The following is a 105,689-nucleotide window of genomic DNA, read 5'->3' as shown; positions in this document are numbered from 1 at the left end:
ATCTGCAAAGCCGGGAGCGGGAGGCACGCTGAGAGCCGGAAGAAAAGGAGATGTAGCATCTCTAAATATACCTCCAGAGAATCAAGAGAGACATTGAAAGATGGGATAGTAAAAGCCACTTGGAAAGAGGGGAGAGGGGGGAAAAAATGGCTAGAGGAGGGCATAAAGGCTGCTGATGGGAATTGGGAGCGGGCATTACCGAGAAGACTTCCTTCTAATTCATCTTCCAAGCTCTGTGCCAAAACAGCATTTGGCATGGTTCACAGGGAGCAATTGTGTGATAATGAACCCTAAGGTGTCCCTTAATTGAAGACTGAGGATTACAGATTGTGCCAATAGTCGTAAATGGCGCAGGATTGTGGGAGGATGCATTTTCTTAAATGTATCTGTAAGTACAGATGAGTGTGTCTCCCCAGTGAAATGCCCGTACTATAAATTATGGAAATATCTCTTTCTGATGCAACCTTTTATTGAGGGGGTGGGGCAGCAGCACAAGAAATAGTTTGCAAGCCTTTGAAATTTGGCCTGTCATTAAGATGGTGCCTGCAAAGCTGGGGTTTCATCAGCAGTCTGGTGTCCTGGAAGGATGAAGTGCTTGAAACGTTCCCAAGTTCACAGATTTGTTTTCCATTATTGCTGCCTGCTCTGGGCAGAGAGGCCGTGGATGTTGAGCTGTTGTGAGTCCATGATGGGCTGGAGAGGGGCAGGGTTTAAGGCAGAGATGCCTCAGCACTTCATGAGGAGCTGGTGGCCTCTGGGCTCCTCCAAGCCCAAGCTCTCCTCCAGCCCTGCTGCTTTCCTGGTCTCTGTCCATCCAGGGCGTTCTGGGACTGGTCTGATGGTCACTCCCAGCCCAGGGCTGGACAGCCCCCTCACCTTCCACTCTGGGGTCTGCAGGCAGCTCCTCATGTCCTGGCTCAGGTGTGTGGTGCAGCCCAGAAGTTGCTGCGGTGCCTTCAAAGCCAAGTTTTGGTGTCCAGGAGAGAAACCAAATCTGCTCAGCTCTGGGCAAATTTAACCCCAGGTAATGTGGATTAAGCCCTGTCTGCGCCGGGTTTTGAGGCAGGGAGGGTTTGTCTGTGCCTTTGGCAGGAACTGGATGCTGCATGGAGCAGGAGCAGTCCCTGAGGGCTGGGCAGGAGCTGGCAAGTGGGACACATTTGGGACTTTGGGGTCCATGAATGGTGATGGGGATGGTGCAGCCTTTTCATCCTCACAGGGAGCCAGAGCCCAGCACGGGGCCATGCCAGGACAGAATCCTCAGGGGCAGTGAGGTGATCCCATGAGAAGACCTTCAGTTTGGGGAAGGTTCAGCCTCCAGAGTGTGGCATTTGGGAAGAGGGGAACTGGAGTCAATGGCCCTGGCAGGAGGTGCCCAGCCCCTGTTCTTTCCTACCTTTGACAAAAATCCTCAATCCCTTTCCAGAGTCCCTGGCTCAGGCACACGATGGCTCTGCTCCCCCCTGAATTAATCCATCCCACTCCTGCCCAGCAGCACAGCTTTGCTGGGTGTGTGTGGGTGTCAGGACCGTGTCCCACAGGACCCCCCAAGCTGGCAGCACCCACCCCACTCTGCAGGCAGAGCCTGAATCCTGAGCAGACATTAACTGTGGTCCTTCTGCAAACCCTTTCTGAGCAGCAGCCCTACAAATCCTGTCACTAAAGCATCTCACTGAGTCCAGGATGACCCTGATGCTCTCCCCTGCTCTGTATTTGGTGAGCCTGAATAGGAACGGCTCTTTTAGGAGTGGGAGACTTTGAGATAGTCTGAAATACTTTCTTTAATTTTGCATGATTTGAGAACAAACTACATTATGGCCATTGTGAATTAGACTGAAATTACTGTTGAAAGATACAAGATGTGGGACCTTTTTTTTCCCCTTCTCCAAGTATTTAATATTTAATTGCATTAAAGGAACGCTGTATTTACAGTAATGGGCAGCGTGTTCAGGGCTCTCGCCCCTGGTGTTTAACGTGGAGCTTTCCAACAGGATGTGGATGTTCACAAGGTGCCACCTGCACTGCTGCTTCTCCCCTAAACCCACCTGGTTCCTCCCACTCTCGGGGGGATTTTCAGGCAGGATTGTGGCACAGGGTGAGGAATTGGAATCTTGCAGTGTCAGTGTATCCTATCACACACCATGTGGGTGTTTATTCCGTGCAGGGAGCAGTTTTTCCTTCATTTGGCTGGTGTGGAGGTTTTTTCACTGGATTTGCTGTGGGTAGCAGCAGTGCAGGGTGCCCATGGCAGGCAGCGTTTCTCTGCTCTCATAAGGCTGGAAAAGACACAAAAGAAACTTTCCAGAATTTTAATGGTGGAAATGAGCAGAAATTGTTGTTATGCGATGTGAAGATGAGTTAAAAGAGCCACAGCTCCTGGGTCTGCTGGCAGGAGGAGACAGTGGCCCCCGGAGCCAAGGGCAGTGGGAGGGCAGCGAGCCCCACCCGTGTCTGGGCGGCTCCGCAGTGGGTGCTGGGGATGGAGGAAGATGGCAGAGGAGAACCAGCCATTCCTGGGATGAAGGATTTGGGACAGTGGGTGCCAGATCTGCCCTGCCACTTCCCTCCAGCTCTGGGGCACCACGTACAAGGCAGGTGACCCAAAAGAGCATCTCTAGGGGTGATGTGGGGGCAGGTACCAACAGCCCCCAGATTATCCTCCTACCCTGCCCCTTATCACTTGAGGAAATCCTATTTCAAGGCCGCTCTAATGAAGCCTCTGATCTTTGCAGAGCCCGGCTTGCTCCCCTTTAATCCCGGCCGGGCCGGGGTGCAGGTGCCGCGGTCCCGGGGATTAGACGCTCCCCGCCCTTTGTGGGAGCCGTCACTCAGCGCGGCCTCCTTGTTCGGACCATTCGCCAGGGAATATTAAACTTTGCTGCCGTGGAGTCGTTACACGGGGAGGCCGGAGCTGCTGCTCTGCTTGTTTTGGGGGAAATAGGGCTGGTGAAGGGCAGGAGCTGCCGGAGGATTCCTCAGCCCCACGCCGGGGTCATCCGTCTGCCGGGCAGCCCCGTCCCCGTCCCCTCGCCTGTGCCAGGGCTCGTCCAGCCCCGCGGCCCCGGCCCTGGGGCGCTGCCCAGCCCTGGAGCAGGGAAGCCGTGGCTGGGTACTGAGATCCCGGTCCTGCCAGCCTCAGCTGCCATCTCCCGCAGCCGGCTCCTGCCATTCCCCTGGTGCAGCCGGCCCGTGGCTGTGGCAGCTGCTGGAGAGGCTCGGCCGGCGTGGTCCTGGCTGTGGGCAGCAGAGCAGGGCAGGGGGAGCAGTGGGGCTCACGCACAGCCCCACACACTGTCCCCTCGGGCACCTCTCCCGGCTGATGTCTCAGCGTAGTGCCCACTCCGGCTCACAGCCCGCAGCTGGATTGGAGCTGATGCTGCAGGAGGGATGGGATGTGGGACAGACGCTGGTGGGATGCGGGAGACACATCGGCGGGGTGTGACTGTCCCATCCTCAGATCACTGCCAGGAGGGAAGAAAACGCGCAGAGATTTTCCTGTCTTTGCGGTCCACATCCCCCCTCTGTCCCTCGGCCACCCCGTGCCACCGGCCCCTGCTGCCGAGCCGCGGTGGTGGCCGAGGAGTCGCCACCGCGATTCGCCACAACCGCGTTCCCTTTCGAGGCCGCTTGAGCTCGGACGCAGCTGGGAAGGTGATTTTCTTCCTCTTGCTCTTGCGTGCCGTGACACCCTCGCCGAAACAATCCTGGAAAAGAAAGGAAGGGGGGGGAAAGAAAGGCAAAGAAGCGAGCGAGAGCGCAGGGGAGAGCACTCAGCATCTCTGCTCGGCTCCGCGGCCTCCCGCAGAGTGAAATGGAGGCAAATAATGCCCTAAAGCTCCTTCCCCGAGCAGCGCAATCAGCCCGCGGCTCCGCGGGGCTGCCGTGCCCTGTGCCGGAGCGTTTGCCGGGAGGGTCGCGGCTTCACCGCACCAAACCCTCCGTGCCCGGAGCCGCTGGGCACTGCTCGGGATCACCCGACCCCTCCCCACTGCTCCCAGCCCCTCGGAGGGCAGCAGGGACAGGTTAGCAGGGCGCGGTTTGGAGGGAAACAAGGGGCCATTCAGCTCCATCCACGGATGTGGTACCTTGGGGATGGTCGCTCTCTTTTTGCCCCTGGGCAGGTGGCAGCGCATCCTCCTCACCGCGCACCTGCATGTGCCCTGTGTTGGCACTGGGATGGGGGATGCCGGGGGCTGCTCTGAAGCAAGGGGCGCACCCATGGGGACCCCTCCTCGGTGTCCCAGCCCAGCCACGGCCCCTCTGGCCCGTGATGATGAAGCTCCCCAAGTGATGGTGCAGGGATGCTGCGTGGGGCGGGTGGAGGCACAGGTGGGAAGTCCCACCCTATAGCGGGAGCATGCGATGGATCCGCCGCCCCCCCTCGGCCCAGGCTCACCCTGGGCATGTCCTTGTCCTCGCCTTGTCCTCCTGCACTCCCTGCTCTCCGGTGGGAGCGTTCCCGGGCGCAGGTAACATTTGGGCACATTCCCATAACCGAGTGTCACCAACTGCTGCGGCGGCAGGGCCGGAGCTCCTCTCCAGTGCTGCTGTTTGCTTTGCAGCCTCCTTAGCCCCCATTGAGGCTTTTCAGCTCCAGCCCCTTCAGGGGGTTTAAGTAGGTAAAACCTGAGGAAGAGGCTATTTTCCTCCCTCCCTTTTGAGCCCTGCCTTGTGCCCAAAAGGCCCCCTTGTTTCACGCGTGCCAGTCACCTGGCTGGGCCCCCAGCCCCTTTCTCTCCCAGCCTCCCTTTTCTTTCTCCTTTCTCTCTTTTGACTTTTCCAGGAGCCCTCGCTCTCCAAACGAGCTTCAGATTGGATCCAGATTGAGGTCCCTTTGTCTTTCAAGGGTTGTACTAAGCTAATTAAATGTGATCCCAACAAATAAACGCAGATCTCCCCATTACATTCAGGCCTGCCTTTCAGGCAGCACCGGGCGGCCCCTCGCCCCCGCCCGCTCCGCGCAGGGTCCCCCTCATTGAGTCCTGGCCATTGAAAGCACTGCCAGGATTTCTTTTGTGCCGGGGGTCTCCGAGCCCTTTTTCCATCAGAAAAGACCCCCAAACAGCAGCTCGGCCTTTGTGAGTTTGCAAGCAAACGCCAAAGAAAAGCCCCCTGAATGCTTTAATAAATGACACATTTAGCAACTTCGGAGGCGCCTGGCTCCTGCGGCAGCCGCAGGGGTGCGATGATCCCTCCTGCCCCGGCTCCCCCGGCTCCCGCAGGGGTGCGATGATCCCTCCTGCCCCCCTTTCCCTCCGGCTCCCGGGGCATTTGCAGCCCGTGGAGGCGCGGAGGTTGCGGCCGGAGCAGCTGACCGCCTCGGCTCCCAGCCCGGCTCGCCGCCGTCGCCCTTTCCCGGCGCTCGGGGGGCGCACGGAGCAGGTGATGGGGTCGGCCGGGCCGCCCTGCGCCGCCACCGGGCACCGGGACGTCGGGCAGCGGGCAGGGCGCGGCGGGGCGGCCGCGGCCAGGGGGCTTTTGAACTCAGACCCCATGGTCCCTTCGCCTCGTATTAGCGCTGGCAAATCCAAAATCGTTTTTAATGACACATACCAGCCCACCCCACCCCGGATCGGGGGCTGCGCTGGACTTTTCTCAGCTCAACTAATATCTTTTTAATGACTTTGGGAGGGGGCAGAGCCCGGCTCTGCCCTAGAGCCTGGATTGCTCCAAACAGATGTTGGGGCAGAGGGAGGGGGATGCTCTTCCCTGCCAGGGACTTTCTTCTAAAGTTCAAACGAGAGGGGAGCTTTCAATCACCGCTAAAAATGTATTTCTCCCCATTGAACAATGGGCTCCTTTCTGCGCCCGAGGGGACTCGGCTGCGATCGCGTTTCTGCTGCCGGAGAGGAGAAACCTCCGGTTTTAGGGCAAGAAAAACTCAGCTTCGTAAAGGGCTCTTCCCTGCGCCGGTTATTTTCGTAGCTCTGCATCCCTCCTCTACGGAAAAAAAAAAAAAAAAAAAAAAGAAAATAATACAAAATTGTACTAAGGAAGCACTAATCCTCCTTCCGCGCTGCAGCCCTTCCCCGCCGCACAGGAGCCGCCGCAGATCTTTGCACTGAAGCCGGGCAGTGAATGCGGGGTTTGAGGAACGGATCGCGGCTGCACCGGCCCGGGGCAGCGGCGGCTCCATCCCCGCATCCCGGCTCCATCGCCAGCGGCCCCACAAGAGTTAAATTTTAAAGCAAATCAAATTCCCATTGGCCACTGTATATTATCTCAGCAGTCTTCATTTGATACCTCTTTAATACAGAAAGGAGCTTTTCAAACCCCTTTTCTCTCTTTTCTCCCCGCCACTCTTTAAGAGCAATAAATGTTCAACTGCAATAACTATAAATCAATCTCCGCTCTGTTCAAATCCTATTCATGCGAAGGGCTGGAAGAGGGGAGAGAGCTCCCCCCTCCCCCCCGCCCCCCAAAAAGCAGCTGCTGGGCTCTAATCTCCTTTCTTGCACTGTCATTCACCCTCATTTTTCCTCCATCACCCCATCCCTGCAATCTTTTCTTGTTTTGCTTTTCTTTTCTCTCTTTGCTGCATTATGATCCCATGTCTCCCCTCATCAGACCCCAACCTTGTCCAGATCCTGACCATCCCCTTGTAGGCTGTGAAAGAAAAGAAGAGTCCATGGATGTCAAATTGGTCTCAAAAAGACCATGAAAGATTGATTTGCTCCACTTTTCTTCTGCCTGACATTATTTCTGAGGGTCCTGAATGGGAAACCAGAAAGTCTGGGACTGGAATAAAGATGTTCTCTCTGTAAGGGGGAGACGGGGGGGAAAAATGCCCATTTACTCCTGGCCCATCAACCCTGCAAAACAGAGCAAAAGAAAAGAGGACTGTGGCTATTCAGAGTCAGACCAATATGTACACCTCCCAACAATATGCCAATATACTGAGGGCTTCTCTATTAACACCCATGAATATTAAAGTGCTCACTAAACGCTCAGAAGGAACTTTGGGAATATACACATGAAAATACAAGCAGCATTGTGCGGGGCTCAGAACAATGGGGCGGCGATAATGGCCCTTCTCTATTAACAGCCATGAATATTAAACTTGTTTCCTCTTAAATGTTAAAAAGGAGGGATAGCTGCGATATTAAAAAAGAGAAATGAGTAGGGGGTGGTGGGGGGGAACACACAGCAAAGCACCTTCCTAGGACCGGGAAGAAGCTTTGGGAAACAGCTGGGGATATTTAAAACCACGCAGAAAATGGAAGAATTTTTTTTTCACCTTTTTCTACCACTACCCCCCCGCACCGCCGAGCCCCCGCAGCCGGGAGCGGGGTTCAGCGCAGTCCGCACCGGAGCCGCAGGGGGTTCAAGAGCATCTATTATTTTTTTTGTCCCGGGATAACTTGAAGGTTGAAGGGTTTTCCTGGGGAAACGGGAAAAAAAAAAAAAAAAAAAAAAGCAATCAATCCGATGACTGGCTTGCCTCGGCGGCTGGAGGGAGCCGGTGTTGGGAACCTTTCCACCTGATGCGTTATGTTTAGCAAGACTGAAATATTCTGACGGCTCCTCTAGCCAAAGCCCAGAAAAACAAAATAAACTTATTTTTTACGCTTATTAAACCCCAAACCAAGCCCTGGCAGGTTGTTAACCTCTCCTTTCCAGGACAGCGCTGCCTCTCGCCGGGCGAAGACCCGAAAGTAAGCGCAGGTTTAGGTGGGTTCTTGACATCTGCGTTGCTTCTTGATTGGATTAATAGAAATAATTGCACATGGGTTGTAGCATCATTTCAACCAGGCCAGAAGACACTCCACGGCTTCACCCTATAAGACACCCACGCCGGGGATGGGCTGGGGGTTTGGGCTGTGCTTGGCTGCTGCTCCGGGCACGGTGAGACCCGGCGGGGCTTGCCGGGACTCCGGGGTGCGGGAACCGGCCTTTGAGCGCCTGAGGACCTTGGGGGCCCAGCCTTCTTCCCGCAGCCCTTTACAGCCCCTCGTCCCCATGAAAATCAAAAGAACAAGGCTAAGGAGAGGGCTCTAAGCTCCGACACAGCAGGACTAGGTTTAAATCCGGGAAAGATTAACCCTTTACTGAGCCGGCAAAGCTCGGGCCCCGATGGGAGCGCTGGGTTTGGGGGCACCGCTCTGATGCCACCTTGCTGGGGAGCAGAGGTGGCTGCGGAGCTCGCCAGGGCTCGGCAGGGCGGGGATGGGCGCCGTGGCTGACCGGGAGATGCCTTCGGGTGCGGGGACAGGGGCGATGCGGCGGCGGAGCCCCGGAGATGCTGCAGCCTCCCCGGGGTGCGGATCCGGCCCTGGGGGGACACGGCAGGGCATGGTTGCTATTGCAGGGAGACGGGGCATCCACGAGCGGTCCCCAATCCACACCTGGGCACAATTCCCGCGGGGATGTGGCGTTGGGCACCGGCCGGGCTGGTGGCGGCAGCCGGGTGAGCGCTGTCTTAGGGTCAAGCGGGGATCGGCCCCGGGAGCGCCGTGGATCCTCCCCGTGCTTGGGGACCCTCTCCCGGCATTTGGGGGAGCAGCGCCGGAGCCTCCCGGTGCTGCCGGTCCCGGCTGGGAAAGCCGGGGATGCGGGGGGCAGGGGGGAGCCGAGCACGGTCGGGACCAACTGCGGGAGCCTCAGCCCGTTCCTCCGGGGCTGCGAGGGCCAAACGCCGCAGAGCACCGGGAGCTGTCGGGCTCGGCGCCGCCGATTTCGTTGTGGTGCTCAATGGCCCCAAAGCGCAGCGTTTCAGTTCCAAAACGAGCGCCGGGGCCAGGTGGGGAGCGGGACCGTGCCCGAGGGTGCGCCCCGTCCGTGGGACACTGGCGGGGACATTTCTGCCCGCTGCTGTTCTGCTGTGCCCGGGGACAGGTGCCCAGGTTTGGGATTGCCCGGGCCGGGAGGTGCGGGGGGCCGAGCCGGTGCGCGTGTGTGTGTATCGGTGTGTGTGTATCCTCTGTGTGTGTTTGTGTGTTTGTGTGTGTGTGTGTGTGTGTGTGTGTGTGCGCTCGCCGTGTCCCTCCCTCCTTCCAGCCACCCCACCCCCGGGAGGGGAGGGAAGGAGGAGATGGGAGGGGGGGGCTCCGACGGCTCGCCTCGCTCCAGCAGCCCCAGTCTCTCCGCCAACGTCAGGGAGGTCATTAATAACCAATTAGGAGGGTCAATGAAGCTCATATATAGCCGGGCGGGAGCCGCCGAGCCGAACGGAGCCCAGCCCGCCGCCCACCGCCCGCCGCGCCCGGCCCCGTCGCGCTCGGCCCCGCCGCCTCGCCCCCATGATGGGCTCGGTGCTGCCCGCCGAGGCCCTGGTCCTCAAGCCTGGGCTGAAGCCGCAGGGGCTCTCGCTGGCCGAGGTGATCACCTCCGACATCCTGCACAGCTTCCTCTACGGCCGCTGGAGAAACGTCCTGGGCGAGCAGCTCTTCGAGGAGAAGAGCAGCCCCAAGACAGCCTTCACGGCCGAAGTCCTGGCTCAGTCCTTCTCCGGAGGTGAGTGACCCCCCCCGGATCCTCCCCGATCCCCTCGGTTTCCCCCATCGGCCCCAGGCCGGCTCCCGGAGTCCGGCGGCGGGATGCGGTCCCGGCGCCCCGCTCTCCCCAGGCGTGGGACTGGGGAAAAAGGGCTTTAAATTCATTTGGTTAACTTGGGCTTGACCTGAGAAAGTTCCCACTTAAACCGCGGGCTGGGGGGGCCGGGGCCGTCCCGCATTCAGCCGCCCGGGACAATATCTTTTCTCTCGCCCCGGCATCGCCGGGGCGTCCCAGCTCCCTTTTCCCCCTCTCGGATTTCTGTTCCTCTCTTAATTTACCATGAAGGCTAATTCCATTTCCATTCACGATATGTCAACCATCTCATCTCCCCATTTTGTAAGAGGAATTCCTGGGCCCTTTTAAACAAGCCCTCGCGCCATTCAGGCACAATGTACCGCTACAGCATTCCTAAAGGACTAATGAATTTAGAATTAGCAATTTCTTTCTAGTTGAGTTTAATGAATGCAGATCACTTTAACAGCATGACAAATTGCTGGATGGGCCGAAATAGACACCATTTAACCTCCTTTCCCAGCCCCGCTCCCTCGCCCAGCCCGGGATGCTTTTCCCAGGTACCTCCTCAATGCCCCGGGGGAACCTTGTACCGCTTTGTGGGAGCCCGGCTGGGCGTTTAAAAAGCTCAGCCCCGGGGTCTGGGCTGGGGCCGGGGTTGGGCGGGGTCCCCGCCGCCCCCGATCTCCCCCCTCTCCCCCACCCTTGTCCCTTTCTGAGCTGGTCTCCCCCCTCGCAGAGGTGCAGAAGCTCTCCAGCCTGGTGCTGCCGTCGGAAGTGATAATCGCCCAGAGCTCCATCCCCGGGGAAGGGCTCGGCATCTTCTCCAAGACTTGGATCAAGGCTGGCACCGAGATGGGGCCGTTCACGGGCAGGGTCATCTCCCCCGAACATGTGGACCTGTGCAAGAACAACAACCTCATGTGGGAGGTAACGAACGCCCTGAACCCCGAGCCCGGACTGCTCTGGGGAGAAGCAGGGACGGGGTGCTGGGGCTCTGTGCCGTGCTTGGGCAGCATCGAGCACCATCCTTGTGCCTCAGTTTCCCATTCATGCAAATATCTGGGCAGGTGGGTTTAGGAACCCCTTGCAGGAGAAGGATGAGGTTTCCTCAGCCCTCGGGGTGCAGCCAGCTCACAGAGGAGCCCCGAAATGCTGTTGCTCGTGTGCCGTGCAGGCAGATCACACCCTGCCCTGCCCTGCCCCTCCTGTCCTGGTGGAACACCCGACTGGTTGCTGCCTGCACTGGCCACAGTGGACAAAACCAGCTCTGCCCTGTCCCTTGCTCCCTGCTTTGCCCCAACCCTGGTGAGGTTAATCCTGAATAAAACTGTGGAGTTTGGGGGGATCTAAGATCCCAGGACATTGTGCACTAATGCACAGCCAATAGGGAGGGTTTTCCTATTTTTTTATTTGTTTGACTCAGACTTGCACTTCTTAACTATTGTTAATTATTATTATAATTTTATGCCTAACAGAAACTTGCCTCATCTTTTCTTGCTAAGCATCTTTCCAGACCTGGCATGCACCTTCCCCCTCCACCCAGGGATTCTCCTGCTCCCACGGCAGCTGCAGGATGCTGAACAGCCCCTTCCTCTAGGGCTGAGCTGCTGGTGGGGCTCTGATGAGAAGGGAGATTGAGGAAGGGAGTTGGGTTATCCAGGGACACAGGGCCTGGCAGGACCAGCCACGCCAGTGAGAGCAGGGCACATTTCTCAGCCCTGCCACACTCCAGCACCACGAGGAAGGGTCCAGCATCTTCTGGCTGCTGTCAGGATCTCAGCCCTGAGGCTGTGCTGGCTTTGAGCTTGTCCCTGTCCAGGGGCTTTATCCCAGAGGCAGGAGGTGGAGGGGCTCAGCCCACTGCGGGCAACATCGCTACCAAGCGCTCTCTGCCCTCGCAGGTGTTCAACGAGGACGGCACAGTGCGGTACTTCATCGACGCCAGCCAGGAGGATCACCGCAGCTGGATGACCTACATCAAATGTGCACGGAACGAGCAGGAGCAGAACCTCGAGGTGGTCCAGATCGGGAACAGCATCTTCTACAAGGCCATTGAGGTAAGTGGGGCTGAAGACTCTCCCTCCCTTGTTCTTTGGGTTGTTGGTGGGGTGTCTGCGGAAGGACACGGCAGCTTTTCCATCCTTGGCACTCAGATCCACCAGCAGAGGTAGAAACCATAGGGAAGGGCCATTGCATGGGCTTTGGGGAGTAGCAAAGGTCCCTTCTCCTTTCTGCCCCCTTTCTGTGGGCTCATGGAGTGATGTGTGTTGAACAGGGCGAGAGTAGATCTTTCTTTGGGGTGCAAAGCATGAAAAGAGCTGCAATTCTGGCCCATATGGGCCTTTGGGCAAGGACAGGGCTTGGATGCTGTATTGAAAAAGTGGGATTTTGTGCAGACCCTGCTCCTTTGTAGCAGGGTAAAGTTTGGGAGGTTCTGTGAAACCCAGGTGCAGAGCACAGGCTGTGCTTGACTCCACACTGCTTTGCCTGGGCATCACTCTGGGTGTGCAGGGAGCCACGGAGAGGACAGGGAGTGGCGCTGGTGCAGCTGTGCCCTGGGCTTTACACTGTGGGGAAGGGGCTCTTCCTGCCCCCTCATCCCTGTGCTCCTGCATGAAGTGCTGGTCTGTGCTGGCGTGGCACAGGAGCAGGGGCAGGGTCCTGGCGTGGCACAGGCTGCTGTGCAGTGGGGTGATGGCTGAAGGGTGCCCACAGCTCCCTACAGGCGACTCTGGGATGGAGGTGGGTGTCTGGCTCCCCGGCATTATTGGTGACATGTGCATCCAAATCACACAGTGCCAGAGCGGGGTGATGGTGGGGACCAGCCCTGCTTACGGGCAGTGTCCCCATAACCCAACGCTATTGCAGGTGGAGAAAGGTGGTGGCTTGGGGAGATGGCCCTGTGCAGCAGCTTTGGCTTAAAGAGTCACAAGAGGGGACACGTCCCAGTCCATCCCAGACCAGCAGTGTGGGATTGTGCCCCTCCAGTATGGGGTTCAGAGTCTCACCTGAGGAGCGTTTGCAGCTGGGAGAGGCTCTCAGCTGGGAATGACCACGAGTGCCTGCTGGCTCTGTGGGCACGGGCAGCTCTCCGGATCTGTCCAGGCTCCTGCACTGGCTCACGGAGGAGCACAAACTCAAATGCTCCATGGCACAGGACCACAGCCCAACCCTGCACTGAGCAAGCAGCAGGGCTGGGTTAGGGATTGCTGCCGTGGGGTGGCAAAGGAGAATAGGTGGGTAGGAAGAGGATCAGATATTCTCTCCTCCTGCTGGAGAGTCCTGTGTGCCCTTTGGGCTCTGCCACCTTTCCCAAGAGCTCCAAGCACTTCCCTGCTGTTCTCATGCTGGACAGCAGGCTTCAGGTGTTTCTAGTTTTAAGACCTGATACTCCTGTAGGCAGCTGTGCCTGTTGTGACAGTATCTTAAATACTTTTTATTACTGTTCTTAAATTATGCAAATAAGTAAAATAATTCCAGGTAGCCGTGGTGTAATTAGGAGCACAGCTGTGGTTTTTACACCTTGTGCAGGCACAGACAAGGGGGTGGGTGAGGGAATATTTGGGTATAGCCATGATCCAGCTGTAGGCTTGCTCCTGGGGCTGAAGCAGTGAGCAGGGGAGCAGGATGAGTTTAATTCCTTTGGCACAAGCAGTGAATTTAAGATGCTGAGAGTGCTGAACCCCAAGTGATGTGTGGGAGGAGGTGGGTGTGAAGGGTCCCTGCTGTCACACTGCTCCTCAAGCTCGGCAGGACACGCACACACCAACCTGAACTTGGGTGCTGCCCTGCTCAGCACCAGAGGTGTCCATGCATAGCCATTGTCACCCTCCATCCCCTACCTGCCCTGGTGGATTCCCAGCCAGGGAACCCATCTCTTTGGATGCATTTCTCACCTACATGCCAAAAAAACAGATTGATTTGGTGCTTTTTTGTCCTATTTACCTTAGATATTTTAATGCATTTTGCCCGTTCCTGCCCTTATTTGCTGATTTGTTTTTCCCATCCTCTTTCTCAGCAATACCAAGTTGCTGCTGCTGGAAGATAAAGCGAAGGCAGGAAGTTTTGGCCTTTGATCTGAAGGCCACAAGATTCCTGGGGGGCAATTTGAATTTGCTTTGGGATGTATGCACATGGGTGCTCACCCGCTGCTGGTGTAGCTGCAGCAGCTTCAGCAGAAAAAAACACACACCCATGTATGCACCCATGTAGATTGTTTTATCCTTTCAGCAATATTTTATTTGCTTGTATTAAAAATGACTAATTTTCTATTAAGAGTAAATAATGCCAAGAAATAGTGTCATCAATTTGGGATGCAAAAGGATATCAGCTTCCTTTGCCTCCCAAATTCCTCCTCTGCAGCCCAGTGAGGTCATTATGCAGATGGACAAAGATATGAAGTCAAATTCCTATTGATTTCAGATGCTTTAAATTCAACATATTTTCAGCGTTGAGGAGATTGAACTTAGCATCTGTGTTTCATGTGGATGATGCTTTACTTGGATCTAACATGCTCAGTGTACAGAAAACGGTCCTCCAAAACACAGGATATTCCTATTTATAAATTAGATACTTAACAGTAGGGACTGCTGTGAAAATATGTATTTTTTTAAAAAATGATGTTATTAGTGTTGTTTGAACTGGTCTGAGAGGATCCATCTTCCCAGCCACGGCTGCTGCACAAGGGGAGCCTTGAGCAGCGTTTCCTGGCCGCTCGCCCCGGCCATGCGGGAACACAACAGGAACAGCAGGGACAGAAGTGCCATCACTGCAGGGAAACGGGAGCGTGGATGATGCAAAATCCCTGCCCTGCTCCTGTAGCTGTCCTTGGGCTGTTGCAGGCACTGCAGATTTGGTGAGGGATATAAGCAGCGTTTCACACCTGAGCCACGGTCTCTGACAGCAGCTCCTCTGCTCCACAGGCTGATGAGCTCTTTGCTGGCAGATCTGCATTTCCACCTTCTAAAATCGGCCCCGGCAGGGGTGGGTGGGAGGTGCTGCCTGTGCCCTGCAGCTGGAGGGTACTGATGGCTCTGTCCAAAGACAAAATGCTCTGCTGGAGTCCTGAGCGGGGGCTCCATGTCCCATATGTTTGTATCCCAGCTTGGGGGAGAGCCTGGAGTGGTTTGTGCTGGTGCTGAGCTGTGCCATCACCTCCAGTGCCACATCCTGGGCTGTTCTGTGCCTGCCTGTGGGTGTTGGGGTCAGCTGGCAGGTCCCAGATGGCATCAGGATCTCACAGAAATGGGGCACAGCCAGGGTAGGTCCGAATGGATCAGCGCAGGGGTGGATGTTCATCGCCCCTCCCAACAACCCTTTCTTTATCTCTCTTTCTAGATGATTCCTCCAGACCAAGAGCTGCTGGTCTGGTATGGGAACTCCCACAACACCTTCCTGGGCATCCCAGGTGTGCCAGGGCTGGAAGAGGAGCAGAAGAAGAACAAACATGGTAGGTAACATCAGAAAGAGCCAAGGGTGCAGCATCCCTGCCTGTTCACCCTGTGCCCCGCTCTGAGGCCGTTGGGTGGGCACAAGGCAGGGACATCCCAGGGGTACGTCAGATATCCCAGTTCTCTGTGACAAGCACAGGGACTATGACATGATTCACACAGCTTGAGCAGATCCTCAGTTATTCAGGGCGATGCCTCCAGGCCAGCTTGCCCACGGCTGTTTCTGGTGGGGTGGTGGCAGTCGCTGCCTGACCCAGCCAGGCAGGGAGGAGCAGTGCAGGGGGTGAGCGTGAGGCAGCTCCAACACTCCGTGAAACACCAAGTGGATGCAGCCTCTACACTCCCACTCTGCATTTAAGGGATCTTAATCACCAACACAGGAGGGCTTTCTCTCCTTGAGCTTCCGCTCTCTGCTTGTCTCAGTGGCTCCCTGAGGTGCTTCTCTGTGGCACAGCAGAGCTCAGGCTGTGTTTAGAGTCACTTCTGCGCTCCCTGACTCTGCTCCCCACTCTGAGAGAGCCATGTCTGAGCCCAGCAGAGCGAGGGGAGAAGCTGGGACTGGGGCAGGGGCTGGACAGTGTGGTTGGGGGTTCCTGAGAGTTCCTGCACCCACCTCCTCCAGCTCTGCTGCAGGAAAAATGGTTTTGTGTCCATTTATAAGGGATTCATTCAGCTCAGCTTGAATGATCCCCTTACCTAAATCTGGCTGAGCCCATTCCCAGCACTGGCTGCATCCCAAAATCCTAAGAGCCAGCCTGAATGCCAGTGTGCCCAGAATAGGTGACCTCAGCAGCAGGGAGCCAGCAAGAAGGCACTGGGGGGCTTTCCAGAGCACCCAGCACCCCAGGGACTTGGGGTGGGGTGAGCTGCTGTGCTGGAGGGCAGCGCCTGACTATCTCCTGTCGTCCCCAGAGGATTTCCACGCGGTGGAGACGGGGGCCAGCACGACGGGGCGCATGCGCTGCGTCATCTGCCACCGCGGCTTCAACTCCCGCAGCAACCTGCGCTCCCACATGCGCATCCACACCCTGGACAAGCCCTTCGTGTGCCGCTTCTGCAACCGCCGCTTCAGCCAGTCCTCCACCCTCCGCAACCACGTCCGCTTGCACACGGGCGAGCGGCCCTACAAGTGCCAGGTTTGCCAAAGTGCCTATTCCCAGCTCGCGGGGCTGCGGGCGCACCAGAAAAGCGCCCGCCACCGGCCCCCCAACGCCTCCCTGCAGGCCCACTCGCCCGCCCTGCCCGTGCCCCACCCTGCCTCCCTGGCCCATCACATCCCCACCATGGTGCTGTGAAGCCCCGGTACGGCAGCAGGATTTGGGACAGCAAAGACTGATGCTGAGACATGCAATGAACTGGGGGGGTGACCCTTGGCTGAGCTGCTTTGTGTCTCGGAGGAGTGTTGGGTTGTTTTTGGGCATTGCTGACTGCAGGGGGTCGGCAGGAGGGGAATCCCCAGCTCTGCAGCTGAGTTGTGGGGGAGATCCCCAGGGTGATGTGGCTGGTGGTCCCTGGGGTTGGCAGGGGAGAAGGGATGCAGTGGGATGTCCTGTGTGGGTTTGCCGGCGCACTGGGGGAGGACTGGGAGAGCCGAAAAGCTGGGCCTGGAGGAGTCATGGAGGATTTTACAGATAATTTGGTAGAAAGAAAAATTCGTCTAATCCGTCCTCCTCTGCTCTAGCAGACATGTGCCCGGCTGAAAGGCTGGCACAGCCCTGATGTGGCCACTGCAGTCACACTGTTTGCCCTGGGAGTGGCTTTGGTCCCGGTGGCTCCTTCCAAGGGACACCTTTCCCTCCTTGGGAGCCCTGAACATTCGCATCTTCCTGCACCCGAGCCCCCTGTGCCCGCCCTGCTCCAGCCAGAGCCCTGCACTGGGGTCTGTCACCGCTCCAAGCCGTGCTGTGGGCAGAGGGGACAGGCCACGTCCCGCAGGGACACCGTGCCAGCTGGGAATGCCCATCCACAGGCAGGTTTTGTGGGGACCCTGAGCTCTGCCGGGCTGTGCCTGTTCCTGCACTGGCAGGAGCTCTTCTCCCCATCCCTTTCCCAGCTGTGAGGGAACATTTTGGTTGGAATTGCTACTGCCCTCTGGGGACAGAGAAAAGCTGTCCCCGGGCCAGCTCTGTCCCCAAGGACAACTCTAAGCGCCCTCTGGAGTCCCCACACTACGGAGGAGGGCTGTGTATCATAAATCTTAAAAGAAGGTATTCTAATATTAATTATAAGTCTAAGATGTATAAAGTTCTCACAAACCGTGTTTCACTTCCAGAAGAAAATAAACAAAAACAAACGAAAAAAAAACCCCAAACAACTGTCACTTTAACTTTGTAAATATTTATGTAAACATTATTTACAAGACTTTGATATTATATATTATTTGATTGTATATGTACACAGTGTAAATACATTTGTACCTCTCTTGTATTCTAAATAAAAATTACTTGGAACATTTATCATTTAGAAGAGGGATTGCATGGAGAGCTTTATTTTATGTGCCAGGGGAAGGATGTGGGTATTGGAATGAGTGAAGGTCTTATCAACCACAACAATCTGCGAGTGATGACACGTGGTGTCATCTGTTGGACGAAGAAGTGCATCTGGGAGGGGAAAAAAACCCAGGTTTTGGCTAAAGAAGCCCTTTTTCAGGTCTGGAAGCTGGGGTAAGGGCTGGCTCACTTTGGAGTGGGTGGTATCTACTGATTCCACCCTGCCAGTCCCTATTCTTGTGAACTTGCACAGTCGCTCTTTGAAGCCACAGCTACTTGACATCCTTTGATACATTCCATGACTTAGTGCCCATATTTCGGCTGTGATGGGATACAGGTGCAAGCCCTGCTGGAAGGAAGCGACATTATTTGCTGACGGTCATCGGGGGCTGCTTTTCCCGTGGAATTTCCTCCGCAGCCCTGAGACCCTAACCGGTGCTTGAATAGATTAAACTTTTCCACGGACTTATCAGTTCGTGCTGGCACAGCTCGGCCGAGGGGAAGGGCTCAGTGCCGAGTCCCGCGGGGATGTTTAAGCCAAGCGTGAGCACCGGCCAACCGGGGAGGGCGCCAGAGGATGGCCCTCAGGGGGACACCTCGTGTGAGGGGCGCCCGAACTGGGGGTGCTGCTCCCCGCCTCGACCCGCAGCACTGCAGCCCGGCCCGGGCTGTGGGGCCCGGTGAGCCCCGGGGGAGGCCCGGTGAGCCCCGGGGGAGGCCCGTGGCGTCCCCCCCGTTTGCCAGGCGGATTCTGAGGGAGCGGGTCACTGCCGGGGGGTGCCCGCACTAAAGATGGCCGCGGTCTCCCTTGGGCTCCACCGGAACGAAGCCCGAGAGGCCCCTCGCTGCCAGGAACAAACATGGCTGCCCAGTCACCGCCCCTGCTGCCCTCACTCAAGATGGCGGCGCCCGCGCCCTCAGGCGCGCTTTCGCCAGCAGCCAACATGGCGGGCGGAAGGCGCGTGCGGCGGGGCCAAGATGGCGGCGGTGACCATGAGGCTGCCGGCCGCCCGCGCGCCCCTGGATTCCAGCGCGCCCCGGGGCGGCGAGAAGCACCTGGTGGCACCGGGGGACACGATCACCACGGACACGGGATACATGAGGTGCGGGCAGCGGCGGAGGGGAGGCGGCGGCGGCGGGGTGGCGCGGCTTCGGGCTCTCCTTAGGTAGTCGCTGTCTCTCCGCAGGGGCCACGGTACTTATGTGGAGGACGAGAAGCTGATCGCCTCGGTGGCCGGCGTGGTGGAGAGGGTGAACAAGCTGGTGTGTGTCAGGGCGCTGAAGGCCAGGTGAGCGCGGCCGTGGCGGGCGCGGGCCGGCGGCGGGGCCTGGCTCGGCACGGTGAGGTGTGTGACCGCCGCTCTCTGGCCCAGGTACAACGGCGAGATCGGCGACATCGTGGTCGGCAGGATTACGGAGGTAAAGCCCCGTGTTTGTCGCGGTGCCGTGGAGGAGGAGGGTGGTCGTGGCTCAGTCCGACTCTAAGCGCTTCCCGGGATCCTAAAACACTGACACACATCATTGTCCCTGCGCAGGGTACCGGGAGCGTGTGGATTTTAACCGGGATGAGGCTGGAAGAAGCCAGCAGAGCTGTCCCCTCCTGCAGCTCGGTGAGCTGCAGCTCCCATTCAGTTTTTGAGTGTGTACCCATAAGTTTGGGTGGGTTTTTTCCCCCTTAGGTTCAGCAGAAGCGATGGAAAGTGGAAACAAATTCCAGGCTGGATTCAGTCCTGTTGCTGTCGTCTATAAATTTACCTGGTGGGGAGCTGGTGAGTGTAGCTGGTTGTGTTTTGCATGGCATCTTAAGGTCCCCCACAATGAGCTACTGATGGATGTTTTCTCGTTCTGAGCTACATGTAACTTTTCTTGTGATGTTTCAGAGAAGGAAATCAGCAGAAGATGAGCTTGCAATGAGGGACTACCTGCAGGAAGGGGATCTCATCAGTGTATCCTTCTGCTGCTCCCATTGACAGAAGAGCCAAGGGCATGGGAAGAACAGGGAGAGCTTGGCTGGCCTGGCTGGGGGTGAGAGCTATGCTGGGGTGGCACTGGGCAGCCTGAGGGACCCTGTTTCCTTAAGTGGCACCGACAGGCAGAGGTCCAGTCTATATTTTCTGATGGGGCTGTATCGCTGCACACCCGGAGCCTGAAGTATGGGAAGGTGAGCTTTTCCAAAGCCCTTGATCCTGGGATAATTTTGCACTGGCTGACTTGTACAAGGCTTTTTGGAGGCTTTTTTTAAGAAAAAAAGCTCCAAAGTAGAGCAGGATGTTGTTATAACTCATTCCTGCAGGACAGGAAGACTCTCAGCTCTTCCATGGGACCACCAAGCAGAGTTTCCCCGAAGCAAAGGTGGTGTCCTTGAGTTGCCCTTTGATCCACTGCTCTCCCTGTCCACAGTTTCAGCCTGCTAGTTCTGTTTCCCCCACTAGCCACTTGGGAATTAAATCCTGGGGAGAGATCTCCTCACTCCTCTTCTGCTGGCTGTTGCCCCTGTGACTTGTTCCTCTCCCCAGGGCTCTATTTTAGGCTTTACACAGTTGGCATTTATCTCTGGTTTTGTGCATTGAAATAAGCCAAGAGGCCGTTGGAGCATAGGCTGCAGTTTGGGATTACCAGACCAAGGGTATTAGCACTTAAAAGATGAAAGGGAAGTGTGCTTATTGCACAAAGGGTGAAGGACAGTGATTGGATTACCAGAGAAAGTGTTCTGCTAAATTGGGCCTCTGACTCCTCATTTTTCTGCAGGGATGGTTGATGTGTAGTTACAATCAAGATATTATTAACATTTGTGCTAAGCACTTAGAGTATTCTTCATCTTCAAAGGGCTGCACAGGCATTAGCTAATCCTCCCAGAGCTCCCAGAGGCAGGCAGGTTTTACATTCACTGTTTCACAGGAAAAGGTGTTAAAACAGAGTTGTTCCTAGGCCAGGAGTGGAGTGAGTGTGTATCAGTGACTTGGTGTTATTTGTGGTGGCTCATGATGTCTCTCACACTGAGCCTCGTGGTCTGCTCTCCAGCTTGGCCAGGGTGTGCTGGTTCAGGTCTCTCCCTCCCTTGTGAAACGCCAGAAGACTCATTTCCATGACCTGCCCTGTGGTGCATCCGTGATCCTCGGCAACAACGGCTTCATCTGGATCTACCCAACTCCGGAGCAGAAGGATGACAAGGCCGGAGGCTACACGGCCAACTTGGAGGTGAGAGTCCAGGGAACATCAGCCTTCTTCTGCCAGTGATGGTTTTTAGTCTGACATAGTCTGAGGCCCATGAGTAACCTGAGACTTTGGGGATCTTGTGTTAGGTTCACAGCCAGGCTTTTTTACTTGCATTATTTCCCTGTGCATTCATCCCTTTTCCTCTGTCCTTCCTCAGCCAGTTCCCTTGTCTGACCGGGAGGTGATCTCACGGCTCCGAAACTGCATCATGGCTCTGGTTACTCACAAGATTATGCTCTTTGACACCAGCATCCTGTATTGCTATGAAGCATCCCTTCCTCATAAGGTACAGGAACCAGTGGTGTTTATTCCACACTGAGGGGAGGGAACAGAAAGGCTGCATCAGTTACTGCTGAAGTCAGAGTTTCCTTTCATCTTACCAAAGCATCCTGTAGTAAGTGACAGTATGAACTTTTCTCTTCTGCACAACATAAGTTTGCACAATTTCAAGGAATAGTTTGAAAGGTTCTGCCTCTGGCAAAGTCTAACTATTCCTAAAGAGAGATCAGTCCTTTTTTTGATAGATGTTGTGTATCCCTTGCTGGGATTATGGACCCTTTAATTCCTGTGAAAACAGTGTTAAATTTGGCATTGTATGAGGGTACAGTGCATTTTATGAAGCAATGAAAAAGTAAATGTCATGTATTGTACAAAGAGCAGGCTCATGTCTGTATCCACATCCTGCACTCTGGAAGACTGCCTCCATTTGACCTCTTGCTGTACAGCTTTTCACTGTGATTCCTGCCAGCACAATCACGGGCAATTCTCTTCCCATAAATAAATGAGATCTGAATTCTGCTTTCATTCCCAATGAGATGTTCTTTTGAAGTATAGCTGTGCCCTTCCCAAATACAGTGTGTGTCCCTTAGGGAAGATGAGGAGGGTTAGTAGCCTCTCCTTTGATTTCCTCTGGTCTCTGTAAGAATCCCCAACTGGCAAAGTTAATTATGCCTTGGACCCTCTGCCATAGGTCTTTTTTCACCACAACCCTCTAAACTCCCTTGCTGGTCACTGCCATGTGTCAGGGACCTTTGTCTCCCCACAGAGTGCAGAAGTAGTTGTTGATTCCTGGTGCTCATATTGCTCTTCTTTCCACTGCAGATCAAGGACATTCTCAAACCAGAGGTGACAGAGGAGATCGTTCTGGAAGCTCGACAGAGGCTGCTGGATTCAGAGGGATAGGATAGGGCACGTGGCCAGAAGCAGTCATTTGAAATCCCAGCATGGCAGCTTTGATTCTCAGTATTATATGTTCTTCTTCAGTGTTCTAGTCCCCAACATTCCTTCCACACTTCAGAAACCACCAAAATTCCTCAGTCCTAGGATATCTCCTGTGTCCTTTTAGTACAAAATAGTACTTAAATACAATAGCCTTTTAGTGCAACAGCCTGAAAAATTGATATCTGACCTTTATAAAGATCAGATGCAACTGGGACATTTCTCCTAATACCTGTTGCTGTGTCTGGTGCCCCAGAACCTTGTGCAGAATGACAGAGAGGAAGGGATTTGTTTTGTGATGTTTCTCTCTCCCCAGAAGATGATTTGGATTTTAATTTACTTGTGATACAGATCTGCCAGTCTGTCCCCTGAGAGCCCTTGTTTTTAAGAATGTAAATCCAGGCACATGTGTTTAGAGAACAGGAGTATCCACAGCCTTGCTAACCACAGTTTGGGTCTGGCTGTTCATGACTTGCATGTCTCAGGGGTATGAGATGGGATGTGGCTGTCTCTGTCCATATGGGCCAGGAGCTGTGGATAAGCAGTGTCCTGGTTTGTGTGTATCCCGGTCTTTTTTTTTTTTATGCCTAAGAAGTGAGCTCCTCTTCTGAGGAGGCACCAATATGGTTTTGTATTAAGTATTTTACATTTCAATAAATTTTTTTGAAACAAATCAGTCCTTCAGCAGTGTGTGCATTGGCTTGTTTTTAGCTTAGCTTGAGAGCTGTGGTTGGCTCACGTTTCCTTGTGCTAGGACACTTGGAATGGTTACACTGTCTTATTTCTCTTTTAGTTGTTGCCCTTCATCCCAGCAGGACTTGACCTTCCTCTTCAGCCCTTACAGGGTCCTCTGTAAGGATTGCCTGGTGTTCACAGTGCCTTTCCAAGCATTGCCTCCCTGCAGGATCCCTGGGAGAGGTGAGTCAAGCAGAGGTGACTGGAGGATGACAGGGAGCCCAGTATGGCACTGGTGAAGATCTTCAGGCCGGTGGTTAGAGGTGGACATGCTGAGCCAAGTGTTGGCAGGCAGTCAGTCACATTCTCTGTGAAGAATGTGATGCTTTCCCTGGAGAATCCTCTCAGCTCTGGGTGCTATATTACAGCTTGTTTATTATATATGTATTCTATCTATTTGTGTTGCAAATATATCCTTGCACCACAGCACTGTAATTCTTAAAAAAGATGATAAAACACCTGTCCCAGTTGTCCCTGAATCCAATTGCACGTTGCAAATTCGCACTCTAGAAATTCCCTTCGTTGCTGTCCCTGCAGCTCGGGCTGCTTTCCCTGTGGTCCCGAGCAGGCACTAGATGGCACCTTTGGACCGCGTTTGTGGCACTTCCCTTGGCCAGCAGCTCCGCCTCGCTGCCCTGCCAAACAGCAGGGCCTGGACGGCTGCCACCAGCGCTGCTGCCCAAATCCTAAAGCATAATGGGGCTAAGGACAAGCAAGGACATGGCTAATCCGTTCTGCTGCTGCACAACTGCCCGTGCTGCCTCTGAGAATACTACTGAACTTGTTGGGGGTATCGCTGGAATGCTCCACACAAGACCTGGGAATTGTTATTTTTGAGTTTTAAGAGGATTTCCTAGTAAGTGTTGTAACAATCACATCCTCAACATGACTGGGGAAATTTGAAAACCAAGGCTTGATGGTGACACTTTCAGGTCTCCATGAGGCTGCTGGTAGCCACATAACACACACCTCCATGGACCAGACTGGTTCAAAAAGGCTAAAAAAGCTTTAGCAGTCTGCATCTTTTACTTAGAAAAGTACTTTCCCCTCCACCCCTTACCCAATGCTGTAGTTTAGCAGCTGTTTATCTTATTACCACAGAGGGAGATTCAGGGATTTCTGCTAAAAAACAACTCAAGATCTGGACTGCTTCAGCTCTCAGCTTTCTGATCCCTCCTGCTTGCTGCAGGATTCCTGATATTTTGGCATTAATGATGTGTTAAATGGGGGAGGCATGTGACTTATCCAGTTCCCTTACTCCTGAATACCTGGTACTTTTGTTTTTTAAACCCTAGAAGAACACCAGCTGCTGCGGTTTGGTTGTGGATCTTTCCTGATGGGAGGGATCCAAAGGTCTCAGTATTTTCCCCAGTGACCATGAGGGGTAATTACTGATCTCTCCACATTCAGCCAGTGCTGTGCCAAGACTTAAATTCTGTAACATGGATTCAGCAAGGTCATTGCTGGCAGTTCCCATCCAGCACAGCTCTGCAGCAGCAGGTAACAAGAAGCCAGCAACAGCAGTGTCCCCTTAAATTCTTGAAATAGTCTGTGAGATTTTGCTGGGCAACTTCTAAGCAGGAAGGGTGAAAGGGAAGAAACTATGGCTTCTCTGGTTTAAGGAAAAAAAAAGTAGTTGAAAGCAGGGTGGTAAAAACCTGCTAAGTGTTCATTTTTATATGGGGAACTAAAAGGCCCATGCAGGCATTAAAACAGCTCAGACCAACCTGATTTCTTTGTTCACCAGTGTCTGACACTGTAAAGCAGCTGTAGCACCTCCTGTGCTGCCTCTTCCAGGGTTAATACATGGTGCAGTTGTGCCCAGATATGGAGTTGGTGACTCGTTCCCTTGCTGGTGAATGTTGCCTGTAGGAATGAGAACACAACATCACTCATCTGCAAAAAGAATTTCCTTGTTTCTTGGGGCCAGTGTTCATGTACTAATAGGAAGAATTCCTTTTCTCCTAGGAATAACCACTGAGATTTTAAATTTGTGCTAATGGGTTATTAATCCAATTACTGCTGCTTATTGCATTACTTCTGTACCATCCGTGCAGTTTTGCTGTTCAGCTGAGTGGTACAAATAAAAAGCTTTGCACAGACCTGAGAAGAGACTGAAATCCCACTGAGATTAGAGGCATCTTGAAATGGTTCTCTCAGGTTCCTGAGGACTGTTAATTAACATGCTAAGTTTTATTATTTGGTGAAGAGGTTGAGTTTTAAAGATATTGTTATGGAGAAAATGTCACTGCAGCTGTTGGGTGAGAACTCACACTTAATGGGAGGTAAACAGAAAAAGTACTGAAGTATCTCTTTGCAAAAAATAAATGGTAGGATGTACACAGGTTTGATTGAAAAAAACACTGTAGCTTTTTTTTTTTTTTTTTAACTTATTCTGTATTCACACCACTTTCTTCTCTAACAATTTCTGAATCTACTGGGCAGCTTCCAAGTTTAACATGAGAGTCATGTTCACAAAAACTGGCAGCAGGGTTGGGGCCAGAACATGTAACACCCTTCAGGAAGGGGAAGAAGGCAGGTATCTCCTGCTATGACATTTGGGAGTGACCAGCTGACTCATCTGCCTGTGTATTGTCCCACATTAATTACAGCAGTGCTCTGGGAAACAGGAAATGCTTTTGGAGAAACTGCTGAGTGGAACTGCTGGCAAAGAACCTGCCCCACTTTGCTGCTTATGACTGCACAGATAAACTCACCTGGTCTGTTAAATAAAAAGCAAATGCATTTATCTGCACAGATCTCAGGCAAGCTGGGGAAGAGCGTATTTACAGCCTGTACTGTCCACAGCACAACCCTGGAAGTGTTCAAGGACAGGTTGGATGGGGCTTGGAGCAACCTGGTCTAGTGGAAGATGTCCCTGCCTGTGGCAGGGGGTAGAACACGATGGTCTTTAGGGTCCCTTCCAACCCAAACAGTCCTGTGATTCTATGAGGTCCTGCATATTTGCAATGACTTCTGCTGAATTTGGTGAAGATTTTTCTGATTATTGTGGTTGTCTTTTGGAGTTTACTCTGCTTCAGCCCTGCCATGGTAGGAGAGATTATCCAGGATGCAGAAGAGAGTAACTTTTACAGTGAAGAATGGTTGGTATTGGGTTTTGTAACAAATTTCTCTTGGGCTGCTTGGCCTGTGCTGACAGCTTCATTTCCTCACTTTGCTCCAATCTGTGGGAGCCGAGCAGCAGTTGTATCATCTTGGTGAGAAGCTGATCCCCATTACTGACATAAACCTGGAGAAATTCTGCAGAGTTCAACAGATGTGACCCTGGATTTGTCTCAGCACGAGAATTTCTCTCTCCTGTGTGGGTGTGTGTGCAGCACAACCAGTCTTGGTATCTGCAAACTGAGCGATTGATGGAGAAATCCAATAGAAGTGGTTTGAGCTCAGTCTCCTGACTAAGAATTAGTGATGTAGGAGCAGCCTGGCACAGCAGAGATGGAGGATCCCACAGGGCTGTATGAAGTGCTACATTTTGGATGCTATTGTCAGAAGATGAAAAATACAGGTCTGCCACAGACCTTGAATATAGCATAGACGACATGGAGTGTGTTTGGATTTGTCACAAGGGAAGAGTCAGTATAAACAAGCTGCTCTGTGTCCAGATGGTTGCCCTGAGCAGGAGGCTACAGCACAGGATTGCAATTGTGTGTTTTGTGTGTTCTCCTGTTGTCGAGTGGGAGCAACCACAGACCTTTGACCAAAACACCCTGACCTCAAGCTGCTGCCTTGACCCTCGTATATTCCCAAAGTGAACCGGAGAATGTATGAAAAACTAAGTATCTTCAGCACCATGGTCTGCTCTTTAGCTCAGGGAACTCTCAGTGCCTGCTGAAGAATTTGGGGCTTTTACTCCATCTTTGTACCAAATGGTGCACAAAAATAGGTCAATAAAATATATTTTCAATTGTCACTGGACTTTATGGCTGGTTTTGGTATTGAGTTCTGCGTATGCTGAGAGCATTCATAAGGAAGTGAAGTCCTTTGTGCAAGCAGGGTGACAGATTCCTGGCTGTGCACACAGCTCAGCCAGTAAGGATCTCTTCTTCCCTGTCCATCTCTGCAAGCATCCAGGGTCCAGAGCTGCCCAGAGGCTCTGAGACCCCTGCAGAGTCAGATCTGTGGGAAAACTTGGCTGGCCCTTCTAAAGAGGTAAGGGATTTCACATGAGTTTTTTGGGGCCTTTTCACAGGTTTTTTTTTTCACAGAATCATAGATTAGTTTGGGTCGGAGGGGATCTCTGGAGATCATCCAATCCAACCCCCCTGCCAGGGCAGGGTCACCTGGAGCAGGTGACACAGGAACGTGCCCAGGTGGGTTTGGAATGTCTCTACAATGGGAGACCCCACACCCTTTCTGGGCATCCGTTCCAGAGTTGTGCCATCCTTAACCTAAAGAAGTTCTTCCTCATGTTGGGGGAAACTTCTTGTGTTTTATTTATGGCCATTGCTCCTCATCCTGTCACCGGGCACCACTGAAGAGGGTCTGGCACCATCCTCGGACACGCCAGGGAGATACTGACATGGATTGCAGAGATCCCCTCTCAGCCTTCCCTTCTCCAGACTAACCCGGCCCAGCTCCGCAGTGTCTCCTCATCGGAGAGACGCTCCAGCCGCAAATGCTCTGGCTGCAAATCCTCCGCAGGCCCCTCTCCGGCAGCTCCTTGCCCATCTCGTCCTGAGGTGCCCAGCACTGGGCACAGCACTCCAGATGTGCCTCACCAGGGCAGCGTAAAGGGAGGATCCCCTCCCTCGCCCTGCCGGCCACGCTCCGCAGAGGCTTCTCCCGGGAACTCCCCGCGGCCCTTCGCGGCCCGGCCGGTCCCCGGAGCCGGGAGCGGGGCCGGGCTCGGGCAGCGCCGGGCGGGAGGCGGGGGCGGCGGAGGAGGAGGGGCCGGAAGGGGATGTGACCGCCCGCCCGCCGGCCCGGGGGTTCCGGGATCTCCCTCGCCGCCTCTGCCGCCCCCCGCCAGTCCCGCAGCCCCGGGGTACCCGCGGCCCCTCGCCCCGCTCCGCCCGCCCGGCCCCGCTGCCGCCCCGGGCCCCGCTGCCGCCGCCCGGGGATGCGGCCGGCGCCGTCCCCCCCGCCTGCCCTGGCCCGGCCGCTGGGCAGGAACCGGCCTCCCGGAGCTCCCCGGCCTCGCAGCCCCGCGCCCGGCTCCGCCTGAGGCAGCGGGCACGGGGCGCCGGCCCGGCCGCCCCAGCGCTGCTCGGACGCCGCCATGGCCCCGGCGGGCCCGCCGGCCCCGAGGTAGCGGCGGTGGAAGGAGCCGAAGGCCGGTGACCGAGGAGCCCCCGTCCCATCCCTGCAGCCCAGGGAGCGAGCGGAGCCCACCCGGAGCTGCTGCTGCTGCTTCGCCTGGAGAGCTGACATGGTTCCAGCGCACCTGACCCTGCTGGACTTCAGCGATACTTGAAGCCAAATCCGTGGCTCTTTGGCCTTTGCTAACTCAATGCTATGCAAAAGAAAAGGAGGAAAAAAAAAAGAAACCTTGACACTAGTTGCGGTGGGAATGGCTGTTTCCTGCCCTGGGTGAGCCCATGTGTGGTTTCTTGCTTGTGAGATGAACTAATTAATTCTCCTTTACACGGTGGAAGACACACTACATATGGCAACTTGAAACTTTGGTAATGCTTGGTCAATGCTGAGCAATTGGAACTTTTACTAGGTTTTCTTTTTTTTTTTTTTTTTTTCATAAAGTCACCTAAGGAGCCTTGTTGCTGTCTTCAGGAGCATTGGAGGAATTTGTCTTAATTCTTCACCTCAAGTGACTTTATCCCACTGTGAGTGCAGCCAGTGCACCCACCTAAATACCTTCTCCTTCAAAACTCCTTCCCATCCTGGAAGATCAGGGATCACGGACTTCTTCGAAAACTTCTCGTCCTGGGAAAGGCTGCCCATAGTTACTTTATGGGGCAGCAGCCTGGAAAAGTTCTTGGGGACCAAAGGAGGCCAAGTCTGCCTGCCCTGCACTTCATCAAAGGAGCAGGGAAGAAGGAATCATCGAGGCACGCGGGCCCACACTGCAACGTCTTTGTGGAACATGGTGAGAAGTTTCTCTTGGTATTTGGTTTAATTTTGGTTTGCTGAGCTAGATATAATACGGATTTATTCAAGACCATGGAGCAGATACAGATATGTACTTTATGGAAGTCTTGTTTTCTTTCCCTTGCTGCTTAATGCAAGTCTTCTGTGATTGTTTATTAAGAAAATACATGTGTCAGATTGCTTGAAACCTGGGGAGAGGTTATTGTACAGCTAAAGGTGAAATGCAAGGAAGTAACTTTTCAACATTGTACAAGTTTCTCATTTCTGCCTTGGTTATGTTCTGGTTTGAAGTCTGGGAAAGTGTTTGATCCTTTTTGAGTTGTCAGTGTCATTATACAGACCAGCCTCAGCCAGTGGTGATGCTGTGGTCAGTCAGGTGTTCTTTATTTATCTTTACCGAAGGGACTTTGCTACTTGGAAGGGGAAAAAAACCCCTTATTTTGGAAAGTTTGTGAACTTACTGCTGTTGTGAAAAGAGTTTCTTGTGGTATTTGGAGCACCTTTGCTTAGTGGTTTCTCAGAGCTGGTTAAACCTTCATCCTGTGATGGATTGAAGTGCTAGAGGCCTAAAGTTTGGGGTAGAGCAACCTTGTCACTTGCTGGCCTTCTGCAAAGTATGGGGGGAGTTCAGAATCTCAGGAAAGAAGGCAAATGAAAAACTCAGTAGGACTCAGAAGTCGATTTGGTGACTGCATCAAATTCTTCCTTAAACAACAAATACCAACCAAACAAACAAACCCCATCCTCCCAAAACCAGAGAAACTGTAAACTGAAGGTACCTCTACAAGAAGTGAGGTGCAGAAATGCGTTGTTTTTGCTTAAACTCTGGAGTAATCCTTGCTTTTGCACAACACTTTTAAAATTCTAATGTTCTTTGAGATGACGTGCTGCTGGCTGCTGTCTTTGGCTGGAGAATGTGATTTCGACAAAGCTTCTGCAACAGTTTTGTCCTGTAGAGGAAGTTTATCTGTGAACAAAACAAAACTGCATCTGTAATCTTTATAGAACTAAAAATTGAAATATTTGCTGTCCAAGAACACAATCTAGTTAAAGTTTTGATTTGTTCTTACTTTTCAACGGCCTTGCTTTCTAACTTTTTCTCATTCTATGTTTCTAGAAGGGCCCAAGGAATTCTCTGCAGTGTTCAACAAGCACACAGAGATCCCATGTTTGTACTGCCCTGCTGAAATACTGTTTTGAGTTACTTCAGTGTTTTATTTTCCCATACAATGTTTGTGCACTGAAGAAACTTGAGGTAGTTAAGGGAAGGTTAGAGAATAGCAGGGCTAACTTGGCTCTCTGATGTTAAACCTGCTGCTGGATTTTTCCTTGCTTTCAGTCCTGTGATATACCCACTCCTCCACCCCCAGTTTGGTTCCTGCTTTTACTACTTTGGACAGAGTTTCAAGGTCAGATGAGATACAGCCAGAGCACTTGCTGCAAGCAATACCATGTTCTTAGTCCCTTTGGTGTTTTGCTGTGGCAGAAAAGCCAGAAACGTTCTTTTTTGATCATCTAACAGCAACAGGCAGATGGTAACTTCTTGCCAGTGTGACCTGAGGTCAGCAGATCCCAGCACATTCACGAGTAAAAATGGCATCTCTAATGTCCGTGTGCCATATGTCCACAAGAGACCTTGGTGGCTTGATTTAGGAGAGAATAAACTTGAAAGAGGACATCAGGGCTAGGACATCTGTTGAGAGAACTGCAAAAGACCAGCCTCGCTTATACACATGAGGAAAAGTTTCTTCCTTTGAGTGGATGAAAAGGTTCTTCCAAGTCCTGGCAGTAGAAGGCAGTACCACTGTTGTTTATTCAGCTCTCTTCTGAGTTTGGGCTGCTCCTGTCCTGAAAAATGCCTTGTTAAAAATCTGGGCAAATTAAGAGGGAGCAAAGTATATTTTAGAAAGTTCTTCCTTTTGCTTTCAGTGATTTGCCTTTGAAATACATAGACTGACATACTTTATAATTAATGAACAGATCAGTATTTCATGCCTTCAGTCCTATTCAGTTACTGTGCCATGGGCTGTAGTTCATAAAAATAAGATTGGTGGTTTTTTTCAGGGCTTAAATATTTGTATGTTTCCCTTTCAGTACATCATTACACAGTTTCTTCTAAATACCAAACACTGTATCTGGTTTCTCTGTTGCACTGTGGGAACTGGTTTGCCCCAGGAAAATCGTGTTTCTGGCTTTTCATAACTAAGAAATACTTAAGGAGAAATTCCATGGTGGGCCACTTAAACCCCTAGAGACAGGTGAATTCTTAAATGTCCTTGTCTGAAGTTCCTGTATATTAAAGCCCTTGATAAAACAAACACAAGAAGTGGAACTTTTGGTAGCTGGGCTCTCCTTTTTTATAAAGGCATTCATGGTTCTGTTTTGGTGGGATCATTGCCTGCGAAGTTCTACTGAGGCTCCTTCAGCAGGCACTTAGGGAAGGATCTGGATTGCTTCAGTGGTACCAAATTTTGGCTGAAAGGGTTAGTGAATATTATCAGGTACTAGCAGTGGAAGGCAAAATAACTTTCAGGAAAATAATTCTGTTTTTCAGTCGTCGCACTCTCCGTAGCACCCAAAGCAACACATCGAGAGGCTTCTGAAAAGCCAAGGAGGCAACTGGCCAGAGATCAGCTCTGCTGGTGCTCAAATGTTCTGTGAGAATAATGCAGAAAGGCTCTAAATTTTGTCATGAGCTGACAATTGAGGAGTGCCTTAAGGGGGAAAAAGTAATCTATGGGCAAGTTTTGGGCTTCTCTCTTTGTGCTGTTACTTTCCCCACGGAGGGTGTTTTACAAGCTGGAGTTCATGCTCGTGTCGTTACCCTGGGCAGCAGAGTAGCCCTTGCTGGGATTTTACAAATTTCACCCTGATGCAGATTACTCCAGCTCACAGTTTGCTTGCAAGCTTGAACTTGAAAGGAATTATAAAGGCAAAGTTTGCTTCTTTCTCTCTGCTTTTCGTGGTGAGAATTGAGTCTATAGTGACTGCTTTTTGGGGATATCCAGCTGAGAAAAAAGTGTGGCCAGTAGACAGTTAAGGGGAAAGTCTCTGTCAGTGCACCTTGAAATTTGCATGCTGGTGTATCTTGTGCCTTTCCAGAATGTTAATTTCGGCAAAACTCAAACTTTCTGAGAAGAAAGGTGTGTTCTCAGGGGGCTCAGCTGTGATCCCACAGTTGGCAGGAGCTGACTGGAGCGATTGGCAAACACCACACCTTCTCTGTTTTGTGGAGGTGTTGCTGTGCTGAATGATGAGCAGATCCCCTGAAGCATGTTGGTAGAACTGTATCGCCAAGCAAAAGCAGCACTTGAAGGCTTAAAAAATGAACTCTAATCATTGCATACGTGATGCTGAGATGAGGAAGAGATTGATAAAACACTCAAACAAAAATGGCCTTTTCATAGTCTTTCATAGTGATAAAATCTGCCCTTAGAGTTTCCCTTCCAGCAGGTGAGTGATAGGGAAGCTTAAATGAGCTGTTTACCTCATGGTAAAGAGAGTTAAACTGCAGAACTGGATCCATTTTTCTTAAACATTTAGTGCTGAATATGGCTGAAGTCAGCCAACTACAGTCTCTGTCATATTAGATCTGAATTCTTACAAGGGTGCTGAAAGTTTTACTGCTTTAATTAGGAAGCAATTTTGCAAAATGGATCTATAGCACCAACTTGCCACAGCTGCCAGTTGGAGATGTGCCCTGTACAGTTCACTGTGAGGAAAAATCCCAACAATTAAAAGTACCATTTCCTACATTATCGATTAAAAATAAATTTTAAGGGTCTATATGTTTAATAATCTTTTCTTGTTTTATGCTGTTAAGTTTCATGTTTCAAGTACTTCAATTGTGAAAATGAGTAAATTGCATTATAATCAGTTCTAAGCATATCCTGGGCTCATCCCACAGTGTGAGCAGCAGGGCAAGGGAGGAGATTCTCGCCCCTCTACCCCACTGTGCTGAGACACCACCTGCAGTGCTGTCTCCAGCATGGGAAGGACATGGAGCTGTTGGAAAGAGTCCAGAGAAGGCCATGGAGATGCTCCAAGGGCTGGAGCCCCTGTGCTCTGGAGACAGCTGGGGGTGTTCATCTCAGAGGAGGCTCCAGGGAGAGCTCCGAGCTCCTTCCAGTGCCTAAAGGGGCTCCAGGAGAGCTGGAGAGGGACTTTGGACAAGGGTGACAGGACACAGGGAATGGCTTCAGACTGAGGGTGGATTAGATATACAGAATAAATCCTTCCCTCTGAGGGTGGGCAGGCCTTGGCACAGGTTCCCAAAGAAGCCCCTGGATCCCTGGAAGTGTCCAAGGCCAGGTTGGACAGGGCTTGGAGCAACTTGGGGTGGTGGAAGGTGTCCCTGCTCATGGCAGGGTTTTGGAACAAGATTATCTTCAAGGTCTGATTTTTGTACTCATTATCCTTTATGCTACAGGGGAGCTCAATATGTCTTCCTTATATGCAATATACATTTATTAGATAATCAATTGTCCATACATGGAAATGATTTAAATGAGACTGCTTCCATACTAGAACTGTTTCTTCAAACCCATGTACTTAAAATCCCTGCATTTATCTCTTTCCATTGTACCTCAGGGAATTTTTATACTTTGTCTCTGCTTCACCAACTGCAAAACCTGAGACTTCCAAGAAACTGCTTTACTACTCCTGACTCCACTTTAGACCATTCACCTGAAACTGGATCATTAGCACCAGCCTAATTGGAAGACATTTTTTAGTCTGCCTTCAGTATTTCAGGTTTTCATTCTGAACTGACAAAACTTTCTTTGTTGTTAGGCTGGAGATTTGGCAGCTCCCAAATTTCAATTTCCATCTCTATTAGGAGAGAATTATCTCCAGCTTTTGGGATCATTGCTTATGAATCCAACTTCACTGTGCCTCAGTATTAGCCTGGTTAATGCTGACATCTGCTGCATGCTGAATGCAGATTTGTTTACTGCCTCTGACTGTATCCCTTTTCATCATAAAAATCACTTGCTGAATTTTTTTCTTGCTCCAATTATCAAATACTACTAGGTTATGCTAAGAAGCTCTTCCACAAAACTCGATCTATGGCTGGAATATGTACAAAAAGAGACCTAAGACTTTCTAAACTGCTTTTCCAGAGGCCGAGGTGGATGATGATGGTGGTGGGGAAAGGCTAATCCCTTTCCTGGGCAAAAGCAGCTCTGTTTTGTGCACTGACTAATCTTTGATAACTTGCCATGTTTAAGCAGTTGATCTCCTTCATGACAAATAGGTAGCAGTTGCTCATATGCCAGACTTTCATTAGCAGATTATGCTAGTTCTGCATTCTTATTTACAAATTTTAATAGGAAGGCTGTGATAGGAAATCAGGACAGGGAGGCAAGAGAAGGCTACAGGGTATTAGCATAGAAATCTTCCCTTGTAGGCGATCATCTCTTTCAGCACACTTCAACATTTACCATCAAACTTGCAGTATTTTACATTGGAAAGTTTAAGTCTTAAGCTTGAAAGCGAGGAGTTGACACAGTCCTGTTGTGGAGAATTCTGAGTTTCATCCCTGGTGCACTCAGTGTTAGGCTCTGTGGCAAATCATGAGGGTACAGAAAGGTGAAAATGGCCTTGGAAAGTCTTGTCCTGTTGACTGTCACTTTAGGGTGGTGATGCTGTTGGGTTGTGCCTTGGAAATACAGGTATGTGTTTCCAGCTGTGCTTGTAGGAACTGTGATAAAGCAGACAAGAAATAATTGGGAGAGTGTTTTGATAACCCTGGTGTGGATGGGAGTGTAACCAGAGACTTGGCAGGTGCCAAGTGAGGAATGCTTTTAGCTGACATCAGGCAGTGGGGATGCAGAGCTGCAGGACTTAGTCCAGCTCTTAACACCTGGCTGATACCAGTGCTGTGTTCACTAAAGGTTCAGAGCACCCTGCCGTGAGTTTCAGGCTGATTGGAGTGTTTCAGCATTGCCAGGACATTCCTGCAGCTCCATCAGTGTACTTGATGCACCCTGTAAGGTTTAAAACCTGGATGGCTGTGGTACTGTGAGAGTGGACATTGGGAGTGCTGCAGGTGCAATCTCTTTCAGCTGTATAAAACACTCTGATTTGCATTTACAAAGACTGAAGGAAGTGTTTGAAACACTAGTGACCTTCTGGAGTATTTTTGCAGATGGACTTTGCTTTCCTTATTCTTTGGCAGGGGGAAGGGGCTGCCTTCTCTCCGCAGTGGCTGTTAAGAGCCGTGCGAGCAGCACCAGTGTCTGCACCCAGCAGCGTTCTCTCAGTTCAGCCATGCTGTGCCATTCTTGTGAGAAGGAGTTAGTCTGCTCATAAAAGGTCTGTTGTGAATCCCAGAAGTCCTTTGCTGTAGGAAAATCCAGAGCAGTTCCAGCAGAAGCGAGAGGGTTTCTTGTGTCTTTGCTTCAGTGACTCTCTTATCAGTCAGCTCTTACTCTTATCAGTCAACTCTCTATGTTGACTGAAGATCAATCTGAACACTTTGTAGAGGTTATTAATCTGCTTGCCAGAGTGTCCATTTAATTGGTTTAAGAAGGATTCTTGGGTAAAAAGGTAATGAACATTCAATTTTAGTGAGTAAAGCTGCCTAAGGCAATGTTTTTCCTTAGTTTTTGACTAAATTAGTTCTTAGTTCTTAACTCTGGTCTTTCTTTAAACTTCTGTGTTTAATGCCAGTGTTGCACTTAGATATTAAGCGTAAATTTTTGTGAGATGGCTGGAAGTTTCATCACACTTGTGGCAAAATTTGATACAATTCTGTTAAAATGGTGTGTTGTGCTCTGGGAGATGTCCCTTTCTACACATTTCCTTGTGTGTCCTGAATACCAGCTTGCTTTAGTTTTTGCTTAAGTACTCTCTGAAATTAGTGTTGAAATTAGATTTAGGGTTTTTTTTCATGTGTGTTTTCTTTTTCCCCAGCATTTTTTCCTGGCTGTTACCAGCTGGGTTGTGAAAAGCAGGAGCTTGCTTTTATGCAGAGTGATTGCTGCTAATTTACATGGATGCGAGCAAGCTCATCATTCTTTCATGAGTGAGGAGACTGCCTGATTTATGTTGTGTCATTTCTGAGCACTGTTTTTACCTAATGAATAGAGTTTCACAACAGATTATTAATCATTAAGACTCTGGTTTCATTGTGTGTATTAAAGAATCAATATTGCTACATGTTGCCTGCCTTGAGAAGCTGCTTATCCATTAGTGCTGCTTTTCTAAGGCATTCTGGTGCATTTATCATTTTGGCTGACTTCGGTTCCTACCTTATTACTGCCACGTCTTCCCAGGGCCTGAGCTGTGTCCAGTCTGCCTCCCTGTAGATTCCTCCTTTGAAGTGCTGTCTGAGCAGTAGCAAATGTTATTTGCTCCAGTGTCTCCTTAGAGCTCATGAAATAGTAAAAGGCTGGACCTTCCTCTGCTGTGGTTTGCACTCCACATTTGCATCAAAGAGGGAGTGGTGGCCTCAGAAACTGGGAATAATGTGTGATGAAGACTATATTGAATTACATACTCTGCTGCCTGTTAAATGCCTGGGTTTTGGGTGGCTGGAGGACAGGATTCCCCCGTTGTCTGACCTGCTGTTTGTTCCCTGTCCAATGTCCATCTCTGCTGGAAGTACAGAGTGACCTGGGCTTGTTCCCTGTGCTTCCCGTCACGCTGATGCTGCAGAGGAGGAAATTTCACTTGCTCTGCACATCCAGAATCCAAAACACACTCACATGGGCTCTGTCAGTGAGCTGATCTCCTGCCACTCCACACCTGGGGGAACTGATGGCTATTTCATGGCCTTTTCTTTGTGTGTGTGTTCCCAGAATAAACAAGATTGTTTTTCCAGAATGTGTGAATGGTAGTGGGATAAGGACATGGAAACTTTAAATAGGAAATTCTTTGGGCTTTCAGGAAATGTGTGCTCTGTCATTTGTATTCAAGTTGCCTAAATTCAAAGGCTGCTTGTTAGGTTCAGCCTCATTTAACATACCTGGTGAGGGGCTGTTCCCAAGCACTCAGTTCCTGACCACAGAGGGTTATCACAGGGCTGTTATGCAGTAAACACAACTGTTTTCACTTAGGTTTTTGTGAATGAAATTATTTAATTAATTTAAAGTGTTTAAAATTATTTACTTAATTAAAATTTAAGCTTTATTACAAAGGGGTAAAGCAAATGAAATTGTCATTTGGGGCACTGGCCACCAGATGTCTTCTGTGACTCTTCACTAACTTGCTCTGATTAAAACAATCCCTGCAGTGAGAATCGTCTTGGAAATGAACAAAAGTTTAATGGTGAGAACCAGGGTCAGAAGTGACAACTGTGGATTTCAGAAGTAGTGGCTGTCAGGTCTTTTTAGATTCTACTAGAACCTGTAATCTTTGTGTTGCTGATGAAAAAAAGCTTAGTAGGTGATGTTTGCTTTCACTGTTAATGGGAAAATCTTGCTCCCTCATCTTCTCAAGCTCCATTTCAGCCCGTTCTTTGTTTAAAAAAGAAAAGAAATAGTTTTCAGTTCTGCATTCCTTTTCACTTATTGATGTCTTCTGCAATTGGTTTAATTCCCCTACATCTTTTGTTATGCTGCACTGACTTTTTAAAAATATAAATACTTTCCTAATATTAATATTAAATATTAGATTCCTCACAGTATAGAAATTGATTTAGTAAATCCTCTTGTAGCATTGAGTTCAAAATTTGTGAACACGAGGTTTTTATGGCAAAGATGCTCACGGAATATCTGGAAACAAATTCAGCCTGTGACACTTATTTACACAGTTGGTGTTGTCTGAATGTCAGAATTGCTCTCACAGAGCTAATGGTGGAGTTAAATTGTTATGAAGTCATAACAATGCTTACAAAAGCAAAGCTAGTAATCTAGTAATACTCTATTTTACTCAAATCTCTTTTGGGTGAGAGAATTTTATAATAACAAAGAAGATTTAGTGCATCTAGCAAAATCATTTAAGCTATAAATATGTATGTGTGAATGGGGTTTTATTTTTATTATTTTCATTGGCTCCAAGTTATTTTCATTCCTGATATAAATCTGACAACACATAATGTTCATTTAAAAACTACATCCCATTTTAGCCTGAATAACTGGAACAGCTATTAGAGCTATTGTTGTCTGGCTACACCTCATGTTTGCAAATAACTTAGGAAAGCTCACATGAAAAGTTTTGAATAAATGCCAAGCTGTTGTTTCTTCTTTAATATATTTAGCTGGATGGATAAGAAGCTGCATTTAAAAGTCTCTGCAATCAAACCATTACTTCCTACAAGACTTATTGATGGATTGCACTAAATGTGTTTGCTATATACATTATTTTTTTTTTTTTTTTTCTCAATGTGCAGCTATTTAATAGAAAATAGATGTCCTTTACAGGAAATGAACTGGAGGGAGCACAAAGCTCTTCCCATCATTTGATACTGTTGATGTTCATATAGAAGTTGTAATTTCCCTGGGCTCTGCAGATTGTCTGTTATGTCTAAATAGTGCCTCCCACGCTGAGGGTGGATGTCAAGGTGCTATCATGTTTCAGGTATTAAGTAGTAATTATTGTTATGAGGTGATCACATCAGACAGTGTAAGTATTGCTCAACCTTTCAAATTCCATGTCATTGGGGAAAAAGAAAGTGTTGGGGAAACTTCAGTCTAATTTAGCCCTCACTGTGAGAACTGCTGGTGGTTTTTACCTTGCTCTTGCTGAAAAGTGGGATAAAAAAGGCTTTTCTTGACCACAGGTACACCACCAGATGTGGTGTGGGTTGTTGTGCTTGCAAAATACAACTTGGAGACATAATCTGGGAGTTAATTCTGGACTTGCTGTAGCAGTGAATCTGGAAAGGGCCAAATCCCAAAGGCTGTGGCTGGTTAGCAAAATGTACTGAGCTACCTCGTAAGTAGGTAGTATTTTGAGCCAAGCAAAAAGGAAAAATTAGAATAATAAAGGTTGGATTTTTGGAGGCAAATGCTAGCTTGAAATGCTAATATAATCATCTTGGTGACTGCAGTTTTGCCTCTGCAAAGCAAAGGCAGTGCATGACATTTCATTGAAGACCTGCTGCAGTGTTGATAAGCCGACCTCTCCTGAGAGGAATTGTGAACTTCACTGAGCAACAGCATGGCTTTGTAATTGTGGTTAAAAACGCAGGATTTGAAAAACATTAAATGAAAATAGAACAACCCTGCATTTATTATCAGGTAAAGATTCAAAGAACCGTGAAATGTTAACTTGAAATATTTGCATTCCACTCGTAGGAGGAATAAGTAGCACAAACCCAGTGAGGTGTTTTTGCTCTGATTTGTTAACTTGGGCTACTTTTCTCCAAAAAAGTGAATATTGCATTGTGTTGGCCATGCCCACATCATTTAGTCCTGCCTAACTAGAGAAGCATTAAAAACATTGAGGTGAAAGTCTCAGACACCAGCAGAGCCATTGCTTTGCAGCTCAGACATCTCTGTCATCTGCAGCTTTCCCAAATTAGGAAGTGGTGGGCTTCAGCAGGACAGGGAGTGGGATGATGTGGAGCCCCTGGAATGAGACACATTTCATGGCCATGGACAGCCTTGAATCACCCAGTGCTGAGGGTGCCTCGTCACCCCAGAGCCCTGAGTCACGGCGGCGGTGGCAGAACTTTGTCTGCCCAGAGATAAAGGGTGGATGTTGTGGCTGAAATGGGGAGATCACCACTCAGCCACTTCTGAAATAACTACACCATGTGGTAGCCAAGGTGCTTGCTTGAGCTAAAATGTCTTGGCCGTTCTACCTTTAAATTGCTCCATGGATGTCACAGTTTTTTAAATTCCAGATTTAGAAGCAAGGTGGCTCTTCTGTGGTTATGAGGCTTTCATCTGCTGAAGTCGTGTTTCAGAAAGTTGATGTGCTGCTTGTGAAATGCTCCCCTAAGGCAAACAAGCCCTTCAGGGAGGGGGACTGAGGGCTGGAGTGAATCAAACAGGCATTTTACATTTCAATTATTAATACAGTACTTTTTATGATTCTCAGATTAGAATTGCTAGCAGCCGAATTTTAAAAATGTAGTAACTTCTAAAATTTTTAGGAGTAAAACTAACCCTGTGCAAGTAAAGGTGCTGTCTTCTACTGCAAGACCTCTTTACTACAGTCTTGCACAATCACACTTGGATTCGAGTTCTCTTTATCTTGCTGCAGTGTTCTGTTTGTATCCATGGTCAGCCATGTGGAAGTGTCCATAAGGGATGAGTCCAGGGAGCTCTGCAGAGTAAGGTCTTACCTGAGAGGGCTCACACTCAAAAGGCAATTGCAGAATGCATTCCTGATTTGTAATCAAATGATGATTTATTTAAAATGGATCCAAATAAGCAGTGCTATTAAAAATTATTATCACAAGGATGCCGAATGCAAAGCTGAACAAATGGATTTCTTTTAGACTACAACAAATTGGATTAGAGTATGTTGGATGCTTCCCCTTGTGCCTCTCCCCCCATTAAAAAAGGTATTTAAAAAACCAGTCTGAGTGTAATACTCCAGGCAAAAAAGGGATGGAGGAGGAGGTCTGTGAGAGAGTTTTGCTGAGAAGTTCTGTCAGTGCACCTACACTGTGACTCCATGCTGTGGTGAGGCCGAGCTGTGTGAATGCAGCTCCTGCCCAAACAAAGCCCCACAGGAGCCAGGGATGTTGGAATTCACCTCCTTGTGCCATGCAGCATTTCTGACTCCTCTGGAGTACAAATCATGACTCTTGATTTCAGGGGCTGACATATCAATCTGAGCATCCAAGGTTTGCAGCTGTGGTGAGGGGATTGCTTTTAGCCTGGGATCATACCTGGGACATTTTATGAAGCTTTGGCTTGAGGAGCTGGCCTTGCCAGTGGTTGGCCTGGGGGTGTTTTATGAGATGCACAAGTAAAAGCAGATAGCAGGGATGGGGGAGGAGAGCCATGGAAATGTTCAGGGCTTCTCCGGGGCCCTCGTGCCACCTCCTGCTGCGGGGGTGGCTGCGAGCCAGCCTGGGTGACAGAGCTCCTGTTACTGTGACACCACAGATAAACCACAACTGGGACTTTGGATCCTGCTTTTCCTTGTGCCACCTCCACTCTTCCTCCCACATCTGGCCCTTGTACACAGTAGCGAGGTGCTACCAAAAGCAGACTGAATAATACAGGAAGAAAAGCAGCTTTTTTTCTTTGCATCTGACATCAGTGTTGTGTTGCAAAGAATAATTGAGATTTTTTCCAATCATTTCTCCTCTGTGCTGGGCTTGTCCTTGGATAAGTAAAATGTATATTTTCAGGCTGGGTAATTGAGGTTTGTGCAGGCAGTGATTCCAGGGATGCACAGGTGCTGAGGTAGATGAAGTCCTGAGTTATTCCTTGTAGCAGGGAACAGCATCACAGATAGTTAACAAGTACCTGCTTGGATTGTTCCTAAGTCAAAACCAGATCTTTTATCTTCATGTTCTTTATCATCAAAAAGCTGCAACTTCTTGCTCTATAACCCATATAAATTGGTAATAAGATTTCTTCATAGGAGGGGAAGAGGGTTGAAAGTATAGAAATGCTTGAAGGTCCTCAGAGATGGAATATTTTGTGTTTGCTGGTTTAAATTGGAAGCTCTGCCTTTTGTACAGGTATTGATGCCAACATGGAATGCTGTGCATGTTTATTAGGCTTTGATTTATTCATTGGAGTGGGGGAAGATTAAACTCTTCCTGGATAATGCCTCTAGTAGATGCCTATCCTGTAGCCACCCAAATTTGATCCTTTGAAAATCTGTGTTGTATATCTCTGATACTTCACACTCATCTTACAACTGCTCACCTTTTGTCTTCCAGTGTGCAAAAGCTGTTTATTATTATTTGTTTTGATTATTTTGGGGGTTGGTTGTTGTTGGCTTTCTTTGTCTCTATCAAATTGTTGCTTTTTCTCTTGGAAAAATAACTGTCCATTTTCAAATTGGATGCTCTTGCAGGTTGAGTGATTGCTTTGTATTGTGTAAGACTATGGAAATCCTGCTGTTGAGCTGAAGCAACTGAAATCCTTGTTTAGAAAGGAAGCAATAATTTCTTACTGCCTGCTGGAAAAGCTGTTGGCCTCCTCCTGCAGGTGACCTGCCAAGGATTTAAGAAAGAAAAATTGGGTTTTATCCTCTTTTTTTTCCTGGTTTCAAGATGGTCAAAGCTGGCATGAAAAACAGTGGTTTTCAGAGAGGGGCTTTGTCTGCCCAGAGCAGCAAAAAAAGAGCAAACCTAATCTTGCTTTTCTTCTCAGGTCAGCTTTTAAGTTCTTGGATATATTAGCTTGCTATTGAAAATAGTATTTCTTTCTTTCTGCCCCTTTAAGTACAGGGAGATGGCTGCTTTGCCCACTCAAATTGATATTCTGGCATCTTTCTATACTTGTTCTTTCTTGCTGCATTTTGGAAGATGGTCCTTAGAGGTTGGCAGTGTCCTTTTTGGGACAGCTGGACTTGAAAGGCCGGTGGCATTTGGATAAGGTGACATCCAGACATCCCTGACATCCCTGCTCTCCTCTCCCACCACAGCCTGTGACCCTTGAGCTATTGATCACTGCTTCTGTAATTAAACATGCAGGTTGGTGGAACTCCTGAGCAGCCTGATGCTAGAGAACACTTGCAGTCTCTAGGGTGCAAAATTCCACCTCCAACAGCTCAGTGGAACCAGAAGATCAGGTTTGTTCTTGGGAAACTTGCTTTTTAGCTTTCTTGATGACATGGATCAAAGCTTTTAGCCAAACTCATCTGTATGACTGGTTCACACTGTCTGGATGAAGCCTGAAGGATCATGTGGACAGGAGGCTGTTGTGAGTTATAACAAGAAGTTTGTTTTGAAACCCTGTGTTTTTCTCCTACATTGCAATTACAGGGGATGGGACTCAGATTTCCACTTTGTTCTCACCAGTTGTTGAGGCCTGACCTGGAGCTTGCTGGGAGGTTGGCAGTGTGATTGCAGCACTTTGGAGCAGGACAGACACTTGGGACTTCCAGTTCAGACACTTTTTCTCATCCAGCCTGCAGATTTTTATTTCTTTTAACAAACAGTCACAGAAATTGAAGAAACAATGCACAGGTTCACGTCTCAGCGATTTCTCTTCTTCCATGAACTCTGACCAACACTGCAATGGGAAAGAAAGAACATAATTGTAGCAAAATGTTATGTGTGTCTCCTCCATTCTGCAAAGCCTGTATTTTAGGGAAGATTGTATTGCTGGACTCAATAGTCCAGAAACATTGTCCTTCCATTTCCTCTACATTGTCTCTTTCCTACGGATATTATTTTCATAAGATGCAGTCAGAATTAATGCATTTTTTTTAATATATATCTTTCCTGTGTCATAAAATAACCATTCCAGCTGAGATCGAGTTCATCCTTCAGCATCCATATTCAAAGGAAGTCTTTAGGATTATCAAAAAGCTGAAGCTGGAGGAGGCCATCTTGCCTTCATGATCCTTTGGGCTTTGAGATTTTGGTTCGGAGCATTTGGTATTTTTTTTACCTCATGTCTGGGGACATTTTATCATCCTCCTCTTTCCTGTTCCAAGCAATTACCATTTATTTTATCTTCAAGCAGCAGCCTGTGGCAATAAATTTTAGGAAATTCCTTCCCGCCCTTTATTAAGCCCTACATAATAGCTTCCGCTACTCACTCATACATTCATTAGGAAGAATTAAACGAGTGCTGGCGCCCATTAGCAGAGCGTTTTAATAACCTCTCCAAGGGAAGGTGCAGCAGATTGGAATAAATGAACAGGAGCAAAAACAAATGAAATAACTTCATAGAATATGCTCAACTAATTTGTTCTTAGAAAAACTACTTATTTACATGAACGTAGCACTTCAAAAGTTGTCGGTTTGAAACCCCTGGCAGAAAAGTCCCTGAAGATCTACAGGCAGTGACAGTGAGAGTGTGGTTATGGTGCCTGTGGGAAGGCTTCTGGGCATTTTAGGGAGAGAAAGGGCATTTTAGTGTGTCCTGCCCACTTCCCCAGCTGCTGATGCTGTCAGCAAGGCTGATGGCTGTGCTTATGGACTGCACGGAGGACATCTGTCCTGTAGGAACTGGGCCATAACTAATAGCTCATCTCATCTGGTAGCAGCCTCACCAGAGCCCTTGGATGCCTGTGATGGCTGATCCCTGCCAGGATGGGCTATGGGGCAAACACAGACCTGGTACCAGTAAGGAAATTACCCCTCCTCCATTGGTTCTTAACTATTGTTTTAAAGGAGATTCACGCTCAGCTGGCAGTTGGCATAGGAGAGATCAGAGTCTGAGTACCCCTAAATGGCTTTTCCAGAATAAAGAAAATATTGGAGGCATTGCTGTAGGGAATTTCCTTAGGAAATCTCAACTTGTAAAGCATCGGGACTACAGACAGACCTGGAGTTGCATGTTACAGGAAGAGTTTTGCCACTAGTTCTAATACTTTCCATTATTTGACAGTATTTTAATTTTTATGCGTATGATCTGATCCACGCAGATGAGGGAAAGTTGCTGGGACTCATGTGGATCCAAGTGCTCTTTTGCTGGATATGCATTTCCTCTTGTCTTGGTGGAACACAAGCAGAGCTTTAAGATCTGCTCGTGTGTGTAACTCGTGACAGCTCCGTACCCTGGTGTAAAACAAACACTGTACCCACGGTGGGCTTGCAGTGTCACAGTAAGTCTCTCTCAGCTGTGCTCAGCAGCCTTTCCTCCTCCAGGATCTGATACTGACACGCCATTTTCACACACTTCAAAGCTTCAGACTGATTCTCTTTTGAAAAAAAGTTCTAGTAAATAAAGCAAATCAAAACTCTATATAGCAGTTTTTATGGCTAACACTTCATATTGGCAGTGCTGACAACCTTGTTTTCATTTTGCTGTTACCTGTTTTGGAGACAAAAATGTCTCCAAATTACAAAAATGTAATTCAGGGCTTGTGGATGAGAGGTTTTTTTTGAGATTTTGTGTTGTTGGTTTTTTTTTCTGTAGTCATTTCTGATCTCATTTGAGGAGCTCAGCGAGTTGAGAACAGTGACACAATAATTGCAGTTATTGAACCAGAGATGCAGTCTAAGACTTTTACCTCGATCACTACATTTGATTGATATTTTAATTTGGTTTTCTGGCAGATGAAAGATAATGAGAATCAGTTTGCAGTTAGAAATATTTGCACTGGAGAATTCCTAATTTTTTTTTTAATTATTGCTTTTTCCCTGCTTATAGTACATATACAAGTTTCCTGTTTGAGACCCCTCATTATATTTCAAGCATCAACAGTATCTGAATGGAAAGAATCTGCACAAATCATTTCAATATGCTGCTAATACACACAGAATATCTTTTTCTAGTCTCTGTGCTGGATAATAGCTCGGATAACAGCTTTCAGACACATAAATAACATTGCAGAGCCATGGTGCAGACTCCTTAATGGATAAACGTATTTATGAACCTGGTTATTTGCATTGCTTTTTAAATGGCCTGATGACCACCCTTCATCCGAGGGAAGAAATAACTCGGGTAGATTTTGAGCAGATTGGTTTTGGCTCTGTCTCCTGCTGTGATAGGTGGACAATGAAGTGTTCCTTAGAGCAGGACTGAACCTGCAGGAGAGCAGGGTGAAATGCTGCTGATGAGCTGATTCATTCCTGTGGGGTCACTCCCCTGCTAGGAAATAGCAGCGTTGGTAATTCTTGCTATTTTCTTGCAAGTTTCCTAGGTATTTCAACTTCCTAGTTGAAATACTGCTGGATAGAGGCAGTAAAAGCATGGATCACATCCCTCCAGCAGTGCTCCCTCCACCTCCAGCTTTTCCTTCTCCCCCACTGCTTTCCTTGTGGTGCCAGTTGCTGCTGGAGGAGATCTCTTTCCATTTTAATTACTCTGGAAGCTTTTGTCCCGGATTTGAGAGACTTGCTTAAAGGCACAACGTAGACTGCAAATGGTTGCCCCTCATATATAAGCTAATCATTGTAATATAAGCTAAAAATTGTAATAATATCTTTATCGCCTTGGAACAATTCCCTGCTCCTTATGTCCTCTGGAGCAACAGAAGCCATTCAGCGCTGTGACATTTGATCGGGAGTTCAGGCGGAGCCGCAGCTTGCTAATGGATTTCTGATTGTTCTCCTGGCCCGTTCTCCTGATGAATGGTGCAGTCTGGGGAGCCGATGGAAAGGCTCTGCCATGCTGTCATTACCTTTCTCTGGGAGGACAAGAGCAGGCTTCCTCTCCTGTCCCGGTGGCTGCTCTCCTGCTCAGTTGGAGAGAGAGAGAGAAGCGCCGGCTCTCTGTTTGAAGCTGAAATTAGTTTTACAGTTTATATTTTTCCTGGGTGTCTGGTGGAATCCCTCTTTGCTCTGGGGAGGCTTGAGCAGGCTTTCCTGTGGCTGTTTCACTCTGTGAATGCCTTAAAGCACTGCTGGTGCAGAGCTGGCTGATGTAGGGCTGTTTGTGGGAGGTGTGTTTTTGGGGGGGGGGTTTTCTCTGCCTCCTGGACAAAACACCTTTTTATGCCAGACCTCTCCATTTCAGGCCAGGGAAGCCACATCTGCCTGGGGTCAACATGCAGGGTCCCCCTGCAGAACTGCCTTCAGTAGGGCTTTTATGTAAGGAACTCTTAAATGTGCTGTGACTGTTGGTTTAATAACTCAGTTGTATGGTTTGGAATATCTACTTGAGGGCTTGTGGGTGCTAGTGGGAAAATTCAGGGTGATCTCTTTATTTCAGTTGTTACAGGACAGCAAACATCTTTAAAATAAAACAATACTGTAGAAAGAAAAAATTATTCTTAGGAATGATTAATTAAAATGTTTTTATCGACTTAAAATCAGCATTTGTGGCCCCTTTACCATGTCTAAAAACTTGACCCAGCTCATTCCTTTCTCTTGAAGGATTGATTGCCTTCCAACAACTCCCAGAGAACCACAAAAGTGAATTTTGGGCTTTGTAATTAAGATATCTTGAGTTATTTCTGATTTGTCAACATGACTGATGAAAGGGGTTGCATGCATTTCTCTTCCTTTCACTGATATACTCCTGCATGTGGAGGCATTCTGAGAGCTTTGTGGGTGTCAATCTGCAGAGTGCCAGCCTGCAGACTTCACTGCTGGAGCAGTGGCACAGCTCTGCCTGGGGAGATCCCCTTCAGGCTGTGCCACCCTCATGTTTTGTTTTTTGGAAAACTCCAGGCTAATTCAGCCTGGGGTGTCGAGCCTGTTGGAAGATAGCAAGTGATAAACGATGTTGTACCAACCTACATAATAAACATTAATAATACCTTGCAGGAGATTTTATTCCCATGCATCTGAGAAATACCTAGCTCTCATTTCACTAGATATTTATCCCCACCTCCCCACCACCAGTTTAAAAAAAAAGTAACTAATGAATTGTTGGCTTAGCTCAGGTTTATGACTTAGAAGTTCAGGCTGTGCATTTCTTTCCGTCACAATCTCATTATATCCAACAGCTGCCTCTGGCCTGGTTCAGATAAACAGTATTAACTTGTATTTGACCCCAAACCCTGTGTGCATAGTCTGTGCTGCCTTTCCCTTGCACAGGTGATTTGTACCAAGGTAAATCCTTTCCCTGCAGGCAGCTGTCCCTAGGGAGAGCTGATGGGCAGTCCAGGAGTGCCCCTTGATCCCTGCCTGGGTTTTCAGGAGCAATTTTGATTGGACTCATCTCCTTGTGAGGAGAACATCATTTTCCCAGGACATGCTGTCTTTTGGTAGGATTTTGAAATGGTGCTCCCATAGTTCTAAGAAGATTTTCCCCAAGATCTTCCTACTTGTCTAGGAAGAAGGCCAGTTTATCCTCCTCTCTTTCTATTACTCACTTGTTTTGACTGGTATTATTGCTCTTCCTGATTTTTTTTCCTGTTTCCATGATCTTTCTGCCTCTTTGATTTCTTGTAAACCTAGTAGAGCTTATGGATCAGTTTCAAAGCCATCAAGTGCAGACCTCCTGGGCTCCTCACAGGGCCACCGTGCCTGATGGTGTCACATTGCCCAGTCCCGTCCTTGCTGAGATGTGCAGCTGGAGCTCCCCTCTCTGCCCTTTTGTTTGACTCCTCCATAAAAGCAACTTGATTATTTCAACTTGTAATAGTTATACCTGTGTCCCGTGGACAGGCTAATACCAGGTGTCTGTACAGGCTTCCATTTTCTCTTCATTCATAGTGCAGAAGATGTGAAGAAATGTGTAGGGCTTTTTTCTTGTCAGTCTGTAGTGGTTTGGTTTAGTAACTGCTTTGGGGCCTTGTTTGCTGTTTGAACTACTCCATTTGGGTTTTTAGTGTTTTTTGAAAGTATGCCGTCAGAACAGTGTAGTCAAGTGTTTCCAAACTTCCCAATTATATAGAGAATAATCACTGTGCCAGAACCACCAGGAATCTTTCTTATCATACATGCTTCTTTTTCCTTTGATTACAGTCTTGCTGAAAGACAGTGTTTAGGCAAACATTCCTCTTTGTGTTCCCTGGGATGGGCTGTCAGTTTGTTAGGCTTCCAGCAGTCCTGTTTATTCACGTGTGCCTTTGGAAGAGTTGCGACGCAGCAGGCCCATTTTGCCTTTGTTCACTGCTAAACAATTAGAAAATAATTTATGGCTTTGCTTTTGCTTTTGAATCTCCTAAGAAAATGATGGCATATTCTTACCCCAAGAGCTACAGCGCTGAGCCCTTTGCATCAGAGAGAAGCTGTTCCTCATCTGTGTTGGCACAGCATTGGGGCACTCTGCTGATGATTGGGCCATTTGGCTGTTACTTAGAATTAAATGAATAATGAATTTTCCCATTCATCCAGAACGGCTAAGTGTTAAAAGTGATGTATGTGTTAGGTCCCTGCCTGGGAGCAGCAGCAGTGTGACTGAAGAACTGAATGCAGTTCAGGCAGGCTGGAGTATCCATGAGTGTGTGGGGTCATTGGTACTTAGGGTCCCTCTGCCCCCCACTACCAAGCAGTTGCTGGGTCTAACAAGCAACTGAGGTTTTATCCTAACCCAGGAAAACGTTTGTGTTGTGTGTATGGAATTAGCACCTAGGTTTATTGATTATCTAATAGCGTTGTCTTAGGCTGTTTAACCTGTTGAAGGTTAATTAAAAAAAGAAATGGCCAGCATAGGGACCTGATTGTTAATCTGAGTGTGACTGCACAGAAGTGAGTTCTTTTATGCACTGAAATTGGTTTATAAGCCTTTCCTAGATTGCTTTCCCTCCACCTCCTGCTCTGTGCCTGGCATTTTTTTCCCAGCTTGACATAAATATTTGGCTAAGGCTAAAGAGATGCACAGAATTACGTACTATCAGCAGAATTAGAGGGGCAAAAAAGGTTATTCTGCCAATCACATCATGCGCTGGGTAAAGCAAAGACTTGCCTTAATGCATCTTATTGTATTTGGCATATGCTAAGCAGGATGAGGATCCAGTGGGTGCAGGTCATCGCCCACTGCCAGTTTCCCAGGCTTTGGGAGAGCCCTCCATCCAGGAGTTCCAGCGAGCTGCGGGCTGGAACGAGGGCATGTGTCGGTACCCGCTCTGCAATGTGACCTCTGCTGCATTCCCCGGGCTCATTCCTGGCATAACTTGGCTTCTCCGTCCCCACCCCCTGTCCTGGCTGGTTCGTGGTCAGGCTGGAGAACCGTGGTAACCCCAGAGCCAGACTTGAGTCCTGCTTAACCGTGTGCCTGGAGCCTAGAGACCAGCTCAGGGTCTGAGCCCACCACGGCACAGCAGGAATGCTGGGACAGGAGGGGATGGCACCTAGAAAAGTCATCCTGTGACTAAACCAGCCAGGCAGCACTGCTGTCCCAGCAGCACAGCTTGCCCAACTTTAGACATGTGCAGTCTTCACCATGCAAAGATACTTAACCTTGTTAAGGGTAGGGTAACCTCTTCCAAAGTAATTTGAGCAGGAAAAGAAATCTGTAATGCTGGGGTGAGTGTAAATTACTGGGTTATGTGTCTGTACGTGTGACCTTTGGATTACAGCAAAGTGTCTAACAGGCAAGACCTTTTGCCTTGGGTTTTCTTCTAGAGCGTGCTCATCAGCCTGAGAGCAGCTGCTGGTATGAGATATAATTAAGGTTTAATTGGAGATGTCCATTAGGAGAATCATTGGGAGAAAATAAAGAGAATAGACTGTGAAGGTTGAAAAGAAGAAGAAAGTTTAAAGAATACTAAACTGAGAAATGGGAGCTGATGCAATATTGGTGCACTGGAGGAGAAAAAGAAAGGGCTGAGGATCCACGCTGGAGCCAGAGGGCATTAGAACAGCTGAGCTGGCAGAGCAGATCTCAGAAGTACAGTTGCTTGAATTATTCTGGGATGGAAGAGAAGAGGAGCTGAGGAACATCAGGGCATGAATTTGAAGAGCTTAGAAGTGGAAATAAGTGGGTTTTAGATGGCAGAAGTATAAATGTTGAAGGGGGGAGGCCTATTGGGGTGAAACAATGAAGTGGAAGGTCTTTTGCTGGAGGGCCCTGCAGTTCTTGGAGAATGGATTGTAATGGTTCTGCCCCAATGGATGGGAGTGGGTGTTGAATTGCTAGCAAAATGCCTTTTCTTCAAAATATCATTGTTAATCTCTCTTAGTGTCAGTGCTGTGTCCAAATAGGAGTTTACAGTCCTTGCTTTTGTCTTGTCAGTGTTTCAGAGGGGGTTGTTTATGTCAAGCACATTGGCAGTGGCACAAGAGAGGTGGATTGCTCTTCCAGTGGTTGGTATCTCTGGTGCTGCTCTGGGACAACACCACCAAACATCACAAATCAAAAGCTCTGCAGCCAATCCAATGCTCTAGAGCCCTGCTTAGCAGAGCAGCTTATCCTGGTGGAATTGCAGGGGTGAGAAAACCTCAGGGTGTACTCCCTACCTTCCCTGTGGCTCTGCAGGATCAGAGGCATCAGGGAATGCATTGGATTGTCCTTGGCTGTGCCAGAAGTCCAGAATGAATGAATTGAAGGGTGATGGCCATTATGGATTGCTTGGGATGTTTCACCCTATAAATTCTAGCCAAAATGAAAATAGTTCCTTTAAACAAAATATTTAGGCAGGCTCTATTTAAACATCCCCTTTAGTTTCCTTTCTTCTATATTGCTTGCCTAAGTAAGTTTGAAATTCTGCTGTTGAAAATGGAAAACTCTACAGTGGCAGTTTCCAGTGAATTTTCTAATTGTGAGCATGTGCACTCAGTGCCTTCAGATTTTCATCATGCCCTTTAGCAGGGTTGCTTCAAACTCTTTATGGAGGGAAGTGCCTTTTCCTAAGAACCGGGGAATGTTTGAAATGTTGAGAACAGATTTAGTATCTTTTGATGAGAAGGTTAGCCTGGTGCTTAGAGCAAAGTCCTGGGAGCTGTAAAAGTGCAGGGCTATTACGCCAGCGGAGCCAACTGACTTTCCTCTCTGTGTGACCTCCAGCAAGTCCTCAGACCTCTTTGCATATCATTCAACCCAGCTGGAAAACCTAAGTAAACAGCAGGAACCTTGCTTCAAGCCAGAAGCCTCAACTGACTGAGTTATTCTGGGGAAATGGAATAAGTAGTGAATTAGAATCAGGTAAACAACATGTAGATTGGATTGCTTTAAAGAGAAAATAATTTTGTAAATGTCCAAAACCACTTTTATTTGGCTTAGTTTGAACGGGTGGGGTGATTGCTTTGTCCTACTTTACAGTAAAGAGGAAAAAAATCTACTTGCAGTTTCTGTTTTCATCAGAGTGTTTACAGAGTCTAGAAATCGAGTTAATCAATATTTCTATTAGACACATCTTTGGGCCCTACGCCACATGCACACATTTTTAAACCCTTCAATCTTGTATCATTTATGGAGATGGTATTGTCAGAAATACCACTATAAATAATTTATTCTGCTGCCAGTGCTTTTCTAAAGGTCTCTAGGCATGAGGCAAGATTTCCTCCAGGAGCTGTAAAGCCTCCAGATCAGTTTGCTGTGGCAGAAGGATTTATTTTTTTGAGAGAGATAGGAAGGATGGTGGAAATGATAGGTTATTTCAGGGAGTGGCTGGCAGCTGTTTATTTTGCATCATTTTTGAGATCTAGAGTAGAGCAATTAGTAAAGTGGAATCATTGTTTCGTGGGTTCTGTGGGATGAGTTGTGCTCCCAACCTCCCGAATCTGCAGATGTCCCTGCCTGTGTTCAGTGCCTGGAGTGTGGGTCTGATGGGTTCCCCGTGGCCCTGCCAGCCAACTCCAGTTGGAAGCACCCAGGGGCAGCTAAATCGACCTGTGTTCAGCCCTGGCATGGAGGTGTGTTGTGCTGTGAGAATACCAGGCTGCAGACTGTGCTTTTCACTGCATTGTGCAGCTACAGCAGAAGCACAGAGACTCCAGTTTGCAGATTTGATGTTTTCCTCTCTCAGGTGATGCTGTTTTTAACTACACTGTCAGTTGCAGAGGAAATGTGGCACCGTCTTCTCTTTGTACTGTTGAGAGCAATTCCTTTGTGGGTGGCTGGTGAATCCAGGCCCATTGCAGCTGGACATGCCAGCCTGAAACAGAAGATGGAAATCTGTCAAACTTCTGTAAGTTCTGAGAGACTGGAAACTTTGTTAATTGAAGAGAAAACCCTATAGCAGGCCTAAGTAAACATCAGCTGTGTGTTGGGAGGCTTGCAAGAAAGTCACTACCTCCAATTTACTCTTGACAATCTTCCCATGCCTTTAACACTGTTTTGAATTTCTGGGTAATGAGTAAAGAGTGCAAAGAAAATTCCATGTAAACTCACTTGGTTTACTCCCCAGATAAACTAGAACTAACAAGTTTCTAACAGGAAAGCAGGCACAGGTAGCCTAAATTATCTCTAAGCTTCAGTGCTTGATGACCCTTATGGGTCGGTTCCAATCCAGAATATTCTGTGATTTGCTGCAGGTTTAGACCCAGAGAGCTGATGTGGCTTTAATGATGGTGCATCAAAGCTATTTCTAAAGCACTGACAGCAGTTGTCAAGAGACTGCTTGGGTATCACGTGCTCCATCATTGTGCTCTGATGGTCTCTGCTCTCTGGATATAGTCTGTATATCAGCAGTAACCCACAAAGATTGGTTGTTGTTGTTGATGTAAATCTTGGTGGCTCCTGCCAAAGCCCTCTTCCCTGTCTTCACTCACCTTCAGTTACATGTAGAGAAATCAACATCTTCAAATGAATTAAGATTAACAGCAATTTAAAAGTGAAACTCTGGCGTTTTGCTTGGAGGAGTAACAAAAAACACAGCCTGGTTACTGTTGTAGTGCAGATGGCTACTTACAGGTTTGGGATGAAACAAATCGATCCTGTACTTCCTATATGGATCACAATGTGCCTGGTGCAGCTGAGGAGTCTCCCATCCCTGTGGGTGCAATGGTAATGCAGCTTGCTAACAGCTCCACCAGCCAGGCTCCAGCTTGATTAATAGATGAATCCTCAAATGCCTGCTTTGCGTAGATGTATGTACTCTTAAAAATTGCCTTTTTGTAGTGCTTTGGGAAAACACTAAGTATAATAGTTAAAAATAACTTGTATTACTTCATGTCAGGTATAAAACATTGCATTTTGACTCAAACTGCAGATTAAAGTGGGAGGCTGTGTCTTTCCTTCTTTTTGTTTTACAGCCCCCAAGGTGGGTGTTTCACATGAAACAGTGTCATCAGGCTTTGTTGTCAGTGATTTTTGTGCTTCAAAGGAAAGAATCAAAAACTGAATCTACCAGTTTTTATACTGACAGAACAAACCTCACAGTATTTGAAGTTTCCTTCCAAGATAATTTTTTTCCCCCATGGCTTATTTTGATTTAGTTGCACGATCTAGCCTGACATTCCCCTCAGTGTGCTGAGATGTCTCGGGACAGTGGATTTTTGGTTGTTTTGCTCCAGCTGATGGTGTGTTTGCAGCTCTGCTGACCCTGTGCAGCCATTCGGATCTCTGCCACTTGGTGACAGTCTTTTAAAATAAAATCATCACCACTAAAGGGGAGGCTTGAGCTCAGCTGACCAGTGTGTGTGTTTCTCCACAGCAAATCTCAGAGTAAAGAAGGCTGGGCTACAGGGATTTATTTGCATGTGAAGTAAAGTGCAGGGATTCAGCTCCTCAATGCCAGTTTGCTCTAAATACCAGGTTATCACTTCTCATTAAATCACTCCCTGGAATATCACGTGCTGGAAGGACTTTTTTGTGGAGCAGTAAATGGCAAATCTCCATCACTGCACTGTGTCTCAGGTTGTCACCAGGGGTGACACATATCCATACATTCACACCTTGTGAGCAGCCTCTTAAAGGCTGTTCAGACCATGCTGCTCATCTTTCCATGGAAAGGCACAATCCTGGTGCTGGTGAGGTTTTTGCTAATTTATTCTAGACAGTGAATCTGTTAGCTGGACTTTTTTCAAGTGAAGAAACTATGTTTCAGGCAGGTTTCCTGCATAGTGTCTGCATGGTAGCTGGTCCATACCTAATAACTTGCAGCCAAATTTAATCCAGGAATAGAGGGAGGGAAAGCAGGGGAAGCAGGGAAAGCTCATCTGTCAATCTTCCTGCACAGCAGAAGCTGGTGAGATGAGCATTTATGTTGTACTGGACTAACCACAGAATATCTTCATTGAATCATTCCACTTTATCTTCTCTTTCCATTCAAATCTGGCAAAGTTCTCCCAGAAAGTCAGAGCAGTAGAATAAAATAAAAAATTAAGTTTGCTCTTTTTGTGCTGCTCTATGGCAACACTTTGCCTGTTGAAACATTCATGAACCCATCTAGTATTAAGCTATTTCAGTGGATTTCATGGCTGCTGGTGCCAGGAGAACCTTTCTAGTAGCTATAGTCCTGAAGCAAATCAGTAATCTCAAGAATTTGGGATCAATTTTCTTAGGTTCTGAAATCTGGTGTGCTGCAAAGTGAGATAATTTGTGCTGTGCTCAGTTCAGTGCAGAATTGTGGAAGTACCCAGTAAAGTCAAAGCACTAGTGCTTTTCACAGAATTATGGAATTGTTGAGGTTGGAAAAGCCCTCCAAGATCAAGTGCAACCGTTAACCCTGTGCTGCCAAGGCCACAACTAAACCATGTCCCTTTTAGTGGTTCTTTTATTAATTTGCAGCTATGTCCCAGGATTATAAAACAGAAAGAAAACCTGGTAAAGGCCAATTTCCTTTAGAATAAACCCAGTTAATGGAGTTGCTGAAGGCAAGAGAGAGATTTTGACATTGGGCCTGCTCCTCACTTAATGCAAACTTCGATTAAAACATTACAGTGTTTCGATTAAACATTACAGTGGAAGTTTCCTTGCTACATTTTGCTTGTTTCTTAAATTCCCAGGGTGGGAACATCGATGTTACAGAAAATGATTTTCCATTTTCAGCACCATGATACCTCAGAGCTGTTTCTGAGCTGTGTGACTACAGGTACTTGCACAGCACTGGCTGGACGAGCAAGATTTCCCTTAGCTGAGGGCAGGTGAGCAGGAGAAATCAGGCTTCTGGAACCACGACAGCAATCCCCTTATGTTTCCATCGTGCTCAGTTCCAGACAAAAAGTCATTCCCAAGACAAACTGTGAGGGATACTTGTTTTTGTGCAACCTGAGCTGCAGCAGCCTGTCCCGGTGGTGTGGGTGTCTGCTGTCTGTGTCTGACACAGGAGGACAGCAGTCTCCCTAAGCCGTCTTTCTGTCTCCAGCAGCAGTAGATCCTCTGTCTGGGCAGAGGATCCTGTCTGCAGTGCTGCCTCAGCTGCTGCTTTCAGACATGCTCAGCTCTCGCCTTCTGATTCTTAATGGTCTGGAGAGGATGCAAGTGGGAGGCGGGGGCAGAAATCTTCTGTATTCACAATTTTGACATGGCAGCAGTGGTAGAGCTTGGTTTTTATGCTCTGTGTTTAAGGCAGGGCATGGTTCCCTTCTGATCTCTGATGCAAAGAGAAACACTCAGAAAATAACATCTTTCTTGCTGCAGGTGTAGGATGCTTTAGGGTTACCCTGCTAAGCTCCAAGTTTCCAACACAATACAGTGTATTTCTGAGAGCTGTGGATCAGCAGCACCAAGTGTCTGATCCTCTGTTCGTAGTCTGGTACCTGCTTTTGGATTGTGTAAGTCATTAGTTTGGGACACATGGCACAGGACCATAGCCAGAGGACAATATACTGAATTATTTAGATAGCTTGATGTGCCAGGGAGATGAATTTTGACTCCATTCCTTTCAACCTCACTCATACACTGGAGGAGCAGGGGAGCAGCTTCAGCAGCTCAAAGCTGGCCTGCTCCAGCGGCCCCAGAAGAGCTCTTGGTTGTGTCAACACTGGAGACTCAACTCTCTTGGAACCCAGGTCATGAAGGATAGCATGAGGCCGTTTTTTCTGAGTTCTTTCCCTTTTCTGCAATTCCTGAAATATTAATCAGCCTTTTTGAAATAACTGCCATCGTTTTCCAACCAGGGGTGGCTGTGAAGCAGTGCTCCATCGCTGGCCACGAAGACACTGCTTGGCACGAGCGGCTGCCAGGTGAGTGAAAGTTGATCTGGAGCTGTGGAGAGAGTGGAAATAATGTGGCCTGGGACATGTGTATGCAATTTGTGCAGATGATTCAAGTGAGAGCCATGGCAACTGAGATAAACAGAGGGAAAGATACTGGAAAACCAGCAGTGGCTTCATTTTAATAGCACAGCCTTGATTCCAGACAGCTCACATGTTTACTAGAAGAGCTTCATCTTCCTACATCTCTTCCTCCCCACCTCCCCACCACCCCCATTGCTCTGCATGCACTTAGTCATGAGATCAGATGGCTGCTTGGATGAAGCACTGCAGGCCAAATGCCACTGTTTCTACTTGAGCAAAAAAAGCCATCGCCTATCTTCAAATATGGGCTGCAGAATTTCTCTCCCTGTTTGCACACCCGTGATTCAAAGCACCCTCATAAAAATGCATCTTAGAGCTTCCCATGGAACAAAATGAACTTCCTGAAAGTGTTATGGATTATTTGGCCTAGTGCTGAGCTTGGGATGTGTTTTTTGCTAGAGATAAAAGTATTGGGAAGCTCACAGCCTGTGCTGTCTGAAGGTAAAGCCTAGAATGGAAAGAGAGGAGCGGAGCACACCGGGATTAAAGCACACCACTGCTGCTCTTCCCGTGTGAAGTCAGAGTGAAGCTGGCTGATCTGTGGCTGTTGAATAACAAACAGCTCTTGAGAAGATCAAGTCCAACTTCCATGCCAGGGCTCTGTGGCGTGCTTGGCAGCGGGGCCGTGCTGGTGTGTGGGCTTTGGGCAGGAGAAACCTCAGGCTGCAAGTGGAAACAGCCCAGCGAGAGCAGCAGGCGCCGTGTGCTGTTCCGCCGGGAGAGGATTGGGAATGAGGACCTGAGTTCTGTCTCCAAGTAAACGATCCTGTGCTTGCTGCCCGGGGTTGTGTAATCTGGCATAGGGCTGCAGTTTGGGTATGCTTATCCCAAATTCACCCCCCAGGGGAGCTGCTGGTGATTCACCTCTCTGAATCATAATTCCTGACGCTTTTCTAATCGCTGTCCTTAGCGTGTCCTTGGTTCATGGGCTGCCAGTCGAGTCTGATTGGAAGAAAGGAGCTTTCAAGCAGTTTAGAAGTTTGCCAGTTTCCTACACCAATGCATTAATCCCACGTCAAGACTCTGGCTCATTTCTTTTCCTCTGTTGCTTTAAGAGTGAACCAGAAGACACAAAAAAATTAGAGAAAGAAATTTAGCTAGCTGTAGAAACGTGATAAATGACCAGTAATTTGATTGTGAGCAAAAGCATTCCTTGTATGCAGTTTTCAGGTCACAGTTTGTAAAACAGAGTGTGTTAGCCTCTTTAGAAAATCTGCTCTTTTTGTGAAGAACTGGCAGGATTCTCAATCCTCTTTCCAAGACGGTGCAAATACTAATTAAAAAATCTATATCTAAATAAAGTTGTTTGCACACTAGATATCTTTTTCACATATGGTTCAACATAAAACTCCCAATTCTGCACAGAGAATGTGAAGCTTCGTATGCCTTTTTATGAATGACTGACAATAAGGACTAAAGCAAGTTTTGCAGGTACCCTCCAAGTCCTTGTTTTGGAGTAGGAATGGAGCCAGGGCACTGATTTCTGAACTCTTGGCTCATGTGAAGCCATCCTGTACTTCTCAGCACCTACATGCTCCAGTCCTGCTGCCTGCTCTTCTCCTGGTGGCTCCAAGCTCCTCATGTGCTCCATATTCTTGGGCTTCAGATATTGCAGTGTTTGTGATAACACATGTTACTCTGCCACGTGAGGAAATGAATGTTAGGTGCTCCCTGTGAGGCAGGAATCAGGAACCCTCTGCTAGCAAAAGGCTTTTGCCTTTCTGCTCTAGAGAGTGAAGTGTGAACAGTTGTGTCTTGGACATTTATCTTCCTTAACTTGGCTTGAATGGAACGAGCAGGCTCTCCAGCATGGAGGCCTTTTCCCGAAGACGTGTATTACCAACGTTAGTGGAGATGATAAAACAACACACTCATCTTTCTCTCTGAATTTGTTCTCCACTTCGTTATTTAGTTTTACATTTTAATGTCATTTTCAGTTCTCTTATCGTGGTGAAATCTTTCAGAGAGGATAAAAGCTGAAGGCTACAAGCAGAAACCAGAATTTTTCAGCTGCCTTTGCTATCAAGCTGCAAACATCAGTCAGAATCCCAGTGTTTATTTTGCTTTTGTTACCATTCCTGTATGAAAAAAAAAAAAGTACATAAAAGGGCTGTTTGCTGACTTGCAGTAATTGGGCGAACATAAAGAGCTGAGTGAAGGGATTCAGAAGGAAGAGAAACAGAGTTCAGTTTTGAGTCATGGAAAATGCTTTTCCCAGTCCAGTGTTTTTTGCATGCATGTCTCCCCATGGAGGTTTCAGGTCGCTTAACCTGTTGGAATGTTCCCTAAACGTTCCCTCCTAGAACAGATTTTCTCTTCTTTTACCTGCCTGCCCTTGCTGGGAAGATAAAACTGAGAAACTGGGAATCAGCTTGGAAAATTTAGTGTGATTTTGAATTTTGAGGGTGCTTTAAATAGGGTGCAGCTTGAGAGCAGAGGTTTGCACTCAATAATATAGCTGGAAGTACAATCCCATGGGAATAGGGGCAGAGCTGGATGGGTCACAGGAAGTGGTGGACCAGTGCTCATAGGTGTTCTGTTGGGACCAAAATATTTTCTACAGGATTCAGAGTGGAAACTTAAGCTTTCCTAGAAGTATTCCTGGGAAGAAGTGCCAGTGATGAATCTGTTTGCAATAAGGATAGGAACTGAAGTTTGCCCCCTGCTTCATGGGGTGATGCCTGCTCAGTAAGAACACCTAATTTCCACGGTTCTTTGGTGGCCACTTTCTGCCTGGAAATGTTTGGAGCCTGTTTTGAAGCTGTGCAGAAGAGCATGCTTGCGTCATCCAGAAAATGCAGTGAGTCAGTGGAGTCCTGAGGGAGCTGTAACGGCTCAAACAGAAACTTGGAAAATGAAATGGGGATGGATTTAAAGATACAGCATTTGTGGCTGCTGCTCTGTTTAGAGATGGTCTGCACTCATCAGAGGCATTGGTGAGGAAGGGGTTCAGGAAGGACTTTGCTGCTGTAAAATACAAGGGGAGCTTTATGAGTGATCCACCCGGGACAGGGTGTGGAACTGGAAGAGGGTGTTAAGCAAGTTCTCCTTGTCATTATGCTCAATAATTTGGTATTCAGAGAATCTCCATGAATTCTTTATTGATATGTGTATTTTGGTATGTTAATGAATAACTTATGGGGATGGACAGGAAGGAAGGTGGGGGCAGCCTCTTGGTTTGGCCCCTACTCCTCCTTTTCCTTGACATTTTCAACCGCCTTCAGATTTGGGATGATTTCCACAGCATTACGAGCTGTGTGTTGCTGCAGTGCAGCTGTGTGGGGATTGCTCTTGGCCCAGCTTGTCTGGCCCAGGAGATGCCCCAGGTCCTGTCACAGAACCCAGTGTGGCTTGTAAGGACGTGCCCAGGTCGATGTCACCACCATGGGGAGGTTTGCTGTCAGTGCATGCTGCTCTTCCTCTTTGTGTCCACCCACAGCTAAGACAGAGTGGATATGGGATCCCTCCTTCCTCCAAACCCAGCAGTGATCCAGAGCAGGACATTTCAGAGATTAGGAACCTTAAAATGCCTTTGGTTCCTGTCGTAGATGAAATAGCCAAGGTCTGTCATGGTACTGTTGGTGTGTTGGTTGTTTCATTTGAAAGCTTTCAGGGCTGTGAACCACTCAAACCCGCAGATGAATTTATCTTCATGGTCTGTTTCTGGAAGGAAAAAAGTACAAAGAAAAGAGGGAAAGTGGCCTAGCAGTGAAGTCAAGGACAGTGTTTTGTGCTTCTGTATTTCCTGTTGGTTCTGCTTCAGAACTGACAGCCCCTTTTCCTCATTTACCAGACCAGCAAAACGAGGCTGTTCCTCCCAGCAGAGGTAGTAGAGCACAGCAAAAAATCCTGAAAAATCTCCCCTCCAGGCAGGATCTTTCCCTGCTGGGACCAAGTAACTTGAGGTGCTGAACTTTGTTGGTTTATCTGAGCAGGGCAGGGTAAGAGGCATCAAAGCAAGCTGGCCCTTTACAGGTAAGATGAACCTCCAGAGTGACTTTTCTGTAAATAAAAAAAAGGGTTTCTGGAGAGCCAAGAATGAAGAAAAATGAGAAAACATGGCTTTTCCCATTCATTTGGCTTTTTTGAGCAGGGGCAGCTCAGTCCCTGGGCTTCCTCAGAGCTATTCTGACACTTTATTATCAAGAACATAAAAGCATTTTTGTGACTGTGATGTGTATGCACCTCAGCACTTCAGTTTAGCTGTTTTATTCAGACCAGGAAAGCTTCATTAGTTCGTGCTGATTGAAGAGTGATATGGTCCCCAGCCATCCTAATGCAAATTGATGACTCATTTATATCTTTAAAGTTGAATTTAAATTTCTAAAAAATTTTAGACTTAGGCAAGTAATTGCATTACAGTTTTGTGGCTTCTGTGAAAAATCTATTTTTTTTTTTACACCTAAAGCCATATTTCAAACCTGTCACCTCCTTCCCATAAAGCAAAACTATTTCATTACATCATAGCTGTGCAATTTGCCTTCTGATAACTGGCATATACATTTATGTTGGATCCATTAAATACTTGTCCACTTAAAGAGCTGGCAGGCATGAACATGCTCACATGTAAATATTAATTTTAAAAAATTAGAAATTGGTATTCTTTTGGCCTTCTTGCTGGCAGTTTTGTTGAAAACAAATGAATTGTAGTTTTCCCTTCCATCATCATCCTTCTTGGCTTCCAGAAAAAATGATTAATGAGCTTTAGCCTTTGCAGCTGCAACATTTGATTGCAGTCTGACTTCACTAGTGATGAATACGGAAATATTTCTGCACTTAATTGGATGTTATCAAATCCACAGCAGGTGACTAAGACCATACTCAGATGTAGTTGTTGCAATGAGCAGGATCTTTGAGGGCAGGTTTCCCTCCGTGGCACTTTACCCCTTTGTATAGTGATACCAGTTCACACTTTATATTAAATAAATACTTGAGGAGCTTAGTGTCCAAGATTTGCTCCATTCCCTTTGCTTTGGGGGAGCTTAGTGCCCAAGATCTGCTCTGTTCCCTTTGCTTTGAGGCACTGAGGTTCCCCTGCTGCTCTGATGAAAGTTTCAGATAAGTTGGATGGATTTAAGGTGGGAAAGGATCAACATGTATTTGAAACAGTACAATGTGTCAGTCTCATACAAGGTGCCCCTTTATAGGCTCCACATAAATGTAGAATATTTTAGCTTAGTATTTATCCCTAGCAATGGTCAACCATCTTTGAATCCCCCTGAGTTCCAGCACTAGTGCTCCATGCTGAAATGACTTAAAACACATCTTTCATGGCTCTGCAGCTTTAAATTGCTTTATTTTTCCCCTCTCTGAGCCTCTTCTGTCACCTCTGTTTTGCCAGCAAGTATTGTGAAAGCAGCATCCCTTGTGACTCAGATCAAATGACTGTCTGGCAGCAGGACGAGGACCCTCCTGTGGGGAGCAATCCAAGGCCAGACCCCCGCCCTGGACCCCTCAGTGCTTGGGGAGAGGATGCTCTGTACACGGGATTGAGCAAACCTTCCTCCCAGCACGCTGGGACAGGGGAGCACCAGGATTAACAGGAATATTTTCTTGGCACCATCAGCTTGGGAGCTGTGGAGTTAAATTCCTTCCTCAAGCTTTGCCCCCTTGGTAACACCTCCAACACACTGATTATTCATGTTAAAAACAAAAACAACAAAGGGATAATTGCCCACATTTTGTAAAATGGCTATTTCTGCACATTCAGCCTCAGATGGCGTTTGACCCTTAATACATATGGTTTCACTTAATGTATTTTGTTTAAACAATCCCTGTTCCTGGAAGTGGTTTCAGAATAGGCTGTTCCTCATTGCTGTTCATGTTTGCTTTTTCTTATGATATTATAAGAAGCTTGAAGACAGTGGATTCAGAAAAGGGCAGTAATCAGTGTTCACAGGCATTTGTGGAAGCCTTTGTATTTTCCAATTAATACGATGTTGACTCCTCAAGCTTTCAAGACTGATGTGGTTTGGAGCACTTTTGTCCTTAGGCTGTCGAGCTCCCTGAGCTTCTGTTACTCCTCTGTCTGTGCTAAGAGACCCCAGGGAGTCCCAGCACATTTCTGTGGATCAGCTTTTCATCTGGGATACCTGGTTTTCCTCCCAGGATAGGCTTCTTGGTGCTCCAACACATGAAAGCCTCCTTTCTCTTGAGTGCAAACAGAGTGTTTCTATGCAAGGGGAGAAAAAATTGTCTGTTGTAGTTGGAGCTATCTCCTTTTCACGTCTGTTAGAATTTCTGCATGTGCAGACATTTCACAGGTGGTGCAGGGTGTGTTGGTGATACTGAGTACACCCTGAGTGAGCTGTGAAAAGCCTCCCTCAGATTCCACCTCAGGAGACTTAAAACCCTGCCCTGTGCCACAGCCACGGGAGGCAGCCCCACTGCATGGAAAGAATGTGAGTGCCCTTGAAGTACATGACAAGTGTGGTTTCTAAGCTGGAAGTTGGTGTGTTGGGTGTGTTACTGAATGTTTCATTCGTGTTGTACCTGCTAGCAGTGGGTCCCGAGGCTGGGACCTGATTTGTAGTTTGAAAATTTGTAGTAGTTACAAAAAATGGGGAAAAAAATGGAGATGCTGAGTCAGGTAATTGTTTACCCACAGTGATTGGAGAAATCTAAAGAAGAGTTGGAAATAAAATTATGGCATGTCAATTCATATGGTGAAGCAGAATAGCTAACTTTCCCTTATTTTCCCTTATTTATTTCTTTATTTTTCCTAAAATTATTTTTTTTCTTAAAATCCAGGCCCTGCTTGGTGGTTGACAGTGTAAGCAGAAGTGACCCAAGCTGTCTTTTCAAAACAATAACCTGCTAATCCTCCCAGTGACCTTCTGATGTCCATTATAAACACTTCAGGTAGAATTAAAAAATGAGAGATCACATGGTCTGTGGGGTTTTTCCATTTTATAAATGGTGTGTTTTATGGCTTAAAATCCTTTTATGTCACCTCCTCAATATCCTCTGTTGTCCATACACTGCCCTTGCTTCATCCCCCTTGACTCCAGAGCTGCTGAAGATTTCTAGTCCTGATTCTTTCTATGAATGTTCCTCTACTTTGAGATTAGTTTTAAAATGGGTTCTCCTGGCACCCTGGCTGCTGTACGTGTGGGAGGGAGGGATTAGGAGAACACAGCAGCTCTTTCACCATCTGAAAATCCTCTGGTCACGCTGGACGTGCAAAGGCTGAGCTGAACCAAGGAAGGGAGGAAATCAGGATGTGTGGCCTAACAAAAAAACCAGTTCATTGATTTTTGCTCTGGGTATTCCCACCTGATGTCAGTTCAAGCCAGACCCTTCCTTCTCTGATGTTCCAGGCTGCTTTTGTTAGGTCACTATTTTTCAGTCTTTATTCTTGTAGTAACTGAATATAACATCTCCAATTTGGCTGGGCAGGCAGAGGAACTTGTATATCACTGGCATGAGACCTCAGTATGGAGTGGCAGTCAATGAGAAATAGGAAAAGCTGTCAGTTAAATTACAGAGTTGTGCTATCTTCTGTCTGGAACTTCATGGAACAGCCCCGGAATCAGGAGAGGCTTAGAGTGGAGCTGCAGAGGAATTTCTTACTCCAAAAGGTTTCTCTCCAAGCTGTGTTTTCTGGGACTGTTGTCTGTATTGCTGCACTGCTGCATATCTGGGTATCTGTCAGCTCTCTAGGAATTTGAGGCATTGCATTCCCTGATCCAGACTGGAGTGCAGCCAGTTCCTCGAGGCTGGATGAAGTACTTCCATTTCAGGTGGAAGCACGTCTCCCAGCACGGAATAACTGTGGTTTGTTTGAGGGTCTCTGAATGATTGATGAAGTCCATCTATAGCTGGTCCAGTTCTATATTCATATATTTATTTCTTTGGGATTTGTTTGTAGCTGTCTCAGTAGGACAGGTTGGTGAGATTAAGCTGTTTATACAACTTGTCAATACAGATGGTTTAGTCAGTATTTTGAATTGAGGAACAGCTTTGCTGGCCCCCTCATGATGCCAGCACTGTTATTTGTGTGAACATACACTGAGGAGACTCTTGACATTCTTGAACTGGGTCACCACATGGTTGGTGAGCACCAGTGCCAGCAAGAGGGAGAAGGCAGGAAAGCTGGGACTGAGGCACGCTGTGTTTAGATGGGGTTAACTGGCTGAAGACCCTCACTCTGTGTCAGCAGGATTTCTTCCCAACTCCATCTCAGTGTTTGTCTGTAGCACTTTCCTGCTTCCCACCCTGCTGCTCCATTGTGCAACTTTTCAGAGCAGTCACAGGTCTTTTAGTTTTGTGTTTGTTTGTTTAAATATTTGTGCACATCCTCAAGATCCTCTTCTCTCCCTGAACAGTGAAGTGACTCAGCTGAGCCTGACATGACAGAAGTGTCTAGCTCACTCTTTGGAGCAGGGTGGGATGCCTTGGAGGATGCCAGTGGCTGTTACTCCTTGATACTTGGCACTTCTCCCTGTTTTCTGTCTGGTATGTGAGCAGACAGAATCAGCTCAGACCACATGTAACATATCTGCTCTGGGAATGGCTCTGATGAATGATGGGCAGGTAAAGAGGGAGTGAATAGAAAGGAACTTCTGGGGTTACTGGAGATCAGTAGCACTCTTTTTTTTTTTTTTTTTTTTTTTACACCTTCCTTTATCTTTCCACTTGTGCCTGGAAAGGCAGAAAATATGCAGAGTTATTGTACAGTCTCGTACCATTTTCTAAGTCTATATTCAGATATGACAAGCATGATTAAGCATACAAAAAAAAACTCATCCTGAAAGAGCTTAGATTAATAACTTTTGCCCCTTATGAATTCAGCATCAGTCTTTTGCTTTGTCTTAATGGTGCAACCTAGGGAGAATGTTCCCTAGCTTTAAAAAAAATATCCAAATTAAAATGCTTCTTTCAGTGTGTTTTTATGTTTAGGAATTGGAAAAGAGTCTTCAACCTTTGTGAGAGTTTAGCACTTAGAGACCCTTTTCCTGCATCCCTGTTCCAGTTGGACCAGGACAGAGATGTATACATACATTTTGCTTTTGCCTTTCCTCATGGTGAAATAGCTTATTTCTGTCTGAAGTTTCTTCCTGTCGGCCCCAGTCTTCACAGGAAAAAATACTGGTCCTGCCTTTACGTCATAGTCCCAGCAGGACTCTTAAAACTTCTTATATTGTGTCCTGACAAAAAAATAAAATGCTGAACTGTTTGGAGGGAACCATTGCTGCAGGCAGTTCTAATTAACTGGAAGCTTTTCCTTTCTGGGAGCATATATTTACTTTCTTACACTGGGAATAATAAGCAATTAGTGCTAAGGAGCACCAAACACTTACCTGCACATCTAAGGGAGGGTAGAGTAGATCCTGAGGGTGGATAAGTAGAGTAATTCAAATCAAGTTACTGTAGATGGCTTTATATAGTGGATTTTATGCTTAAATGGATGCCTTTTTATTTCTATAGTTACAAAGGGCTTCTACTACTTTCTCAAAATAATATGTATTCCCCTGTGGATGAATTAGTGACGTCTGGAATTCCTGGGCAGAAGGCACTGGAGTTTGGGGCTTTGGGTTGGGTTTTTGAGGGTTTTTTTCCTTGGTTTAAAAAAAAAAAATAATTTGAAATAAGATAAAAAAAGCACACTCATTTCAGTGTCAAAATATCTGTATGTTGTAAGGGTTTCTACCCATTGATATTGATAGTGTTCAAAGGCACTAACTGTCAAGGATTAGATCCCTAGAGAAAAATGATTTCTGCAATCAAATTTATCCTATTCTCTTGTGTCTGTGTGAGTGTGTTACTTGAAATTTTCTGCATTTCAGTAAATTAGGATAATCTTTGCAGAATTCAGTGCTGAAAAAGCTTAGATGAGTGAGTACAAAAGTGATGTGTGGCTGGAAAGGGAACCTTCACCTGCCCCGAAAGGGCTGTGAAAATGTTAATACTGCTGCGAGACCACCTTTGTGTGATCAGCTTCAAGGCAAAGGAATTGAATTGCTCCTCGGTTTGATGGATTATTTGTTTATTTGTGCATCATTATTTGTTCTGTGTGGCTTTTATCCATTTGCTTTTCAAGTCCTTTGGTGATTCCCACACCTGTGGCAGCAGCAGGACACATCCGTAGATCCGTGCCCCAGCCTAAACTCTCCAGCTGGGAGAGAAAATGCAGCACAACCACTTTGCCTGGGTGGGGAGAGCCAGCAGGAGAAAGGAGATCCAGCTGGTCCCATCACTGGAATTCCACAGCTGATGCACAGAAGGTTTTCCACATTGACCGGGGCTCAGGGGCTCAGGACTGGTCGGTGTTCCTGCGGGGAATAGCGGGGTGCAGGCACGGATTGGGTTTGTGTTTACAGCCAGCCCTGGATAAACCTCTCCTCCTCCCTGTTCTCCTAATCCCCGCTGGGTCTCATGCGGCAGTGGTTCAGTAATACTTGTTTTCTTTTCTTCTTCTCCCCTTCCACCCCCTCCTCATGTGTAACTTGATCTCTGAGGCCTGCTCTTCTGCTTTGGCAGATTTTTCAGCTCTTGAATGGAAGAATTAACCACTTAGTTACTGCCAGGACTAACCCCTGCTCACTGGTCCCTCTGGCTCTTCCTGCGGACGTGCTCGGACTTACACAAGAAAAGCCCACAAAGTCATCAGCTCTGAGCTCCTCGTTTTAACCTCTTCTCTTACCTTTACTTTCTCATCTGCATTTCCTTGCCTTTTCATTTAAAAGAAATATGGAAATTCTCCCACTCATGATCTGAGTCAGTATTTGGCAAAGATATTTCTCTAAAATTTGTTTGCTGGTCCTTTCCAAGCATGTATGTTTTCTGATTGCATCCTGGTTGTCTGTGATTCCTCTCTTCCTGGGGCTGGCAGAAAATACTGAACTTCAGCAGGATCCCTAAACTGATGGAATTCTACCTAATGCACAGGAACTTCCAGTCCCTGCTCCCTCTTTTGCAACCTTAATAAACTGCCTGGACAATGGAAGTTGTCATTAATAGTCAGTAGGAATTTATGCCATTTTTGTGTCTTTAAGGTACACTACTACTTTTTTCAGATCTGAAAAGTGCAAGAAGTTACTTTTTTTTTTTTTTTCCTTTGACGGCAGATGTTTCATAAAGTGTTCAGTGGAAGAGGCCCAAAACTTTTTCAGTGATGGGTGATGAGCCCCTTTGGACTTGAATTTAACCTTGCAGGCTTCAAATAATAATACTCCAAGCAATTCCCTGCAGAACTCATGACCTGTCTTGTGTTTTTACATGAGTACAGTGAATACATATCACCATTGCAGGAATTTAGTAGTACCTTCTGTCTTGTTACTACCTTAAAAAAATAAGGATTCTGCTCTGTTGCTTGAAAGGAATTTCAAATAGTTGAACATTCCATCTCTGAAATCCCACCACTTCCCAGGCACCTCCTTCACTCATGAAAATTGCAAATAACAAACATCTGTTAAATCAAGGAGAAAAACCAACAAATGCACATGCTTTATTGCAAAATCCTTGCCTTTTCTGCTGATGTGTACAGTGGACTTTTTGTAACCTGGCTTTTCTTGGTTTTTTTGAAGTTTCTACTGACGAGAGAGGGACTTGGTAAGTCCAAGTACCAGAAGTGTTTAATATCTCCCTGTATGTGCAGTTACCTCTCTGTGCTCTTGCAGGGCTATTCCAGCTGTGCTGGATGGTGACTGAAGGAAGAAAAACACTCTTTGCCCTCAGGTGTTAACTTGCCTTTGTTTGTGGGTTTTTTATTTTATTTACAATAATACCTATTGTAGAATGGTCATAGTAGTAGCAAGAGGCTTTTGTTTTTAACATGCTGTTTTAACTAGCTGTTGTAAACATGTCAGCTGGATCTTGAGAAGAGCTTAAACAGGAAGGTAGAACAGTGGTCTCTAAAAATGTTTTGTGTGTGTATTGGAAAATGAGAGACAGAGGTTTCTATGTAAAAATCTGGAAGAGAGACACTGGCAGCACTGGTGGAGTGGTTCTGATTAGGGCAGTGGTGGAGAAAGGCTGGCATTTACACACATCTCTGACACAAAGGTTCATGTGGGCAGAGTGGTAAAACCACTTGAGCCCTGTTTATCTGGGGGTGCATTCCTAATGCCAGTGGGATTCCTAGAGCTCAGCAAATAAGTGGTAGCTGTAGATCCCTCAGTATCCTGGTTGCTTGGGCTTTCTCCTGTGGAGAATCTCACTTGGAGATCTTACCAGACTGATGTAGAGCACAATTTGTGTGAAAACACCAGCAAGGACTTCTCACCCTCTCCTCATTACATGGCAGATATTACAAATAAATCCCAAATATCATTGCCTTCTTGTGTAGTGCTGTCATAGCCAAGGAAGTGAAGAACCCTGGAGTATCCTGGAAGACTTGTTATCATTTGTCCTTTGGAGTAGCTACAAGGTGTCTGAACAATCACTTGAGACTAAGAGGTGATCGACTCAGGAGACAGTTGTTTAAATCTGAGGTGCCTGGGAGTGGGATGTGCACTCACCTCTAACCCTGCCAACCTTGGGCTCACTTTCTGCCCTGCTTTCTTTAGCAGAAGGAAATTCTTTACCATAACAAAGCTCTCATGACACATCGTGCTCGACTCACTGAAGTTGTTGTATTCACTGCAAACAACTCTACAAGACTCCACCAGAGTTTTTGTGCTGCACGTGCCAGGAAGGTAGAGTTGAGTAGCCAGGATTTGAAAGCTGCTGGTCCTCTCTGTCTGATAGATAGCACTGTCTTCCCAAATGTTTGGCACTTTGTGTCTAAGAGTGGATGAAGTTGTTTAACAGTGGAGGATCTGAAAATCCAAAGGAAAACTGGAACCTGTCAGACAAAGCAGGACTAACCCCCAGGAAAACAGGGAATGCTGCATTTGCTATCGGATCCAAGCCCAGCTTTGTTCAGCTGCATCTGTAGCACATGCTGTGGTCATTCATGTATTTCAACATCAGCTTTTTTGATTATTTGCATACACACACACATTTTTTTATCAGGTAATGGTCTTAGGATGTGTTATTCCACTGTGTGAAAAATGCCATCAGAAGAGAGCTGTGTAGCTCGGGAGTGCTCTGTGGCATGGGCATGTTTTTAATCCTAAAGACAGTGACCTATGAATGTGCCAAATCACATATAATCTTACCATTACTAAGAAAAATGCATCTCATAAATTATGTGATTCTACATTTTGTTGCTCCAGAGACAAAAAAAACTGTTTTACAGCTGGCACTGAGTCTTTATCACCTGTGGGGAAATTCTCAACTGCATTTATAGAAAAGAATGATAAGCCAGAGGTAACTTTAACTGTAAGCAAGAATTTGCTCTTTTTCTGGCACACTTCTTTACTCCTTTGCTTTAATCACTAGTTTGTGATACTTCTATTTCAAGTGACTTTTCCCATCCTATATCAGCTGAATGTGCCTATCAAAAAATGCCCACACTTTGGGACTTGAAACTCTGTTAACTTTCCATGTTTCAGAAGAGGATTTTAAAACAAAATTAAGTTCAGATTTTAAATGGGTGACAAACACTCAAGCTGTTTTTAACAGCATTGCAACAAAATTCACTCCAGCTGCTAACACGTGAGATCATGCCAAAACTCACTTTCTGTTCATGGAGTCCAGTCCTTTTGCTGCTGCTGTCATGTGTGTGTGTGATCATTCTCTTGTGGATAAAAAGCTGTCCTCAAATTCTGGGTAGCATTAACAATGTAAAGAATAAATATCTGTCTGCTAGAAGCAGCTCAAACACAAAGGCTGTTGGCTAGATAGGTTTATACTCTTGTAGGAGTATGAACAATAAAGGCTAATGGATACTGGATTGCATTAATGAGAGCAGAGCCAGCAGGTCGAGGGAAGTGATTATTTCCCTCTTTTTGGCTCTTGTGAAGCCACATCTGGAGCTCCTTCCCCTGTAGCAGATGCCGAGACCCTGGAGGGAGCCTGGCGGGGGCTGGAGCCAGCACTGCCCCCCAGGGCCAAGGGAGAGAGGGGGTGGAAGGGGTCCCAGAGCTTTCATAACCACCCCACTGGTGGCTGGAAAGACTCTTCTCAGAGGTGCACAGCAAAAGGAGGAGAAGCAACACTTAAAACAAGGCAAAGCTGGGTAGGTATGAGAGGGTAAAGAGTGTTTAACTGCGCAGCAGACTCTGTTAAAGTCTTGCTGCATAGAGCCTGGAAAATCCTGATGTAGGGAGATAGCCTCCCTCTGAGCAGGAGCTGGAACTGGAGACCTTCTGAGCCTGCTCCCAACCAAATTGTTTTGCCATTCTGCAGCAGAGAGCCTGAGTTGAAGGTTGCATCAGTCACTGTAGTCCAGAAATCTGCACACGTTTCGTGACTGATCTTGTTCTAAGCTGTGTATATGACAAACAAATGTGAGAGGGATTAATAGCTGACAGCAGTAAGAGTGGCAGAGGTTGTGTGACACTTACCAGTATGGCTTTCATTTCTGTATCACCAATTAATTTCATGGCATTCAGGAATGGCAGAGGGTATTTGCTCAAAGTATTTACAGCCCAGTTTGCCATGACACCAAAGAGGAAACGTTGAAGGATGATGTTTGTAGCACAGGGACCACACAAGCGTGTCTGCCTGGAAGCATAAAGGGAATTAATTTGTTTATCTACAGAGGAAGTTATCCCGGATAGCTCTTTGTGTTTAACTCCCCAAGTGGATGCGTTTCTCCTACAGTGAGGTTCTTCTGCAAGCGGGTTAATTTAATTTGAGATGAGGCATTCTTCTTCAGGAATAAGAACCCCAGGAGTTCAGCAGAAATGTAATCCGCATTAATTCTGCTGGCACTCATTGTATTAACCTTAATTGTAATGGCTGGGTGGTGTTCATGGGGGGGCAGCCTTTGTACTGCAGGGAGTGTTTTGGGGATTCTGTGTTCCTACAGCTGCAGGAGAAGCGGGATAGGGATGGGAATGCTCGTCTCATGGAAAAGAAGTTGCGTGCAGGATGCTTGGTCTGCTCTTAAAACCTCATTTCATCCTGGTTCCCTAAACATGACACTGGGCTGAAACATGTGAGGACTGAGCTCCTCCTGTGATTTATGTAACCTTTCTCCTCCAAATCTGTGTTTAACTCCTCTTTTTTTCCTGTTCTTTTTTTCTGTCCCCCAGTGCAGTTGCACACAAGTTCCCTGTTAGGCAGGCAAGGAACAAGTAGATAGGTGTTGGTTTCTCTTAAACTCTGGTGCTTCCATAAAATAGAAATTCTCCAGAAGTGGAGAGAGGATGGGATGGAGTGGGGAGAACTGTATTGTTTTCCCAATGTCCATGCAGGCTGCCAGCAGTGGGGATGGGAGCCTCAGTTCTTTGAACTGTCTGAATTGCAGAAATGCTGAAGTTCTCTGCCTGCTTTCTGGTGTATTAAATGGGAATATCCATGTTCATGTTTTCTGAGAAAAAGGTGAAAGCACTGTGAACATCACACTGTCCTTACTGTTATTTCTTTGCTAGAAATGTGATATTGTGGTATTAAAAAAAAAAAAAAAAAAGGCAAATGCTCTTATTGCAGTTCAGTATGGGTTGAGAGATAAAGGATTTTTTTTCCCAGCTGTCTTTCATGTTTTTACCCCATGGATCAGAAGACTGAGGCAAAGTGATGCTGTAAAATAATGTTTAAAGAGTCTGAGCAATGTTTGCTGTTTCAGAGGCACAGACCTCAGATGCTGGAAGCATGCAGAGTTTCCCCTAAAGTATTCAATGTTTGAAAACGTTGGAGGGCAAAAGAGCACAAGCACTAGTCAGAAACCTTGCCAAAATAAACTGTCAGATGTGAAGGCGAGTTTTCAGGGACAAAAATGAAGATTTGCTGCTCCATTGACTCTGTGTGACACACATGCTGTAGCGTGGTTTGTGCTGGGATCAGCCTCCCAGGCTGTTTTCCCCAAGCTCTGTTTTGCACCCCTGATGAACTCTGCACCCTTGAGCACCTCTTGCTCCAGCAAAAGCACCCCAAGTTTTGGGAGGTGAAAAGGGATTTTTGAGTGGAAATATTGGAGTGGAATTTTGAGTGGAAATATATACAACTGCAGTTGTATACATATTCCATATGCTATCTCCTTTAGAGAGAGAGATAGGTAGGTAGATATATAATAAAATATATATAACAAAAATGATGTTTGTTTAAATGGGACACACGCAATAATGCCAGAAAACAATCTATAAAAACCGCATAAGCAGAGAGCATTAATTGGTGTGTAGCCTTGAGAAACATGCAGGGAAAAAGAATAGTAGGTAGTGTGAGAGTGAAAACTTTTGGGCCCTCGTGCCAGAGGAGCAGCAGTAACCGCATCAGCCGAAACCTGAATCCCTGTGCCTGCAATTAGCGCAGAGATGCTGAGACAGGATCCCTGGGCAGGAGCTGCAGCTCCCCCGCCGTTTTTGTGCCGGGTTACAAATGGGCATCGCTCTCGGGTTGCCTCTCCCCGCTGCCGGCGCGGAGTTCGAACAGCCCCTTAATGGGCTGTGAAATGACGCGCTCTGGAGCCTTTGCCGAGCGCCCGCGGCTCCCCGCCGGCTCGGCCGCGCCCGCATCGCGCCTTTCCTCCGCTTTCCCCCAACCTGTTGGTTTCCCCCTCGGCCTCCGCGGCGCTGGGAGAGGCGCAGGCAGGAGGAGGTTAAGGAGCGAGGGCGTTGCTGGATGCCTGATGTCATGGAGGCCGGCGGCGGCGGAGTGAGGGGCCCTTTGTTGGCAGCGGAGCCCCAGCAGCGCCCGGCGGCTGCCGCGCACGGCCGGCACCGCTGACTCTGCCCAACTTAGTTGGCTTCGCTTTTTTTTTTTTCTTCTTACTGCTTGTATTCTTTTTTCTTTTATTCTCCCCCCCCATCCCCCGCCTCCCTTCCTCTCTCTCCCGCCAAAAGAGTTGGGAAGGAGGGAAGATGGCTGGAGTTAACTCCCCGGGAGAGGAGGTGCGGGGCCCCTGCATTTTCCGCCTCTCGGGCTCGCCCTTGTAATGCTTTTCGGAGCGCTGGATTTCGTCGAATTTCCCTGGATATTTTGTTTTAGGCTTCTCCTGGATATGTTGTTTTAGACTTTTTTTATACTTTTACCGGATCTTTTTAGACTTTTTTTGGTTTTTTTTTAGACTTCTAACGGATAATTCCACATAGAAGAAGCTGAAGGAAGGGGGGGGGGGGGAAGGGAAAACAGACAGCCGAAGCCAAACTCTAACAAATGAAAATGTTGGAGATTTGCTTGAAATTGGTGGGTTGCAAATCGAAGAAGGGGCTTTCCTCCTCCTCCAGCTGCTACCTGGAAGGTGAGTACCCAGAGGGACCGGGGCTGGGACGTGCTCAACCCGATCCCATCGGCACCATCCCGGACACGAGTTTTATCCCTCGATTGCAAGCTGGGGCCAGGTCTGGGGGGATGTTTGGGGCTGGCCAGGTTCAGGCTGGGCTTTCCCGTGCGGGGGTGAGGAACCGAGCGGTGTCGGCGGCGTGCGGACCCAGGTGCCTTTCATTAATGCAGTTACAGAGGGAGCGCGGCTCTACCATTTATGGTTGTAAAATGTCAAGTGATCTTATTGCCGAGCCCATAAACAAATCCCTATCTTCAGGCCTCAGCTTTATTTTTTTTTTTTTTCCGGGGGGGCGGGGGGTAATCTTCCTTAGTTTGGACGTGAAAAAACCCAGCGCCACACTCATCAAGAAAATTTAGATGAGTCCATCAGTAAAATATTTTCAGCGTGTGTTAATACATAACGCCTTGGTCAATTTTGGTTATCCCCCTTCTTAGCGTGCTTTCCACAGGCATTCATTTAACTGAATTGTCTTGCATGTTTGCTTTTAAAAAGTGATTTTTAGTCACACCCGTGGTTACTTGTAGGCAGTGAGATGTTAAACATATGGACTCAACTGGTTTGAATGGAGAGATTGGGCGACAGAGGCGCCGCGCTGGGCGGGGGGGACTTTGGGCTGAGGTCTTGCTTGGCGTGACCTCCAGCAAGATTTTCACCCTGACGTGGCTTCACACCCCGCCTGGAACAGCGACGTGGTCCCTCCGTTCAGCCTCTTCGCTGCACTCCCAGGGCTGTGTCCATCCCACAGGTCGAGGCTCCTTCAACTTCTTTTGTGTTGCTGGATGTTGTTTCAGTGAAAATAATCCTCCTGCCAGGAGGACCGTGCTAAGTCATCAAATCAGAGGCACGGAAGGCAGCAGCTGATTTCCAGGGGCCTATCGCAAGTTGCTGTTGCTCAGCTCTCAAATATTCAGTGCAGAAATGGCCCTCGGAAATTCATGGGTTAGGAATCTCAAAATCTACAAATGGCTGCTCGTGGCAAACTCACTTGAAGAAGTTTTGGATCAAGAGTCTGTATTTATTGGATACAATCAGTGACTCTGAGGAATTTTCTGTTTTCTAAAATCAAAGAACAACAGTGTCCAGAGGACTTTTTCTGCTTATTTAAAGTTTCAGAAACCAAATGGTGGGCAGATCCATGAATAATTTTGATGTTTTTATGTGACTGAATTCTTCTGTGATCTTTTAAGTATACAAAGCCTCTGTCTGTGTCCCCTGCCTCTGGTATTGCTCAGGGTGTGTGTGGAGAAGGAGCCCCAAGCTGTGCTGGGCCTCCTGTCTGTGCTGCTGGATCTTTCAACACAGCCCTGGGAGAGCAGGCAGAGCATCTGGGGCCTCATTTCCCTCTGCAGAAATGAATGCTGAAGGATGATGTTACAAGGGTGTTGCCCTGACTCTTTTTGCAAGTTTTCTCTTTTGTGTTCCTTACAACCACTCCCCCCCTCCCCAGTTTGCAATGCAGTTTCGTAATAGGATTAGAGCATAGTTTGACTTAGCTGTATAGGCAGTATGAGTTAAGAACGTTGGACGCAATTAATATTGCAGTATTTCCACCTTCTGCTTCCCTGAGACTGCGGTTGTATATTTGTTTTTTATGATGGAATGAGAAATGTGTGTTGAAATGACTTTTGCTCGATCTCAAGGTAGCTCAGTCTCACTTCTCAGCTCAGCATGGGGCAAACCCAAAGCCAGTGTCAGAGGGGATGTTAAAGGTGTACAAATGTGGCAGCTGCAACCTTATTGTGGCATAGACAGCCCAGAAGCCCCATAATTGATTGGGGAACTCCTGGAGAGCAGAGTGAGATACTCATCTGAGGAAAAATAAGTTTTAAAAAGCAGGATTTTTTGTTACTCCTTTTTAAAGCTGAATGTCTTCCAGGGCAGTTTTCTTAAAAACATTACTATGAGGTTGAAATCATTGTTGAGGACTCCTCCAAAAGAATGGTGGTGGCTTGTCCCAAACTCCTGAATTCCAAGAGCACGAGTGAAATCCATTTGCTTGTGTTGCCCTTAAGACTGTAACAAGTTTTTACATATGGATTTGTTATTTTAAGCTTGGCAGACCAGGAGAAGGGGGCAGGGTTGTGTCAAGGGTCAGAAACTCTGGATCATTGCTCCTGGATCCCTGTGAACAGCCTGTGATGACCAGTCCATTTCCATGCATATCCCTCAGCCTCTGTGAAGCTTCTGAAAGAATAAATGAGATGATGGTGATATCGTTGGAGGATTTAACTCTGCTGTTGTTATTTTAGTTGTATGGAAAGCTGAAAGTTTCTTTACTGTAGTAGATTGGGAAACCTTAAACATAAGTGCTTAAAGACTGAAGGGTCCATTAGGTGCTTGGAAAACCAGTTGCAGCCCGGAGGATAGATGAAATTTTACTTAATTCTTTATTTTTGTATTCATATGTTAACAGAAATAATTCAGTTCTTGGTTGATGAATAGCATGGGATGTTACAAAATCAAGTCTGTTGTATTTTTAAACACACTTTTGGAGATTATTGTGCTGAGTCTGGATTTGCTGTAAGACGGATGTGGTGTCAGGCACGTGTGTAGGTGTACGTGTCCCTTGACCAAGTAATCAGAAATGTGGTTTTCTTTTCATGGTGGTCCCTTCTGAAAGGCTTTTATGCTCTGTTAGTTTGCAGGAACGAGGGTTGTTTGGAGATGCTCTGTGTGTGGTGTGGAGGGCTGGCAGGTGCTGTGGCCCATGGCTGTGTGCTGCTGTGCAAGGGCAGACTGTCCTGCTCCCTGAAAAAGCTGAAATCTTCTCTTAACTTGATCAAAAATAAGTTCAAACTGGTTCTAACAATCATTCAGTTTTCATATTGATATTTGAGCTGGGCATTTCTTTGCCCTCATTTCTATTCCCACTAGTAAATATTATTTTAAAATGTGACAGATTTGAATTTCTCTCATCTGCTTTCTCCTGTCTGCCTTTGCCAAAGTGAATAGTTCCTCACCCACTTCACACCAAGAAAGGGTAAAGAGTAGAAGGGAAGAGGCACAGCGAGTACTGCTGCCAATCTGATCAGGAAAACAGAATGTGTCCATGTCCCAAATAGGGGCTGGAATAGTCTTGCTGCCTTTTTGGGCTTGGCTCTACCACTGAAAGGCAAAAGCCTTGTTTAAAACCTGTCAGCATTTTCTGTGAAGTTTAAAAAAACACATTTTGGGGACACTAGTGAAGTCCTTTTGTTTTCTAACCAAAAAGACTCCTGCCAGCTGTCAGACTGACTCTTCTAATTTTTTTTTGCTTTTTTCCCCCTCTTCCTAATTTATTTCTTTTAGCATGTCTTGTTACAGCTAGAGTAGACGAGCCTGGGGAGGAGTGGCAGCCTGTAGCCATTGCCCTGTTCCTGGAGAGGGATTTTTATAATGCATTTGGGCACGTATTAAGCCAGACCTAAATTGGCAGCACAGTGACTCATCTGCCCCAGTGTCACTAGGATCAGCAGGCAGGGCTTTGGTCACCCTGCTAGGGAGAGAAAATGCATTAACCTGGAGTTGCTGCCTCCCTTCTGTTTGTTTCCTCTCTTCCTTGGCTATTTTCTGCTCCTCACCTCATGGCCTCTCATCTACTACCACTCAGAGTTCTTGCTGTTCTCCACATTTCTGGCTTTCTAGTGGCTTCTTTGTTATGTGCTTGTTCCAGTGGTTCTTATTTGTTCAAAAATCTGGTTGATGCTGCTTGCTACAGTTTCTCATGGGATGTGGTGAGGGAAAGGATTATCATTTCATAGGAAAGGTTGTAACTGGTTTCAGACCTAAAACAGATCATCCACAGATATGTCAGTCCGTCTGTGGGGCTGCTTAGTAAAACAAGGGAATATAACAGCAAATCATGATGATTCTTGCTTGGTGCTTTCCCTGCCCAGGGCTCAGAATCAGGCAGACTTCCCTACTTCTGCTCCTTCGGGAAGGAAACAAAACCAAAAGTTCTAAAAGTGAAGTTGTCAGAAATACTGAAGTGTCATTGAAGTTCACTTGAATCTAGTTACTCTTTCCTCTTCCCCTCACAGACTTTATTGTCTAGAGTCAGGCAGAACTCAGTGGCAGATTTGGGAGTAAAGTTCAAATTTTTGCCATACCCACTGTTCCATTCCATCCATCTACAGCTGTGATTAGCTGGCTGGAGAAAGATGATGTTTGCCATGTCACTAAGGGGTTATAAATGGAATAAATTCAGTGAATGAGCTCAGGTAGAGCCTACAGGTCTGTATAAGAGTAAACTTGAAGAAAAACCCAACAAAACAGCCACCAACAAAATAAAAAACTGTAAAAGTCCCAAAATTATGGAATCATCTCTTGGAAGGAGTGGGAGATGCCACATCACCGGGGTGCTCAGACAAGATCCAACAGTGCAGTTGACTGTGAGGGTCTCTTTGAGCCTGGACAATGCAGCCAGAGCCATGGGTGCCCTTGTTTTCATGCTGGCATTCAAAAGTCTTGGTGTTCAGTATTTGGAGCACTGGAGATTCCTGGTGTCCTTGTGGAGGGAGCACAGCAGGAGGAAGGTGCCTCACTGGGAGGGGGAATAGGGCAGCACAGCTGGGGGGGCTGGATCAGCTCAGGGGAGTGGGGCTGGATCAGCTCCTGCACTACTTCATCTCTGTGTATAAACACACAATGTTTAAAAAGTGGTATTTATCCTCATGCTGGCTCTAAGAAGGTGGACTTCCCAAATATCAGCCAAGAGCAGGAAAAACAGCAATTGCCATTGTTGCAGAAGGGTCTGTGGCCTGGGCTGTGCAGTGGGTAATGGGAGAGGCTGAGCCTGATCTCACTAGGGGGATGAGACTGAAATAAAACATGAATCCCTCCTTCCTTTTGGAAAGATCTGCTTTACAGGTTCTTTAATTTTATATTTAAATCCATATTCCATCAGGCATAGGGAATCTGTGAGGGCCACTAAGGAAGAATATTGAGACAGAGAGGCAGCTGCTCCATCATATGTGCTCAGAGTCAGAAACATTTGGAAGTATTAAATCTGCCTTGCTATTCTGCCATTTATCATAATTTCTTCCAGGGGAAAAGGAATGTAGGGAAAGGAGAAGGCTTAGGTGGCATATGCTGTGTCTCCAAAGAGATTACTAGATGTGTTCTGCACTCCCTTGCTCTACAAACCTTGTGGAAAAAATGCCAGCACAGTTTGTAAGCCCACAGGATGTTTGTTTTGCAGGGAGACAGGAGGTCTCCTCCTTCCCTCGGGACTGCCTCGCAGTCAGCTCTGGAGGAGCCAAGTGTAATTCTGTGCTCCTGCCTGTTTTCCAACCCTTCCCTTACATTGTGAAGGAAATTTGCTTGCGTTGATCTAGACCAGAATTGTTCATATCTCACACAGCCCCTAACAATGATTCATGGCTTTGTATGAACAGTAATGAGTAGGAGATAGTTACATGTACGAAACCTTTTAGTGTGCAAGCATAAATACCTACTGGGAAAAACTTGATTTAGGGAGGAAATGATGACATTCTTATGGCTAATGCCTCAAAATACAAGCAGCTGTTGTCTTATTTCAAAGTCTGCACCACTTTAATTAAGAGTCATCATTTAGTTGATGTTAGTGGAGAACTGAATTACAGTGCTGCTTTAGGACTCCTGTCAGGAACCCAGGTGTTATCCAGAGCACGGTATGATCAGAGTAATAAATTGCAGCCTTGCTGGGATGCAGCACAAGACAAAGTGGATGTGTGGAAGGAATGACAGCGCAGCGATAACAGATTGAATTACACTCGCTTCCTGCCCCATCACCATGCCAGGATGGCCTCCTGTAGGTACAGCAGCCAGGCTGATTTATTAGAAGGAATCTGGCCCACTGAAGATCTCAGCAGTGCTGTAAAATTGTAGTTAAAACCAGCAGTAGGAGGTGAAGAAGCTGTGTGTCGAAAAAGACTCTCAATATGTAGGAACAGCAATGTCTAATTCCTGCTCTGAAGGACTGGAATGTCTGGGCAGATTTGCTGGAGAATAGCTCAGAGGGATAAACGCTGCTGACAGCCGGCTGTACGTGGCTCCCAGATGGACATGTCCTGTCTGCTTCTCTCGCTTCATGGCTTTGTGTCCTCAGTCTGCTGACAGTCTCCTCTTGGGGCCCAGACCTTTAAAAGTGTGTTTTGTCACGGTCTATCAAGCTTCTGCTACACTCGGGTCACCACAGTTCTGCTCTTTCCTTTACGCTCTTCTCTGTGTTGACTCAGGGCCTCATCCTCCCTTTCTGGACACTCTTCAAGCTTCATTCACCACCTTCCCCACCCTGGTTCTTAACTTGGGGTTCCTGCCTTCTGGAAAAACCAGCCCCACTCAGCCCAAGAGTTGTCTGGCATGTCCCCATCGTGCTCTCCTGCTCAGCATGTTCACACAGAGCCCGCACCTCTGTTGAGGTGCCTGTGGCTGCACAGGAGGGTCAAACTGGAAGAGACAGAGGGCATGAGCATCCTCTGATTTCACTGGGAGACCGGTGTGGTTTTCCAGCTTAGCAGATTCTCGTGTGTGTGTTTAACAGCCCTTGCTCTTGTGGGTCCTTGGTTTTGCAGGTGTTATCACTGAGTGGGTGTCTGTAGGAATGCCATCGAGCAAAGCCAGCTTTCCCCGACTCCGTACCGCGCTCGTGGGTGTTGTTGGCACTGGCACGGTGTTGTCTCACAGCTGAATCGAAGCACATACCTTGGCATCCGTGTGTAATGAGTCAGTCCCAGCCTCACCACGGCCTGGGCACGAGGGAGGGATTCTTGTGGAGCGCTTGGCTTTGCTCCCACGTCGCCATCCCTGTTTGTGCCTGAGCCATCCTCCCAGGGCTGCGATGTGCTGGAGTTGGAGGGGAGCCTGCCTTGGATTTCCTGCCTTCCTGTCGAATTAGTGCCCCATGTGGGAGGCATTTTCCTTCCTAACGGAGGTTATGGTCCATCCCACGGAGCAGCGAGTGCTGGTTTGTCCCATATTTGGGGGAGAGCCTCCCAGCATTGCTGCTTGCTGAGGTTGTGTGTCTGCCCCTTGCAGCTCTGCTGTCTGTTCCAGGTGTTCACTGATGGTTTAACTCCTTGGAGTATCTCCCATCACTGTAGTGCCCTGTGTTTGATAAGGGAGCTTAATCGGCTTGACAGGATCAAAGCGTTTTCATGGTAAAATGATTATAGCTTAATTTCTGAAAGTGAATTTTCTGTTTCTTTTCTCATTGTCACTCTTGAGGGAAACCCAGGCTATTAAAATACATTCTCCTGCAGGATACAGGTAGAGGAAGCCAGGATGACAAGGTGTTTAAGATAACCCCCCCAACACACTACCACTTTTTCTGACTGTGGAATCATTTAGAAAGTGGAATTATTTAACTGCTTTGATTCACTGTGGAACTTTATCTCCCTGCAGTTACTGTTTTGCTAGGAAAACAGGCCCAGCAGTGTTTGTATTTGCTGTTTTGCTCACATAAATAATATACATTTTCCCATGAATACAGTAGCACTCATGTACATAAATAACCACCCAGAGAGCCTTTACCAGTGGTCACCTGACCAACACATCAAGGATGCCAGATTGCCTTTGGGTGAATAGTGGCCACACTACTATTTGCACTTTCACTATCAAAAATGGTATTAGAAAATAATGTGTACTGTTATGATTTGTAGGGTTGAATTTTGGGGGGTTGGTGGTATTTTTTTTTTTTCCCCATTGGGAACATATTTTGGACATGTCCCAGTCTACACTAAACTTCCATGCCTTTTCTGATGTCAGTTGCATCAGTTCCTCACTGGTTTACTGGCACAGCTTATACTGAATTTCCAGGCCAAACAAACGGTGGCGTTAAAACCATGTTTTGACAGGATTGTATCTGTATAGCAGCACAATGCTACTGAGTATTGCAGGTATAAAAAGAGTTCTGTGCTCCCAGGTGACCTGACAGTCTAGGAAATGCTTGGCATGGAATTCCTGTGTCCAAAGCCCTGTCTGTGCAGAAGAGGGGTTCAGCAGACAGGGGCTGGTGCTGTGTAATGAAGGGCAGTTCCATGGGGCAAGGGGCTGCTGTGTTCCTACAGTGCCGTGTTTCCTGTCCCCAGAGCCACACTGACGCAGTGGTTTGTGTGCAACTCTGTGACCTCGCTCAACAGACTCATCCAGATGGAGAATGACCCTTCAAAATACAAAGTTTCACAACTTATTGTTCTGGCCCTGTGCAGTACAGTCAGGCATGGTGCTGCCAGCACATCTGGGGGTAGCGTGTTAAAGAGTGAGGGGGCACAATTATCTGGAACATTTCTGCTCCAAACTCTACAGTCATGCTCCAAAGTGAAGGACTTGCAGGAACAACTGCAGTAAAATTCCCTGATGTATTGGCATTTGCCTGATACTTACTGAATATTGCATGCCTAATGTGCTGCAGTGTATAAAAAACTTTGGAGGTTGGTTTTTACTCACCTGTAAAGCTCAGTTTTCAGGAATCTCTGTCTTTGGAGTTGTCTTAGGGTTCCTAAAAATGTGGACGTATGCTCAACACTGCTGTGGTTTGAGTGATGGGCAGGAGGGAGGGTAACAAAAAAATACTGCCATGTCCTCATACAGGAAGATAAATGATTTTAAAAACTGTGAAGACCAGAAAGACCTAACTCCTTCTTAAATACCATGTCTTATAAATCTCACCTTGCTTGGCTCCATTTGCTGCACGTTCTAGCCATTTCATTTATAGGATAATTAAGGGATTTACCTTTTAAAGGTCTTGGGTTTGTTTTCAAATCTAACCATTCCAGCACTTAGGTGTGAGCCAAAGGATTTACAGGCAGCAAACAGCCTACGTGAGCTGCATTTACTGGAGGGATGGAGAGGGGCTTTCCCTTTCCTGCATTTCCTGAGAGACAGGAGCTGGGGGCTCTGGGAGGGCTGGGGACAGCTCTGGAACAAGAGTGTCCTGCCTGTGTGGCAGGAGATCTGCATTAAGGCACTGTCCATATCCTCTGACGCACGAGGAGCGCACGTGTCCTGAAACAATGCAACTTAGAAAGTCAGAGTGTGTGGGTTGGCCAGATGGCTTTTATCAGCCAAAATGAACCTGCTTTTTCCTTTCTCTCCCTCTTTCTCCTCCAGAAGCCCTTCAGAGACCGGTAGTGTCAGACTTTGAGCCGCAGGGTCTGAGTGAAGCAGCTCGCTGGAACTCCAAGGAAAACCTTCTCTCCTGCCCTAGTGAAAATGACCCCCATCTCTTTGTAGCACTGTATGATTTTGTGGCAAGTGGGGACAACACTCTCAGCATAACTAAAGGTAAGGTCACTGGCCAGAATTCCACTGGGAGTGTGGGAGAAGGTGTAGGAAGGAAAGTCGCTGTGAAATAATTAAGTTTTACACCAAACCCTGTGGAATTTTTTTTACTGTGGGAAATCATCTTAAACAAATACAAATATTTCACAAAGTCATTACCTTTTTAAAGGTTATAACTGTCTTTTTTTTATTGCATTGGGCAAGAAACTGTCAAAACTAAATTCTCCATTAGGATCAAGAATTTGAACTGAGAAATTAAACTAAGCTGATTTTGGAGGCTGGCCTCTTATTTTCACAGTTCTCAAAACACAGTCCCTGTTTGAAAAATGACTGTACAGATATAAGGACCAGAAGGATTGAGAAAGAAAACACTGTATGTACTCCAAGTCACATCTACTTACCTTCCTAATTGAAATTATTTTTTTATTGTTTATCCACTCCAGTTCTTTCCTAGCTCCAACAAGCCAAGTCAGTTCAAATAAAATTTGCTGGATTCATTTTTTAAACTCGAGCAGTATTGGAGCTGGTGCAGAACTGCAAGAGAGCCTAAAAATCTGAAGCATGTGACTTTATTTGGCTTAGAGAGGTCCACTCAAGCTTGAAGAGAAACACATGCTCCCTGCTGAGTCAGATACCTATTCTTATAGGAGATTATTTAATGATCTGTTAGGCAGAAAGAACTTATCTTTGTCCTCAACTCCCGGGCTTGCCATGTGTAAATCCATTTTCTTTTCCCCAAGGTGAAAAGCTCCGCGTGCTGGGCTACAATCACAATGGGGAGTGGTGCGAGGCGCAGACCAAGAACGGGCAGGGCTGGGTGCCCAGCAATTACATCACGCCCGTGAACAGCTTGGAGAAGCACTCGTGGTACCACGGGCCGGTGTCGCGGAACGCCGCCGAGTACCTGCTGAGCAGCGGCATCAACGGCAGCTTCCTGGTGCGGGAGAGCGAGAGCAGCCCCGGCCAGAGATCCATCTCCCTGCGCTACGAGGGCAGGGTCTACCACTACAGGATCAACACTGCCTCCGACGGCAAGGTAGGCTCCGGGCTGTGCAAACCCAGCTGGGGTACTTGGTGGAGCAGTAGCACTCCAAACGAGCGGTTCTGAGCTCTGGTCACAGGGCTTGCCATCTGTGGTTACAGTGAACTTTGAGATTCTGACATAGCTGGGACAAAACAGTTCTGTTCCTTTAGCAAACTGTGTAAATACAGATCAGCAGGAACATTTTATCCCTTTCTTAAGGGAGAAAATAATAGAGTTAGATCAGAGCAGAATCAAATAGATCTTTAATAAGAGATTCTGAGAATTCTTGTCCCTTATGTTCAAAAGATAATCTCTGACTGTCAAATCAGGAAAGTCAGCCCCTGTTGCTAATAATCTTATAAATATTAGGGACAGAACGCTTTCTGAGGTATTCTGCAGTATTTTTAACTACTGTTTTGATTTCTCTACAGTATTTCAGCGTGATCATTGGAGACGGGTAGGCACTTTCACTTTTATATGGGCTTTGTCCCCAGTTCCTTCATTTTTTTCCCTAGATTGTTGTGTGCTGTAGCAGTGGTGCAATGCTGTGCTTTGTGGATGCTGCAGAGAAATGTTAGCACAAAAGTGTAGTTTTTCACAGGTTTTTGTTTTGATTTCATGGAAACATTGCTACTGGCGTTGGAATTTGGAAAATGTTGTTTTCTAACAAATCTATTTTAAGCAGTGTCTCTTTAGATCCTGTGCAGAAGTTTAAGTGTGGGTCTGGAGCATGGCTGCTGAGGCTCTTCTTGCCAGCATCTAATAGATGACAGATTCTGTGCCATTAAATTTCTTCAAAAGAAAAAAATAAAAGTAATTAAGTATAGTAGCAGTCCACTGTGCCCAATTTTCCTTTGTCCTGTGAGAGCTTTACTCTTTACAGCAATGCTGACAGCAAAAACCTTTAGTATGAAAATACAGGGAACCAGTGTACACCGTGTTTCCTATTGATCAGACTCAGCACTCTAAAACCTCCAATAAGATAACCAGATTTTACTTAGTGATGAAATACTTTTTGTCTGCTTTAGCAAGTGGATTGTAATTGAGACAGTTCTGACCATGTTATTTAAGGCAATATATTTCCAACTTATGGCATTTTAATTTTTCCTTCTCCCTCCCATGTAGACACTCTCTGTGGTCAGCATCAGCTCTGAAGTGCTGACATGCACCGTACTTGAAGGACTACATGGCAATCTAGAATATTATTCCTCCTCCTGTCTCTGTAGAGGATATTCCTTCTATTCCCATAGATGATGGCAGATGAGCAGTGCTCACATGTGAACGTTTTGAACCAAAGGCTCCTTGGGTTGCTGTAAATAAGCATGTGTCCGTGAGGAGATAGCACATGTTCTCCATTTGAGCTCTAAAAGAGTTTGGCATAAGAAGACTTTCATCCCAGCAGAGCTGTTTTTATTCCAGAAAAACAATTCTGCAGAACTCCAGTAATCCATTCAGGTCTGTGTTAGCCACGTTAACTGTTCCTTTTCCACAAAGTTGCTTGCACTGGTGTTTTTGAGAAAAAAATGCAGGTTGGAACAATTCGCTAAAGCAGATCTGCAGCTCATGGTAGTTGGAAATACAAAGTTGAGCAGCAGCAGTGACCAAGACCTGTGGCTTTTGGGCGTTGCAGGATCAAGCAGAGAGGTAGCCACGGTCCTCCTGATGCTGTGCCAAGTGCCAGCATCCCTGCAGGAGGGGTAGTTTGCCATGTCCATGCATCATGTGCTGCAGTTCACAGCCTGGCGTGTTAAACCTCATCGGTTTCAATTTGCGTTAACGAGCCGGGCAGTGAATTGCGACATCTTAGCGGCAGATGTGCTGCTGGGCTGGGGACACGGTGCTCTTCCAGCACCCTGTTCCTGGCTGTCAAAGCTGAGGAGCTGGGAAGAGAAACAGCCAATATCCCTGTTTGTCCCTCTGCAGAATGGAGGCTGCTGGAGCAGGTCCTGCTCTGAGCTGCTTGTGTCACACTCTATTTATTACTGGCTTCGCAGCAGATTGTGGCCGTGCTGCATGAGAGCTCTTACCTTCACTGCCCTGAGCACCTGCGGCCCTCCCAGCCTGCTGTATCCTTAGTCAGCCTGTCCAGGGAATTTAATATCTCCCAGTGCTGCAGTAAGGATGAATGGCTTCGGTGGGATCATATCCTGTGCTTGACAGAACATGCTTCGGGAGAAAGAGGTATTAGAGAAGTGTGTGGAGCAGCTGCTGCTCAGCACAGTGGTGTGTCCTGCATTTCAAAGCCTTACCCAGACATTTTCCTGGGGGAAAATTGAAGGGACTAGTGAGATCAGAGGTTTGTACATCTTAATTTTAGTACAAATGATAATGAATGCATTGGCGTTCAACAACTTCAAAAAAATTCCTCTGGGAAATTTTTCTTTATTTCCCACTTTAATGGGTCATACTATTTTGGACCACCCTCTAATGTTTTGTTTTGTTGGTTGGGTTTTTTTTAAGGAAGGTATTAAAAATGACCTGTCTTGATTTGGCTGGCACAGTGCAGCCAGTCATCTGGTAAACCACTTCCGTGGTACAGAGGACTTGGTTTTCCTGACTTGATAGTATTTGAGGGAAAACCTATTGAGTAACCCAAATGAATAAATAGCCTTGTCCAGCCACTTTTTCAAATCCTGCTGTCCTCAGCAGGAAGGAAACAGGACTGGGGTCCTGCTTGAGTCTCCTGGATCCTCCAGTGGCTGAATTGGATGCAGACTTGAACCATAATGGATTTTTTGGTGTGAATGTTCCATTTTATCTGCTGAGTGGGGGGAGCAGGAGTGCCACTGGATTCAGGGTGTGCTGAGGTTAGCATGGGCCAGTTTAACTACCTGCACAAAATACCCCAGCCAGGAAAAAGAGATGTGGCCTGGTGGCAGAAGTGTAGATGAGCAGCCCATTTGTGCAAGCAGAGCCTCTTGAAAAAGGACTGGTGTTTATGGTTTGTTTGCTAAACAAAAATTGACCAAATAATGTGTCAACAACATAGCCAGGAAGCAAACTTGAGTCCCTACAAAACTCGGATGCTGGGTCTGTTACCTCTGTGAGAGTACAAGTCAGCAGCACCACATGGTTTTCTTGTTGGGTGTCATCAGTGAGAGGTTAGAAAAAACCTGCCTGCAGATTAAACACATTTACTGGTGGGCATTTATCTTAATGTAAAGGGAAAACTTCATGAGTGTTAAGGCATGGAGTGTTGTTTTTGTGGCCTGGACAGGGCAGTCCTGCTCTGTCCTCATCCTGCTACAGCTGTTCTCTGAAATCTTTGGCCATTTATTTAACTTCTTTCTCCTTCTGTAACAGGATCATACAATCTGTCACACTAAATACAGATATCTCTAATTTTCATGATATATAACTTGTCATAAAACCATGGGGGAGCTTCCTTCTCCATGCCTCTCTAATACTTCCAAGTAATCCTGGAGTTCAGCTTTTTCTACATCCATATTTTTAGATGTTAATTCTCAGTGTAACATGGGAACTGCTCATACCACTGCAAGTACTTCAAGTCGTTCCCAAACAGGCATAGCTTGTTCTAAATTGTGGTTGTACTGGCTAATCCTTGGTCACTCACACCAAGCAGTTGTAACAACCTCTTATGTTGTCACTTTTCTGTTCTGAGAACATCTGGTTTTACGGTGATTGCATCTATTTGATCATGAAAAGTGTTGTAGGTTTTTGTAGGGATTTTTTTGTTTGAGGGGGATTTTTTAGCCATAGTGTTGAAACGAGATTTCAAAAGAATATCTGATTCATTCTGGTAGAGAATTGTGAACATGCTATCCAGGAGGTTGCCATTATTTTCCAGTCTTCATTAAAAAGACTAATCAAGTTTGAGGGTGGTTTTGTCCCTTCCTGCAAACATTTCTTTCTCTTGCAAATGAAGCTCCCTTTTTTGTTGGTGATACTCTCTTATTGTAGGAGCTTCTCGGATGCATTTTCTTTTTCCATCCAAATACTCTGTCTAGGTGGAAGAAGCAGAATTTTACCCTAAGTCTGGAATTTTTGGATGCCTGGTAGCCCCATCAACTTCTCAGCCTCCTGAAATCCCAAACAGGTGGCCAGTGCATATGCAGAAACTGTTGAGTGTACATCCAGCATATCAGAAGCATTTGGGAAGTTTGATCATAGCTGTTGGCATGTGATGTGAGCTGTAGGACTAGCTCTGTATGGAGTGGACAGGAATTTGGGTGGCCTAATATGGTGCTGCTCTTCCTTCAAGCTTGTCCCTTGCCAAACCTTGTTCCTTTGTGAGAAATGAAGCTCTTCCATCTTCTGTGTTATAGTCTAGACTATGATGCAAAATGCGTGTTGATACAAAGATTTCTCCCTGTCTCCTTCAGGTGTAACCAGCACTTTACAAATAATTAAATTTCTAGCTTTTTTCACTTTGCCTGGCAGAAGACTGGGCTTCAGGATGAAAACTGGAAACACACAGCTCTGGTGGGAGGGAGTCAGTTGTCCATTATCTTTAGCAGGATTTTAGGCTTAAAATGGATCTTCTGTATAAATGTTAAGAAGGTAACAAATATGGGTTATCATGCCTCGCAGCAGGTTTTCATTCAGTGGTAATGATTTTCCTTCTGTGCTATCGATCAGTGCCAATCACAGGGATGGAGCAGACCAGCTCCTGCCTTCATGCTAAACCTCTGCAGAAGCTCAGGCCTAAAGCAGGGAAAACTCTGGTGTGCCAGTGATGCTTCAGGGAGAATTTAGGCAGGTGAAACTGTCCTAACCCAAACCGTAATAGTGAAGTCAAGAAGACACTGAGGGTGACAACCCCCATACTCTCCAGGAAATGTCCCACTGACCAGACTTTGAAAAAAGACATCTCAAGCAACAGCATGCCATTCTAGTGCTATTTGCAACCGTTTCTGCCCTGTTGTTTTGGTGAAGTGCATGTATTTTCTCCTGAATCCATGCCTTTCCCATGTAAGCATTGATTGTTCTGGGCTCTGGAGCTGGTTACAGAGCTTCTGGAGCTCACAGTTCCATGGCTCAAGTAGAAGCAACACCACACTTGGCTTTCACAATTCTGTGATGCAGTTCCTGTGTACGAGCTCTCCGATGGGCATTACCTGAACGAGCTTTTCCCTTCCCCTTTGGTTCCCAGCTCTATGTGTCTTCAGAGAGCCGCTTCAACACCTTGGCAGAGCTGGTCCATCACCACTCCACCGTGGCAGATGGGCTCATCACCACGCTGCACTACCCGGCCCCCAAGCGCAACAAGCCCACCATCTACGGCGTGTCCCCCAACTACGACAAGTGGGAGATCGAGCGCACCGACATCACCATGAAGCACAAGCTGGGTGGAGGCCAGTATGGAGAGGTGTATGAAGGAGTCTGGAAGAAGTACAACCTGACAGTGGCTGTGAAAACTCTCAAGGTAGGACTCAATGTCTGAGCATTCCCCATTCAGCTGGGAGCATGTTCAGGCTGGCTGGCTGCCTTCGGTTCTAGTTGTGTTTGCGTTGATGGTGGCCCTCCCTTTGAGTGCTGTAGGCTGGAAATGGAGTATTTTTAAAAGAGTTTGATCCTCTTATGCTTTATGCAATACCTATAACACTCGTATCTAAACAAAGGAGGATGTTAACAGCACAGTTTTTTCTGGAGAATGGATGAAACCTTAGAAAAGTAAACAGTGCCGCGGTGTCTCGTGTTCAGGGTGTGGTAAAGGTGAGCTCTTCATGGATGAGCACACCAGCACAAGTTGGTGTATTAAAGAAAACTGTGGATTGTGAGTCAGTCAACATAAAATTCAAAGGTTGTGCTTGAGGGAGGCTTTCCATGTTTTGATTTTCTGTCTTATGTGGCGTCTTTCCCAAAAGACAAGCTCCCTGTGTACCTGGAAGTCTTAAGCAACTGTTCGCAGCTGCTTCTTATCAAAAGACACAAGAGGAGGAAAAATGGCATGCAAGCTAAGGTATATTAAAATTCATAAGTGCCTTTAATGAAGAACTGGATAATCAGTTCTGTTTCTGGCTCTGCTCCCTGATTTCTGCGTCTTAGTTTCCTTGTCTCTTGAAATGCAAATAGTGCTCTGTGAGTTCATAAGGTCATTTCTTAATTCATCTATGTTTATAAAACTGTCTTGAGATCTTCTGGCACCATCTGCACGCATTGCATTTGATTGCTTAATAGGAGTTTATGCAAACTTGACACCATGTTCTCTCTCCTCGAATGGGGACGTGGTTTGGTCTTGCAGAAACAAACAGAACCGAGGGTTTCGTTTGTTTCTTTTTGGTTTTTTTGCAATGGAAATTTTGAAGTGGAGAGAATTTGTAGACGCTTCAATGTCAGGGGAAGAACTTTTCCTTGATTTGGGGAAAATATTTCTTCCTTGCTCTCTGAGCAGCAGCTGCCTCAGTACTTCTGGGTTGCCATGGCTGCAGAAAGTATTTTCATTTTGGCCTTTTCTGTACTCTGGAGGTTCCTGCTGCTGCTCCCGGCGGGGGAGTCCAAGTGCAGCTTGCACAGGGAGCGAGTGACATCTAGTGTTGTCCCTGCTCGGGATTGCTGGGAGCGCCGCGGTGCAGGTGAGCTGGGATGTGACCAGGTTCAGCAAAACTCCTGCTCACACTGAGGAGAGCTCAGCTCTTCCCTGCAGCACGGCTTGCAGTAACATCTTCCCGCTGCTGGTTGCAGCGTGAGGATTCCTGATGCTTTCAGACTTGCCATCTTGCTCCAAGCTGAAGTTGTTGCTTTCATTCTCTTCTCCCTAAAAGCCATCAACAAAGACAAGCTTCATGTTATCCCAGCAAATCTGTTTGTGCAAAGGAGAAACCTTAATACAGACCATGGCTGTTTCAAATAAATAAATATTTAATGAAACATGACTAAAAGTGGTTCATAATGTGGTATGGAGCAGCATGTTCCACTGGGGAGTGTAAGAACAACCAGGAAGAGAGTTGAGAAACACTTCAACCTGCAATTATGTACGCTAAAACCATCCTTAAAAGCAAATTTATAATCCACCTTCTTTAAATCCATTAGTCTACTGCCTGACAGGTGGGATTATAGCTTTCTTCAAAGTTTTGGGAAACATTTTAAAATCACATTTATATCCCATTTCTACTGGGAAAAACAAGCCTTTTGCAGCTTCTGCCTGAATCTTTGGATGACTCATTTTATTTTCCTTTGAGAGAATGTTTTTCAAAACTTTGTATGATTCTTCTTGCTCCTTCCCCCTCTACCTCAGATATCTCTATAAGAAAGATAAAGGAGAGCAAAGACTAAAAGAGAGAGGAGGAAAAAAGTCCTTCCAGCATCTTTTTGAATAATGATGCTTATGAACACCCATTTGTTGTTCAGTTTTCTGTCAAGTGTCTAAAGATAGCTCATGGCTGGCACAGAGCTGGAGAAGAAGCGATGGAAGCAGCACACGCTGTTCCTCAGTGTTTAACTGGAGAGGGCAAGACCATGTTTTGGTTATGAAATGTTGCCTCTTAAAATCCATCCCTGGCAGCTCTGTGAGTTGCACAGGACACAGGGGCTGTTATAACAGGACACGCTCTGAATTTGTGTTTTTACCCCCAAATTGGACAGGAGCACGAGGCAGTGGCTGCAGGGACACGGAGCTCTGTGACCTGCACTGGACCAAGTGCAGCTGGTCGTGACTCTGGCCACAGCTGGTTCTTCTGAGGGCCATTTAATGGCTGAGCTGCTGTGAGCTGGTCAGCTCAGCACATTTCTTACTTCTCACCTCGGCTCTGCTGCCCCTAGGACTCCTTTTGCTTTTTCTTTTGTGTGTTTTTTTTTTTTTCCTTTATTTTTTCCCTGGCAGAGAAGCCTGTGTTTTAAATTAGGCAACATGTAACCCTGGTGTCCCTTAATGCCATGGCATGGCCCTGTGCTTTGCTGGGAAAATGCTGGACAGCCAGAACTGTTTTATTTCTGCCATGGTTTAGTATAGTGGGAGCTGGAAGCCAGTTAAAGCTTGGTCCTCTCCACGAGATCAGATTTGCAGAGAGGTCATTGCTACCGTGGTTCTCTGTATGTGTCCTTCCTATTAATATGGTCACTGAGAGGTAAGAAATTTCAAACTGTGGAGCAGCTATGCAAAGGACAAACCTTCCAAGGTTTGTGTAGCACGAATAGGACAAAGGCACATTTAGGATAATTTTGCAACCTGGATTATTAACCCAGTTTCCTTTGGCAAAGAGAATAGTTTAAGGTTCTGCTCACAAGGACCTTTGGACTATTAGTTTTGACAGTGTGTTGAGCAAATCGCAGCTGTCAATCAAGCTAATTGGCAATGAATAGTAAATGATTGAATGGAAGTGTTGGAAAAATGTTCTCAGTGCTAAGTGCAGAGCAGGGAGCTGGCTGGATCTCACAGTGGCAGCCTACTGTTATCGTTCTCACCAGCAGCAGTAAATCCTTTCCAATCCTTCCCTAAAACACTTTGTCCATGTAGCCTGTCAACATTAATCCATCATTGAAAAAAATATGGATATAGAAAGAAACATTGCTTTAGGAATAGATCTGTATTTTTGCACCACTTTGAAATGACCTTCCGGCCATTTGGGGCGTATCTGCTTCAGAAAAATATGTCTTTTGAGCAAGATTGTATCTTCCTTGGTTTTGTGCTGTGCCAAACCAACTTTATGGTGCCCAAGAAATTGGTAGTGACACGTCTACCCAGAATGGATACATCATGGGTCAGGCTCTAAATGCCAGAAATGATTCTGTGAAACCTTAGGTTTTCAGTCACACCACGGCTGCCATCAGTTGTGCCTCCCTGACTGAGAGAGGGGATTTCTTGTTCCTGCTCAGTGAACACAAGGGCTTGCCTTTCAGCAGCCTCTCAAGCATTTGATTGTGGTGTATCCTTTCTTTTATGTTCATTCTTGTTCCTTTCCTGTACTTTTTATTTCATGTTTTTTTTTTTTTTTTTTTTGTTAGGAACAAGCTTGTTTTTCCTTTTCAGCTCCCAAGCGCTCTGTGAGAAACCCTTCACAAAAGGGATATGGATTTTCTTGCCCCAGCAAGCTCAGCTAGTATGAAAATGACAAAAATATGTATTTTTTAAATCATACAAAAAATTAATGTTTGTATGGCTTTGTGTTGTGGCTACAGGGAAAAATTACTGTGTGAGAACTGTGGCGTATGTTGCCAGTTTGCAGTTCTTTTTGTGTCCTCATACAAAAATCTGTTTCTCCTTTGTGTATGCTGCCTTTGCCAAAGCTTTGCCATTGTTCTGCAGGAGGATACCATGGAGGTGGAAGAGTTCTTGAAAGAAGCTGCAGTAATGAAGGAGATCAAGCATCCGAACTTGGTGCAATTATTAGGTAAGTGATAAATACCAAGCAGAGGGATTTGAACTAAACCCTTGTGCAGTGATATGGATGTTAAGGAGCAGATAAGCTGCTTACCATACCAAGGCTTTAAATACAGACACTTATTGTCTGGCAAAATTCGCAATTTGTACCACTAATACATGATTTTTAATGATCTCGTCTCCCTAATGTTTAATTTGCCAGAGGCTGAAGCAGAAAATTAAGCCCCTCTATTAACCACTTCTAAGCAGAATCCGTTCTTTCCACGAGCCCCATTTTTCTGCCTTCTGGAGGTACAAATTGCCTTTGAGGATGAAACCTGAAGATTCACTGATATTCTCCAACATTCACTGTCGACTTTATGTTGTTCCCCAGGGGTGTGCACACGGGAGCCTCCTTTCTACATCATCACAGAGTTCATGACGTATGGCAACCTGCTGGATTACCTGCGGGAGTGTAACAGGCAGGAGGTGAATGCTGTGGTGCTGCTGTACATGGCAACTCAGATCTCTTCAGCCATGGAGTACCTGGAGAAGAAAAACTTCATCCACAGGTAGGAAGGACAGTGAACACCCTTGAATCTTGAGCACAGAACAATCCTTGATGTATTTTCCTCCCTTTCGGTCTATCACAGCATTGATTGGTGTCATATATTTAACACACTAGTGCAAATCTGGCACAGTCTATTAACCTGTCTAAAGGATGGGTTTTCTCTCAGGGTTTTTCTCTTGCCTTTGACATAGATGCAGGTGAAAGACACATCAGTACTTAAATGTTTTGGGCAAGGCCTGAAATGTGAATTTAAGCCAAAGTAATGGACTTTGAATGGATCAGATAAGCCATTTCCTTGTTTCTACCAGCCTTTCAAACCAGCTGCAGTTGGTGATGCTGGATGTGTGCAGGTCCCCGCAGCAGAATCACCCTCCAAGCACCGCCCCAGCCCCTGTTCTTTCTTGTTAGGTTCACTTTGTTTTCCACTGCAGGGATTGTTCCATGCTATTGTCCAGATTGTGTATTCACTTTAATAAGCATCTCTGCTGTCTTTAAAGTCTCAGGGACTCTGACCTTTAAAGTGTGCTGCAATTATGGCTGGAGCTTTGCGTTCCTCGTCTGCAGAAATGGGCTCCTGGCAATGTAATGACACATCCTGCGCCAGGGCTCGAGCGTGCCTGAGCTTTGTACAAGATGCTCTCGGTGTTGTAGCGTGACCTTTCCTGCCCAATTAACTGGAATATGGAATTAGCACATGGTTTTTTTTCATAGAGACAAATACGAAGATCGTGTGTAAAGTTCTAGGTGCTCTTCTAAGCCACGAGTTGCCTTTGCTGCTTGAAAGGCCTGGTTAAATGCTGCTATCAGTCAATAAATTGAACAGTGATGCTGCCAATTAAAATTTCCAGCCTTTGATTTGCTCTGTTGAAAGGATTTTGTCCCTTCAGCCCGCAGGAAGTAAACTTTTAAAACTCCTTTGTGTGAATCTCATTTGTCTTCTCTGCCATTCATTTCATTTCCTCTTACTTCTGATGACCCATTTATCTAAAATAAATAGTAGCATTTTTCCTTATCAGCCACCCCCATAACCACCTACCCAATTATTTGAGGACTGTTGTCACAATTCACATCCATGGATTCAAATGCTGGGCTCTGACCTCATTTAATGAATCAGGAAGGAGGAGGAATTTGATTATGGAGAGGAGCTTTTATTTAGATACACATTGTAGTAATCAGCATTGATAAGAAGGTACATTCAAAAACACTGTGAAATTTAAATGGGCATCCAGTAAGATGTAGTTTTTTCTGTTTTTTAATTTATTCCAGTTGAGCAGAACAAGCAACAAGAAACAGCAGTGTCTGCCTCATATCTAAAGATCTCACAGGAGCTTCCTGGCACAATCAATTTTTAGTTCAATGTGACATAATCTAGAAAAGTGTTTTTAACAAAACCTAATATTAGGAGAAATGTGCTTCTGTGCTTTACATTTTTATCCTCCTGAAGCATTTCCAAGGATGCAAACAGCACGTACAAGCCAGGGAAGTCACAAATGCAGCGTGCACATCTCTCACCTGCCAGGGTGGGGCCAGTGGTGGAAAAAAAATGCGGAGAAAAAGTTAAATCTGCTTCTTGCCCAGTCCTTTGAAAATGCCAGCACTGATAGCAGAGGCTCCAGCAGGTTTGCAAAGGCCAAATACTAGTTGTGAACAGGTTGTGTTGTGAAAGGTGGTACACCTGGGAGGAGGAAGAGCACGGCTGAGAGCTCATCCTGGTGCTTAAGCAAGGACTGGAAAAGGAGTTCTGGAGAACAACTGGTGTTGGCTGGGGTGACTGAAGTGCTGCAGAGGTGGGCAAGAAGTGAGGAACTGAAACTCAGTTTATTCAGTGCTCATCCCCAGCTATTGATAACTTGAGCACTGACATTTCTTTGAAATATTTTTATCCTGAGGGTGGCAGCTTTTATTGAAAGTGAGGGGGCTTCTTGAAGCTCTCACTTCAAATTAGAAGGGAAAAAAAAAAAAATTCAGATGACAGTTTTATGAAGACGAAATGGAAAATAACTTTCCCTCTTGTGTGTGTGCATGTAACTCCAGAATTTCTGTGTAATATTTGGATCAAAATAATCACACAGGCCCAGGTTTCTTCGGAAACAGCAGGCTTCCTTGCTATCAGTAAAAGTGAGATTGTAAAGACTTCTCATTGCCTATTTTTGGTCTTCTTTTCAGGGACCTTGCTGCCAGGAACTGCCTTGTAGGGGAGAACCACTTGGTGAAGGTGGCAGACTTTGGCCTGAGCAGGTTAATGACGGGTGACACCTACACAGCCCACGCCGGAGCAAAATTCCCCATCAAGTGGACTGCACCAGAAAGCCTGGCCTACAACAAGTTCTCCATCAAATCCGACGTCTGGGGTAAGAATTTGCATGGGCAAATTAATGCAGATGATAGTCTTCTTTTCCAGGGCTGTGAAATGAGGCCGTTGTGAAACATTTCAAGAGGGAGCAGGAGGTTCCCTGGTTTGAGCCACAATGTTCTGTGAGCTTGTCAGAGTGCAGGAACTAATCTCTGCTTGGGCAGTCTCAGCAGAGCACAGAGAATGCCCGCCTGATTTTATATATTTGAGTTGTTGGCAAATATGAAAAGTAAAGAGTAGTGTAATGCTAAAAGAAATGTATGAAATGGGACTGAAGAGCACCAGTGCTACTGCCTTGATGGAATTCTGGCATAGGACTATGAAGTGATACATTATTATATAGCCAAAAACTTTCTATGTACTTCAAAGAGTAAAGAATCTGGTTCATTTTATGTTAAAAAAAAAAAAAAAAAGTGTGTATCTGTCTAGTGATAGCTCCAAGCTCGTCTTTCTGCATTTTAAAGGAATAATCTTTGGAATGAGATGAGGAGAAGCAGAGGGAAAATTTGATGACAAATGGTTATTGAAGAGCCCTGAAGTGCTGGTGATAAGAGTAGACTTAGCTAAATTGAGCTGTATTGTATCAAATCTGACCACAGAAAATCTCATTGTACTTTTATCAGTACATTTCTTTGGATTTTATATCTCTGCAATAGCTGTTGGTCAAATTCTCAAAAGTGCCCAGTGACATGATACAGAAGTTTGTGGAATGTGGTCCCAAAGGCACTTGGAAAATGATATCCTGAGCATTTTCTATGTATAAACCAACAGAGAGAAGTGAAGCAGAGATGAAGTTTTCTGCAGTTTAGGGGGAAAATGTGCAGAGAAAGGTTTTATGTTGAAGAAACTTTTAGGTAGATGGCTGATGTAAAATGTTTTGTAGATGGAGGAGGAAAAGCCAAAACAGCCTTCCAAGGAGTATGTGATTGCTGACCAAGGTGTTTCTGCTGCTTTGGGTTTCCTTGTGGTGTTGGCTGTTGAGTGTCTGCCACAGTCTTAGGATGTTGCTGTACTGCTGTGGTGGCTGCAGGATCCCTGGTGCCTTTCAATAGCAGAGTGCTCGGGGGAGGAAAGATCCCAAAGGAATATGGAGTATCTTTATTTAGGGTTAATGTAACCTCGGGAAGCAGCGTTGGGGCAGTGGGCTTTGGGATCTCATCAGAGATCAGCTGTCCCCAGAGGCCAGGGCTGCTGCTGGGCACGCCAGGGTTTAGATGTTTTCACCTCAGTGCCTCAAGACAGCAATCAAAGAAAATTGTGCACAGAAATGTCTAATGTAAATTGCCCTTGGTGGCGTTGCCATGTAATGTGATGTGATTTCCTTACTTATGCAGAATTGTAATCGCTTTCTCTTCAGGTTAAGAGCAGAATAGGGTGACTGAACTAATTACATGCCGGTTGTTGAACTGGTGTTGGGTTTATTCTGTGTGCCTGACTCCTGGGTTAGCTGCCTGACCCTGCTGCTGACCTGCATCCCCACTGACTGCTGCCACTTGAATGCCTGTTCCAAGACCCTTTTTGTGCTCTCCCTTTTCCTATTCAGCTTTCCCTGGGCCCAAAATGTCTCACCCTCACCATATCTTATTGGTAGCAACTGCTGAAACTTTCCTCTCGCTGCTGCCTCCCAGATTCCCCTTCCAGACCACACTGCAGCTAAACAAGGGCACCCCAAAAACAAGGAGCTATTAAAATGTGCAAGTCCTCCAGGGAGAGTTGCAAATGAGAGGAGCTGTCACACTGAGGGAGCGACTGCAGTGCAGCAGTGAAGCAGTTTCAGCTAATCCACTGTGAAGTCTCTTAATTGTGCCTCTAATAGGACTTGAAGGATCTCAAGGCGTTCAGGTTTGAGACAACTGATACATTGAAAATTAGTCTAATTCTACCCTGTCATATCGCAGGAGACTTGTCTGTGCTGACGGAGAGGCTTGTTACGCTTCTTTAACATTTAAGCTGCTGCTGAGCATGGGATCTGAGCCACCCAGGGCTGGTCTAAGTGTGCAGCACTGTTTAGTGACGACTCCCACTAAACATCCTCTCAAATTCAAGATGAAAACAAAGCTTATTGATTTTTTTTTCCTCTCTTTTTTTTTTTTTCTTCTCTCTCGTTCTCTACTGCAGCCTTTGGTGTTCTGCTGTGGGAAATTGCAACCTATGGTATGTCCCCTTACCCTGGGATTGACCTGTCTCAAGTCTATGAGCTGTTGGAGAAGGACTATCGTATGGAGCGTCCTGAAGGCTGTCCTGAGAAAGTTTATGAACTCATGAGAGCATGTAAGTGTTTCTTAGCCCTGCAGATGCTGCTTTTTAGCTCTGCAAGGGTGCAATAAAAGTGCAGGGGTCTGGCTATGTACCACAAGGCATGAGAATCCCCTGCCAGTATCAGGGAAGGTGCAGTGCTCTGTGGAAGTGTTTGGTTAAAACTGCTTTCTCTAGAGGATGAACATGCTATGAAACCAGCTGTTCATCTCTATTGGGAGCCCACAGGCCCAGAGAGGAGATTTGTTGTGGATCTCAATGCTTCCTTTGTCTCCTTTTTCCTGGCTACTTAAAGGAAAGCTTGTGCTCCAAGGATGAAGCAGGAGCTTCATTTGGCTTCTTGCAGGACTGACTGTGACTCTTCACTGTGGCCTTTTGGTACGTGACTCAGTGCCCTGCACTCTTCCCCAGCAGTGCTCAGCACCTACTGTCACACACTGACACCAAAACCTGATTTAGGGAATGCGGGGTGTCTGCCACTGTCACTGAGCCAAAGTGGTTGCAGACACTCAGCACCCTGTAAATCAGATTTTCATGTCAGTATTTTATCTCAGTGTATTGGAAGGGAACTGTGATTTCTGGCTCCTCCTGGTGCAGGGTACTGAGTGTCTGCTGCTGGAGGGAAGATTTGAGTGGTGGTGTGCTTTTTTTCAGGCTGGCAGTGGAGTCCTTCTGACAGACCATCCTTTGCTGAGATCCATCAGGCCTTTGAAACGATGTTTCAGGAATCCAGCATATCTGATGGTAGGTCTGGGTCCCCGTTGGACCAGCAATTCCAGGGGTGAGGAAAAGGCTGACTTCATAGACTGCTTTGCAGTGAAACTCAATCCTGTGTTATACTATCTGGTGTAAATGATGTGGAAAGCAGATATTTCTGTACATGTGGTTATACTTTTCTGGGCAAAGATTTCATTTTAAAGGGCCAAATGGCTGAACAACTCCGAGCAACCCCAGTTTTGTGTTGTTTGCTTTTCTTTTGTGCTATTAATTCCAAACAGAGGGATAGTTTTTTATCTTCAGTTGATTGCAGTGATTTTTTTCTTCTGTGCATTGCAGAGGTGGAGAAGGAACTGGGAAAGAAGGGCATGAGGAGTGTCGTGAGCAATTTCCTGCAAGCCCCAGAGTTGCCAACCAAAACGCGAACATCGAGGAGAGCCGCCGACAGCAAAGATGCCAACGAGGGCTTGGAGACTGCACATGCTCGAGGCCAGGGGGAATGTGGTAGGTTTTAATTAAAGTCATTATTCCTTCAGGAAATACAGGGGGAAACAAAACGCACATCTAGCTCCAGGCCCTCACGTAGGCAAAGCTGTGCCTAATCACAGGTGCCATCTCTCTGTACCAGCGCTGTGTTTCTGGGTGACAGGCTGCTGAGTTTGCTGTCCTGGGTCCAGAACTCCTTTTATTAGTTTTTGCAAAGGTGGGTTGTTAATTCTGGAGCCAGATACACACAGCAGCTGGGAGTGTGAGTCTGTAACTGGCTGAGGGACCGGTGATCTCCCTGCTGTTGCTTAGAGAAGCCCTTGGAGTTCTTTTAACTTAATGGCTGTTGCCTGCAGCTCCCTAAAGACCAGAGCCTGAGCACAGAGCTCTCTGATCATATCCTCTTCCCATTCCCTGGCAGGAGCCATCAGTGGGATCTCCCACTGCATCTGAGTGCTGGGTAATCTGCTGTGTTCAAGCCATTTTACACTACCACACTGCATAATTTAAAGCAGGGTGATAGCTTGGGTTTAGCAAGCCCCATAAGGGAGGTTTCTTCACTGTTCCATCCTACCAGATTTGTGCTTGCAGCACAGAAGAGTATTACTCTTGGCAGGCACCAAATATAATTTCAGCGAGGGACAAAGAGGTATTTACAGACTCTTCCATAAAATTAAACTTCCAATCAGTTTTTTCAGGCACTTACCTTCCATTCCAAGGTAATAAAAGCAGTGGTAAAAGGCTGAATGAGTACAGGAGATTTGTGTCTAGCTCTATGCTTGAAAAACAAGAATGTAAAATGAAATGCAGTGGGGTTTTTTCCAGCTCCTGTTGAGGCTGCCTCTTCTGACCACTCATGTGATTAACCTCTTTTGTGTAATGTCAGATTCACCCAGTGGTACATGTTTCAGTAACCAAAGTACATCAGGGCAGAGGGAGGGGAAAATGAGGGGATTTAAAATGTTGGAAAAAGAAAGTATCAGTGACTCAGGAAGGAAGGTTATTTACCATATATAGGAAATATAATTGCCTATTATTACAAGCTTTTGAAATTAAAATAATTTCATTTGAATACTTGAGAGCTTTGAGAAATTAAAGTACAGCAGGCATAATATGATTTTAACATTATGCTGGGAATAATTTCATTCTTTACTGTGGAAGAAATTTTTTCATGATAAAGTTTTATTGCAGTTTCCCTTCCAATTGTCAGTGTTTCCATAGCAAGTCCAGCAGCTGGAAGCTGATCCTTAGTGCAAGCTGCTAGTTTTCTCTGGATTTCTGCACATCTACTGTGTCTGTACTCAGTAAGGCCATGGTCTGGCCCTTCTGGCTGTCCAGGTCCCCCTGAGTCCCATAGGAATGGTGCAGCTGCAGTGTTCCTGTGCAAACATGTTGTCCTCTCAAACTACGCAAATATTTTTTTTTCCAAATTCTCTCCCCTCAACCAAAATCCATTCCTCAGCCAAAATCCTAGCCATAGCATGATGATCACCAGTTTGTGACTAAGAAGCATCCTTCCTTATGACTCTGCTTCATCTCCCTTCTTGCTGCCTAGTCAAGCTGTAAATGTATATGCTGCCCTGCAGGCATTCCTCCTTTGGATTAGAATGCCATTGGAGTGCCTGGCCTGGGAACGAGCCCCTCTGTCAGTCAAACTCAGAGACCTTCAGGACTCTCTATGAATTTATTATAAACCATTATTCATTTTTAAGTACTGCTTGTAAGTGGAGGGAGGGTCACCCCATTGCTTCCCTCGGCAGCAGCGCTGCTGAAGGAGGCTGGCACTGCCCCTTTTCTCTGTTGCTGTACAAAACTGAGCATCTTCACAGTGGTACGACCTGAAGTGTCATATCTTGATCTCCATTTCTGCTCATGAAACAGTTCTTTCCATTCCCCACAAAGGATGACATCAGGAAAATGAACGAGGAGCCTGGGGATGGAGGTGGGTTACAGAGGTGCCTTATTAATTCAGAGGGTCAGCGATTCAAAAGACAGCAATAGCACAGGGACTAAAGCAGAAGCTTCTTCCTATTTATCTTCTTCACAGTGTGAAGTTTAGACAAATCTCCAGATGTGAGGAGGGGAATCTGAACACAAACATGTAGTGTTTGTATGTCGCTCTTCCAGTCAGAAACCCACAGGGAAGGTAGTTTGGCAGCCACCTCAGGAATGAATGGATGCAGGATCATGGACCACATTTAGTCCAGGCTTGAGTGTGGCTACACTTGCTTTGTTTCTGCTCTGAAGTTGTGTCTGTTTAGAGAACCTGCACCTTTTGGAGGTGCTGCACTGGTTTGATCCTGTAAGAAAATGGGTTATTCTGGCTCTTTGAGCAATGCTCAGAAAACTTTCCTTTTCCCTTGCAGACCTCCTGGATCATGAACCTGCTGTTTCTCCCTTGCTCCCACGGAAGGAGAGGGTGGCCCTGGAGAGCAGTTTGAATGAAGATGAGCGGCTGCTTCCAAAAGACAAAAAGCACAACCTCTTCAGTGCCCTGATCAAGAAGAAGAAGAAGACTGCCCCTACCCCTCCGAAACGGAGCAGCTCCTTCAGGGAGATGGACGGACACTCGGAGCGCAGGGCGGGCGGGGAGGAGGAGTGCAGGGATGCTGGCAACGGAGCTTTCATTGCCCCCCCTGCAGACACAGCTGAGCCCTCCAAGTTCCAGAGCCCGAGCAATGGGGCTGGTGTCACCAACGGGGTTGTGGCTGGGAACTCTGGGTTCTTATCTCCCCACTTACGGAAGAAGTCCAGCACGATGAGCAGCAGTCGAGGGGTGGCTGGTGAGGAGGAGAGCAGTTCCAACTCCAGCAAGCGTTTCTTGAGGTCCTGCTCAGCCTCCTGTGTGCCCCATGGAGCGAAGGACACAGAGTGGAAATCCGTGACTCTGCCTCGGGATTTGCAGTCCACGGGACGCCAGTTTGATTCCTCCACTTTCGGGGGGCACAAAAGTGAGAAGCCAGCACTGCCTCGGAAGCGGGCGAACGAGGCCAAGGCTGACATTGCTGTCAGGGGAACAGTGACCCCTCCTCCACGGCTGCTTAAGAAGAATGAAGAGACCCCTGATGATGTGTTCAAAGATGCAGAGTCAAGCCCTGGTTCCAGTCCTCCCACCCTGACGCCAAAACTTGGCCGTAGGCAGCCTGCTGCCCCTCCTCCCTCCAGCGGGCTCCACAAGGATGATGGAGTCAAATCCAGTGCCTTAGGTGCCACTGTGATGATGGACCAAGGTTCTGCTGCCAAACCCAGCCCTGCTGGGTTTGTGGGGGCCAGCAAAGCTTCCTCTGAGGAGCCACGCCTGAGGAGGCTCAAGCAGACCTCAGAGACAGCAGGGAAGGATAAAGGGAAGTTATCGAAGCTGAAACCAGCCCCTCCTCTCCCACTGTCTTCATCCTCCATTGCCAAGCCTGGGAAGGTTTCTCACAGTCCCAGCCATGAAGCAGCAGCAGATGTGGTGTCTGGGCCGAAATCCAAACAGTTGACTCAGGTTGGAGAGGCTGCAGGCAGTGATGCTGTCAAGCCAAACCAGTCAGGGGAAGGTGTGAAAAAGCTGGGGATCCCCTCTGTACCAAAGCCACAGTCCTCTACAAAGCTGCTGCTGAGCACAGCAACCCCAGCTGCCTCTTCCTCATCCGTACCCTCTGCCCCAGGCGGGGACCAGACGTCATCCACAGCCTTCATCCCCCTCATATCCACCAGGGTCTCGCTGCGGAAGACCCGGCAGCCCCCAGAGAGGATTGCCAGTGGCACCATCACCAAAGGGGTGGTGTTGGAAAGCACCGAGGCTCTACGGCTCGCCATCAGCAAGAACTCTGAGCAAATGGCCAGCCACAGCGCCGTCCTGGAGGCTGGCAAAAACCTCTACACCTTCTGCGTGAGCTACGTGGACTCCATTCAGCAGATGAGGAACAAATTTGCCTTTCGGGAGGCCATCAATAAGCTGGAGAACAACCTACGGGAGCTTCAGATCTGCCCCGCGACCGCCGGCAGCGGCCCTGCGGCCACCCAGGACTTTAGCAAACTGCTCAGCTCGGTGAAAGAAATCAGCGACATTGTTCAGAGGTAGCAAGAAACCAGGCTGAAAAACAAACAAGTGAATCAATCAATCAATCACAATGGGCCAAAGCCAGCTGTGGAGAGAGTAACGTGTGGACTGACAAAGGAGCGGGGCGTTCGCGTGAGGGCTGTGCCAAGGACGCAGACTGTGAATGGACGCCCCAGCTCCAAAGGGCAGGGCTGGGTTCAGGAGGCACTTCCCACCCTCTGAACTCAGATTCCCTGTGTTTCATATACTTGTAATCGTCTTATCTGTGGAGTTCTTGCCTTGTGGACTACAAGTCTAAATGCTGATGTCACACCATGCCTTTTTATTAATATTTTATTGTTCTGGACAGATTGTTGAGACTGAAGCCAGACTGGTGGACACTGAGATGACATCCTCCTCAGGAGGACTTTGTACTGCATTTTTGTCCCCCCCCACTGCCCTCCTGTGCATGAGGATGAGTGTTTGGATAGCAATATACCCACTGCATTTCTTGGGAGAGTTTGCCCAGCACATGGCCCTGGACCAAGTCTGACATTTACCTGACACTAATGCAACAGATTTGGTGCTTGGGAGGGAAGGGGGGAGAATTATTAATGTAAGGTTTTTTTAATGACTGAATGCTACAAGTGATGATTGCCCAAATTCTTCCTCCGATTCCACCTGCCACCCTTCCTTTCTGTGTTTTCAGTAGTTTCTCAGAGTTGTTGAGCTCCAGTGAATTGCTTGGGCTCGCAGCGTTGGAGGCAGCACCCGCTGGTGTCACAGCCCAGGAGCCTGTTCGTGGATCTCCCTCAGCAGCAGAACAGGCCTGGAGAAGGTCTGGAGGAGGATGTGGCATTCTGGTGATGTCTGACACTAATCAGGCTGGTCTTTGGGGTGGGGTCACAGAGCTTGGGCAGGTGGGAGAATGGCAGTGGGAAGAGATGGCTCGGGGTGAGTTCTGAGGCACCAGAGCAGCTGTTCTGGCTGAGCCTGCACATCGCAGTGGGTGAGAGCTCCTGTGTCTCCAGTTGGATTTCCAGCTGTTTGTTTTGTGAAGGGAGATGGAGCCTGGCCTCTGCCCTCCTGCAGAGCTTTGGGGGGCTGTGGTGCCTCCCCTTCTGTGCCACTGGAACCCCCTGAGAGGAGCTCCAGTGCCAGTACTCTGGGGTTAAAAGCAGTCCTACCTTCATGCCAGCGTGGTTCCATCCAGCATCAAACAAGGGTCTGTGGAGACTGCAGACACCTCTCTGGGGTGCATCTCCTGAGGGAACTGCCACAACATCCTGACAGCAAGACTCCTGGCCTTCCTTGCCAAGGTCCTGTGACCTTCTCAGTTAATGCTGGGAACTAACTGTGACTCGTGGCAATAGTGAAAGAACAAGGTTTAGGGCTATTAACAGTGCAATTTAACTCCTCTTAACAGTTCCAACCATAAGAAAAACACATTTCCCATTTTCTGTTCCCCTGTAACTCGTGACCCCTCTTGTGTATCTTAAACACTAATTGCCTTCAATTGTATTTTATGCTGTTCTCTTTGGAACTGTTTGTTTTGTATATGATTTCTAGTAGTTCACTCATGTGTGTTCATGCCACTTCTCGCCCTCACAAACAGCCATGACTTAACATGTGACAAATGTTCAAAAGAAAATACACACTTCTACCACAGGCTGCCTTTAAAAATGTAAGAAAAAACCCAACCCTTGAATTGTCTCTTTCCTGGAGGTACTGTTTTTACTTTGATAACATATTGTGCCACTATATTATACATTTGTATCTTGTTATTACACACTTTTGTAGACTTGTCTTTTTTACAGTGTGTAAATAGCTCTGTCCTTCATCTCTGTGATACTTAAGGGGGTCATTTCCCCTTTAATTTAGTCCAGTACAGATTGTTTCTGTACATGACTTTCAATTCTTCTCTCTTTCTCTGTTTCCATTTTTTGATTTGTTTTTTATTCCAGTCTCTCTTGCCTAGTATATTTAAAAATAAATCAATGTTGAGGAAAACTCTTGTTTGTCTGTTAGTGAGGCTTTTCCAATCCAGTTGACTCCCCTTAGGCTCCTCATCCAAAACCAGGAGTTCCCTGTTTGGGTGGTTCATTGTGACCCTTCAGCACAGTGGGATGGTCAGAGCCAGGCCAGCAGCCCCTTCCCATGTTCCTTTGATCTGGCTCTGAAAAGTCAGGAGAGAAAAGAGATGCACAGAGTAAGACTGTGTCATCACCCCTTCTTTGCTGTTGTCTT

General features: G+C 47.0%; 3 protein-coding genes across 6 annotated transcripts; all 3 read left to right on the top strand.

The window, feature by feature from the left end:
* Positions 1 to 9,239: 9,239 nt before the first annotated feature.
* PRDM12 (PR/SET domain 12) lies at positions 9,240 to 16,255 on the top strand. Its single transcript, XM_053962306.1, has 5 exons — positions 9,240 to 9,453; positions 10,247 to 10,437; positions 11,412 to 11,567; positions 14,848 to 14,959; positions 15,873 to 16,255. Exons 1-5 carry the CDS (start codon positions 9,240 to 9,242, stop codon positions 16,253 to 16,255), a joined length of 1,056 nt encoding a protein of 351 aa, XP_053818281.1.
* Positions 16,256 to 17,840: 1,585 nt separating this feature from the next.
* On the top strand, positions 17,841 to 22,556 carry EXOSC2 (exosome component 2). Its single transcript, XM_053961772.1, has 9 exons — positions 17,841 to 18,552; positions 18,637 to 18,738; positions 18,823 to 18,868; positions 19,129 to 19,218; positions 19,330 to 19,395; positions 19,542 to 19,610; positions 20,471 to 20,647; positions 20,823 to 20,951; positions 21,767 to 22,556. Exons 1-9 carry the CDS (start codon positions 18,242 to 18,244, stop codon positions 21,845 to 21,847), a joined length of 1,071 nt encoding a protein of 356 aa, XP_053817747.1. The 5' UTR covers positions 17,841 to 18,241; the 3' UTR covers positions 21,848 to 22,556.
* A 5,369-nt stretch (positions 22,557 to 27,925) lies between these two features.
* ABL1 (ABL proto-oncogene 1, non-receptor tyrosine kinase) lies at positions 27,926 to 105,452 on the top strand. Of its 4 annotated transcripts, XM_053961768.1 has the most exons (13): positions 28,148 to 28,168; positions 28,337 to 28,682; positions 56,058 to 56,123; positions 82,582 to 82,755; positions 83,493 to 83,788; positions 88,890 to 89,162; positions 92,982 to 93,066; positions 93,430 to 93,607; positions 95,773 to 95,957; positions 98,078 to 98,230; positions 98,870 to 98,959; positions 99,272 to 99,436; positions 101,785 to 105,452. In XM_053961768.1, exons 2-13 carry the CDS (start codon positions 28,547 to 28,549, stop codon positions 103,482 to 103,484), a joined length of 3,501 nt encoding a protein of 1,166 aa, XP_053817743.1. In that variant the 5' UTR covers positions 28,148 to 28,168; positions 28,337 to 28,546; the 3' UTR covers positions 103,485 to 105,452. The 4 variants fall into 4 exon arrangements, with proteins under 4 accessions (XP_053817746.1, XP_053817744.1, XP_053817743.1 ...); XM_053961771.1 differs by lacking the exon at positions 88,890 to 89,162 and having other exon boundaries at positions 27,926 to 28,682; XM_053961769.1 differs by lacking the exon at positions 56,058 to 56,123 and having other exon boundaries at positions 27,928 to 28,682.
* Positions 105,453 to 105,689: the final 237 nt, after the last annotated feature.

Source organism: Vidua chalybeata, chromosome 21, assembly GCF_026979565.1.
Source record: "Vidua chalybeata isolate OUT-0048 chromosome 21, bVidCha1 merged haplotype, whole genome shotgun sequence".
Taxonomy (NCBI): Eukaryota; Metazoa; Chordata; class Aves; order Passeriformes; family Viduidae; genus Vidua; species Vidua chalybeata.
The sequence above is the reverse complement of the archived record's forward strand: the minus strand, read 5'-3'. Positions and strand labels throughout refer to the sequence as shown.

Excerpts from the sequence above, each read along its gene's own strand:
- PRDM12 (XM_053962306.1), top strand. The coding sequence starts at position 9,240 with ATGATGGGCTCGGTGCTGCCCGCCGAGGCCCTGGTCCTCAAGCCTGGG. Across the intron at positions 11,568-14,847 it reads TCTTCTACAAGGCCATTGAG|ATGATTCCTCCAGACCAAGA; the intron begins GTAAGTGGGGCT and ends CTCTCTTTCTAG. Across the intron at positions 14,960-15,872 it reads GCAGAAGAAGAACAAACATG|AGGATTTCCACGCGGTGGAG; the intron begins GTAGGTAACATC and ends TGTCGTCCCCAG.
- EXOSC2 (XM_053961772.1), top strand. The coding sequence starts at position 18,242 with ATGGCCGCGGTCTCCCTTGGGCTCCACCGGAACGAAGCCCGAGAGGCC. Across the intron at positions 18,739-18,822 it reads GTCAGGGCGCTGAAGGCCAG|GTACAACGGCGAGATCGGCG; the intron begins GTGAGCGCGGCC and ends TCTCTGGCCCAG. Across the intron at positions 19,219-19,329 it reads ATTTACCTGGTGGGGAGCTG|AGAAGGAAATCAGCAGAAGA; the intron begins GTGAGTGTAGCT and ends GTGATGTTTCAG.
- ABL1 (XM_053961768.1), top strand. The coding sequence starts at position 28,547 with ATGGGGCAGCAGCCTGGAAAAGTTCTTGGGGACCAAAGGAGGCCAAGT. Across the intron at positions 89,163-92,981 it reads TGGCTGTGAAAACTCTCAAG|GAGGATACCATGGAGGTGGA; the intron begins GTAGGACTCAAT and ends ATTGTTCTGCAG. Across the intron at positions 93,067-93,429 it reads GAACTTGGTGCAATTATTAG|GGGTGTGCACACGGGAGCCT; the intron begins GTAAGTGATAAA and ends GTTGTTCCCCAG.